This window comes from Gorilla gorilla, chromosome 5 (genome assembly GCF_029281585.2).
Source record: "Gorilla gorilla gorilla isolate KB3781 chromosome 5, NHGRI_mGorGor1-v2.1_pri, whole genome shotgun sequence".
Taxonomy (NCBI): domain Eukaryota; kingdom Metazoa; phylum Chordata; class Mammalia; order Primates; family Hominidae; genus Gorilla; species Gorilla gorilla.
The window spans coordinates 44,545,461-44,687,309 of record NC_073229.2 but is presented as its reverse complement, the minus strand read 5'-3'; the positions used below and the strand labels follow the sequence as shown (position 1 = coordinate 44,687,309).

General features: G+C 37.4%; 1 protein-coding gene, 1 long non-coding RNA gene and 1 other non-coding gene across 3 annotated transcripts; 1 reads left to right on the top strand and 2 right to left on the bottom strand.

Annotated features, from left to right (window-relative positions):
- Nucleotides 1-25,066: 25,066 nt before the first annotated feature.
- Nucleotides 25,067-129,506, bottom strand: LOC109027415 (uncharacterized). Its single transcript, XM_063707313.1, has 5 exons — nucleotides 129,426-129,506; nucleotides 127,502-127,663; nucleotides 126,895-127,388; nucleotides 115,569-115,633; nucleotides 25,067-25,356 (listed from the first exon to the last, which is right to left on the bottom strand). Exons 1-5 carry the CDS (start codon nucleotides 129,504-129,506, stop codon nucleotides 25,265-25,267), a joined length of 894 nt encoding a protein of 297 aa, XP_063563383.1. The 3' UTR covers nucleotides 25,067-25,264.
- On the top strand, nucleotides 44,671-98,345 carry LOC129534205 (uncharacterized). Its single transcript, XR_008680678.2, has 3 exons — nucleotides 44,671-44,746; nucleotides 91,635-91,893; nucleotides 98,166-98,345. It is a non-coding gene; the product is annotated as an uncharacterized lncRNA (long non-coding RNA).
- TRNAI-UAU (transfer RNA isoleucine (anticodon UAU)) lies at nucleotides 63,789-63,882 on the bottom strand. The gene is made up of 2 exons: nucleotides 63,845-63,882; nucleotides 63,789-63,824 (listed from the first exon to the last, which is right to left on the bottom strand). It is a non-coding gene; the product is annotated as a tRNA-Ile (tRNA).
- Nucleotides 129,507-141,849: the final 12,343 nt, after the last annotated feature.

Sequence of the window (141,849 nt, the reverse complement as noted above, 5' to 3'; positions counted from 1 at the left end):
GTTAAACATTCTTGAATATTTGATATTATGAAATTATTCTCTAAGGATAAAGTTAAATATAAAGAAATAATACAATCTGTCCAATAAAAGAAAACAAAACAGATCATCAGAAGGAGAACACTTTGAGCAGCTCTTATCTCAGGGGGAGTTTTGTACAGAAATTCGGAGTTCTGAATGTGAAGAACATGCTTGTGATTCTGGTGGAGAAGAAATACTATGTAGCTGCTGGCCCAGCCCATTAGACCCTGAAACAGGGCATCTTGCAAGACTATCGGTGTGAGAAAAATCCGTCTTATTACCGATCTCCCTGCTAGAAAAGAACAGTAGTTATCCTTTTCACTAATTTGTGATCTGTTCATGTTGCTATTTGTGATGGAATGAAGTAAGTTCATGGTTATCAAGGAACTGAATGTCCAAAAAAAAGAGAAACAAGGGAAGGACTTGTCATGCAGACCTCAGCTTGAGCCTCCCCCTCATGGAGGCTCTGGGACTGATGGTGATGGCCTGGACCACAGTGAGGAGACTGCTGGTGCAGATGGAAAGGCCTCGAGCCACCCTCTCCAGATAAGCAACAATTTTACAGCCTGTATCATCTAGGAAGTTTTTCAAACCAAAAGCTGCTATTGTCTTGGGCATTCCTTTGGAAAATAGAAGTATGATATTTGTAAAAGCTAAGTGGATAAGAATAAAGTGTAAAGACTTCTTCTCAGTCCCCCAAAAGAAAATGCACATATAGTTTACCAAAACCAAAACATTCCCCACAATGCCAAGTCCAGTTAGAAACAGGAATATTGTTCCCTTGATAATATTCAAAGCCATTTCTAACTTCATGGGCAGAAAATATTTAGATCAAGGAAACACTGTATGAAGAAAGTACCAGTTATGATGATATATATGTATCTGCAAAAAAATCATATCATAGCACATTTCTAGTGGATAAAGGAAATCATAATATATGTAACAGAGCAGATTTTTGTCCAAAGAACTGTAGTCCTTTCCCTGTGATACTCTTTGATGAACATACCATGTGACCTTAAATGTCATCTTGGAAGAGGATACAAAAATCTAAATTTGGGAAACAGATTTTGTTTTCCTGATCTCCATAGCTGCAAGACCAACTTGCTTGTTCAAATTCTGATATATCCCACATATTTTAAGTCTCAGCACATGCTGAATTGAACTAAAACAATTCCCCCAACCTGAATGTCTCCATTTTCTACTTAATTCTTAATATTCCCATCAGCCAATTTCAAAAACCTGGTGCTCACCCTTAACCCCTCTACCTCTTCCACATTCAACAGACAGACACTCATAAAATCATGTTGTTTCAACATCTTTTACATTTCTCAAGTTTAACAATGTTTTATCTTCTGTGATACTTCTTTTATTCATTATGCCTATATGTCTATCATTTTGATTAGTATAACAATTTCTGGTTTATCTCTTCTTATTTTCATATCTTTGATTTATATTCCTTAATATTTCAGAGTTGTCTTTCAAGACCCCGAACTGAATCTGTAATTTCAGTACTTACAAGTTTTCAGTGGGTTTTCCAAGTACTCTATATAAAGTCAAACTGCATAGCATTTCACTGTAGGACCTCAAATGTTAATGGTTAATCAGCCAAAGACCTTCAGGAACAAGCCTGTTGCTGAAAAACAATGAGATACATGGACTGGATGTAGCCAGAGAAGGTGCTCTAGAGGAACCATAGAATGTCACTCTACAAGGGCATTTAGGAGAGGTCTGAGTTCCCACTGATGGATCTGAGGGGCCCCTAAGGGGAGTTGTTGATGTGTTGATGTTTCTCAAGGGCCATTAGGAGAGGTAGATTAATTAGCTATTGCATACTGTCACGAGATGAAGGCAGTTTATAAATTAGAGATCTCTGATGTCTGGATATACAAGGCAGGTTGGGGCTACATTGGTAAGAAAAGAGTCATCACTCAAATGGTGCAATTATGGCAGTTTACAACTGCTGTGTAACCAGTGAGTCCAGTTGACCCTGTAACCAGATCTACCTGTGTCTGTTCTCCCAACATTGGTAACAGGAGAACTACTTTGATCTTTACCAGTCCAAGCTGATTTTTACTCTTTTTGTCTGAACAGGATTTTACTCTTTCACAATCAACCTCTCCAATCTCACTTCTTATCCAGAACTTATATCAAACTACAAATAAATCCCCCAAAACAAAAGAAACCAGGATGTTTGACCTAACCTTTCTATAAGCCTTGTTCCCTTTCATTTTCTACTAATCACTAAGAGATGCCTTAGATTTATCTTAATTTGTCTTAAAGGTCCCTGGCAGTGTGAACTGCCTGAATTTAGGCTTGTACTCAGGTCTTATACCAGGAAACTTTATAACTTTTGGAATATTAGTTATTGCTTTTCTGCCTCAGTTTCCTCCAGTGCCAAATGAAGAGACTAACATCTATATCAATGCATTAAACAAAGCATTACATGATCTGAACTGGATAGCCTATAGTGAAATGAACTACAGGCTTTAATAACAAGAAGAGCAGTATGGACTAATAGGTTTGGAGTAAGAACTGGTTACATATTTAGTCAGAAACCTGGAATTTGTCAAAAATGAATGTCCTGCATACACTTCACCACCCTGATGTCCTTACCAAATATTTTTATGTTTGTTTCTTCTTATCTTTTTCTAGGGTTTCACAGTTTTCTGGCCCTCTCTTCATCTTCCCAAGGTTCCAAAGCTCTGATTCAGATTAGAGATTAGCTTCTGTAATACTAATAAGACACTTCCATTTTTTTGACTGAATAATAAGAAAAATATCAGAGGAGGGAAGGGTGACTGGTCTTCCAAGTTGTTTTTGGAATCATGATTGAAAACTATTTGAAAAAACATGCTTCACATTCAGATAGATGTGTAGTGCTCCATCCAGTTCTAATACCTAATAGCTTAGGCAGGTAAGGCAGTGCACCCATTTCAGCTCCAGTTTTCTCAACTGAAAATGAGATTAGTGCTCCCTGCTACATAATGCCAGGGTAAATTTACAGGGTTACATCAGGTTATACTTACTTATAGCCTGGCCAAAAATAAAAGTGGAAAATTTCTGAAGAGCAAGTATGATTTTTAATCATAATAATTGTTAATAGATGCTTCCATTAAACTGGCATATGGTTAATGAAGTTGACTTCTGTATATGATACAATATTACATATTGGATTAGGAGACTTTAAGGATGGATGCAGAAAGAAAACCTTCAAGATATACACACACACTCTCTCTCTCTCTTTCTTAATGAATTAACAACTTAATAGGTAAAGACAAAATTGGCCCACTTGCAAATCACAGAAATGCACCAAAAACGATATGAAGAAATTTGATGAAAGCTAATAATGCTGATAGAGTTATAATGCAGGTGAAAATGTAAGCCTAAAAAAAGAGTTTTTTCTAGAAACCTGAAAAGCTTTTTTATCTTTGTGATTTTTGGATGAAACCAAAGAGGGAGCCTTATAGGAAGACCCACCCTGGACCTCTCTTACAGTACAAGATCCTGAACACAGGGACAAAGATGCTCAAGCATTTCTAGGGTCATCTTCTGGAAATGGTCCCCTTCATGTTTATGACCCCAGGTAAAGATTAGATGCAGAGTCAAGGTCCTCTGGCTCACATAAAGTCCCTTGCTTAGTCAAAGAACAAAGCAAGATGCATACTTCTGAGGGAAATTTTATATGGCATATGTGAATAAATAAAAGAATTGTCAGGTCTACTCACCTTGGTAGCTATGGTGTAGTAAAGCTCTGGGTTAGTCCTTCTGGCAAGGTAAGGCTCCCCAAGCCATGTTTGTGCCTTCTGGATTTGTAGAGTTCTTGGTTAACAAACTATTACCAGGACTCAAATTTTCAAAGTTGTTTTTCTGTCAGGAAGACGGAAACCCTCTGCAGGATCCTAGTCCCTGAAGTACATTTTCCCCTCTGTCTCCACAATTACGTTTGTTTGCCTCAGGAGTTATTTCAGTCTTAATTGGGGTTTAACTATTGCAATAGAAAGATGTACAGTGAAAAAGTAAACAGCTAGCCAAGTTTCTGTATCCAGGGTTTCCCATTTTTCTGGCCCTCTCTTCATCTTCCCAAGGTTCTAATGTTTTGAATAAAAATGAGAACCAGGTCAGAAGACACATAATAAGTCACTTCTTTTCTTTCTCAAGGCATTCTTTATACACAGGGTTATGATAGATGATGACCAGCCCTGGAGACTCTGCTTTCTGAGCTTATCCCAACCACAGGCCTGGACAGGACGAGCGTCACCTGGCTCTACCGATGAACGCTGGCAGTTTGCAGTCTTTGCCATCAGTGGTTGTTTTATTCTTTGTCTGTGAAACAACAAATGGGACTGGAAAAGCAAAAGAACCCTCCATTTTTATGAGCTAATCCTGCCTTATAAAGCTTCATAATACTTCTTTAATTCATTATACCCAAGAATGATCCTTCTATAGGTTATTCATTCTGCCCTCAAAAAATGACCTTTCCAGACACTAATGCAAAGGACTATACATAAATGGTGACACAGGGTTGAGATTAGAGGTGAGAATGGAATTATTTTTCTCACTGAGCTGGGCTGTGAGGCAGGCTTCTGGTCACTGGTCTTCACTTCATTCAATGTGACAGTATCCTCATCTAGAGGTGCACCTGGTACATATCAGATGCCAAATTACTTGTGCAATAAGAGAGCAAATAGCCCTTTGAGATAAGTACTCTTTTCATCCCTGATTTTGAATGAGGATATTCAGGCACAGAGAGATTGAGTAAATTGCCCAGTGATACACAGATAATGAATAGCAAAATCAGGATTTGAACCCAGATAATCTAATTCAGGTCATGTGTTCTATTGCCCATTGTTTTGCATGTGTCTTTCTGGGTCAGCCTCTCTTGCAATCTGTTTCACTGTCTAGGAGAGGCGGCTAACCCAGTCTCAGTATCAACCCCATCTTGCACAGACTCTGTCTCCATCTTTTTCTCTGCATCCCTGGTTGTGTGTCCTTCAGCCTCTCCTTCTATTTGGAGTAATTGCCACATGGTGGCAGTGTTGTAGGACTTTCTCCTTAGTTCAGCTAAAAACCGGGTTCTTGTCACATAACCAGGAAAGATTAGGCTTGAGGATGCATAGAAGGGTGAGAAAAATGGAATTTATTGCGCGAAAAAGGAAAAAGAAATACTTTCAGCAGAGTGAGAGGGAGGCCTGTTAACCTGCTCCTGCCCCACCACACAGGAACACAAGAGGCTGGGCTCCTCCCCTCTGCAAACCACGCTAACTTCGTGGCTCCACCCCCTTTTCCCAGTGCACAGGTGGGTCGGAGGTTCTCTGGGGAGCGCTTTTTACTCGGCTGTCTCAACAGTTTTGGGGTTTACATGTGAACTTTAATGATTTCTGGCTGGGTTACATTGGATGGGCAATATTTGATGAATTACTTGGCCTCTCCATTGCTATACTTTCTCTTATGTAAAATGACAATGAAAACAAGATGCAAGATGAGCCTAGAGAATCTTGTTGTGTCAAAAAGTAAGAAAGTGCTCAAAGAATGGTGAGAATCTGTCAAATAGGGAGCCAGCTTGAAGGGACTCCCTCCAGCCAAATTTGAGAAAATTTGAGAATCAAACTGAATAATGATTTTAAATGATTGTTACCTATTGGATACTATAAGAATCCATTAGTCCACAATTAAAATGAATAAATGAGGGAGAAGGAAAAGACCTAACTTTCAATGAAAAAGCAACTAGTAAATGTAAAAGAAATAATGAAATTAGAATATCACCACTCGATGACTATCATAATAATAATTTCTTCAGGAAGGAATCATCAATGGGTGCTAAAACTAATAGGTGGAAGTTTAGGTGAGCACGATATCAATATTGCCTCAAAGTGTCTTCCCCAAAGATTTACTAATGACAAAGAGTAAAACAGTAACATTACACTGAACACCAAATAGATACCAGTAGACACCAAGTGATGGCAGCTAACACTGCCTGGGATGAAACACACCAACAGCATGTGAGCCTTGACATCATGCGCTGAGAACTCATAACCAATTCTACCGTATTCCTGCCAAAGGGGTCACCCTGAATCTAATTACAAGGAAAAATCAGAAAAACTCAAATTGAAGCACATTGTAGAAATGTCTCAAGCTTTTATGACAACAACATCATAAAATACAAAGACTCAGGAACTTTTACTGGATGAAGGAAGCTACAGAGAGATGACAACTGCATATTAATGTACCATGTGACCTTGGAATATCTTTTACCATAAATTGTATCACTGGGACAATTGTTGAATCTAAACATGTTCTATCAAGTGAATAGTACCATTGTATTAATATTAATTTCCTGATTTTAATCATTGCTCTGTAGTCACGTAAAAGAATATTCTGCTTTTAAGAAATAAACCCTGGGATAATTATGATTAAAACATCAACAACCATGACAAATGTTATGTTAATAATTTCAAGAAAAAATATTTGGCTAAAAATGTGAATTGCTTAGTAAGATACCATTCATTGAATACATTAAATCCTGTAAAACAACACTATTTATTATTTTTAGTATTTCCATAAGTAGTAATACTAGAAAACTCTGAATGGGGGAGAAAAGTAGTAAAATTAGAAAACCGAATTGGGGAGAGAGTGAATATGACTGAGGAGAAAGAAAAGATAGTAGAGTTAGGGACTACTGAAACTTTTTAAATTATTTCAATTTTTTTTTGTTTTTTTTTTTGAGATGGAGTTTCACTCTCGTTGCCCAGGCTGGAGTGCAATTGTGCAATCTCGGCTCACCGCAACCTCCACTTCCAGGTTCAAGTGATTCTCCTGCCTCAGCCTCCCGAATAGCTGGAATTACAGGCATGAGCCAACATGCCCTGCTAATTTTGTATTTTTAGTAGAAATGGGGTTTCTCCATGTTGGTCGGGTTGGTCTTGAACTCCCGGCCTCAGGTGATCCACCCTCCTCAGCCTCCCAAAGTGCTGGGATTAGAGGCGTGAGCCACCATGCTCGGCCTATTTCAATTTTTTAAAACAAGAAACAGGTGTGGTAGACTATAGACATTCGTAAAGGCTGTTGGCTGTTCATGGGTTTCCAATATCATTTCAGGTGAATGGATAAACAAACTGTGGTATATCCATACAGTGGAATACTATTCATCAATAAAAGGAAATGAGGCATGAAGATGCAGAAAACACGGGGAAACTTAAATGCATATTGTTAAGTGAAAGAAGCTAGTCTGAAAAGGCTGCATACTATATGATTCCAGCTATATGACATTTTGGAAAATGCTAAACTATAAGGATAGTGGAAAGATCAGTGGTTGCCAGGATCTAGGATGGCAGGAAGAAGAGAAGGATGAACAGGTAGAACACAGAGGACTTCTAGGGTTATGAAACTATTCAGTATGATCCTGTAATGATCATTGTATATTTGTCAAGACCTTTATAATGTACAACACAAAAAGTGAACGCTAATGTAACTATGAACTTTAGTTAATAAAAATGCATCAATATTGTCTCATCAACTGTTGCAAATGTATCACACTATAAAGATGTATATGGGAACTCTCTGTACTTCCTGATCAATTTTTTTGTAAATGTAGAACTCTAAAAATAGTCCAGAAAATTAAAAAAAGAGATAAAATGGAAGGTATTATCTAGAAAGTAGCACAGATGTGAAAACAATGGAAAACATTTTTAAAACACTTAGAACTTGCAGGATAGGAAGAGGCAATATTTACAAAGATAATGGCTGATAATTTCTCCGAACAAAAGAAAGATATGACTTCACATACACAGAAAGCACAACATATTCCAAGCAGATCAAATAGAAAGTGATCTCACCGGACACACTGTAGTGCAATTAACAATACTAAAGACTAAAGGAAGATTTTTAAAGCAACAGGAAAGAGAAAAAAAAGATTGCTGAAGAAATAACATTCAGATTGCCATAGGTTTTTGAAACCACAAAGTGAAAGTCCAATCTGAGAAAAAGTGTATCTTCAAACTGTTGAGAGAAACATGTCAACTCAAAAGTTTATACAAAGTAAATGTCTTGGTTCATTTTCTGTTGCTATAACAGAATACCTTAGACTGGGTAATTTGTAAAGAAAAGAAGTTTATTCTGGAAGCTGGGAAGTCCAAGGTCATGGGACTGGCTTCTGGCAAGGGTTTTTGTTCTGCATCACGACATGGTGAAAAAGCAACACGACAAGAGAATGTGGATGAAAGAGGGAAAAAGAAGCAGGCTGACTGGTTTTATAACAACTCACTCTCATGAGAACTAACCCAGTTAGCCAGAACTGCATGAATCTCTTCATGAGGGCAGAGATAACCCAAATACCTTCCACCAGGCCCTATTTCCCAATCCTTCCACTTTAGGGAATTAAGGTTCCAACATGTGAACTTTTGGAGGATACACTCAAACCATCGTAGTAAATTTGTCTTTCAATAATGAGGATAAAATACAGTTTAAGGGTGAGGGAAAGCAGAGCAATATTGCCACTAAGAAACTTTACTATAGAATCTTTAAGTTTGTACTTGAACAACAAGAACATAACCCTAGAAGGGATAAGCTGTAAGAAAAAAATGAAAAAAAATAAATCGGGAAACAGATAAGCCTAAGCAAATATTGCCTGTATAAAATAATAATAATAATAATAATAATAATAATGATGATGATGATGATGTCGAGTTTTGGGGGTTGAAAAAAGCCAGAACTAAAATAACAGATAAGAATAGTTTAACAGATGAGAGTAATTAGATTTAAGCTATTTAAAAATATTGTAGCTGGGAATGATGGCTACAATAGCAGGACTTTGGGAAGCTGAGGCAGGAGGATCACTTAAGCCCAGGAGTTTGAGATCAGCCTGGGCAACATAGTGAGATCTTGTCTCTACCAGTTTTTTTTAATTAGCCAGGTGGTCTAAAACTAGCCTAAAAAAAATTAGGATCATTTAAGTCAAGGAGGTCAAGGTTGCAGTGAATCCTGATAGCACCACTGCACTCCAGCCTGAGTGACAGAGAAAGATCCTGTCTCAAAATATGTGTGTGTAAACATATGTTAATGCTTGGAATATGTTATAAAGTAGATTAACTTTACACTTTGTAAAGTTAACTATTAATAATAAAATTTTGATAGTAAGCACACAAAGAATAGATAAACATACAGATTAGTAGAAGAAAAATTATTCACATGAGTAGAGCAATAAGGGGAAAAATTAGCAAAATAAAAAATCCAATTAAAAAGACAGTAAAGAAAAAAGAAAATAAAAAGAAATAAACTCAAATGTGGGAAAAATACAAACCAAAGAGATGTTAGAAAAAAGTCCAAGTATATCAGTGCTGGTATAATAACAGGTTGCAGCCTAAGCAGCTTTAACCAGGAGCCACTAAACCACTAGAAACAAACCTGTAATCTGACAAAATCAGATTAATGAGTCAGGTAATGGACGGAAGATGTTTGAGAGGAATCTTGAAACGGTAGCTCTACAGAAGAGAAGAGAGAAGTACATTTTATAAGGTTTGAGTTACTGCTGAAAGATTCTGAAGAGAGACAAGGAGAAGCAGGTATTCTTCAACCTTGGTTCTGGTTTGGTTGATGTTTCTAGGACAGGACTAGAAAGTAGAATGATTAGCTAAAGATTTAGTGCAGTAATGAGTTGAGGGTGCTTTAGTAGTCGGGTATCCCCTGTAATAAATGGATATAGCAAGGCAGGCCTGGGGCATCATTGGAATGAAAGCAGAAACCTTTCAAAGAGGAGGCTATTAGGGAGTTTTACAGTTATTCCATGATCTTGGTAGAAAAACAATGTTTCCTGTAAACTTTCAGCCTTCTTTAATCTGTGTATGTTTTCCTAGTGAGAAAAATGACAATGCTGCTTTTTTTCTTTTACGATGTGAGCTGATTTTTATTCTTTCATTCCTGGACAGATTTTTACTCCTTTAAACATCAAAAATGTATATAATCCTTCCTAAATATTTAATTTTATTAAATTAAATTATTTTACTGATGAGAAATTTATTAATTTACTATTATTAATTATTAATTTACTGATGAGAAAACACCAAGAAACTAAATAACTTTTCCAAGATTTCAAAGCTAGCAATTGATGGGTATAGACACCAAATTCAGGAAAAGTAACTCCAGAAGCCATAGATCAAATTATTATTCTTGGTCATCTATGAATATTGTATTAGATGAAACTAAATAGTAACTACTGCTATTTTTCCTTTTCAAGAGACCTATCCAATACATAATGACCACTTCGAAAGGAAAATTATGAAATAAGTTACCTTAGCTAATATTAAGCAAAAAGTATTTTGGAGAACCCATATTAATATAAGACTAATTGTTGTTAAGACAAAAAGCATTATTACGACTAAAGAGGGTTTCTACGTGTATTAGTCCAGGGTTCTCCAGAGAAACAGAACAAATAAGAGATAAATAGGTAGATAGATAGGTGATAGATAGATAGATAGATAGATAGATAGATGATAGGTAGATAGAAGGGGATTTAGTAAGGAAATTGGCTTGCATGATTATGGGGGTGGAGAAGTCCCACGAGAGGCTGTCTGCAGGCCGGAGACCATAGAATGCTGGTAGTGTGGCTCAGTCCATGTCTGAAAGTGTCAGAACCCAGAAAAACCAACGGTATAGCTTTCAATCTGTGACCAAAGCTTTGAAAATCTGGGGGCCTCTAGTCCTGGAGTCCCAGGCTGAGAGAGTCTGGGCAGGAGAAGAAGAGTGTTCCAGCTCCAGGAGAAAGATAAAACAACTTGCCTTTTCTCTGCCCTTTTGTTCTACCCAAGCAACAGCCAATTCAATGGTGCGCATCCACATTGAGGGCAGAACTTCCCTACTAGGTCCACCCACTCGCACACCAGTCTCCTCTGGAAACACCTTCACAGACCAGAAATAATGCTTTACCAGTTCTCTAGATATTACTTAATCTGGTCAACATCTAAAATTAGCCATCATGCTACATAATGATAAAAGTTCCAACTTGTATAGTAAAACAATTCTCAATTTTATGCACATTTGAAAAGCCTCAGATATGTAAAGCAAATGATAGAACTATAATGGGAAATATAGATATCCAGCATCATAAAATTTTAATATATCTTTTCATTTAGTGATAGATGACACTGATCTTTTCATTTTCTGATACCAGAAATAAAGATGACTAGAACAATATAATAATTGAACATATATAGAGTTTTATGTTCCTCAAATTTAAAATATGTATATTATGAAGAAAGTTTACAAAACATCATAGACCATAAACTAAGTCTCAAAATGTGTTTTAAAAGCATAATTAAAACTACATTATAGGACTGGGTGCGGTGGCTCACACCTGTAATCTCAGCACTTTGGGAGGCCAAGCGGAGTTGGCTCACCTGAGGTCAGGAGTTTGAGACAAGGCTGACCAACGTGGCAAAACCCTGTCTCAACAAGAAACACAAAAATTAGCCGGGAGTAGTGGTGCATGCCTGTAGTCCCAGCTACTTGGGAGGCTGAGACAGGAGAATCTCTTGAACCCAGGAGGCAGAGGTTGCAGTGAGCCAAGACTGCGCCACTGCACTTCAGCCTGGGTGACAGAGCAAGACTCCATCTCAAAAACAAAAAAACAAAAAAAAAATTTACATTAAAATACCATTAAATAAGAAATAAATATTAAAATAATTAAAAAATTAGCATTTCTCTGCTTTATTTTCATTTTATCACATATGCATGCATTTCAAAACAATGTTTATTTTAGTTTTGCTTGAAACTCTATTAAAATAGTATCATAACTTATATAACTCTGCCATTTGATCCACCTATGTTGTGGTTGCAAATGCAATTAATTGTTTTAAGTGCCATAAATACTATGTCTTTATTCATTCTCTTATCAACTTAAATTTCAGTTAATTATAGTTTTGTATTCTTGTTGTTCTCTTTGCTCTAAAAGCAATTCTATTAATTCCTTGTCTCCTGCACAAATATGCAAGAGGAATATTTTCAACTTCTGTGTGCATCAGAATTACCTGGAGGGTCTGTTCAACACAGATTGCTGGGTGCCACCTGCAGAGTCTTGAAATTCAGTAGGTCTGGGGTGGGCCATAGAATTTTCATTTCTAACATGTTCCCAGGTGATGCTAGTGACTCCGGACTCAGGACCACATTTTGAAAGCTAATAAATATTCTAAGGTATACAGTGTAGTCATGGGTCGTATAACAACATTTTGGTCAATGATGGACTGACTGCATACATGAGGGTGGTCCCATAAAATTATAATATCATATTTTTACTGTATCTTTTCTATATTTAGATACGTTTAGATACACAAATACTTACCATTGTGTTTCAGTTGCCTACTGCATTCAGTGCACTAAGGTATTTGTAGCCTAGGAGCAACAGGCTATACCAGACAGCCTAGGTATGTTGTAGGGTATACCATCTAGGTTTGTGTGAGTATCTGGGACACTATGGTGGTGTCCCACTATGATGTTCCCACCAAACGATGAAATTGCCTAATGACACGTTTCTCAGAACATATATCCTTCATTGAGTGACACATAAGTGTAATAGCAAAGTATATATGTAGTAATTTGTTGCGTAGTCATAAGATATGAGTTGTTCAAACATAATAGTTAATAATTAGTCAAATTATTTCCCCTGATGTTCCAGTTAACACTATCAGCCATAAGTCCCCACTGTTCTATATGCTCACCAACACCTGGTATTCTGTCTGTTTAAATTTGATAAAAAGTATTTATTTTGGTTTTAATTCACATTGCCATAAAATTATTGAGATTGAGTGTATCTGTGTCTTTTTATATTCCATTCATTTTTTTATCCTTCTATGAAATGGCCATGTTTTTTGTGCTTTTTTAGTTTTATCCTTTTCTGGTCTATTTTAAGCCAGTTTTAATATATATTCTGAATACTAATTCAGAATACTTTGTTGTAAATATATTTTGTCAGTTTGTGGCTTGTTGTTTTACTAATTTAGGGAGACTTTGATGAACATAAGTCATGAGATCTAGGTCGGCATCTTATTTATGCATCCTTGAGGAAGCAATTTAGCCCACCTGGCCTCAGCATCTTATTTCCGTGGTTATCATGAAGTTCAAATAATTTACATGAAATTCTCTAGATGTATAATACATTATTAAATATTTGTGTTCATCTTCTCGCATGCACTTAGCAAAAAATTTGAAAAATCTGTTGTGCATCTAATGGAATTACTTATGCCTAGATTTTTTTATATCCTGATACAAGAGCTCTGCAAATAATAGATAATGTGTGGTTGTGATACACACACACACACACACACACACACACTTGAGTTTGGAGGGAGCTCAAGTATCACATCAAAAGGTTGTAAGAATTGAATAAAAATGTAAGTGAGGGAAATTATGTCTCTTCAGGTTGCAATAGCAGAGGAGTCTGCAATGATCATGCTGCATCATTCAGGATTGTGAAAGAAACTGTCCCCGGCCCCGACCCCGACCCCAGCCTCTGCTACCAGGTCAATTCCATTCCTTTGGAGTCCTCCTCTCTTCCCTGTTTTTTTTTGTTTTGTTTTGTTTTGTTTGTTATTGTTGTTTTTTTTAAACTACCACTTACCTAACTCAGCTGACATAAGCACAGGTGCTCTTGTGTCTAGAAAAATATTTACCTGAACTTTAGGTCTCAGCTGGAATTCACTTTAGTGCATTCCTTCGCATCAAGAACTATACTGGCCACTCAAAAGGGAAGGGTATGAGTGAAGAACAGAGAAAGATTATTTAAGCTAAGCCATATTGCTAGATGGTGGATATCAAAATCAGCTGTCTTCCTCTCCTTGAGTCCCTTTATTGTCTAATGGAACCATTTCTGGAAAAGCTATTAGGGACCCAGCATGAAGGTTTAACTCTGATAGCCAGGGCTACACACATCCTACTCAGCTAGTCTGGGCTGTGACTCCATGGCATGAGCTTCCAGAGCCAGTGGCAGTATATTTTATTTGGCAGTAAACTTTTAAATGAAATATACATACAAAGAAATGCAGAAATCATTAATGAATATCTTAATGAATTGTATAAACTAATTTATATGCATAAAACTAGCACCTGGATCAAGAAACAGACAATACCAGCAACCAGAGGCCCCACTTCGGCCATGTTCTAGACACTACACCCCAAGAGAAGCCCCTGATTCTGGCAATCAATGATCTTTCATTATCAATGTAGAACACACTTGTAAAATGTTCGGAGAGTGACCACCCTAGATTCTCAGTTTTTTTTTGTTTTCCAAATTGGTTCCTGAGCTTTGGTGGTGAATGGAGGAGATGGGAGGAGAATATAGTAAAAATGAAGAAACCCAGGCTCTTTAGTAAACTGTTTGTCATTACAGTGCCTTCTACTCGTTACTGCACATTTACTATAATTAGGATCAAGATGTTTCTGGGCCCAGCAAATTATGGAGCCGCAGGGAGAGGGCAGAGTTGTACCCAGGGATTGACATTGTGCAGAAGGACCCCTTTTCCTTTGGCAAAGTCAGAAATTATGACATTGACATTGTGACACCAGTGGGAGTTGCCCATGAGCACTGGGACTTGGGGAAATATAAACAGGCCCTGGTTGGTGCTGCTCTGCCAGAACAGCCACCCAGAGGCATGCTGCACGGACTCTCCAGGTGAGTGTACCTGACAACTGTGGATTGGGGCTGCCTTTGGCTTTGGAAGGGGACTGTCCAGGGCAGAGCTGGTCAGGGGTAGGCAGTGAAAGAGAAGAGTCTGAGGTCTCCTGTCACTTGTGGAAGAGGAAGGTGCCAGGGCCCAGGGAGAAGGTGGCTGATCATTTCCCAACTCCCATCCAGAAACATCTGCTTCTTTCTGGTCCACACGGGAGCCAGAGCCATTGTACAGCAGTGTTTGATGCACTGTGCCTGGAGCTGCCCCTTCTTATACAAGGAAGAGAGGTATAGGTGACATCAGACATCAGTGACATGTCAGCCTGGATGCGTGGGAGCACTTTTTCTCTGCATTCTTCCCTCAGCATTTGTGCACTTTCTTTCCTAGCAGTTGGAATTTTTAGTTAAGCTATGCATATTATTTCCAGTGTCCTTCAGTCTTGTCTTTACGTGCCACTTTTGTCTTCTTTAATAAGGTTCAGTATTCTGAGGATGTTTAAATTTATTCTGCATTTTTCTTTAAATTAACACCCTAGCTTCAAAACATAATATGGTGTACTTTTTTAGAAAATTGTTGAGATGTGGGGAATAGGACAGATGTAAAAAGCACACCATAATAATACTAATAGTTACCTTATGGAAAATTGTTCTTCTGTACTTAGTTGCCAAGCACATATATAAGCACTTCGTACATCAGCTCCTTCAGTCCTCATTCCTCACTAGAGACCAGTACAGTACAAAGCACTGCCCTTATTTTACAGATGAGAATATTGGGTCTTACAGAGGTCAAGTAATATGCAGATACAAATTAGGAAAGCCAAGACTTGAACTTTAGAGTGACTGAAGGCAAAGCTAATTCTTGTGAATCTGTGCAGTTGTATCTCCTAGACCCAAGGACACTAGATAAACATCTAGGAGATTCAGAGACAGTGAGCATGTCAGTCAGGGTGGGAAGTAGGAATTAGATAAGTTGACCTGGGAGGGAGTGATCAGAGGAGTAGCGAAGAGGATGATCACAAACATTGAGGGGATGAGATGCTGATCATGGTTGCTCATGCCTGTAATTCTAGCACCTTGGGAGGCTGAGGTAGGAGGATCACTTGAGCTCAGGAGTTTGACACCAGCCTGGGCAACATAGAGAGACCTCATTTCTACAAAAAATTAAAAAGTAAAAACTAACCGGGCGTGATGGCATGTGCCTGTATTCTCTGCTGTGGTGGGAGAGTGGCTGAGGGCTGAGGTGGGAGGACTGCTTAAACCCAGCAGGTCTAAGCTGCAATGAGCTGTGATCACACCACTGCACTCTAGCCCGGGCAACAGAGCAGAACACTGTCTCAAAATAAACAAAACAAACAAAACAAACAAACAAAAAGATCGAGGGGATGGAACAAAGTATTTGGATGGAAAATAAGTCAATAAAGTGAATTGAGATATTCCTTACGAACATATTCCAGGTCTTGACCAAACTGTTTAACAATTCTGTGAGTTTTTATTTATTAATCAGTGTTGTTTTTGTTGTTGTAGTGAGTTGCCAATTATTATTTATTTATTTACATTTATTTATTTATTCATTTATATTTGAGATGGAGTCTCGCTCTGTCACCTAGGCTGGAGTGCAGTGGTGCAATCTCGGCTCACTGCAACCTCCACCTACTGAGTTCAAGCGATTCTCCTGCCTCAGCTTCCCCAGTAGCTGGGATTACAGGTGCCCGCCACCATGCCTGGCTAATTTTTGTATTTTTCGTAGAGACAGGGTTTCACCATGTTGGCCAGGCTGGTCTTGATCTCCTGACCTCGTGATCAGCCCGCCTCAGCCTCCCAAAGTGTTGAGATTACAGGCATAAGCCATCTTTATTAAATTGTTTGTCAAGCACTATATAAGAGGAAGACATTCTGGAAAATGCAATGCACAAATGTAGTCCGCAATATGGATCATATTATAACCATTTTAAACACGAAGAAATAGAGTCCCAGGGAAGAAAACACATGCTCCCCAAATCGTGGAACTAGTAACTTCCCAAACCAGAGATGTACACCTATGCTTGTCTAATGGCCATGTTCATGATGCTTCTTTTATCATCCACTGTCTCTGAGCCCAAAAGACATGTAGTTTTTGGGCTTATAATGGAAAACAGGCCTTGAAAATGTGGATACATTGGAAATAGCAAATCCCATGGTTGTAATTATAAGGGAAACTTTGTTTTTGTTTCCCGTCCTTTATACCTGATGTCAACTCAAGCAGATCCTTAATTTTTCTTTTCAGAATTAGGCAATAAAATTACCTAAAGACAGTTTAAATCACAAAAGCACTTCCAATCAGGAGTACAATCTTCTTCCCTCTGTGAGCAGAGTGTGAAACTTTGAGCTGAGTTAGGGGTGTGGGCTGCTTTTTCTCTTTGCATCTCCTGCCTCACAGTAGATAGGAAAACAAAGGGACTATTTATTTGACTCATATTTATCTATTTAATTATTTATGTGTTCTCACAGGAGAACAAAGGGACTATTTAACTGACTTAAAGCCAATTCTTTCCGAGACACTTTTGTAAATTCTTTGGAGGCATTTCTGCTGGGCACTTCTAGCTGCAACTCACCCTGGGCAAGCAATGCCTCTCCTTCAGGAAGCCTACTCCTGAAAACCCCAATGATTCTGCTGCTTGTGATATACACACAGGCTTTTCCCTGTGCATACACTCAGCACGTTGGACCACTTTCATGGCTGATATCCCTACTGCACTGTCAAACCTAGTCCTTGAAAGGTCTGCAGCATTGATCACCCATCACCTTGAGCACCTGTACTTCCCAGTTACATCCTTCTCCTCTGCTGTGAGGGACCTTTGTCATTTTAATTAGCCCAAGTCAGACACCGGCCCCCCTATCCCCCCACCGTGTGTAACAGCTACAAGGCAGACACTTCGTGCTTCCTAATAGGTTGAGGAAACATCCTTTCCTAGATGTGACATCACCCTTCACTCCTCTCACTTGACAGGGTTCACAATATAGCTCTCTTCTGATTTCTTCCCATAATCTTCTCTAAATTGCACTTTCTTACTCACTGAAAAACCTCAAACTAGGTTGTAGGCTCCCAGGATCCAAAAACTGTAAAACTAGATCTACCCAAGAGGCACTCAGAGATGATTAACAAATGCCTGTGTGCCCTAATGACTCAGCCAAAACTTCAATTTTGAGATTTTTTTTTTAAATTTGTATTTCTTTTTTCTTCTTTTTTAAAATAGATGAAATTATATGTAATGATATTTTGAAATATATGCATTATGAAATGACTAAATCCAGCTAATTAACATATATATTACCTCACATAGTTATTTCAATTTTGAGATTTTATTACATGAAGCAGTCACGTAAGGCTGTGAGATACCTAAGCCAACAATTGTACTAGGGTTGACTAAGTGTTAAGCAGAGACTGGTCCAAAATGCCAGTGAATAGAGCAGATAAAAAATAAATCTAGCTAATGTTAGGGGTGGCATTACAAGAAAGATGATATGAATGACATTTAAAAGATGATATTTTTAAAATTATCTTGATTTTTAAAAAAATATATTTATATATTCATATATATATATATATATATATATAATACATATATGAAAGCTGGATTCCAAGCAGAGGCATTGACATGCACAGGAATATGAACAAGAAAAATGCATTTTAAAACTATAAACCATTCATTGTGTCTGGAGCATGGAGTGCTAATACATTCATTAGACTCATTTAAAGTATATATGTTAGTTCTGTGGTGTGAACAACAAATTACAAGAAATTAGAGATTTGTTCAAGAGAGCCCAACGTGTGGGCTGCCACCCACAATTCATGTACTATCCAATGGGGCCAAAGTGACCTACTTTCTGTTTCCCTTCCCTGTACCTCACCTTGGTAACCTTATGCCTTTGCTCATGAAATTTCATTTGTTCCTTCTGCTCACCCATTTCTACCTTTCACAGCCCATAACTGTGGATATTCATAAGCCCTTTCCTTTTGGGTCTACCATAATGCCACATTATCTAAAAGCCCTTTCTCAATAGTCTCCTCTAAATGACCACACTCGCCTGATATCATGTGTTCCCATGGCACTCACTGCAGACATCTGTCTTGGCTCTTCCACATGATATCTTTCCCTATCAGTGAGTAGCCCTTGATGGTGAAACCACATGGTACTTTTCTATTTAATTTCCAATATCTTATTCAGGGCCTATTATATGGTGAAATATCCAGGTACATTTGTTGGATAAATGTTTTCTTTAATCTATCATATTTTTCTTGTAGGTTCATAAGTCTTTCATTCAGAACAGTGTCTGAGTTTAACCCATTTTGAAGGCCTCAACTCTGATAGAAAAGTGCTTACTAGAGATTCATATATACTTGGTTATAAATAAAGGCTTTAAAAGTTAAGGTGGGCTTAATGTATACCATGATAAAGTGTTTAAATCTTCCGACAATTCTTCTTAATATTGAAGCCACACCCCTTAATTATAGACTTGGGCTGGGCATGGTGGCTCACGCCTGGAATTCCAGCATTTTGGGAGGTTGAGGTGGGAGGATCACTTGAACCCAGGAGTTTGAGGCCAGCATGGGCAACATGGAGAGACCCTATCTCTATAAAAAATACAAAAATCAGCCGGACATGGTGGTGTGCAGCTGTAGTCCCAGCTACTTGGGAGGCTGGGACTTGAGTCTGGGAGGTAGAGGTTTCAGTGAACCAAGATCACACCTCTGCACTCCAGCCTGGGAGACAGAGTGAGGTTCTGTCTCAAAAACAAAAACAAAAACAACACACACACACACACATATATAGAAAGAGAGACTTGAAAAACAGTGTAATTAATGAAGCCCATATCTGCAGAGATTTAAACACCACTAGCCCTCCTGGCCAGCTATCTCACTTGACTTTGGGGTTATGCTGTCTCTCATGTACAAAGCCTCTGCCAAACAACTCCAAGAGGTACACCCTATGTTCTCCAGGTTGCCTTTGGTTGATCCTTAAATATTGGCTGTAAAAGCCTTGCAAAAGATTTCTTAGAAATACATGTGACCTGCCGGGCACACTGGTTCACGCCTGTAATCCCAGCACTTTGGGAGGCCGAGGCAGGCAGATCATGAGGTCAGGAGATCGAGACCATCCTGGCCAACATGGTGAAACTCCATCTCTACTAAAAATACAAACATTAGCTGAGTGTGGTGGCACGTGTCTGCAGTCCCAGCTACTCAGGAGGCTGAGGCACGAGAATCTCTTGAACCCAGGAGGCGGAGGTTGCAGTGAGCTGAGATTGTGCCACTGCACTCCAGTCTGGTGACAGAGAGAGACTCCATCTCAAAAAAAAAAAAAAAAAGAAAGAAAGAAAAGAAAAGAAAAAATAAATATGTGTGACCTTTCACCCCCTCCCAGCGACCAGAGCAGGCATAAAAGTATCACTTGCCCGGTCCATTTGTCATCCTATTCTAGATAGCAAAGACAAAATTCTCATTCCAAAAACTGCTATGGGTATCTCAGAATGGTATGTTTGGAAAATAACTAATTAATCAGAAGCATTTCAATGCAGGGAGAGTAAGTGTAAATATGTCAGAGTTTATTGTGGCTCTTGAAAGATGGCACATGTGACTTACTGGAGCTGGTAACAAGAATGGCAGCCTCAAAGTTTAAACCTACATATACATCTGAGAAGACACTGAAGTCCCTAATGAATGTGTCATCGGACATGGATTGACCTGAGTTCTCCATGTCATCTAGTCTTTAGATTCGTAGAGAAGATTCTGCTCAAACAGCTGCTCCCCAGTTGGCTCCTAACCTCATCTCTGTGATTAATATGCACGTTAACAACCATAACTACATGCTTATTTGATTTTTGTTTATGAACTGTTTATTGAATATTATTTTGCAGGCATATAGCCAGATGACTTAGATGAAAAGTGAGTCTCTTTCCACAGTTAGGTGGCAGAAGAAAAGTGAGAAATACAGAGTGACAATTTGGCCCTGTGAGATCAGTGAATGTTTAACAGGCAAAAGAAGTCTAAATTGATTTCTGATGGATGGATGGGAGGTAGCTATGAAATGGGTGGTGGCAGAGGTAAAATATTGGCATAGGGAGCTTGTGCATATATCTATGGATAAGTGTAAAGATTAAACTTTTTGCAGTAATTCAATGTACCTCCAAAATTCAGTATGAGTTTGATAAGAAAGGAGGCTAAAAGTGTAAGCTTTATACAAATCAAAAGAAGACAAATGTTCTTGCATAGATATAAAGCTATCAAGGGATTATGAGACATAAATTCAAATAGGCAGATTTCTAATTTGAAATCTCAGTCTGGCAGAAAATGGATGGAAAAACCTGGAGGAAGAGTGATGAGTTAGAAAACTATTATGTCAATCAAAATATGAGCTATTAGGGTAGCATTTTTGATTAAGAAAATGGTAGAATTAGACAAATGTTAAAAGATAGAATCAACAGGATGTTGATCTTGGCAGGGTTCCCTGGATCCAGATTCTGAAAATGGAATTTGTGTTCACATAATTTATGGGGGGAGTCAGAGGAAGAGGAGGGGATAAAGCAAGTTTGGGCAGATGAGCAAAGTTAGCCCCACAATGCATTCTCAGCTAATAAAATATGTCAGCTGCCTCCAGTCTATGAGATTATGGAACAAAATAACAGAGGGACCCACAGGTTGAAGTTATGGGGAAGCTTGACCTTCCATGTCAGCCAGTAATTGGCCTAGGTGTTCTGAGTAAGGAGAGAGAGAGTGCTTGTTCTCTTGGTAGAGATTGCTCTCTTTTGGCCAAGGGAAATTCTCTAGAGAAAGTGCCAGCTGTGAACTGTTTCCAAGCAACATTCACAGCAGTTGGGAGATGGATGCACATGCTATATCCAGGAGATCTGGAAGGGGAATTCGCAATGTTCAGGATAACATAGAGGTGGTCGAATATTGGAAGTGAGGGAAGATAATATTCAGGATTACAGAGTAGGAATTTACTATTTTTTAGGAAATACATGAAGTATAGTAGGATTGTGGGGAAGAATATTGCCACATATATGTGGACATATACAGAAGGCGATTGCTATGGTTTCAATATTTGTCGCTTCCAAAACTCATTTTAAAATGTTATCCTGGCCGGGTGCAGTGGCTCATGCCTGTAATCCCAGCACTTTGGAAGTCCGAGGCAGGTGGATCACGAGGTCAGGAGTTCAACACCAGCCTGGCCAACATGAAGAAAGACTGTCTCTACTAATAATACAAAAATTAGCTGGGCGTGGTGCGTGCCTGTAATCCCAGCTACTCGGGAGGCTGAAGCAGGAGAATTGCTTGAACCCAGGAGGTGGAGATTGCAGTGAGCCAAGATTGCACCTCTGCACTCCAGCCTGGGCAACAGAGCAAGACTCCATCTCGAAAAAAAATTAAAAAAAAAAAAAAGTGTTATCTTCAATGTAGAAGTATTAATAGGTGGGGCCCTTAAGAGATGATTGGATCATGAGGGCTCTGTGTTCGTGAATGGATTAATCCATTCATAGACTAATGAGTGAATGGATTATGTGTTATCATGGGATTAGGCCTGCTGGCTTTATAAGAAGAGGAAGAGAAACCCAAGCTAACATGCTTAACCCCCTGGTCATGTAATGCCCTGCACCACCTTAGGACTCTGCAGAAAGTTTCCACCAGCAAAAAGTGTTCATCAGATGTGGCCATTTGACCTTGGATTTCTCAGTGTCCATAATTATGAGAAATAAATTGCTTTTCTTATAAATTACCCAGTTTCTGGTATTCTGTTATGAGCAAGAGAAAACAGACTAAAACAGTGATGTTGGTAGAATCAGGTAGATGGCGTATAATGCAGGAGAATGTGTTGTTATAAAGCCAGGATACCCCTTGGGTTTTGATTCTTCAGATGTGCCTACTTCCCCCAACCATGTTATGAAATAGCATGAAAGCCTTTACCAGAAGCCAAGGCCATGCCCTTGAACTTCCCAGCCTGAAGTACTACAAGCTAAATAAACTTCTTTTCTTGATAAACTATCCAGTCTCAGGCATTCTGTTATAGCAATTCAGAGCAAACTAGTTATCCTCACTTTGTTTGTTTTTCTCAAAAGGTTCCTCTTGGTTTTGTCCATGAAGTCAGAGAATGATCTGGAATAACTCCATCCAGGGAATAATCTTTATTTCTTTTACTGGATCTGGCATTGGAGGGAATTTCTTTTTGTTTGCGAAGCATGTGTACATGTTTGTCATGAGTTCCAAGAAAAAACCCATAGACTTTATTCTTATCCACCTGGCTTTTACTAATGCAATGACACTTTGTGTCAGAGGAATCTCAGATGTAGTGTCAGCTTTTCATTTCAGTAACTTCCTAGATAATGCTGGTTGTAAAACTACAATTTATTTAGGGAAGGTAGCTTGGGGCCTTTCTGTCTGCACCACCTGTCTCCTCAGTGTGGTCCAGGCCATCACCATCAGTCCCAAGACCACCTTGTGGTCAAACTACGGACTGCCTGGCAAGTTCTTCCTTATCTCTTCCTCTTTTGGATCTTTAATGTTCTGATAAGCTCCAACTTGCTCTGCTACCTTAGAGCAGTTAATAGCATGAATAGGTCTGAAATTAGACCACATATTAGTTATTGCTATATGCCACTATCTAAGCAATAGTTTGGTGGGTTTTTCTCACTCTCATGGCTCTTTGTGATATCATCTTTCAGAGTCTCATGGGCTGGAGAAGTGGGTCCATGGCTTATCATCTGTATAAACATCACAAGCGTGTCTCCTGCCTTCAGAGCTCCAGGTTTGCAAATAATTCCAGCCCAGAGATCAGAGCTACTCAAAGTACTCTCATTCTCATAACCTGTTTCCTTTTCTTTTATTGGGCAGATTTTATTTTCTCCTTCTACATAGGTTCCAGCTTGACAAATGATTTTATGATATTAAGTATGAAAATATTTCTAACAGTTGGTTATGCCTGTGCCAGTCCCTTCATGCTGATCAGCAGGGCTTCCATTTGTTTAACTGCTGGCACACTCACTAAGAAGTTGGGAAAATTACTTTCTACATTAACTCCTCCAGTAACTATGTATATGTAAGAAACATGGCTGTGCTTTGGTCAAGGAATAGGCCGAGGCAGACATCTGGGCCAGAATGACTCAGCGAGTTTGGAACACAGGCGCACAATTCCATGGATAATGTAAACACAACTATGTAGCCATAACATGGGAAGGCCATCACTTGGCTCTGAGCCACTGTTGTCTATAAAATGTATAACTGCCCTGTTGACACTGTGCAGGTGCACTCGTGCCCAGAGAAAGAGAGAATCAAAGCTGTCCCTCTTTGCAGATAGACAGTGGGGAGCCAGGGCACAGCACAACTCGGCTCGTGACCAGAGAGAGAAAGAGTTAAGCTGATGACCCTGAAGGCAGGGGAGAGCCGGCCATACAGCTGTGTGTGGAAGGGGGCTGCTGAGAGGAGCTGCAGAGCTGTAGCAGACAGCTAGACAAGGCAGACAGTGTGAGAGAGCTAGTGTGAGTAAGCTGTTGTTGAGAGTTACTACTGAATAAAGCATCTTTCACCTGCCTGTGGCCCCCCCGAGTCTTCTTTCTGCTCATCCACCCACTCCCTTCAGACCTCAACATGACAATTGGCATAGTTGTGAACATGACAGTATATTATTTGGTGATTTTTTTGTCTTTGCCCAGCAAAAAGTTTGTCCTGCATAAATTAGCAGTGTCTTATAAAAATAGTGTGCTAAGCTGGGTCCTCCCAGAACCAGACATCAAGACAAAATTAAGTGTTGTTAGGGGAAATACCTGTCAGAGAAAATGTCAGCTGAGAGAATCATCAGACCACAGTGCGAGGATAGAGGGAAGAAGGTTGGATGGAAGCAACCTAGGCCACCTTGCAGCGTAAGTTGAGTTAAGCAAGGAAGGCCTGACACTAAATTCAGCTGTCGGAGGAGTCCTTAGTCTCCCAGAAACTTTGTCTGTCTTAGTATCCCTTATGCACTCAGTTATTAGCTGGAAACAGTTCATGGGATACTGAGCCACAGCAAAAACACAACAAAGCATTTGGGAATAGAACAGCTAGGGGCCCTGGTCAAATAATTTTACAGTATTTATGGTCCACAAGGTATATTCTTATGGCTGTTAAAAATGAGATTACTTTTTTTGTGTGTTTAAAAAGAAGTCTATTTCGAGGCAGTCAATCTGATTCAGGGGTTCCAAAAAAGTTGGGAAGACAAATTTCTTCTAGGCTTTCTTTTCACCATTGCTGTGATATGGCATTTGTCTTCATGCTTGTACAATTATTGATCCATCTCCTTTCTGAATAGGAAGGAAAAAGAGAAAGCAACAAGCATGAAGATGAAACATTTATGTGAGGAAAGCAAGATTTTGTGAGAAATTTCCACCAAATATTGTGCATATTTTTATTTGCAAAATTATATTACTTGGTCATTCCTATTTGCTAGGGTGTCTGAGAAATGTGCTTCCAGACCCACCAGCATTAAATTTTACAGGAACTGACAAGAGCTTGTCTCTTTGAGCTGAGGAAGAGACGTTTTCTTTTCCATTTGTGGCTAAAATTCTTCTATTTACTCTTCTTACTGGATACTAAAAGCCATTTTCACTTTTCCAAAGATTCAATATGAGCTCCACATCTCCACCTCCACCCTCTTTCTTCTTCAGTCGCTCCTCTTCCTCTGCTGTTGAAAAGAACAAGACTCAAACAGAAACCCGTTTTCCTCCTCAACACCTCTGACACTCACAGTCCTCACCCATGACATTGTTTACAACCTAATTTTCATTATTTACTGGAAAATGTTACTTCAAAAGAATGCCTACAAGGTATCTCAAAACATAAAATGGATAAAAGTAATTTTAATTAGCATTTAGCAATTGATACATTCAGATTTATGTTCATCAAATTGTTTGGAGGAGGTATATTTCACCTATCTGTTCATAGGAATCTGGAGATTGTTTCAAGCTATACGTTATATCTCTTTATCTAGTCATGCCATATATATGTCATATATAGTTCTAAATGTTTTTCCATGGCTATTTTAATCAAAACAAAGAAATTTTGGAATTCAAATAAAACAATATGAACATTTTAAAATAAAAATTTAGAATTTTAGAATTCAAATTTGAGGAGTTTTAGAATTCAAATAAAACAATAAATTTTTATAACTAAAACCAAACTTTTTTAATTTCATGACTTTATACTACTAATTAATGTAAATAAAAATTTACTGTTCAGATAGTCTCTAATTTACTGTTTTTAAAATCATGTACACATGCTGTTTCTTTTAGAATTCAAAACAATAAAGTTATTTTATAATTCAAAACCAAGTTTTTTATTTTCATGACTTTATGCTATTATTAGTGCAAATGATATAAAGTTACAGCTTTAATAATCTACAAGTCATTCAACTTTTAAAAGTAAGTATCATGTTGCTTCTTTATGAGATTTATTTATTTATTTATTTATCTATTTTTGAGACAGAGTCTCCCTCTGTTACACAGGCTGGAGTGCAATGGCGCAATCTCGGCTCACTGCAACCTCCGCCTCCCAGGTTCAAGTGATTCTCCTGCCTCAGCATCCCGAGTAGTTGGGATTACAGGCGCCCACCACCACATCAGGCTAATTTTTTGTAATTTTAGTAGAGACGGGGTTTCACTATGTTGGCCAGGCTGGTCTCGAACTCCTGACCTTAGGTGATCCACCTGCCTTGGCCTCTCAAAGTGCTGGGATTACAGGCGTGAGCCACTGTGTCCAGCCCTAGATTTATTAATTTAAAAAACATTTTAATTACAGTGAATCAACTAATGGAAACTTAAACACAGTTTGAAAGCACTGGCCTAACCTATCATTAGTTCTTTTCATCTTAGAAAAGATAGACCACTGTAGACACTATTGATTATCTGAATGCTGGTAATTCAAGTGTAGGACCCACATGATGAAGCCAGTGAAGACTTCTCTAGGTGGCCCCAACCTTTCTGCAAATAAACTGAAAATCAGGGAGGGCTGGACAGTGCAAAAAGAAAAGAAAAAGAAAATCTCATGAGATAAACAGATAAACAGGCTTAACAGATAAACAGGTTGAGCAAGAATGCTACAAGTCTATTCGCCGTACTTAATATTTATTTATTTATTTATTTTAAATATATAATATAGAAAACACTTAATAGCATGAATTATGTATGCTTTTAGTGAGTAATCGCATTGACATTTGAGAGGGAAACATTTCTTTACTGGTCCAAACTAGACAAAGCTACTGATTCAAGGTACCATTTATTACCTAGGTAAAGAAGACTGCCTCTTATGGAAATTGCCAGCAACAAACAAATTGTCCCTGTTCTGATTTGCCTCTTATTTTGGTATTTCCCCCATTCTTCTTAGCTCCACAGCTGTTTTTAACAGCAGTTGTTCTAAGCGCTGTTACTCAAGATAACCGAGCTTTTTCCAATCTACCCAGCTCAATTTGGTTAAAGTTCATATGCCAGGTTGCTGGGCATTGTGTTAATGGAATATGATGGTTATTGCCCTGCAAAGGATGGGGACTGAGAAAGGAAGTCACATGACAACATTCTAACAAAATAGAAAAAAACATAAAACACGACTAAATCAAGAGATACAGCAGTTCTGAGAAAGCCATATCACATCACAGTGAAGCAATGAAGAATAACCCATGAAGTCCAAGTTAGGGAGGTACCAGAGGGTGGAGGGGGAAGGTATGGACATGAGAATTCCTCTATGAGGAAAAGCAAAGAGCCTATTTGTGTGATTTAGGGTAGAACTAACTTAAACAACAAGCCTGGAAAATTGGAGATGATGATGTGAAACGGTTTGAAATCCAGATTAAGGAGACTGGAGATCCTTCAAAGAACTTTGAGCAGAGCAGTTTATATTGCCAAACTGAAAGTTAGGAATTGTCCTCACAGTGGACTTTTAGGAAGTGTGGAAGGTGGTGAGACTGCAGAAGGAGAGACCAGTTAGGAAGATATTGAAATAAAGAAACCCTGGACCATATTTTTCTGTTTGGTTTCTGATGACAGTGAGGACAAATACGCAGCTGTGACCCAGGTCTTATCACAGGGTCTGATCCAGAAATTCCTTCACTATGTGTACAAGGAATGGGCAAGTGAGTGAATAAAAGGAAAGAGACAGATTCGAGGGATTGCACAGCAAGAACTTCACACAGTATGGATATTTCCATGGAGAAGCAGAAGTCAGAAAAATTTTGAAGTTTTGAACTCAGGTGCTAGGCACTTAGAAGTTTCTGACTTGACGTCTATTGAAAGGATAAAGGAATTCATAAATATGGAAATATTTGTTGAATGAATGAGTGAGCAGCTGTGCAGAAGAACTGATGGAGGAACCTTGAGCTAAGATGGAGGAAAGCACATGTTTTACAGTTAGAAAAGTATCTGCTTTCCACATCTGGCTTGGCCCCTTAGCATGAGTGTAGTTTTAGGAAAGTTATTTTACTCCTAGGAGGTCTAGCTTCTTTTGTAAATGGCAGGTAATCACACATAGATTTATGTAAAAATGAAATTGGATAAGTAAAGTGATTCCTTTTTTAGTGTGCCCCACAGATTAAAAATATGGTGGTGATTATTCCTATGAGGTCCTTTTGCTAGCATTTTGAATGGGAATATCTCATCCTATATGGTTTCAAGTGCAGATTTAAATTAAAGGGAGAAAATTTTAGCCAGGAGATAATTTTGGAAGCCATTTCCTTCAATAGATGGACATTTCTGAGGGAATAAAGATCCAGATGAGAATAGAAAAGGAAGTCTCATCAAAAGTAAGACACAAGTGGCCTCATTGGGAAGTCCAAAAGGTCTTCTCCCTGGGTGAGCAGAGAATAGTGTGAACACTGCAGCCCTTGGACACTGTATCCTTCTGATCACTGAGGTAAAAAGGGGGCCGGGTGTGGTGGCTCATGCCTGTAATCCTAGTGCTTTGGGAAGCTGAGGTGGGAGGATCATTTGAGGCCATGAGTTTGAGATAAGCCTGGGCAATATAGTAATCCTAGTGCTTTGGGAAGCTGAGGTGGGAGGATCATTTGAGGCCGTGAGTTTGAGATAAGCCTGGGCAATATAGTGAGACTCCTTTCTCTATAAAAAGTAAAATAAAATTAAATTTAAAAATTAAATAAAAGAGACCCCTCTCACATTGGCTTATTTGGCTAGGACTCTAAAACCAGTGTTTCTGTACCAGGACAAATGAAAATACAAACAGCAGTGCTTTGGGGACTGAAAGCATTAAGCATGATTCTGCCCCACAATCTGGAGGAACATTTTATTGCAGTCAGCTCCTAGTGCATTCCATGATCAAAAGTGTCCTGTTTCAGCCAAAGAAAGAGCAAATTTATCTTCATGAGGCAAAATAAATCAATTGTCCTCTTTGCTACATAAAGAGAACATGAAATACTCTGTGCTAGTAGTAATCAGTGGGACATATTTAGGAAAAAGAAAAGGAGGTCTGAATGTCTATCTGATTTTAACAAAACTGAAAATATTTGGGGGGAAAGAGGAAATGTAGAGAATGGACTAGAAATTTGGCCAGTTACAGAACAATGTGCTTGAGGCTGACAGATTGTCTTTGATCTTCTGAATCATCCATGGAAGGAAGTAAAGGACATCCTTTAAGGAGCTCCCAGTTTGGGGGCGGATGAAGATTAATTCAATTTTTTCACTTAAGAAAATAACCCTGAGTTTCTAACTATGCCAGGCATTGCTCTAGAAGCAAGGAAATAGAGCAGTGATCAAATGGAAACAGCTCCCCTACACTCCTTACCCCTACCAAATAATCCTGGTCTCAATGAATATATTGGGGAAGGAGCAAGGTCAATAAACAAAACATGCAATGTCAGATCTTCATAAGCTTTTCTTTAAAAAAAATAGAGGAGTGGCTGAGTGCGGTGGCTCATGCCTGTAATCCCAGCACTTTAGAAGGCCAAGGCGGGTGGATCATGAAGTCAAGAGTTCAAGACCAGCCTGGCCAAAAAGGTGAAACCCCGTCTCTACTAAAAATACAAAAATTAACTGGTGTGGTGGTGGGCACCTGTCATACCAGCTACAAGGGAGGCTGAGGCAGGAGAATGGCTTGAACCCGGGAGGCGGAGGTTGCAGTGGGCCGAGATTGCCCCACTGCACTCCAGCCTGGGTGACAGACCAAGACTCTGTCTCAAAAAAAAAAAAAAAAAAGAGGAGTAAAAGTGAAAAAAAAAATAAAGCAGTAAGTAGGGACAGAAAATGCAAGTGGGGTGGCTCAATTACAAGACAGTTGAAGTAGGTCTCACTGACAATAAGAGTTCCCAGTGTTAGGGCCTTTGTGTTTCTCATTAGAAAGGGTGAAGGCTCCATTCCAGGAAAGGAACAGGAATTCTGCCTACCCACAGCTGCTCTGGCCCAGCTCAGCCCCTGGGCAACTGTGCTGAGAGACTCACGCATGACATTTCAAAGTGACAGACCAACTCACCTTCATGGAAGATGCAGCCATGGTGGAATTCCCAGTGTAGCAGGGAATTCCCAGGGAAGCAGGTTTGACCTCAGCTTTCTCAGTTAACAGTGCACAGAAGCACCTGCTGAGTAGTTTCAGCCACTCCACTTCCCTATAGGTAAGGGTGCCCAAATGGTGAGAACCATGGAAGGAACATGCAACTATTGGCCATGTGAGATAAAAGGATGCAAAAAGAATTCATGTTTATATATTTATGTACACAGATGAGTACACAGACACTAATAGGAGTGATTGCTTATAGTTGGTAGGGTAACTGGGTGGTTTGGGACTGAGGTGGAAGCAGGATTGTTTATTGTATTTTTTAATATATGTGGTTATTAAACCCTAGAAGTGCAGTACCTATTGAAAACCACGAAACAAACAATTCCAGGTATTTTTTTTTTGGAGCTTGAGGGCCATCCCTTGTTTGCTCCTTGGGCTCGTGGCTTTCTTTCGTTTCTTTTTCTTTCTCTTAGTTTTGTCACTTGAATCTTTACTACTGTTACCAGATTCCTTGCATTTACTCTTAACTGATCAGAAAAGGAAGAATGTGACTTTTAATGGACATTTTTTCCCTAAAGTTATTTCTTTTGTTATCCTGGAGATCTGCATACACACACAGAGCTATAAAGAACAGTCAGATGCCCGTCTAGTACACATCAGGCATGCTTCAATAACTACCTACATTTTCAAACTTGTTTCTTTTACTATTATTTTGATATAATTATAGATTCAAGGAAGTTGCAAAGTTAGTACAGAGACCCCATGTTTACCTGCATGGTCACATTTTACATAACTAAAGTACAATAACAAAACCAGGAAATTGCCATTACTAGTGTGTATATGTATAGTTCTAAGCCGTTTAATAACGTTTAGATTTGTACAAACTCCATTATGATCAATATAAATAATTATTCCATCACCACAAAAATCTCCCTTCTGATATCCCTTTATATTTACATCCACCTCCTAACCTCGTATTCTCCCTATACCCATCATTTATAATCCCCGGCAATTGCTGATCTGTTTTACATCACTACAATTTTGTCTGTATATGTATACAAATGTTGTCATGTATTTGTACGTGTATATGAAATATATAAACACATACATATATAAAATCATACAGTATGTGAACTTCAGAGATTTTTTTCCACTCAGCATGAGGGAAGAGAAAGACCCTCTCATATTGTTTTATATTATTTTATACCCAGTACCTGTTTTAAGAAAAAACAACAAGGAAGTAAAACCAAAGACAGGCAGCCCGGTGCCAGGCCCAAAACCAGGCCTGGGCCTGCCTGGCCTAAACCCAGTAGTTAAAAATCAACTCATAACTTAGAAACCAATGTTATTCATAGATTCCAGACATATAATAGAAGAACATTGTGAAACTCCCTGCCCTGTTCTGTTTCTCTCTGACCACCGGTGCATGCAGCCCCTGTCACGTACTGCCTGCTTGCTCAAATCAGTCACAACCCTTTCATGTGAAAGCTTTAGTGTTGTGAGCCCTTAAAAGGGACAGAAATTGTGCATTCAGGGAGCTCGGATTTTAAGGCAGTAGCTTGCCGATGCTCCCAGCTGAATAAAACCCTTCCTTCTACTACTCGGTGTCTGAGAGGTTTTATCTGAGGCTCGTCCTGCTACAAGCATAATGCCCTCAAGATCTATCTAAATTGTTGAATGTATCAATGTTTAATTTTTTATGGCTGAATAGTACTCCATTGTACAAATTGCCACATTATGTTTAACCACTCACCTATTAAGAGACATTATGATTGTTTTCAGTTTTGGCTATTCCAAATAAAACTGCTGTGAACATTCCTGCACAAGTTTTGAATAACGCTGCAATAAACATGAGAATGCAGATATCTCTTCAGTGTACTGATTTCATTTCCTTTGACTGTATACCCAATAGTGGGATTGCTAGATCATATGATAGTTCTATTTTTAATTTTTTATGTAATCTCCATACTGTTTTCTGAAATGGCTGTACTAATTTTCATTCCACAGAGAGTGTACAAGATTTCTCTTTTCTCCATATTCTCTCCAACATTTGTTATCTTCTGTCTTTTTTATAACAGCTGTTCTAACAAGTGTGAGGTAGTTTTTCATTATGGTTTTAATTTGCCTTTCCCTCATGATTAGTGATGTTGAGCATTTTTTCATGTACCTGTTGTCCATTTGTATGTCTTCTTTTGAGAAATGTCTATTCAGGTTCTTTGCCTACTTTTTAATTAGGTTCTTTGTTTTCTTAATATTGAGTTGTTCGAGTTCCTTATATATTTTGTACATTAACCCCTTATCAGATGTATGGTTTGCAAATATATTCTCCCATTCCATAGATTGTTTCTTTATTATTCCCTTGGCTGTGCAGAAGCTTTTTGATTTAACATAATCATACGTTTTAATTTTTGCTTTTGTTTGCCTGTGATTTTGAAGTCATGTCCAAAAAATCATTGCTCAGATCCATGTCATGGAGCTTTCCCCCTGTTTTCTTCTAGTAGTTTTACAGCTTCAGGTCTTACATTTAAGCCTTTTCACTCATTTTGAGTTGATTTTTGTATACAGTGTGAGATGAGGGTCTAATTTCATTCTTCTGCATGTAGGTTTAGAGCAAACTGTGCCATCTTGGCTCACTGCAACCTCCGCCTCTCGGGTTCAAGCAATTATCCTGCCTCATCCCCTCCCCCCCCACCCCCGAGTAGGTGAGATTACATGCGCACACCACCACGCCAGGCTAATTTTTTGTGTTTTTAGTAGAGATAGGGTTTCACCATGTTGGCTGGGATGGTCTCAAACTCCTGACCTCAAGTGATTCGCTTGCCTCGGCTTCTCAAAGTGCTGGGATTACAGGTAAGAGCCACTGCACCCAGCTGCAAACATCTTTAATTCTAATGTTTGTCTTTCACAACAACTCTTCCAGTGCAGAGTAAAAGAAAACTATTTGGTAAATGTTACCAAAATTACTAGTGTATTTATTCTTTTGATCCAGAGTTTCTCTTCTAGGCCTTGATTCTACAGATACACTTGCTCTTGTGAGAATTACAACAGGAAAATTACTACACATTGAAGCATTTGTTATTTTATAAACACAATTAGATATCTAGCAAAATGAGCTAGTTTTCTGGCTATTTGAAAAATAGTCATTAAGTATCCATTTATACAAAGGAATTTTATAGAATATATGAAAAAATAAGGAAGTTCAAAATGTACTGATACGGAATTGAAACGGGAAAAGTTCCCTTGGTCTCTTTGCAGGGCGTTCAACAGGGAGAGTGGCTCGCTTCTTCAGTGCCCTGCTGCTCAGACCTCTAGGGGAGCATACAGATGGACAGGCTTGGGCCTCCAACCCCACGGCAGCATCTAGAGGTAGATGTTTACAGCTCCTGAAGCCCCAGTGGGCGTGCGCCCTGTGCTCTTTTAGTTTTGCTGCCTATAAGCGGCTTATGTTAACCAGCTCAATTAGATCCTCTTCTTTGTCGTAAGGACAGAGGGCTTTCTGTATCCCGGGTTCTTGCCTTGGTGTATTGGAAGAATCAGATTACACCTGGGCTTAGAGAATGAGTGCAATGTTTTATTGAGTGGAGGTAGTTTTCAGCAGATGAGGGATGGAGTGGGAAGGTTTTCCCCTGGATTCCTGCCGCTCAGCAGCCCCGGCTCTCCTCCAACCGCCCTGAGCAAACTCCAAGTCGTTCGGCCGGTTGGTCGATGGCCTGCAGGCTTGCCGGTACCTGTCAGCGTGCTCTCGACACCCTCTCCACATCCAGGTGCTTGTGTGTTCCTCTGCCAATGTGTTTGTCTTGACGTCCAGCCGCGTGTGTGTCTGCCTGCTAGAGTCTTGAGGCTTTTATAGGCACAGGATACGGGCATGGCGGGCCAGGGTTGTCCTGGGAGAGGCAACATTTGGGTGCAAAAGCAGGAGTGCCGAGTGCCTGTCCTCACCTAGGTCTGTGGGCACAGGCCCGGGGGTGGAGCCCTTGAGAGGGACCCACCCGTCTCCTCCCAGCACTTCCTTGCCCCTCTTCAGTATCAGAATGATATCTAAGGTGTAAATTTAATTAACAAAAGAGAAGCAATGCAAGAGTAATAGTATTCTAAAAATGTGGAATATATATTTAAGTTGTTATTATATCCATGAACAATCTCTGGAGGAATGCAAAAGAAACTCTTAAGTGTTGGCAGAAACTAAGAAAATAGAGTCATAGTACATAGAATTTCATAAATCTCATTTTGTATATTTCTGTAGTGTCTTATTTATTAAACATATGATTGCATCGTTTTTTCAAAATGAATAAATTAAGTTTGAAAACAATTTGTGGCTTCGTTCTAGACATCATTCATTAATGTCTTTGCACTTCTCACAATGCTATCAGTGTCTTTATCATCAAAGAGCTACAAAATAATCTGGTTCTACATTAATTTAAATGAATAATTCAGTTATTAATTTCTTAAAATGGAATCATTAAATACACATATTTGGTGAGAATACATAGTTCTGGCAATCAGATATCTGATGAGGCCATTTTGAAAAATACTTGCTACTATTTTACTTTTTACACGTTTATAGCACAAAATGTTAAAATTGATAGACAGGCTTTCCCGCCATGTTTTAGAGTCCCTTTACCATGTCTCTGCTGTAGCCCTTGTAAACATTTGGGTTTTTCACCCCTCTACTTAAAAATGGTGAACGCTTACTTCTTTTCTGGTTTGGCTTTTTGGCTGTCTACATGGCTTTTACATAATTTATGTTATTATATTACACTGTAATTTAGGAACTTCTTTTCCTCATATCACTGTGGCTTACATGAAGGCAAGGAGCATGCTATCTATCTCAGTCTCATAACTTTTCTGTGGCAGCCTTTTCCTAGTATCTAACATAGAAAGTAAGACAAAGTAAGTGTTGGTATTTGACTCAAAAGGAAAAAAATGTAAGGATCTGGAAATAATAGTAAGAATGACATATTAAAACTGAATCATACACCTGTAATCCCAGCACTTTGGGAGGCCGAGGCGGGTGGATCACCTGAGGTCAGGAATTTGAGACCAGCCTGGCCAAGATGGTGAAACCCTGTCTCTACTAAAAATGAAAAAATTAGCGAGGCGCCTGTAATCCCAGCTACTTGGGAGGCTGAGGCAGAGAATTGCTTGAACCTGGGAGGCAGAGGTTGCAGTGAGCCGAGATGGCACCACTACGCTCCAGCCTGGGCGACAGAGTGAGACTGCATCTCAAAACAACAACAACAACAACAACAACAACAAAAACTGAATCATGGGCCAGATGGTGGCTCACACCTGTAATCCCAGCTTTTGAGAGGCCAAGGTGGGAGAAATGCTTGAGCCCAGGAGTTCAAGACCAGCCTGGGCAATTTTGTGAGACCCTCATCTCTACCAAAAAAAGAAAAAAAAAAAATTAAATTAACTAGACATGATGGTATGCGCCTATAATCCCAGTTACTTGGGAGGCTCACGTGGAAGGATCCCTTGAGCCCAGGAGTTCAAAGCTGCAGTAAGCAATGATCATGCCACTGCACTCCAGCCTGGGTGACAGAGACCTTGTCTCTAAAAAATAAAACACTGAAGAAAATATTATTGAGTATTAAGAATAGACATGAGGGCTGGGCACCGTGGCTCATGCCTATAATCCCAACCCTTTGGGAGGCCGAGGCGGGCGGATCATGAGGTCAGGAGATCGAGACCATCCTGGCTAACACGGTGAAACCCTGTCTCTACTAAAAAAATACAAAAAGTTAGCTGGGCTTGGTGGCGGGCGCCTGTAGTCCCAGCTACTCAGGAGGCTGAGGCAGGAGAATGGCGTGAATCCTGGAGGCGGAGCTTGCAGTGAGCCGAGATAGCGCCACTGCACTCCAGCCTGGGCGGCAGAGCGAGACTCTTATCTCAAAAAAAAAAAAAAAAAAAAAAAAAAAAAGAGATGTGTAACTAGTGATGTAATGCCCAACCTTGTTTTTACTAACCTTTTTAGACTCTCCCTTTTCCTTTAATCACCTAGCCTTGTTTCCACCTGAATTGACTCTCCCTTAGCTAAGAGAGCCAGACTCACTCCATCTTGGCTCTTTCACTGGCAGCCCCTTCCTCAAGGACTTAACTTGTGCAAGCTGACTCCCAGCACACCCACGAATGCAATTAACTGATAAGATACTGTGGCAAGCTATATCCGGAATTCCTAGGAATTCATCTGATTGATAACGCCCAAAGCCCCGAGTCTGTCACCTTGTAATAGTCTTAAAGCCCCTGCACCTGGAACTGTTTACTTTCCTGTAACCATTTATCCTTTTAACTTTTTGCCTACTTTATTTCTGTAAAATTGTTTTAACTAGATCCCCCTCCCCTTTCTAAACCAAAGTATAAAAGAAAATCTAGCCCCTTCTTCAGGACCTAGAGAATTTTGAGCATTAGCTGTCTCTTGGCCGCCGGCTAAATAATCGGACTCTTAATTCGTCTCAAAGTGTGGCGTTTTCTCTAACTCGCTCAGGTACAACAGTGGCACATAACTAAGGATACCCTGGAATTTGAGTTGTCCAAATAAGTGCTATTCTGTACTTCTCTCCGAAAAGTGAAAATTGAGTTGAGAAAACTTAAATCTACAATCTTAATCAGAAAATAATTAAAAATAAACATAATTAAAATTGTTGCACATCTAAAGGAGTGGGAAGTAGGGAATAGAAACTGGAAATACTGAATTTTAGAACACATTGATGTGGCTAATAACCACATGCACTGCCTTTGACTTCCATGTATTTTGTTACCAGTAAAATAGAACTAGAAAGATGAACTCTACATCTATTGCCTGTAAAATCTTTATTATTATTATTTTCCAAGATGGAGTCTCGCTCTGTTGCCAAGGCTGGAATACATTGGCATGATCTTGGCTCACTGCAAGCTCCGCCTCCTGGGTTCACACCGTTCTCCTGCCATAGCGTCCAGAGCAGCTGCGACTACAGGTGCCCGCCACCTCGCCCGGCTATTTTTTTGTGTTTTTAGTAGAGACGGAGTTTCACCGTGTTAGGATGGTCCCGATCGCCTGACCTCGTGATCCGCCCGCCTCGGCCTCCCGAAGTGCTGGGATTATAGAAATGAGCCACCGCGCCCGGCGCCTAAGATTTGACGAGAAAAAGGAGCTGAAAGCTTTTATAAATTTGGTGACATAAACCTCCCAATTCAGTAAGTTCAGAGAACGCTAAGCAGGATAAACCCAGAAATACCCATACCCAGACACATCATAAATTTCTGAAAATTAAACCAAAGGAAAAAAACCTCTAAAGTGGCCTGGGACTACTTGTAAGAAAACAAAGTTTCTCAAATAACATTGGATTTTTCATAAGAAATCATGAAGCTGAGAGAAAACTGCATTCATCGCCTGACCTTATTAAATCCCTACTCTAGTGTTTCAGTGACATTTCAGGTTTCCATTGGTTTATGTCAGTTCAGAGCCACTGTTCACTAACCTCTGAAAAGTTCAATTGAGTTTCCTTCCGCACTACATGGCATCCTAGTGTGTTCATAAGTGGTGGGTTCTTGGTCTCACTGACTTCAAGAATGAAGCCACAGACCCTCGCAGTGAGCAGTTCTTAAAGGTGACAGGTCTGGAGTTTGTTCCTTCATGATGTCCGGATGTGTTCTTAGTCTCCCTAGCTCAGGATCGAAGCTGCAAACCTTCGCGTGAGTGTTACAGCTTTTAAGGCGGTGCGTCTGGAGTTGTTCCTTTCTCCAGGTAGGTTCGTGGTTTCGCTGGCTTCAAGAGTGAAGCTGCAGACTTTCACGGTGAGCGTTACAGCTCACAAAGGCAGTGTGGCCCCAAAGAATGAGCAGCAGCAAAATTCAGCACAAAGAGTAACACAGAACAAAGCTTCCACAGCATAAACACGGACCCGAACAGGTTGCCGCGGCTGGCTCGGGCAGCCTGCTTTTATTCTCCTATCTGGGCCCCACCCACATCCTGCTGATTGGTCCATTTTACAGAGAGCTGATTGGTCCGTTTTGACAGGGTGTTGATTGGTGCGTTTACAATCCCTGAGCTAGACACAAAAGTTCTCCACGTCCCCACTAGATTAGCTAGGTACGGAGTGTGGACACAAAGGTTCTCCAAGTCCCCACCAGAGTAGCTAGATACAGAGTATCGATGGGTGCATTCACAAACCTGGAGCTAGACACAGGGTGCTGATTGGTGTGTGTACAAACCTTGAGCTAGATACAGAGTGCCAATTGGTGTATTTACAATCCCTTAGCTAGACATAAAGTTCTCCAAGTCCCCACCAGACTCAGGAGCCCAGCTGGCTTTTTACCCAGTGGATCCCGCACTGGGGCCGCAGGTAGAGCTGCCTGCCAGTCCTGCGCCGTGCACCCGCACTCCTCAGCGCTTGGGTGGTCGATGGGACTGGGCGCCCGTGGAGTAGGGGGCGGCGCTCGTCGGAGAGGCTTGGGCCGCACAGGAGCCAACGGAGTGCGGGGGAGGGTCAGGCATGGCGGGCTGCAGGTCCCAAGCCCTGCCCCACGGGAAGGCAGCTAAGGCCTGGTGAGAAATTGAGCACAGCAGCTGCTGGCCCAGGTGTTAAGCCCCTCACTACCTGGGGCCGGCGGGCTGGCGGGTCGCTCTGAGTGAGGGGCCCGCCGAGCCCACGCCCACCCGGAACTCGTGCTGGCCCGCAAGCACCGTGCGCAGCCCCCGTTCCTACCCGCGCCTCTCCCTCCACACCTCCCTGCAAGCTCAGGGAGCCGGCTCCGGCCTTGGCCAGCCCAGAAAGGGGCTCCCACAGTGCAGCGGCGGGCTGAAGGGCTCCTCAAGCTCGGCCAGGGTGGGCGCCAAGGCCAACGAGGCGCCGAGAGTGAGCGAGGGCTGTGAGGGCTGCCAGCAGGCTGTCACCTCTCACTAGTAAATGACTGCAGGTCCCTTTGTGGAAGGGTGGAAGGTAGATTAACAGTACACATTTTTGGCAGTGTAGCTGGGTTGGGGACCTGGCTTCCTCTTCATTCAAGAGGTTACACATCTGTGAACTGATTTAAATCACAGGAATTGTGATAAATCTGGGAATTGTTTGATTATCTGTTCTAGTGTTTCAAATCAGATTTCTGTTTACTAGATTAGGGATGTTCCCTTTCTACAGATCCAACAAAACTAGTAGATTTGGTCCACAGACACCATGATCAACTGGTGAGTGCCAAAGATCTCTCTGGGTCAGACTATTCTGTTTACTGATCATTATGGTAACCATATTCACCTTGTCTTTGGTGGTTAAGTGCCTCCTCTTGGCCCCTGTCACCTTAGGATCAAATCATCCCATTGTGTTTAGGGATTCCATCTAAGAGGGAAGATCCACCACAGAGCTCTGGTGCTGGGGCTATCCTCGTGAATTCGTCACAGCTGTAGTCTCCTGGTTTGGATGAGCAGATTTTACACCATAAATTATCTTTAGCATTTCAATCACTCACAGACTTTGGAGAAGTCCCTCTACAGTATCCTAAGGAGGTTCTGACGTTTCGGCTTCATTTATTGCAGGCCAATTTGGGTCCCTTTTTCAGACAACTAGCCTAGCAAAATTTAGAGCCATTCCTAACCCCTCAAGCTAAATTGAATTCATAATCTCTGCTTAATGTTCCCGTATCAATAAATCTGACCTGGTCCAACTTTATATTTTAGCTTGATCCTACACCTTTAAAATCCACTTCCATCTAGCTGGAATCACAAACAATCTGCAATCAGCTGGAATCACCATCTGTAGGTATAAAAGCATGCGGCCTTATTGCATTACAATAAAAATGCCACCCATATATTATTTTTACTAAAAGTGATACCATAACAATGATACCTTCATCTGAGAGGAAAATATTGGCTTTCCACGGATCACTCATTATTTCTGTGACACCAAGTGTTTCATCAAAGAGTAATATGTTCAGATTTCCTTTTCCTCAATGCAGTTTGTTTTTTCTTCATCATAAAATAATCAGACTGTATATATTTGCTAGCAGGACTATGAGATTTACAGGTGGTAACTGCTCTAGAGGATGTGCAGAAGGTCCTGCTGTGTTTCAGTTTCTTAATGATAGAATATTTTCCCAAAGAAAGGAATTGGAAAAAGTAGGTAGGGAGGAGAACTATGGGTGAGGTCAGATAATATAAGGTACTATTGAAGCTGAGAAGAGTTTGCAGATTTTTATTTTCATTTTTTACAATTCTCTCTAATTTTCAGTGTGTTTTAATAATGCCATAATAAAATTTTGTTTTTTAATTTTTCTCCAGCTTTATTGAGATATAATTGACAAGTAAAAGTTGTATATATTTAAGGTGTGCAACGTGAGGTTTTGATATAAGTATACATTGTGAAGTGATTACCACTATCAAGCTAATTAACATACCCATCAAACCACACAGTTACCTTTTTGTGTGTGTCGTGAGAACACTTAAGTTCTACTTTCTTGGCAAACTTCAAGTATACAACACATTATGACCTACAATCATCCTGCTGTACATTAGATCTCCAGAACTTATTCATCTAATAACTGAAAGTTTGTACTTCTTGACTGAAATCCCCCATTGTCCCCTCTCCTCAGCCCCCGGCAACCACTGTCCTACTCTCTGTTTCTATGAATTTAGCTTCTTTAAATTCCACATGTAAATGAGATCATGCAGTATTTATCTTTCTGTGTCAGGCTTATTTCACCTAGCAGAAGGTTCTCTAGGTTCATCTATGTTGTCGCATGTGGCAGGATTTCTTTCTTTTTAAGGTTAAATAATATTCCATTATATATATGTAAATTGATACTTAGGTTGTTTTCCTATCTTGACTGTTGTGAATAATGCTGCAATGAATTTGGGAGTGCAGATATCTCTTTGATATACAGATTTCTTTTTGTTTGGATATCTGCCCAGTGGTGGAATTGCTGGATCATATGGTAGTTTTACTTTTAATTTTTTGAGGAATCTCTATACTGTTTCCATAGTGGCTGTACCAATTTACATTCCCACCAACACTGTATAGAGGTTCTCTTGACATCCTCACCAACACTTGTTGTCATTCCACTTTTTGACAGCCATGCAAACAAATGTGAGGTAATATCTCATTGTGGTTTTGATTTGCATTTTTCTGACTGGGAAAATATAATATCTTCAAATATATGTTGTTAGGAAAACTGGATAGCCATAGGCAAAAGAATGAACTTTGTCTCTTATCTTACACCATACACAAAAATCAATTCAAAATGGATTGAAGATGTAAATATAAGACTTGAAACTGTAAAACTGCTAGAAGAAAACAGGGGAAGAGCTCCTTGACATTGATCTTGGCAATTTTATGGAAATGACACCAAAACTCCAGGCAATAAAAGCAAAAATAAACAACTCAACTACAAACCGTAGTTTGAGACTACATCAAACTGAAAGGTTTCTTCACATCAAAGGAAACAATCAATAATATGAAAAGGCAGCCTACAGAATGGGAGAAAATATTTGCAAACCATACAGGGGGCTAATATTCAAATATATAAGGAACTGATACAACTCAATAGAAAAAACAAACAACCTAATTTAAAAATGGGCAAAGGCTTGACTAAACATTTTTCCAAAGACAACATACAAATAGTAAACAGGTATATGAAAATATTTGTTTTTTTAAAAGAAGAGTTTGGAAAAATTTAAATAATTTTAAAGATAATAGGTTGAAAACAGAAGACAATGTAATTGGAAAACTATTTGAAATTTTGGGGAAGAATCTTCAAATATTCTCCTAAATAGAGATCTCAGATATTTATACATATGTAACCTATACTCTATTGTTATGCAAATGTAAAACACTAAAATAATTGTGGAACCAGATTGTACATGGATACCAGAGAATCTAGATTACTCAAGCTTTAGCAGTAATATTGTGAAAAGAAACAACAAATTTGAAAACAAACAACAAATTTGAAAACAAAATTGTCAGTCACTTTTAATCATTTCACAAGGCTTGCATATACCAAAACATCATATTGTAATTCCATAAATATATACAATTTTCGCCAACTATATCTTAATTTTTAAAATTATCAGTTGCTAAAATTAATCTATAAGGGGTGCCAAGCCTTAGCCAATTAATTATCCTAAAATCAAAACTTTAAAAATAGAACAATGACTAAAAGGGAAATTATATGACCACTCTATTGACTGCTAGGAAGCCATCAACATGATCATGAAAAACAAACTGGTTTTAACTGAAAAAGCAGCTGTTTAAAATAATTGTGAAACCAGATTATTATGTAGATATATAAAGAATGCATGAATATAGTCAAGGGAAAAAAAGCATCTGACAATAAACCAGTAAAATTTGAGGGGTTATGATTATGATTTAAAACTGTCTTACCCTAGCATTTAAAACTAGTATTTAAACTCCTGCATCCATTCCTTAGGACCAAAATTTGTTGACTCCCAGTAGATTCCTGTTTCACTACCTAATTCTTTGAATTTGTGCCTTGATGTATGTGTCTAGATTTCTGAACTTAAGTCTTTCATAAGATTTCATTTTACCTTTCATAGTAGGAGAACAGAACAACCATCAGACTCTCTTTTCGATTCCCTTTTTATTAACTTCTGTGGACAACTTTGATTCTCTCTCTCCACCAACCCTTCCCCTCTCCCTTTCTCTCTCCCTTTCCCTCTCTTCTCTCTTCTCACTCTGTTGTATCTTTCCACCTTGCTCTTATTTCTAGAAGCTTATTAAATTGATCTTATAACTCCACTTAGATGATTTGAATGAGTTGAAAGAAAAAGCCCCTTCAAGGAGTCTGCTAAAAATCCAGAGAACCATATGTTAAATGAGGGTAAAATTGAGGAATATCTTGCAAAATCATCTCGACATTTGAAATATTAATGCCATAAATGCTTACCTCCCAGTGGCCCCGCCCTCAAATACCATCACATTGAAGGTAGGGATTTCAACATATGAAATTTGTGGAAAGATAATTCCCCATATGGACAATTCAGTCCGTAACAGATGTGATGAGAAGGATACTTTACCTCTGTGGTATTCTCCCCGCAAACTCATAACCTTAGTTTAACCGTAAAGAAACTATCAGGATGAGCCCAATGTAATCACATAAATTCTTAAAAACAGAACTTTCTCTGTTTAGAAGCAAGAGATGAGACAAAAAGGGAAGTCAGAAAGATTCTTCGTGCATCGTTCATTCTTTGAAGAAGTGGCCAACATGATGAGGAATACAGGCAGCCTAAAGGATATAACAGACGTTCCTGGCTAATAGCAAGAAAAAAGTGAACTTCAGTTCTACCAACACAGGGAACTGAATTCTGTCAATAGCCTAATTAAGCTTAGAAACAGATTCCCCCCGGAGCCTCCAGATAAATCTCAAATTAGCCAACACCTTGACTTCAGCCTTCTAACAACTGAAGCAGAAAAACCAGCCAAGACCACTGAATATCTGACCTACAGAATGTGAGGCTGGAGGCATGGAGCCTCAACATGGACTCCCAGGTCAGTTCTTCTGGACAGGATTAGAAGTTCTCCCCTCTTCCCTCATTTTTTTTTACTACCACTTACGTAACTCAGCTGACACAAGAACAATGCTCTTGCGGCTAGAAAAATATTTACTTGAACTTTAGGTTTCAGCCGCTTCCATTCACTTCAGCACATTCCTTCACAGGAGGAACTATACTGCCCCCTCAGAAGGGAAGGGTATGCATGGAGACCAGAGAATGATTATTTAAGCTAGGCCACATTGCTGGTTGGTGGATATCAAAATCAGCTGCCTTCCTCTCCTTGAATACATTTATTTTCTAATGGAACCATATCTGGAAATAGTATTAGGGACCCAGCACGAATGTTTAACTCTGATAGCCAGGGCTACACACAACCTACTCAGCTAGATCTAGGCTGTGGCTCCAGAACATGAGCTTCTGGAGGCAGTGGCAGTGGATTTTATTTGGCAGTAAACTTTTAAAAGAAATATACTTACAAAGAAATGAATAAATCACAAGTGAATATCTCAATAAATTGTATAAACTAATTCATTTGCATACAACCGGCACTCAGATCAAGAAACAGACAATACTAGCACCCCAGAAGCCCCCCTTCTGCCATGTTCTAGACACTATACCCCAACGGTAGCCCTTGATTCTAGCACTTGATGATCTTTCATTATTAATGTAGAGTATACTTTTAAAATGTTCAGAAAGTGATAAGATTCTCAGATGTTTCTTCCAAATTGGTTCCTGAGCTTTGGTGGTGAATGGAGGAGATGGGAGGAGAATATAGTAAAAATGAAGAAACCCAGACTCCTTAGTAAACTGTTCCTCATTACAGTGCCTTCTACTCATTACTGCACATTTACTAGAATTAGGATCAAGATGTTTCTGGGTTCAGCAAATTATGGAGCCACAGGGAGAGGGCAGAGTTGTACCCAGGGATTGACATTGTGCAGAAGGACCCCTTTTCCTTTGGCAAAGTCAGAAATTATGACATTGACATTGTGACACCAGTGGGAGTTGCCCATGAGCACTGGGACTTGGGGAAATATAAACAGGCCCTGGTTGGTGCTGCTCTGCCAGAACAGCCACCCAGAGGCATGCTGCACGGACTCTCCAGGTGAGTGTACCTGACAACTGTGGATTGGGGCTGCCTTTGGCTTTGGAAGGGGACTGTCCAGGGCAGAGCTGGTCAGGGGTAGGCAGTGAAAGAGAAGAGTCTGAGGTCTTCTGTCACTTGTGGAAGAGGAAGGTGCCAGGGCCCAGGGAGAAGGTGGCTGATCATTTCCCAACTCCCATCCAGAAACATCTGCTTCTTTCTGGTCCACACGGGAGCCAGAGCCATTGTACAGCAGTGTTTGATGCACTGTGCCTGGAGCTGCCCCTTCTTATACAAGGAAGAGAGGTATAGGTGACATCAGACATCAGTGACATGTCAGCCTGGATGTGTGGGAGCATTTATCTTCTGCAGTCTTCCCTCAGCATTTGTGCACTTTCTCTCCTAGCAGGGGGAATTTTTGCTTAAGCTGTGTATCTAATTTCTCCTGTCCTTCAGTCTTTTCAGGATGGAGTACTCTTGCCTTCTTTATTAAGATTTCGTTTTTTTCTGAATTTTTCCTTTTTCAGCTCCAAAATATAACATAATATGTAATTATAGAGAATTGGAAAAAAAAAAGCTGGCATGGGGACACATAATAACATTAACAGTTGCTTTTAGAAAATGGTTCTTTGAATACTTGCTAGGCACTGACATAGCATTACCTATATCAGCTCATTTAATCCTCACAATAGGCCTGTATAGCACAAAGCACCATTTCTATTTTAGAGAGCATTGGGCCTCAGAGAGGTCAAGGTCATACAGATAGGAATTGAGAATTGGGAAAGCCAGGATTTGAAACACAGAGTGGCTTATTCCAAAGCTTATTCCTATGAACCCTGAACTGTTTTACTTTTCAGATTTAATGATACTGCTCAAGCATCTGGAATATCTGCCCCTCCCCACCATTTTCTAGAGAAAACAATGATGTGATTAGAGTCACACAGATGACATTTTGTTAATCCTTAAATGCTGAAAATAAGCTTGTGAAAGCTTTCTAAAATGTATATAAATATATTTTAATATATATAATATGTATTATATATAATACGTATTATATATAATATGTTATATATAATATGTATTATATATGTTATATATAATAATATATAATGTTATATATAATACGTATTATATATAATATGTTATATATAATAATATATAATATATGAATATTATATTATAATTTAAAATATAAAATATATTTATATATTTTCGACAGCTTTCACAAATTTCTAAATTTTCAGCATTTAAGGATCAACAAAATGTCATCTGTGTGAAAAGATTTAAAATATATTTATATATACATTTTTAAAAGATTATATATAATATATATTATATATAAATATGTTTTAAATATTTTATATATAAAGGAATCTCTCTCTCTCTCTCTCTCTCTCTCTCTCTCACCAATAGCTCCCAGAGTAAATATAAGCGTGTAGCTTTTCCCATCTAGGTATGATGCTCTTCAGGAAAGCAAAGACAATTTTCATATTCCAAAATCTGTTATTGGTGTCTAAGATATCGGAAAAGTATATCCTAAAAAAAAAATTCAGTCAGAAGCAGGTCAATACGGAGATGTGACATGTGAAAATTGAACATAATTTATGTCTCTCAAATAATGGTCCATGTCATTCTCTGGATCAAGGGAAGTCTTGAATTTTGACTTATTTATACATCTGAGGAGACACTAAAGTCGCTACTGAATGTATCATCCAAAGTGGATTGACTCCTCCATGCATTCAGTTTTGACATTCATAAGGAAACATAAAGCCAACTCAAATCTCTCTCCAAATTGCCTTGTAAATTCATTTCTGTGATTAATGTGCAGTTTTACAACCATAAGCCTCATCTAATAATTTATTTGTAAACAATTTTTTAAGCATGTAATAGTAGGCACCATGATGCTGGGTGACTTAGATACTAGACAGAAAGGCAGTATCGCTGAAGTGTTCCCACTATCAAGTGGAGGAAGGAAACAAACAATCAACACAGACTGATGGGCTCCAGGAAAGTGTACTAGACAACACAATTCTAAGCTGCTTTGTGACAGATGGGTTGCAATTAGCTACGTGAAGGGCAGTGGTTGGGCAAGAGATCAGTTTAGGGAGCTTATGCATATTCTTCTCGCAAGGTAAGTTCCAATCTTACTCTTGTTTGAGGAGAGTTGAAAGTAATTCAAAAATAAGCTTGATAAGGAAATGATGTCAAATTGTGAAGGACAAATAGAGTTAAGGTTGACATGTGAAGCTATATGGAAGCAAAGCAGGCCAGGCACAGTGGCTCACACCTGTAATTCCAGCACTTTGGGAGGCTGAGGCAAGCAGATCACTTGAGGTCAGGAGTTCGAGACCAGCTTGGCCAACATGGTGAAACCTGTCTCTACTAAAAATACAAAAATTAGCCAGTGTGGTGGTGCGTGCCTGTAATCTCAGCTGCTTAAAAGGCTGAGGCAGGAGAATGGCTTGAACCTGGGAGCCGGAGATTGCAGTGAGCTGAGATCCTGCTACTGCACTCCAGCCTGGGCAACAGAGCAAGACTCCGTCACAATGTCTACCATTGTGGAAGACAGTGTGGCAATTCCTCAAGGATCTAGAACCAGAAATATCATTTGACCCAGTAATCCCATTACTGGGTATATACCCGAAGGATTATAAATCATTCTACTATAAAGACACATGCACACATATGTTTATTGCAGCACTATTCACAATAGCAAAGACTTGGAACCAACCCAAATGCCCATCAATGATAGATTGGATAAAGAAAATGTGGCACATATACACCATGGAATTCTATGCAGCCATAAAAAAGAATGGGTTCATATCCTTTGCAGGGACATGGGTGAAGCTGGAAATCATCATTCTTAGCAAACTAACACAGGAACAGAAATCCAAACACTGCATGTTCTCACTCATAAGTGGGAGCTGAAAAGTGAGAATATATGGGCACAAGGAGGGGAACATCACAACCGGGGCATGTTGGGGGATCAGGGGCAAGGGGAGGGGTAGCATTAGGAGAAATACCTAATGTAGATGACAGGCTGATTGGTGCAGCAAACCACCATGGCACATGTATACCTATGTAACAAACCTGCACGTTCTGCACATGTATCCCAGAACTTAAGAGTATTAGAAAAAACAAAACAAAACAAAACAAAAAAAACAAGAAGAAAGCAAAAGGAATATATTTCTATTTCAAAAGCTCATTCTGACTATAACATAGGAGAATAAACAGAAGAGGAGATACCATTTATAAAGTGGTTATACAAATCACAATGTGAATTATTAGAGTGGTTTGACCTACAGGATGGGGCATTTCTAATTGAGAAATTTGCTAGGTTTGACAACAGTCAGAAGATAGAATCAGTAAGACATGTGTCTTTGCCTGGAGTCCGTAGAACCAGACCCTGAGATGGAGACTCTTTCTGATGATTTATTGGAGGAGTGCTTTTTTGAATGAAACCCTTAGAGTTTCTCCATCAACTTAGCTGGTAGCCACTGTCCCCAGCAGCCACTAGAAGCCTGGACAAAAGAGCACCAGCAGGTGATCCACCTGCATGGGTCCCTTTCGGCAGCCTTCCTGTCAGGAGTCAGATTGCAGGCATGGCTTCAATGATACAACCACAATGTGAAAGTGTAAGAAGTTTTGGTTCTTATACTTCTGAGGGATACATGGTACACCTGGAGGCCACACACACAAAGATCAGGGAGCAAAGGAAGGGAGAGAGAGAAAGGCACCTGTGGACCAATGCCTTTATTGGGTCCAGAGTGTTATCTAAACAGATTTTTTTTTTTGGAGAGTTTTAATTGATGGGTTTAAAGCAGGTAGGAAAGAATTCCAGGAGATGAAGTCATAGTGACTGAAAGGTGGTCACTGGGCATATCTGTACAGTCTATGCGAGGTGTGAGGGTCAGTGGTGCCAGTGAAACAGGCTGCATTTAGCTGTCCCATCGGGAGGTGGTCACTGGGGAGCAGTTGAATAAAGCAGATATCTGGAGAAACCACACTGAGGAGCTGGGCATGGGGAGGGGATAGATAGAGCTGGAAACTGTGTCAAGGGTGACTGAACCCTGCTAGTATAAGAAGGTCTAACTTATATTTTAAATGGATGGTGAGGCAACATAAAATCATAAGGGTTCACTACAAGTGTTCTCAGGAGAAGTGGAGAGTAAAACAGGATAGGCAGGAGAAAAAATAATTAGCTTCCATCTGATCCCATCCACATGGAAGACTGGGAGGAAAAATGTTACCATGGAGTTAGTCCCACCTTCAGGCAAGGGGCTGGACTTTTCTACTCCCCTACTTCCGTGTTAGTTATTGGCCAAGGTCTACCCACGGGGTTTGGGGAGAGGAGTAAGCCACATGGCCTTTCCTGTGAAACTCCTCTCATTTGGCCAAGTACAATTCTTTGTAGAAGCTGTGATTCTTGGTTTGCTCCTCATTTGAGGGATGACTGTCTACAGGCTGGTAAAGAGGATCTAAGTGGGGCAGAAATGCAGTCCACTAGAGCAAGGTAATTTATCAAATGTACATAATGAAAGGGAGGAGACATGGAAGATGATACCCAGGATCATGGCTTAGAAATTGACAAAGTGATGTTGCCCTTTGCTTAGCTCTTCTCTGGGGATAAATTGTTGTGTAAATTTTAGACATGAGGAATACATAGAAGGATCTCTTGGAAAGGCAGGTGAACGTGTACGAGTATGGAGTTTATGTTTAAATTGTAGTTATCTCTGTATCAATAGCAGCAAGAAGAAAACAAGAAAGAGATCAAAAAATGAGATGAGGGGTTTGCTAGGACAGAATCATGTACACTTATATATTTCATAATTGAAACTGGTCTTTTCAGTGAAATTAACACAGATAAAAGCCACAGACCTGAAATATGTCATCTTTATTTGTGCTTCTCAAAAGTTTTTTTTCTGGCTCTGTCCATGATGTCAGAAGATGATTTAGAGTAACCTCATCCAGGGAATAGTCTTCCTTTTCCTTACTGGACCTGGATTTGTGGGAAACTTCCTTATATTTGTAAGACATGTATATTCTTTTGTCATGAGTTCTGAGAAAAAGCATATAGAACGTATCCTTCTTCATTTGGTTTTCTCAAATGTAACCATTATTTATAGTGTAAGTAGCAGAAATATAACTGCAGTGTTTAATTTCAGAAACTTCCTAGGTAATGTTGGTTGTAAAACTTCAGTTTATTTAGGGAGGGTCGCTTGGGGCCTTTCCATCTGCACCACCTGTCTCCTCAGCATGGTCCAGGCCATCACCATCAGTCCCAGGACCACCTTGTGGAGAAAGCTCAAACTACGGATTGCGTGGCAAGTTCTTCCTTATCTCTTCCTCTTTTGGATCTTCAATGTTCTGATAAGCTCCAACTTGCTCTACTACATTAGAGCAGTTAATAGCATGAATAGGTCTGAAATTAGGCCACATATTAGTTATTGCTATATGCTACCATCTAAGCAAATAGTTAGGTGGTTTTTCTCACTCTTATGGCTCTTTGGGATATCATCTTTCAGAGTCTCATGGGCTGGAGCAGTGGGTACGTGGCTTATCATCTGTATAAATATCACAATTGTGTCTCCTACCTTCAGAGCTCCAGGTTTGCAAATAATTCCAGCCCAGAGGTCAGAGCTACTTAAAGTACTTTCATTCTCATGACCTGTTTCCTTTTCTTTTATTGGGCTGATTTTATTTTCTCCTTCTATATAGGTTCCATCTTGACAAATGATTCTGCTGTATTAATTATTAAGCCATTTCTAATGTTTGGTTATGCCAGTCTCAGCCCCTTTGTGCTGATCAGCAGAGATGTCTGCATTGCTAAATGCTGGAGTGCTCACCTAGGAAACTGGGGGAAATTACTTTCCGCAATGATTCCTCCAGGAACTAAGGGTGTATACTTTAGGGATTCCTTTTGCCTGTGTATGTCAGAGTATTAACTTAATCAAGGCTTTAAAAATAGATTTACTTTTTATTTTAAGAAGAACCCTGGTACTAGGCAATCTAAGGCTTGTTCAGGGGTTCCAGGAAATTGTAAAGACAAGATTCTTTCTGGCCTCCCATTCCGTCATTCCTGTAATATGGCTTTTATCTTCTGGCTGGCACAATTATTGCTCAGTTATTTAACCAGCATTCTAAGTACAGAGAAAAAGGATGAAGTAACAAAGAAAAAGAGATTATAAAGAGAGACTATAAACATACATAATTTAGGAAAACAAAACTTTTGCAGACATCCCCATAAAATATTTGAATAGATTGGTAAAATTATATTACTTGGCCATCTCTAAATGCAAAGTTGACTAGGGAATATTACTTTTACTGGGACACATTCCTTTCCTCAAGATAATTTAATCAGGCAACTAGCTGTTTATGTGGAGAACTATGTGATGGATCACTCCCATTTGATCACTCACTTCAGAATGAATAAGACTTTGAGAGAAAATACAAGGGTAAAGACTGTTCTCCATCTGTGTTCCTGGAATACAAAAACCTGTCCTCAAAAGCTTTTCTTTATCTGAGCTCTGTCTGAAAAAAAAAAAAAATCTAAATTGTCTGGCAGAGTGACTGATCTATCATGATACTGAATTAATTATTTAGTCATTAATACAGACTCAGGTTAGACACAAAGGATAAGGAAATGAAGCTTAGCTGCAATAAATACTTAAATCAAAAGCCATGATGAAGGTGTGTGTAGACAGGAAGGTATGAGGTGAGTTGGGGAATGTTGCGTGAGTTAAGACAGGAGCAAGTGAAGTATTGACATGGACTTGAATCCTCAAGGCTGAGCAGGCTTTGTGATGTTACGGTTTTCTACTACTTCTACAGGGTACTACTTCTTTTGGCACAGTTGGGGTAGACCTGGGGTTTCTGGGCACTGTGCTGTCTGGACATTGAAGGAATGTCAGTATCAGATGGAAATTACTGACTTTAGGCCAGTATCTCAGTGCTTATAAAACATTCCCAGCCAACTTTCTTTAATCAGAGCACTATAGCAATAATAAATAACCCTGCATTTTATTAGTTTAATTTTCAATCTCTTAGGACAATAATTTCCTTGAGGAAAGGATAGTTGTTCCACAATGATATGACATTGCTTCTAATGACACTATGATCAATTCTTCATAAATTCAGGCAAAGATAGGTGTGACCCTTGGCATGAAGCATATCATGAATTTGTGGCAGAAAACAACCATAAGAAAAGACATAAATGCAGACTCTTTCATCTTTATGAATCAAGATAATGCTGACAGGAAAGAAAATACACAAAATGTCTCACTTTTGTTTCTGTATATGAAGAATAGTGTAATTCCGCACTATTCTTCTTTGTGTTAAACTCAAACTGCAACCTTAGGAAAATTTCAATATAATAATACGTGTGCCCTGATTATTTACAAAAAATACTTTAAAAATAATATTCTTTAAGTTTATTACTAAATTTTATCCACTATTACTTTTAGTCTATAAAATTAAAGGCCTGTCAGTTGAAGAAGGCTAAAAACATATTTATTCCTTTTTTTCCCCTCATAATCCACATTAAAATGGTAGTAATGGAACTAAAAAGCAATCAGCAGTAAAAGGTAAGGATAATGGAGTAGCAGTAGGGTAGGTAAAATATTTTAGTAATTTTTTTGAAAACAGAGAGCAGGTACATCTAATAGAGTGAGATGGAAAACATAACAGCAATCTGAAGTGTGAGAATAAGAGAGTACTGATAAGCGGAAAGCATGTAGTCACATCTCAATGCCTGTGGAGGCTCAGGAATTGCAATGTGAGCAATGATAGACAGTCAAATGAACAATTATGAGTCATTGAGGGAATTCCCTACTTATTCTCCAGATTGGTAGGGAAGCCTGCATTAGATGCTTATTTCAGGATTCTATGAAAACAATAAGAATTAGTATTTCTGTGCTTGCAGTGAGATGGATTATATCCTCTTTACCATCCTCTATATTGCGCTAACCAAAATTTTGGGTTAAATTAAATGAAATTCTTTTATAAGTTTAGATATTTCTTGATGTTTTGTGGAATAAATACTGTATACAATCCCCAAATTGAAACAGCCTAATTTTGGATAAAAATGTAAGTATTTTTGCATACATTTTTGGCTTTGTATATAAGGGATAATCCTTAAGACCCACAAAAGAGGTAAAATCAGAAAGTTCGGAAGAAAATGAGGGCAAAAGACAAGTGTTACCCTGAAGGTTTCTACCTAACACTGTAGTCCCCTGAAGTCTGTGCTTTGGGAACTACATAGTGTATAGTTGAATACAGATAAATTAGGGAACACTAAAGAAAGAGAATTTAAAGGGGAATCCCACAAAAATCTGCAACTTCAAAGGGATATTATTGTAGAATAAGAATGAATAAAGATAACCTATTGTACAGAAGGGGATATAAAGGAAACTTTCTTATCTTGACTCATTTGCTTGTTTGAGAAGAAAAATCTCCCCCCCTAAGTTTTTGTATGCATAAGGTAGCTATTACAGGCTGAATTATGTTCCCCAAAATCCACATGTTGAAGTCCTAATGCCCAGTACCTCAGAATGTGACTATACTTGGAGATAGGTAGGGTCTTTAAAGAGGTAATTAAGGGCTGGATGTAGTGCTTCATGCCTGTAATCCCAGCACTTTGGGAGGCCGAGGCGGGAGGATCATCTTAGGTCAGGAGTTCAAGACCAGCCTGGCCAACATGGTGAAACCCCATCTCTACTAAAACACACAAAACATTAGCTGGGCATGGTGTGGGGGCCTGCAATCCCAGCTACTTGGGAGGCTGAGGCAGGAGAATTGCTTGAACCCGGGAGGCGGAGGTTGCAGTGAGCAGAGATCATACCACTGCACTACAGCCTGGGTGACACAGCAAGACTCTGACTCAAAAAAAAAAAGTAATTAAGGCAAAATGAGGTTATTAAGATGGGTTCTAATCCAATATAAATGATGTCCCCTTATAAAAGAGATTAGGACACAGACACCCAAAGAGGGAAAACCACATGAAGATACAGGAAGGAGGGGACAACCATCTATAAATCAGACAGAAGCTTGAAAAGAAACCAATCGTGATCCCAGACTTCTAGCCTCCAGAATTGTGAGAAAATAATTTCTATTGTTTAAGCCACCCAGACTGTGGTACTTTGTTATGGCAACCCTAGTAAACTAATACACTGGCCTTAATATGATTTCATGATTTTTGTTTTTTATTTTAAATTTTGTTTTATTTTTATTTTTTATATGGTCTACAATACCTTAAGCAAAGAAAATCCTTTTTGAAGCATGAAACTTCAACCCAGGTATTAGAGAATTTCCACAGATACAGTGCAATGGTAGATGCTCACATTCAAAAATTCAAAATACACAAGGAAATAGAGAAGCCAGAGTAAAAGTGAAGAGAAAGAGTGGCAATAGGAAATCCATAAATATTCATATATTTATGCATTTAGAATACAAAATATTTATATTAAATATGGAAAAGCTGGCTGGGCACATTGGCTCATGCCTGTAATCCCAGCACTTTGGGAGGTCAAAGCGGGTGGATCACCTGAGGTCAGGAGTTAGAAATCAGCTTGGCCAACACGGTGAAAGCCCATCTCTACTAAAACACACAAAAACGATCTGGGTGTGGTGGCAGACACTTGTAATCCCAGCTACTCAGGAGGCTGAGGCAGAAGAATCACTTGAGCCCAGGAGGCGGAGCTTGCAGTGAGCCGAGATCGCGCCACTGCACTCCAGCCTGGGTGACAGAGTGAGACTCTGTCTCAAACAAACAAATATATATATATATACACACACACACATATATGTAAATATACACACCTATGTATTATATACACACATATATGTGTATATATGTATGTGTATGTATACACATATATATGCACACGTATACACATATATGTGTGTATATATACACATATACATGCACATATATGTACACATATATGTGTATATATACATATACACGCATATATGTACACATATATGTGTATATATACATATACACGCATATATGTACACATATATGTGTATATATACATATACACGCATATATGTACACATATATGTGTATATATACATATACACGCATATATGTACACATATATGTGTATATATACATATACACGCATATATGTACACATATATGTGTATATATACACATATGTGTATATATGTGTGTATATATGTGCATATATATATACACATATATATACGCACATATATATACACATACACACACACACACACACACACACACACATATATATGGAAAAGCCACAAAGACCTAATTAAAAAAAAAACCACAGGCTAATATTCTTCATGAAGATAAGTGCAGTAACCATCAACTGAACATTAACAAAATCCAGAAATATATAAAAAGTATTATACACCATGATTAAGTGGAACATGATTAGGTGGAATTTATTTCAGGAATGTAAAGTTGGTTTAATATCTGAAAATAAAGCACCATATTAATAGAAAGCTAAAAAAAATCACTGATCATCTCAACAGATACAAAGCACTTAGCAAAATCCAATCCCTATTCCTTGTAAAAAATCTCATTAAACTTGGAATATAAGGACATTCTATAACCTAATAAAGGGCTTTTATGAAAAACCTGAAGTTAATGTCATACTTAATAATAAGAGACTGAATGCTTTCTCCCTAAGACTGAGAACAAATCAAGTATGTCTCCTCTTGCCACTTTTGTTCACTATTGCACTGTATATTCTAGCTTGTACAATCAGGAGAGAAAAAGAAATGAAAGCATACTTACTTGAGAGAAAGAAATTAAATCATCTATATTCACAGATGACATGATCCTATATGCCAAAAATTTCAGGAAATACACACATACACACACACTCACACATGCACACACACACATACATTGAACAAATAAAATAGTTTTAGCAAGGTTGAAGGATACAAGATCGATATCTAAAAATCAACTGTATTTCTATATACTATCAATGAACAACCTAAAAATGAAATTAAGAAAACAATTCTATTCACAGTAGCATTAAAAAGAATATAATTCTTAAGAATGAATATAACAAAATATGTATAAAGCCCTTTGCTGGAAACTATAAAATATTGCTGAGAGAAATTATGAAAGATCTAAATAAATGAAGAAGTAGTCCATGTTCATGGAACATGAACACGGATTAAAAGACTCAGTATGACCCATATTGTTAAGGTGGCAATTCTCCTTAAATTACCATATAGATTCAATGCAATTCTTATAGAAATCCTGCAAAAACTGGCAAGTGTATCTTAAAATTTACTTAAAACTGTGGAGGATCCAGAAGAGTGGAAGCAGCTTGCAAAAAGAAGAACAAAAGCTAAGAACTTAAACTTCCAGGTTTTAAAATGGAAGATCATCTGCTGAGGGAATCAAGACAGTATAGCCCTAGCATAAAGGTAGATAAATGGAACAGAATTGAGAGTCTAGAAGTAAACTCTTACCTTTGTGTTCCATTCATTTTCAACAAAGTTGCCAAGGCAGTTGGGAAAAAAACAAAACAAAATAAAAACAGTTGTTTTGTTTTGTTTTGTTTTAACGAATACTGCTGGAATAACTGGATATTCACATGCAACAACAACAACAAAAAAGATAAATTTAGACCCTTAACTCACACCACATAAAACATTAACTCAAAATGGATAGAAGACCTAGCTATAAGAGTTTATGAAACATTTAGAAGAAAGAATAGGAGAAAATCATCATGATGTTAAATTAGGCAAAAAGGTCTTAGATATATACTAAAATCACAATTCATAAAAAACCAAAAATTGACAAATTGGACTTCATCAAAATTAAAACCATTTGCACTTTTAAAAGCACCATTAAGAAAATGAAAAGCCATGCCAAAGACTAAGGGAAAACATTTAAAAATCATATATCTGATAAAGAACTTGCATCCTGAATATATAGGGAACTCTTATAACTCAATAGGAAAAAAGCTTAATTTAAAACTGGGAAAAATATTCTAATAGCTCACCAAAGAAGACATATGAATGGGTATTAAGCACATGAAAAAAATCTCAACATCATTAGTCATTAGGACAATGCAGTTCACAACCACAATGAGTACCACTTCATACCCACCTGCATGGCTATTTTTTAAAAAACACAAGACAGACAATAACAAGGTTGGTGAGAATGTGGAAAAGCTGGAACCCTCATCTAGTGCTCGTGGAAATGTAAAATGGAGCAGCCTATTTGGAAAACAGTTCCTTTAAGATAATCATAAATTTATCATATGACTCTGCAATTCTATTCCCAGGTATCCAAGAGAAATCAAAACATGTCACACAAAAATTTGTATGCAAATGTTCATAGCAGTATTATTCATATAAGCCAAAATATGGATGGATGCAATCCAAATGTCCATCAACTGGTAAATGGATAGGTAAAAGGGGTATATCCATACAATGAAATACTGCTTAGCAATAAAAAGTAACAAATTACTGATACCTGCTACAACACTGATGAACTCCAAGAACATTATGTTAAGTGAAAGTGTCCAGATGCAAAAGACCACATATTACTTATTTCATTTACACAAAATGTCCAGAAAATGCAAATCTATAGAGACAGAAAGTAGATTAAAGCTTGCCTGGGGTTGGAGGTAAAATTGACTGTAAATGGGCATGAAGGAGAGGTTGGAAATCTCTCTTTTGGGGAGACGTAAGTGTTCTAAAACCGACTCATAATGATAATTGCACTACTCTGTAAGTTTACTAAAAATCATTAAATTGTACAGTTAAAATTAGTGAATTTTATGGTATGTAAATTATACCTCAATGAAGCTGTTAACAAAATAAGGAGTAGTCAGTAAAGGCCTCTCTAAAGAGGCGACAGTTGAGCTATGACTCAAATGATTAAAAAATTCTGACATGTTAGCACCACCTTTGTAATAGGATAAGGCTTGAAAGCACAGGGAATACCAACACTAAAGGGCCTGAGGCAGGAATGAGCTTGGGGTGTTAGAAAAACAGAAAGAAGGAATGTATGGTAGTGACAAACCTAGGGAGAAAAGAATGGCAGAAGATAAACTCAGACTGGGCATGATGTCTCATGCCTATAATTCCAGCACTTTGAGAGGCTGAGGCAGGAGGATCACTGGAGGCCATGAGTTCAAGACCAGCCTAGGTAACATAGCAAGACTCCGTATCTCTGTGGCACAGTTCTGTAGTCCTAGCCATTGGGGAGACTGAGGCAGGAGGATCATGGGAGCCCAGGAGTTGGGGGTTATAGTGAATTATGACTGTGCCCCTGAACTCCAGCCTGGGTGGCAGAGTGAGACCTTGCCTCTGGGGGAAAAAAAAAAAAAAAGGCAACCTCAGTGAAGAAAGTAGGAATGACAGAATTTAGTGAACAATTGAATATAAAGGAAGAGGGCTGTGGAAGGTCTAAGTTTCCATCTTCAGTGGTAGGACTGTGGTAATTTACTGAGGAAATGAATAGTGGAGAAGAGCAGGTTTCAGGGAGAACATTATAGGTAAAGTTTAGACATATTAATTTTGAAATACCTGTATGTGATGATGGTTCATTTTACACTTCAACTTGGCTGGGATATGGTACCCAGACATTTGGTTAAATGCTAGTCTAGATGTTGCTGTGAACACATGTTTTAGATGAGATTAACATTTGAATTAGTACACTTTAAGTAAAGCAGATTACCTTCTATAACATGGGCGGGCTTCATCTAATCCAATTGAAGGCCTTACGAGAAAGAGACTGGAGTTTCCCGAGGAAGAGGGAATTCTGCTTCCAGGATGCCTTCAGGCTCAAGCTGCAACATTAACACTTTCCTGAGTCTTCAGTCTGCTGGCCTACCCTGCAGATTTTGTACTTGACAGCTCCCACAAACATGTGAGCCACTATCTTGAAATAAATGCCAATCTATTTATCTACCTATCTCTCTATACGTATATATAAAATCTCTAGTTGGTTCTGTTTCTCTGGAAAACCCTTAGTAATGCAATGTGGAATGTGCAAGTGAAGATATCAAGAAGTGAGTCAGAAATAAGAATTTGGAGCACAGGAAGATGGCTCTCCTGAATATTGGTATAGAATGTAACTTAAACAATGAATATTATGTAATATAGATTCATGATTCTTAATCTTGTGCAGTGGTTTACATACATAAAAGAAATACACACAATTTTAGCAAGTTACATATCTCTGAAATTCATCAGTATAGATTTAATTTAGCTTAAGATTAAAAAGCAGACCAATGACTGAATCTTGGGGGGAAAACTCATATTTACAAAGGAAAGGGGAGAGCTGAAAGAACTGGAGAATTGGAGATACCAAGGAGTAAAATCTCACCTACAAAAGATTAGTCGAGTACAATTTAGAAAAAAAAGTCTAAAAATGTCTTGGTGAGGATGTCATCTCAGTAGCCTTAACAAAGCAGTTGGTAAAGGATGCCAGATTGCAGTGGGTTGAAGACTGTAAGGAAAGGAAAGGCATTCACTTAGGTTTTTCTTTCTGGAAGTACATGTTGAAGGGAAGGAGTAAAAAAGAGCACTCTCTCGAGAGTAGACGTGTAGATCTTTGGATCATGCAGAGTGTGAGTGTGTATGTCCATTCAAAGATGACAGACTGTGTGTTTATACATATTTTATTTTAAGGTTAAGTCATCATGGGGAGTTGGCATTTGGAGGTGCAGATGAAGAGTTTAGTCTTTAATGAGCAGAGAGACATCTCTAAAAAATCAGGCAAGCAATAAAGCTGGTAACTGATGCTGATCAATTATAAATGTATGTAAAGAAGAGGGGAATAATGTAAATCAGAGGAGGTTCTAGATTCTTTATGAAGTAAAAGGTAAGATTATCTGCTGAGAATGAAGCATTATCATGGAGTTTGGCTATTAAGGAGATAGGGGAAATTATGCAAAAACAGCCCTGGGTGGATGAGGGAGTTATTAGGCCTAAGGTTACCCATAGGCTTTGAGGTTACAGACCACAATTTTGCAAAGGACATGAAATTTGCTTGCTTCCCTTTTATTCTCCAGAAAGGGTAGGGTAAATATTGATGGGAAAATATGGATAAAGTGATGTTGGTGTGTTGGAAACTTGATCTCCAGTGGGGCAGTATTGGAAAGTGGGATCTTTAAAAAGTGTTTAAATTATGAGGGCTCCACTCTCATGAGTGGATTAATGCCATTATTTTAGGACTGAGTTTCTTATAAAATGAAGAGTTCTGCCCCCTCTTGTTCTCTCCCCTGCCCCCCACCACCCACTCTTTGACCTTCTGCCATAAGGTGAGGCAACAAGAAGTCTCTCGCCAGATGCTAGTCCCTTGATTTTGAACTTCCCTGCTTCCAAGACCATGAGCCAATAAATTTATGTTCATTATAAATTTCCCAGTCTTAGGTATTTTGTTATAGCAACACAAAATGAACTAAAACAGATGCTTTTCATATTCTCTGTTCTATTCCTAATGAGTTTGTGATCATGCCGGAATAACTGAATTGTGAACTCCTATTAAGACGTCTATAACAGTTCAACAAAGACAGGGTGAAAGAATCAACAATTATTGCATAACAAACTATCTTCAAAGCTCAAGGTCACATAACAATAAGCATTTATTTCATACAGGCTTATTAGAGAAGTCAGCTGGTCTAGGCTGGGCTCAGCTGGATGGATCTTCTTCAATCTGTAGGCAGCAGAGGCAGCCAGACAACTTTTTTCTTTGTCTCTCATCCTCCTCTTCAGACCGGTGGGTGACCTGGGGTTTGTTTTTCTTTTGACAATAGCAGAGGTACAAGAAGGCAAGTGGAAATAGGCAAAGCCTTTTAAGGCCCAGGCTGGGAATAAGCACACCATCACTTCTACCCCATTCCATTGGCCAAGCAAGTTGAGTGGCCAAGTCTAAATCAAGGGACTTTGTTTTTTAGTTATCTATTGCTGTATAACAAACCATCTCAAATGCAGTGGCTTAAAATACTATGCTCAAATGTAGTAACTTGAAGCAACCATGATTATTTATTTGCTTATGATTTTACAATTTTGACAGAGAATGACAGAGAGAGCTTATCTCTACACTATGTGGCATCTGCTAGAGTTGTAAGGTATGAGATGGCTTTTTCACTCACAGGTTTGATGTCTTAGAATAGTTGGAGTAGTTGAGGGTTGGCAAGGAATATCTCTCCATGTCTTTCCATGTGGTTAGCTTGAGCCTCTGCACACCATCACAGTCTCTAGGTATTTGAACTTCTTACATGGGAGCTGGCTTCTCCTTAAAGGTAAAAGTGGAAGCTGATATGTTTTCTTACTGCCTGGGCTGAGAAATCACAAAATGTTATTTTTACTGCATTCCATTGCTCACAGTAGTTACAAACCCAAACCAAATTCAAGGTGAAGGGAAACAGACTCTACTTCTATCTGAGGAGGTGCCAAGCTCACATTGCAGAAGGGAATGAGGGATACTGTTTCAGTCATTTTCAGGAATCCAGTCTACCACAAGTGAAGACAAACTCTCCACCCACAAAAAGCGTGTGGATATAGAGAAGGAGCAATAATTTAATCAACTGTGCTGTATAATACGAATGTGTATATTAAAATGATTTTAAATGATTCTAGAGTCAGTCCCTTGCCCTGATATCACAATCTGGAGGATTGTCATTTAACATAATAAAACCACACTGCTGAAGTGGCCACCAAAAGTACTTCAGTTTTCTTTATTTTTGATAAACACCAGAGGCTGTCATAATTAGTATAATGGAATATTGGATACTGGTTTTCTTTGATGAAATTTGTCCTTGTTAATTAGTTAATTAATATATTAGAAACAAAGATCCCATGGTGTGAAGGGAAAAAAATATTAGAAATATAGTCTCCCTGGGTAAATTAGTGGTTCCCAAAATGAATTAAATATTTAAGAGATACTGTTCAAAGGGAATAAAAATTAAATGAGCTCTAGCCTTTAACTTGAGGGATGGTGCCCTAGGCTGGAGATTTCAGTATTTCTGTGTCCTGCTGTGTCCAGAGGTTTTCTTCTTAGAGATGTTTGGCTGAATCCTCACTCTGAAATATTGTTGCATTTGCCTCAAGCAAAGCTTTCATGAAAGGTAGTTTTGGAGTTAGTAAAACAACAATGACAACAACAAAAACAAATGACAAAACCGTGGGAACTTCATTGAGCTTAGAGAATGGGTTTTATGACTGTTTTTTGCTTGCTTTCTAATAAATGACTATATATGTACAAAATTTTGTTGAAGATCTGCTATCACTATAACTCGTTGGTATGTTGTAGCTAACTATCCCTTACTTTATACTATAAAGTAAGGTATAGTATAAAGTACTATAAAGTAAGCTGCCTACAGACATCTACCAAAAGCACCCAAAGTTGTGTATCACAAAACTGGCTTAAGCCAGTTCACAAAAATTCTTTATGGCAAAGGTCACCATTTTTTAAACACTGTCTGAAGATACTCAATAATACCTTCAACTGATCAGGAACAGAGATAAAATAATTGAATTAAGGTGCTAAATCTATTCAGAAAAAATATCCAAAAGTTAATATAAGGCAAAAAAAGATATTAGCACTCTTTCAAAATAATACTAGAGCATTGTCTAACAAGCCCACTGAAGGAGCAACTAATCCTCTGAGTTAATGGAACTTTTGGATGTCACTATTTACTAATGATTAGAAAATAGATTACAAGGTTAAATGTCATTATGTAGAATATTAAGTTTTGAATGATTTTTACCCAGTAAAGATGCAACTAGTTTCTGTCTTTTAGATAAAAATAATCCCAAAGGCCATAGTTTTCACTGCCCCATAGGACATTAGCTAGTTTTTTACTTAAACTTGCAATCTTATGTCAGCATTATTTTTCCCCCACTGACTATACCTTTACCAGTCTTTTCTACTGCCATTGCAATCAGTTTACCATACTCCTCCTTTTCTCATTAGTGACTTAAATAAATATTTGGTGATTAGTTACTATATATATATTTGAAGATTATGCTTTGATAGCTTTTAAGGTACTCCAGTGGCTTAGCAAGAGCTACAAAGTGAGAAGGTGTTCACTTTATTATCATCTGGTGCATTCCTGAACGGGACCTCGCTAACCTTTCTCAGGAGAGACTCTGTGAGTGGACAATGTCCAGATACATGCAAGACCCATTTAGGAATACAGACGTCAAGAGAGAGTTATCTGTGCTCAGCTTAATTCCACTCACCTCCGTGTCCCAAGTGGGACACATGTGCTTTCAGATTTGTGGCAATCTTTATAGCTAGGAAAACAACTCCCAATTACTCAGTTCAATTCCCTCTCTTGGTGAAGAGTTGGGAAGCATATGATAAAAGCTATGTCCAGGCAAACTGCAGGTGTCATAGGGAGAGGAAGCCTATTTTAAAGTCAAAATCCCTATCTACTTCCTACCCACCTCAGCCACAACAATATGCTTATTCTTGTAATGCTGTTCTAAAGATTTCAGGTTTCTGGGTCTATTATCACTCATCCTTTTCCAAGTCCAGATAATTGAATGCCTGAGGACACCAGGTGCTGTTTCTCAGTTGATAGAAGCTGCTAGATCTTCCATGACTGTTGATTTTTATCAGGGTAAAATTAAGTGGGGGAAAAATACTGGAGGGGACACTGTCGTCAGAAATCAGTCCCCCCACACTCCTCCCAATCAGAGCTTTAATCAGACAGGAACCTTTTACTATTTCCCACTTTTGAGTTTCCTTAAATGGAGTTCAATGCTTATCACCTGATGGGAGTTTCTTAGCACTAAGTATGTGCCAGGGGCTCCCCGAGGAACGATGATCGATGATCCTAAGAGCAAAGTGGAAAGAAGGATGTAAAGAGATGATGTTCTTTACCTGAGATCGACATGCAGGACAAAGTGGAGATAGAAGGTAGCTAACTCACTGCGGCGCAACAGATTTTGTTGGTAATTGGCGTTGCTTGGTTCTAAAAAGGCTAAGGAAACCAATAACAATAAACTGTGTACACAATTCCAAACACGTTAAAGACAATGGAGTCGGATTACAGGGGGAAAGGCACTTCAAGTAATGCTATTTTGGGTTGGAAAACAATGCTCCAGGTGAGGCTCGAACTCACAACCTCGGCATCACTCGCACACATACTGCCATATAAGTACCGCGCGCTAACCGATTGCGCCACTGGAGCACCCAGCTTCTACTTCCGGTCACTCCTTACACGGCCTACACAGGAACATCCGGCGTATTTGCTCTGGTCGTCACAGCACCGGTTCCTCGGGCGCGCCCTTAGTACTGGGGCCGCTTCTCCCCCGGACGCGTGCGAAGGCGGACTGGGTTCCGCTGCGGTCTCCACGGGAGCCACCGGTTCTGAAAGCGCGGAGCATGCTTTGTTTGCAGAAACGGAAAGCGAATACTTCTTTCCAAGGAGACTTAGGAAAGGGCAGACGCTCCCACTGCCTCAGGTGTTCTCTGGAGGACCTTCAAGTGGCCGCCGTGTGGGCGGGCTAGCGTCCCGCTGCTGCGCTGGTTCCGGAGCCCTTCCCTTGCCTCTCCCAGGGTCCTTCTCCCAGCGTCGGAGGAAGGCCCGCCGTCTGCGAGTGGAGTGCGGGTGGTGGGAATCCCTGGGAGGATTACGAAATCCTTAAAGTGGGATTTACCAAACGCATTCCTTTCCGCTCACTTCCGTTCCCGCTTAACAAACGTGTTGGAAACGTGTTGCTACTGAAAGGAAGTGGCGCTGGGCTGCATTTTCTGTGGCTAGTCTGCGAGAAACAGCCCTGGAATAGGGCCTCTATTTCTTCCTTGGAGCATCCCTCCCCGGGACCTGGGAGTTGAAACTCTAGGCTAAAGCAACTGAAGCAGGCCCAGGACTGGGTCTCTGAAATTCTTGGTGTCTCTACGCTGAGTTAAACTAAGTTTTTCAGAAAATGTCTAACTAGGCTAAAGACCTTGTGCTTCAGAGTGTTTTGAGAGGAGAGTTTGGGGAAAAGGGCTCTCTCTAGAAGGTAAATTTGTATGGGAGATGGGGAGTGTGTGTTTACACGGAGTATCGGGCGTCTTTCTTATGGGTGGACATTGTGGATAAGAATGAGATATTAAGGCAGAATTAGCTGGGCTTTTAATCCCAAACAGTGTTTTAAAAATAAAAACTATATATTTAAGGTGTACAACATGATGTTTTGATACATGTACACAGTGAAATGATTTCTACAGTCAAGCTAATTAACATAATCTCTTCACAGTTACTATTTTGTGTAAGTGGTGAGAGCGCATGAAATGTACTCTCCACAAGTTTCCAATGCACAATGCAGTATTAACTATAGTTATGCTATGCATTACATCTCTAGACTTATTCATCCTATAGAACTGCAACTTTGTATCCTGTGACCAACATCTCAACCATTTCCATACGTCCCCACCCCTGGTAACCACTGTTCTACTCTGCTTCTATGTATTTGACTTTTTTAGAATCCACATAAGAGATCATGCAGTATTTTTCTTTTGTGTCTGGCTTGTTTCACTTAGCATAATGACATCGAGGTTCATCCATGTTGCAAACAGCAGGATCTTCTTTATTAAGGATGAATAATATTCTATTGTGTATATAAACTATATGTGCTTTATCCATTCATTGGTGGACAGACACTTAGGTCGATTCCATATCTTATTGTGAATAATGTTTCAATGAAGATGGGCATGCAGTTATTGCTTCGAGATCCTGATTTCATTTCCTTTGGGGATGTGAACCCTGAAAATTTGAGACACGTTTCAGTTAATTTAGAAAGTTTATTTTGCGAAGGTTGAGGACACACCCCTGTGACACAGCCTCAGGGAGTTCTGACTACCTGTGCCCAAGGTGATCGGGGCACAGCTTAGTTTTATACATTTTAGGGACACATGAGACATCAGTCAATATATGTAAGAAGTACATTGGTTCCATCCAGAAAGGCGGGGACAAAGCAGGGAGGGGGCTGCCAGGTCTTACTTTTGAGTTTCTGATAAACCTTTCCAAAGGAGGCAATCAGAGTATGCATCTATCTCAGTGAGCAGAGGTATGACTTTGAATAGAATGGGAGGCAAGTTTGCGCTGAGCAGTTTCCAGCTTGAATTTTCCTTTTAGCTAGTGATTTTGGGGGTGCAAGATATTTTACTTTCACAGTATATACCCAGAAAAGGTACTGCTGGATCATGTGGTAGTTCTATTTGTAATTTTCTGAGGAACAGCCATACTGCTGTTTTCCATAAAGGCGGTACTAATTTGCATTCCCACTCATAATGTAAAAGGGTTCCCTTTTCTCTACATTGCCAACACTTGTTATTTTTTATATTTTTAAATTGGTTATTCTAACAGGTCTGAGATGATGTCTCATTGTGGGTTTGATTTGCATTTCCATGATGATTAGAGATGTTGAGCATTTTTTCTATTGGCCATTTTTTATGTCATCCTTGGGAAAATATCTGTTCAGGTTCTTTACCTATTTTTTAATTAGATTTGGTTTTCTTGCTATTGAGTTGTATGTGTGTGTATATATATATATATATATATACCTTATATATTTTGGATATTAACTCCTTATCAGATACATGGTTTACAAATATTTTCTCCCAACCAATAGTTGCCTTTTCGTTTTGCCCATTGTTTTCTTCTCTGTGCAGATTTTTCGTTTGATGTAGTCTCACTTGTTTACTTTTGCTTTTGCTTCCTGAGCTTTTGGTGTCCTGCCCAAGAAATCATTACAAAGGCCAGTGTCAAGGAGGTTTTCCCTTACATTTTCTTCTAGGAGTTTTACAATTTCAGGTCTTCTGTTTAAGTCTTTAACCTATTTCGAGTTGAATTTTATGTAAGGTGTAAGATAAGGGTGTAATTTTTTTATTTTGTATGTGGGTTCCCAGTTTTCCCAACACCATTTATTGAAGAGGCTGTCTTTTCCCCAATGTGTATTTTTGTCACGCTTGTCAAAAATTAGTTGACTCTAAATGTGTAGATTTATTTCTGGGCTCTCTATTTTGTTCCATCGGTCTATGTGTCTGTTTTCATGTTAGTGCCGTGCTGTTTTGATTGTATGGCTTTGTATAGTATATTTTGAAGTCAGGTAGTGTGATGCCTCCAACTTTGTTCTTCTTTCTCAAGATTGCCTTGGCTATTTAAGGTCTTTTGTGGTTTTATGCAATCTTAGAATGTTTTTATTTCTGTGAAAAATATTGGAATTTTGATATTGTGTTGAATCTGTATACTGCTTTGAGTATTATGGACATTTTAACAATATTAATTATTTTGATCCATAAACCTTTTCATTTACTTTGTCTTCTTCAGTTTCGTTCATCAATGTTTTATAGTTTTCAGTGTACAAATCTTTTACCTCCTTGGTTACATTTATTCCTAAGTATTTAAATTTTTGTACCAATCGTAGTAGATATTTGTAAAACTTTCTTTTTAGATAGATTGTTGTTTGTGTAAAGAAACACACCTGACTTTTGTATGTTCATTTTATATCCTACAACTTTATTTAATTATTAATTTTAATAGCTTTTTGGGTGGAGTTTTTAGAAATTTCTACGTATAGACTCATGCCATCTGCAAACAGTTTTACTTCTTCTTTTACAATTTGGATGCCTTTTATTTCTTTTTCTTGTCCAATTCTTTTGCTAGTACTTCCAGTGCTATGTTAAATAGAAATGGAGATAGTGGTAATCTATACCTTGCACCAGATCTTAGAGGAAAAGCTTTTAGTTTTTCCCTATTGATTATGATGTTAGTTGTGGGATATTAATAAATGGCCCTCATTGTGTTGAGGTAGTTTTCTTCTATACCTATTTTGTTGAGAGTTTTTATCTTGAGTGGATGTTGAATTTTGTCAAATGCTTTTTCTGCATCTATGATGATGTGATTTTTATCTTTCACTCTGTTAATGTGATATATTGCATTGATTGATTTGGTTATTTTAAGCCACCCTTGTATCCCAGGGATAAACCCCACCTGGTCACAGTGTATAGTCTTTTTAATGTGTTTTAAATTCAGTTTGCTATGATTTTATTGAGGATTTTTGCATCTATGTTCACCCAGAGATATTGGCCTGTAGTTTAGTTTTCTTGTGGAATCTTTGTCTGGCCTTGATATCAGAGTGATGCTAGCTAGCCTCATAAAATGAGTTTGGAAATATTATCTCTACTTCTATTTTTGGAAGGGTTTAAGAAGGATTGGTATTAATTTTTCTTTAAATATATGTTAGATATATGTGCTCAGCTGTGAAGCCATCTGGTCTTGGACTTTTCTTTTTTGAGAGGTGCTATATGGTTTGTATGTAGTTTGTCCCCACAAAAACTCACACTCAAATTTAATTGCCAATGTAATGGTGCTAAAAGGTGGGACTTTTAAAAGGCAAATTTGGATCATGAAGCGATGAATGCAGTCATGAAGGGTTTAATGCAGTCTCAGTTATCATGAGAGCAGGTTATTATAAAGTGAGGCTGCTTCTTGTGTTTCATCTCTTTGTACACACCCATTCCCCATTTTTTCTGCTTTCCACCATTAGTTGAAGCAGCACAAGGCAGATAGGATGCTTGATTTTGGACTTCCCAGCCTGCCAAACTGAGCTATATAAACCTCTTTTTTTGTCTTAAAATAAATTACTCACCCTCAAGTATTCTGTTATAGCAACACAAAACAGACTATGACAGGAGGTTTTTAAATTATTATTACTTCAATCTCCATATTTGTTATTAAAATGTTTAGGCTTTGTATTCTTGATTCAGTCTTGGTAAGCTATTTATTCTAGGAATTCATCCATTCACTCTAGGTTATTTAATTGGTTGACATATAATTGTTCATAATAATCCCTTATGATCTTTTCTGTTTCTGAGGCATCTGTTGTAATGCCCTCTTTCTTTTTTTATTTTATTTATGAGTTTCTCTTTTTTTCCTTAGTTATCTAGCTAAGGGTTTGTCAATTTTGTTTATATTAAAAAAAACTCTTGGTTTTGTTTGTTATTTTTCTATTGTTTTCTAGTCTCTGATTTATTTCTGTACTAATCTTTATTATTTTCTTTCTTCTGCTAACTTTGTGTTTAGTTTGTTCTTCTTTCTAGTCCCTTGAAATCTAGTTTATTTATTTAAGAGCTTTCTTGTTTTGTTATGTGGTATTTGTCACTATAAACTTCCCTCTTAGTATTGCTTTTGCTATATCTGATAAGTTTTGATAAGTTGTATTTTCATTTTTATTTGTCTGGAGTTTTTTTTTTTTTTAATTTTGTTTTGATCTCCTACTGAGCCCAGTGGTTGTTCAAGATTATGTTATTTAGTTTCTACGTGTTTGTAAATTTTCCCATTTTCTTGCTGTTAATGATTTCTGGCTTCATTCCATTGTGGTTGGAAAAGGCACTTGGTATGATTTCTATCTTTTTGAATTTGTTAAGACTTGTTTTGTGACTTAACATATGATCTATCCTGGAGAATGTTCCATGTGTGCTTCTGCTATTGAGTGAAAAGTTCTAAATATGTCTGTTAGGTCTATTTGGTCTATAGTACTTTCCAAGTTAGCTGTTTATTGATTTTTCTGTCCACATGCCACATGTTCTATCCATTATTCAAAGTGGGGTATTGAAATCTATTACTATTGTATTGCTGTCAGTTGGTCAACTTGCTGGTGTCTCATAAGTCCCTTAAGCTATGTTGACTCTTTCAATTTTTCTTTTTTTCCCTCTGATTGTATGATTTCTAATGACCTGTCTTCAAGTTCACTGATCCTTTTCTTCTGCTAGATCTAGTCTGCCGTTGAACCCTGCTATTGAATTTTTTAGTTCCGTTATTGTATACTTTAGTGCTGTGATTTCTGTTTGTTACTATTTAAGTTTTAAATCTCTTTGTTGAAATTCTCATTCTGTTCATGAATTTATCTCTTGACCCCAGTGAACATCTTTTTTTTTTTTTTGGATTGTCCATCATTTTTTATTGTTTCATAAGAGTTTTCTCTCTCTCTTTTTATTATACTTTAAGTTCTAGGGTACATGTGCACTACGTGCAGGTTTGTTACATATGTATACATGTGCCATGTTGGTGTGCTGCATCTGTCAACTCATCATTTACATTAGGTATTTCTCCTAATGCTATCCCTCCCCCTCCCCCAGCCTCATGACAGGCCCCAGTGTGTGATGTTCCCCATTCTGTGTCCAAGTGTTCGCATTGTTCAATTCCCACCTATGAGTGAGAACACATGGTGTTTGGTTTTCTGTCCTTGCGATAGTTTGCTCAGAATGATGGTTTCCAGCTTCATCCATGTCCCTACAAAGGACATAAACTCATCCTTTTTTATGGCTGCATAGTATTCCATGGTGTATATGTGCCACATTTTCTTAATCCAGTCTATCACTGATGGACATTTGGGTTGGTTCCAAGTCTTTGCTATTATGAATAGTGCTGCAATAAACATACCTGTGCATGTGTCTTTATAGTAGCATTATTTTTAATCCTGGTTTATACCCAGTAATGGGATCGCCGGGTCAAATAGTGTTTCTAGTTATAGATCTTTGAGGAATCGCCACACTGCCTTCCACAATGGTTGAACTAGTTTACATTCCTACCAACAGTGTAAAAGTGTTCCTATTTCTCCACATCCTCTCCACACCTGTTGTTTCCTGACTTTTTAATGATCACCATTCTAACTGGTGTGAGATGGTATCTCATTGTGGTTTTGATTTGCATTTCTCTGATGGCCAGTGATGGTGAGCATTTTTTCGTGTGTCTGTTGGCTGCGTAAATGTCTTCTTTTGAGAAGTGTCTGTTCATATCCTTCACCCACTTTTTGATGGGGTTGTTTGATTTTTTTCTTGTAAATTTGTTTAAGTTCTTTGTAGATTCTGGATAATAGCCCTTCGTCAGATGGGTAGATTGCAAAAATTTTCTCTCATTCTGTAGATTGCCTGTTCACTCTGATGGTAGTATCTTTTGCTGTGCAGAAGCTCTTTAGTTTAATTAGATCCCATTTGTCAATTTTGGCTTTTGTTGCCATTGCTTTTGGTGTTTTAGACATGAAGTCCTTGCCCATGCCTATGTCCTGAATGGTAATGCCTAGGTTTTCTTCTAGGGTTTTTATGGTTTTAGGTCTAACATTTAAGTCTTTAGTCCATCTTGAATTAATTTTTGTATAAGGTGTAAGGAAAGGGTCAAGTTTCAGCTTTCTACATATGGCTAGCCAGTTTTCCCAGCACCATTTATTAAATAGGGAATCCTTTCCCCATTGCTTGTTTTTGTGAGGTTTGTCAAAGATCAGATGGTTGTAGATGTGTGGTATTATTTCTGAGTGCTGTATTCTGTTCCATTGGTCTATATCTCTGTTTTGGTACCAGAACCAAGCTGTTTTGATTACTGTAGCCTTGTAGTATAGTTTGAAGTCAGGTAGCGTGATGCCTCCAGCTTTGTCTTTTTTGCTTAGGATTGTCTTGGCAATGCAGGCTCTTTTTTGGTTCCATATGAGCTTTAAAGTAATTTTCTCCAATTCTGTGAAGAAAGTCATTGGTAGCTTGATGGGGATGGCATTGAATCTATAAATTACCTTGGGTAGTATGGCCATTTTCATGATATTGATTCTTCCTGTCCATGAGCATGGAGTGTTCTTCCATTTGTTTGTGTCCTCTTTTATTTCATTGAGCAGTGGTTTGTAGTTTTCCTTGAAGAGGTCCTCTACATCCCTTGTAAGTTGGATTCCTAGGTATTTTATTCTCTTTGAAGCAATTGTTAATGGGAGTTCAGTCATGATTTGGCTCTCTGTCTGTTATTGGTGTATAGGAATGCTTGTGATTTTTGCACATTGATTTTGTATCCTGAGACTTTGCTGAAGTTGCTTATCAGCTTAAGGAGATTGTGGGCTGAGATGATGGGGTTTTCTAAACACACAATCATGTCATCTGCAAACAGGGACAATTTGACTTCCTCTTTTCCTAATTGAATACCTTTTATTTCCTTCTCCTGCCTGATTACCCTGGCCAGACCTTCCAACACTATGTTGAATAGGAGTGGTGAGAGAGGGCATCCCTGTCTTGTGCCAGTTTTCAAAGGGAATGCTCCCAGTTTTTGCCCATTCAGTATGATATTGGCTGTGGGTGTGTCATAAATAGCTCTTATTATTTTGAGATACGTCCCATCAATACCTAGTTTATTTAGAGTTTTTAGCATGAAGGGCTGTTGAATTTTGTCGAAGGCCTTTTCTACATCTATTTATCATGTGGCTTTTGTCTTTGGTTCTGTTTATTTGATGGATTATGTTTATTGATTTGCGTATGTTGAACCAGTCTTGCATCCCAGGGATGAAGCCCACTTGATCATGGTGGATAAGCTTTTTGATGTGCTGCTGGATTCAGTTTGCCAGTATTTTATTGAGGATTTTTGCATTGATGTTCATCAGGGATATTGGTCTAAAATTCTCTCTTTTTGTTGTGTCGCTGCCAGGCTTTGGTATCAGGATGATGCTGGCCTCATAAAATGAGTTAGGGAGGATTCCCTCTTTTTCTATTGATTGGAATAGTTTCAGAAAGAATGGTACCAGCTCCTCTTTGTACCTCTGGTAGAATTTGGCTGTGAATCCATCTGGTCCTGACTTTTTTTGGTTGGTAGGCTATTAATTATTGCCTCAATTTCAGAGCCTGTTATTGGGCTATTCAGGGATTCAGTTTCTTCCTGGTTTAGTCTTGGGAGGGTGTATGTGTCCAGGAATTTATCCATTTCTTCTAGATTTTCTAGTTTATTTGTGTAGAGGTGTTTATAGTATTCTCTGATGGTAGTTTGTATTTCTGTGGGATCGGTGGTGATATCACCTTTATCATTTTTTATTTCATCTATTTGATTCTTCTCTCTTTTCTTCTTTATTAGTCTTGCTAGCGGTCTATCAATTTTGTTGATCTTTTCAAAAAACCAGCTCCCGGATTCATTGATTTTTTTGAAAGGTTTTTTGTGTCTCTATCTCCTTTGGTTCTGCTCTGATCTTAGTTATTTCTTGCCTTCTGCTAGCTTTTGAATGTGTTTGCTCTTGCTTCTCTAGTTCTTTTAATTGTGACGTTAGAGTGTCGATTTTAGATCTTTCCTGCTTTCTCTTGTGGGCATTTAGTGCTATAAATTTCCCTATACACACTGCTTTAAATGTGTCCCAGAGATTCTGGTTATGTTGTGTCTTTGTTTCCTTGGTTTCATATAACATCTTTATTTCTGCGTTCATTTCGTTATGTACCCAGTAGTCATTCAGGAGCAGGTTGTTCAGTTTCCATGTAGTTGAGCGGTTTTGAGTGAGTTTCTTAATCCTGAGTTCTAATTTGATTGCACTGTGGTCTGAGACACAGTTTGTTATAATTTCTGTTCTTTTACATTCGCTGAGGAGTGCTTTACTTCCAACTATGTGGTCAATATTGGAAAAGTGTGATGTGGTGCTGAGAAGAATGTATATTCTGTTGATTTGGGGTGGAGAGTTCTGTAGATGTCTAGTAGGTCCGCTTGGTGCAGAGCTGTGTTGAAGTCCTGGATATCCTTGTTAACTGTCTGTCTCGTTGATCTGTCTAATGTTGACAGTGGGGTGTTAAAGTCTCCCATTATTATTGTGTGAGAGTCTAAGTCTCTTTGTAGGTCTCTAAAGACTTGCTTTATGAATCTGGGTGCTCTTGTATTGGGTGCATATATATTTAGGATAGTTAGCTCTTCTTGTTGAATTGATCCCTTTACCATTATGTAATGGCATTCTTTGTCTCTTTTGATATTTGTTGGTTTAAAGTCTGTTTTATCAGAGACTAGGATTGCAACCCCTGCTTTTTTTTATTTTCCATTTGCTTGGTAGATCTTCCTCCATCCCTTTATTTTGAGCCTATGTGTGTCTCTGCACTTGAGATGGGTTTCCTGAATATAGCACACTGATGAGTCTTGACTTTTTATCCAATTTGCCAGTCTGTGTCTTTTAATTGGGGCATTTAGCCCATTTACATTTAAGGTTAATATTGTTATGTGTGAATTTGATCCTGTCATTATGATGTTAGCTGGTTATTTCGCACGTTAGTTGATGCAGTTCCTTCCTAGCATCGACGGTCTTTACAATTTGGCACGTTTTTGCAGTCGCTGGTACTGATTGTTCCTTTCCATGTTTAGTGCTTCCTTCAGGAGCTCTTGTAAGGCAGGCCTGGTGGTGACAAAATCTCTCAGCACTTGCTTGTCTGTAAAGGATTTTATTTCTCCTTCACTTATGAAGCTTAGTTTGGCTGGATATGAAATTCTGGGTTGAAAATTCTTTCCTTTAAGAATGTTGAATATTGGCCCCCACTCTCTTCTGGCTTGTAGAGTTTCTGCTGAGAGATCCGCTGTTAGTCTGATGGGCTTCCCTTTGTGGGTAACCTGACCTTTCTCTCTGGCTGCCATTAACATTTTTTCTTTCATTTCAACCTTGGTGAATCTGACAATTATGTATCTTGGGGTTGCTATTCTCGAGGAGTATCTTTGTGGTGTTCTCTGTATTTCCTGAATTTGAATGTTGGCCTGCCTTGCTAGGTTGGGGAAGTTCTCCTGGATAATATCCTGAAGAGTGTTTTCCAACTTGGTTCCATTCTCCCCATCACTTTCAGGTACAACAGTCGGACATAGATTTGGTCTTTTCACATAGTCCCATATTTCTTGGAGGTTTTGTTAGTTTCTTTTTATTCTTCTTTCTCTAAACTTCTCGCTTCATTTCATTCATTTGATCTTCAATCACTGATACCCTTTCTTCCACTTGATCGAGTCGGCTACTAAAGCTTGTGCATGTGTCACGTAGTTCTCATGCCATAGTTTTCAGCTCCATCAGGTCATTTAAGGTCTTCTCTATGCTGTTTGTTCTAGTTAGCCATTTGTCTAATCTTTTTTCAAGGTTTTCAGCTTCTTTGCAATGGGTTCGAACATCCTCCTTTAGCTCGGAGAAGTTTGTTATTACCAATCTTCTGAAGCCTACCTCTGCCAGCTCGTCAAAGTCATTCTCTGTCCAGCTTTGTTCTTTTGCTGGCGAGGAGCTGTGACCCTTTGGAGGAGAAGAGGCACTCTGATTTTTAGAATTTTCAGCTTTTCTGCTCTGATTTCTCCCCATCTTTGTGGTTTTATCTACATTTGGTCTTTGACAATGGTGACCTACAGATGGGGTTTTGGTGTGGATGTCCTTTTTGTTGATGTTGATGCTACTCCTTTCTGTTTGTTAGTTTTCCTTCTAACAGTCAGGACCCTCAGCTGCAGGTCTGTTGGAGTTTGCTGGAGGTCTACTCTAGACCCTGTTTGCCTGGGTATCACCAGCAGCGGAGGCTACAGAACAGCAAATATTGCAGAACAGCAAATGTTGCTGCCTGATCCTTCCTCTGGAAGCTTCATCTCAGAGGGGCACCTGGTTGTATGAGGTGTCAGTCACCCCCTACTGGGAGGTGTTTCCCAGTTAGGCTACTCGAGGGTCAGGGACCCACTTGAGGAGGCAGTCTGTCCATTCTCAGATCTCAAACTCTGTGCTGGGAGAACCACTGCTCTCTTCAAAGCTGTCAGACAGGGACATTTAAGTCTGCAGAAGTTTCTGCTGCCTTTTATTCAGCTATGCACTACCCCCAGAGGTGGAGTCTACAGAGGCAGTTAGGCCTCCTTGAGCTGTGGTGGGCTCCACCCAGGTCGAGCTTCCCAGCCGCATTGTTTACCTAGTCAAGCCTCAGCAATGGTGGATGCCCCTCCCCCAGCCTCGCTGCTGCCTCGCAGTTCGATCTTGGACTGCTGTGGTAGCAGTAAGCAAGGCTCCATGGGCATGGGACCCACCAAGCCAGGCACGGGATATAATCTCCTGGTGTGCCATTTGCTAAGACTGTTGGAAAAGTGCAGTATTAGGGTGGGAGTGTCCCAATTTTCCAGGTACTGTCCCGATTTTCCAGGTACTGTCCCGATTTTCCAGGTACTGTCATGGCTTCCCTTGGCTAGGAAAGGGAATTCCCCGACCCCTTGTGCTTCCTGGGTGAGGCGATGCCCCACCCTGCTTTGGCTCACACTCTGTGGGCTGCATCCATTGTCCAACAAGTCCCAATGAGACGAACCCGGTACCTCAGTTGGAAATGCAGAAATCACCCATCTTTTGCATCACTCACACTAGGAGCTGTAGACTGGAGCTGTTCCTATTTGGCCATCTTGGAACGAAGTTTTTTTTTGTTTGGTTTTTTTTTTTAGACAGAGTCTCGCTCTGTTGCCCAGGCTGGAGTGCAGCAGAACAATTTCAGCTCACTGCAAGCGATTCTCATGCCTCAGCCTCCCAAGTAGCTGGGATTACAGGTGTGTGCCACCATGCCTAGCTAATTCTTTTTGTATTTTTAGTAGAGACAGAGTTTTATCATGTTGGTCAGGCTGGTCTTGAGCTCCTGATCTCAGGTATCCACCTGCCTCAGCTTCCCAAAGTGCTTGGATTACAGGCGTCAGCCAATGTGCCCGGCCCAGTGAGCATCTTTATGACCATTATTTTGAATTCTCCCTGTGGTAAATAATTTATCTCCATTTCATTAGGGTCAATCTCTGGAGATTTGTCTTTTTCTTTTGTTTAGAACACATTTTTATGTTTCTTTACTTTTCTTGACTCTGTATTGGTTTCCGCACATTAAACAACCACCTCTCCCAGTCTTCACAGACTGGCCTAATATAGAAGAAACTCACCAGTCAGTCCAGCCATAGGTACTGAATGCCTCTCAAATCTTTTTTTTTTTTTTTTTTTTTTTAATTTGGAGATGCAGTCTTGCTGTGTTGCTCAGGCTGGAGTGCAGCGGCGCAATCTCGGCTCATTGCAACCTCCGCCTCCTGGGTTCAAGCAATTCTCCTGCCTCAGCCTCCCAAGTAGCTGGGACTACAGGTGCATGCCACCATACCTGGCTAACTTTTTTTGTATTTTAGTAGAGACGGGGTTTCACCATGTTACCCAGGCTGGTCTCGAACTCCTGAGCTCAGGCAATCCACCTGCCTCAGCCTCCCAAGCCTCTCAAATCTTTATGGTCATACAGACCATCATCTTTGTTCTTAGTGACCCCCAGAAGACTAGAGTATGCCAAGTCCCATTAGTGTCCTGAAACAGTCAAGACAGGAGCCAGTCCCTCCTGTAGCAGCTGGAAAAGTTGGGATGTTAGGTGTGTAGTCCAATCCTTTCTCTCCTCAAGTAGAAGCTGTGACCTGGAGTTTATCATCATTTGCTCAGCACTGAGCCAGGAAGGGTAGCTGGGGCAAATTCCTGCACTCTCAAAGTGGACACTTTTCAAACCATTGCTTTGCTGTCTGTCACCTCCAGGGGCCTAGCAAATGCTGGCAGATAACTCTGAGAGACAGGCAGTTTAACTGGAGGCTTGTTTCTGTCTCTGGAGTGAGCCCCCGGAAGGAACTGCAGGAGGTGCCCACACACCTATTCAGGCTCCCAGAAGACTACTGATTGCCTGCCCTGTCACCTCCTAGATGCAGGCTGGTTAGAAGTTAGACCCTCAGGCAGCAGCTGGAAAAGTCTGGATGTTAGATGTGTAGTCTAACTCTTTCCATGGAAAAACTGGGAGCTGGGCATTATTGCCTGCTCTGTCTGCACGGAGCCAGAGGAAATAGCCTGTGGAAATATTCCTGTACCCATTTAAAACCATCTTTTTGTTTTCTGTGGTCCCTGGGGACTTGAGAATGGTGAGCCTCATCATCTCTCAGAGCTAGGTGATTTAGGAGCTAGCCCCTCAGGTGCTAACTGTAAAAGTTAGGGGAGTAGATGTGTAATCCAAATTCTTTGCTCTTTATGGAGATGTTGGGAGTTGGGGGTTCCCTACCAATTATAAGGCACTGTGTCCAGGGTTAGATTTATGGCACTAGTGTGTCTCAGCTGCAATGTGGTTATTATCTCAGTTGCCCACTAGGTAGGAGTCTCTCAACTAGTTTCTGGATTTCTCTCAAAGGGAATTAATTCATGTCTCAGTGTTTATTCTGTGTGTTTGTGGGAGGAAGAAAAGTTAGGAGCCTCCTATTCCACTGTCTTGCTGGTGTCCTGTTTGTTTTGTTTTCTAATTACCATTTGCCATGTATATGTGGGTATGATGTGTCAAAAAAAATAACTGTTGGTTGGGCATGGTGGTTCATGCCTATAATCCCAGCACTTTGGGAGGCTGAGGCTGGCGGATCACTTGTGGACAGGAGTTCGAGACCAGCCTGGCCAATATGGCAAAACCACGTCTCTACTAAAAATACAAAAAAAAAAAAAATACAAAATTAGCTGGGTGTGGTGGAGCGCGTCTGTAATCCCAGCTACTTGGGAGGCTGAGGCAGGAGAATTGCTTGAACCTGGGAGGCCGAGGTTGCAGTGGGCTGGAGATCGCACCACTGCATTCCAGCCTGGGTGACAGAGCAAGACTCTAAAAAAAGAAAAAAAAAAAGAAAGTGAACTTGGATTGATTGTAAATATCTATTGCAAACACAAGAACAATCACCAAAAAGGTTTAAAAAGGGAAGTATAATTGATATGTTAAGAAAGGATAAAAATGGAATCTTACAAAATAAAACCAGAAAAGAGAGGAAAAAGTGGAAGATAAAAAAAAAGAAGAAGAAACAAAGGACAAGGACAATGAATAGAAAACAGTAACAAATATGGTAGATATCAGTCCAGCTATATAATCACTTTAAATGTCAATAGTTTGAATATATCAATTAAAATATAGATAATTAGCTGGGCACGGTGGCATGTTCCTAAAGGCCCAGCAACTCAGGCGAGGCAGGGAGGGACTGAGGCAGGAGGATCTCCTGAGCGAGCCCAAGAGGTCGAGGCTGCAGTGAGCCATGACACTCACCCTGGGCGACAGAGTGAGACCCTATCTCAAAAACAGAAACAAAAAGAGACTCAATCAGAAAACAAGATCCAACTATCTATATGTTGTCTACCAAAAATCCACTTTAAGACATGTATAGATTAAAAGTAAAGTGATGGAGAAACATATAACATGTTAACACTAATCAAAAGAAGCTTCAGTAGCTAAATTGATATTAGACAAAGTTGACTTCAGATCAAGGATAAAGAGGAGCATTACATTACATTGTAGCATTATAATGATGGAAGAGTCAATCATCCCAGAAGACATACAAACCTTAATGTGTATGCACCTAACAAGAGAGTGTCAAAATATGAGGCTAAAACCAATAGAACTGCAATGAAAAATAGTGTATTAGAGATGGAGACTTCAACACCCATCTAACAGTAATTGACAGATCCAGCAGGCAGAAAATTAGTAAGGATATAGCAGAACTGAACAGCACCATCATTGCACTGGATCTAATTGACATCTATAAACTATTTCATTCAAAACAAAATTCCGTTCTCAAGCTCACATAAAATACTCATCCAGATAGACTACATTCTGGATCATAAAACACACTTTAACAAATTATAAGACTAGAAATCATACAAAATATGCTATCAGACCACAATAGAATTAAATGAGAAATCAATAACAGAAAGCTAGAAAACTTCAGAATACTTGTAGAATAAACTATACACTTCTAAATAACACATAGATCAGAGAAGAAGTTTTAAGAGAAATTTGAAATTTAAAAATAGCTCAAACTAAATAAAGATTAAGATACAGCTTATAAATTTGTAGGATGCAGTGAAAGCAGTGCTTAGAGGGAAATTTATAGTACTGAATGCATATATTAGAAAAGAAAAATCTAAAATCAGTAATTTAAGTTTCCACTTAGAAGACTAGAAAAAGAAGAATACATTTCAACCCAAAGTAAGCAGAAGAAAATAAATAAAAATTAGAGCAAAAGCCAATGAAATTGAAAATAGAAAATAGAGAAAAATCAACAAAACCAAAAGCTAATTCTTTCAGAAGATCAAAAAATTTGAAAAAACTCTAGCCAGGTTAACTAAGAGAAAAAGAAGACACCAATTACTAATATCAGAAATGAAAGAGGGGTCATCACTATTTATTCCATGGATATTAAAGGGATAGTAGAGAAATATGAGCAACTGTGCTCACGAATTTGATAACCTAGATGAAATGATCTAATTCTATGAAAGACACAATCTACCAAAACTCACACAAGGAGAAATAGGCCTATGTCTATTTAAAAATGGAATTAATAATATCTCAGGCAATTAGAACAGGCCTGTAGCTATTTAAAAATGGAATTAATAATATCTTGCCCAAAGAGAAAAACCAGGCCCAGATGGATTCACTGGTGAATTCTACCAAACATTTAAGGAAGAAATTATACCAATTTTCTATATCCTCTTCCAGAAAATAGATGCACGGTAAATGTTTCCTAACTCATTCTAGGAGGACAATATTGCCCTAATACCAAAACCAGACACAGATGTTACAAGAAAGGAAAACAACAGACCAGTGTCTTTCATAACACAGATGCAAAAATTCTGAATAAAATATTAGCAAATTGAATCCAACAATGTATAAAAAAAATACACTATGACCAAGTGGAATTTATTCCAGGTATATAAGGTTGATTCCACATCCAGAATCAATATATCACACCAATAGGCTAAAGAAGAAAAATTATATAATCATATTAATAGATACAGAAAAGTATTTGACAAATTTGAGATAATTATAGTCTCTCAATTTTTTTATTTTTATTATTATTCTTTTTTGAGACAGAGTGTCACTCTGTCACCCAGATTGCGATCGTGGCTTACTACAGCCTTCCCCTCCCAGTTCAAGTGATTCACGTGCCTCAGCCTCCCGAATACCTGGGATTACAGGCATGCACCACCCACGCCCGGCTAATTTTTGTATTTTTAGTAGAGATGGGGTTTCACTGTGTTGGCCAGGCTGGCCTGAAACTCCTGGCCTCAAGTGATCCACTGGCCTTGGTCTTCCAAAGTGTTGGGATTACAGGTGTGAGCCACTGCGCCCGGCCTCATTTCATCTTAATCTTGATAAAAATTTATAATTTTTCTAGCAATGTAGAGGAAATAGAACTGTGATTTATTATACATGATTTACACAAGTGAATGATCCATGTGTTTGTTTTTTTCTTTTTCAAATTTTTATCCTTTCTTCACTCTGCATATACATCCCAGGATGCCTGTCCCCTCAGTGCTATGTTTATGTCATCAGTGTTTGACCGAAGAGAGTGTCTTGGGTAAGGGTGTCCAATCGTCATTCTTATCAGGCTAACTGTCCTGAAGAACTGTTGTTCTATTGTTTGGGTTTTCTTGCTATGAATTTATACTCATCATTTTATTTGCATTTGACTTGTTGGTAGATAACATAGAGAATGAACTCTTGATCTGCTTGACAGTTTTATATTTTGCTATAAATTAACAAAATGCCATTCTTATTACAGTTTGACTTTTAGTGCAGCTTCCCTGTGAGCAAAGAATGTATAGACCTGCAACTCTAGTGTTGCAAACACCTTGACAATTTTATTTCACAATGAAAATTTATGGATTTGTAATCTACTTGGTATCTGTGTGGTTGGTTAATGTACTTTTGAGAGACAGCCTCACTCAGTTTGTTGATAAAATCATATATCAGAGCTTATGAGAGAGAACCAGAAGTGACGTCACTAAGGAAACTGCCTATGCAGCCATTGCCGTTCTCCAAGAGGCATCACCTCTGTCTCATTGAGACAGAGGAAATTTCTATCTCAAGAGAGTGCTGTAAGGCATAAATAAGGTGATTTATATAAAATGCCTGGAATAATACTTATTAAGTAACATTTTATTATTATTATTCATATATTTCCTTCCTTGTACGCTAGCCATCTAAGCCTGTCAGAGATTGTGTATTGAGCACAGAATGATAGCAAGGGGAGTCCCATAACTCATGGTACTAGGTTTCACTAATGGAAAACATCAATCCCTAGAAAGAGATCTTCATGCAAGTAATACATATCTGGGTCTCCCGCGCAGACATCTGCTGGACAGCGACCCAGCGCCGCACAGGCGCTCACGGCCCGGCTCCACGGCTGAGGGTGGCGAGTCCCTGCCGCTGTCCGGCGCTCGCCTTCTCACTCAAATGAAAATTACTGGAACATGATGTTATTTGGTATTCAGTTACACAAAGCTGAGTGTAACTGATTGGTTAATAGTAAAAGTTTTGATATCAGTAAAATAGCTGAATTATTCTAAACCGTAACTTTGTAGCTACATGATTTGGGTGAGATGATTTTTTTTTTTTTTTTTTTTTTTGAGAAGGAGTCTCGCTCTGTCACCCAGACTAGAGGGCAGTGGTGTGATCTTGGCTCACTGCAACCTCCTCTTCATGGGTTCAAGTGATTCTCCTGCCTCAGCCCCCCGAGTAGCTGGGATTACAGGTGTGCACCACCATGCCGGACTGGTTTTGTACTTTAGTAGAGATGAGGTTTCACCATGTTGGCCAGGCTGGTCTCAAACTCCTGATCTCAGGCGATCCACCTGCTTTGGACCCCCAAAGTGCTGGGATTACATGAGTTAGCCAACACACCCTGCCTGAGATGATATTTTTGAGCCACAGTATTCCCATCAGTAAACCAGATATACTAATTGTAATTTCAGGTATTTTTGTGACACATATATTATTGAAATTATTATTATTAAATTACTGACTTTAATAATACATTCTTAAATTAGTTATTATAATAACAAATAATATTGAAAGCAGTTTATAAACTTGCGTGGTGCTAGGGGGCACTACAATGTAAAGGAATTTATGTAATAACAAAAGTAAAGATGCAACGTTTGATTTTATTTTTCATGTTTTGTAATGCAAAAATTAACTGTCCTTTTATTTAAATTACAGCACATGCAAATTAACTTTTAGGTATATAATTATTCTGAATTATTTCAGAAAATTATTATGGTCTCATCACTGAATTAAAAAATGTAATAATATTCTCAGTTTAAAGAAAATGCACAGGTTTTAAATCCTCTGTGATAAGAGCCCATGAACTTGGAGCTGCTGATTTTTTTTTTAATTTGCAGGGTTTTTACATAACAAATTATCAGAAACCAAAGCACCCAGATATCAGACTATGAACAGAAAACATCTTTCCTGAACAAGTACAGGCTTTATTACTTAATTGTATTTACACTGATGAGTGCACACAAAGAAAAATCAATTTGTGGGAGTTTATTTCATTGGTATTGAAATTGTATCTTCCTTGAAAAGCTTGGCACAAAGTGCCTAGTTTGTATCCCAGTTCATTATATTATTATTTTACTATATTCTGTGCTGTTATGTAGTTTTATATGGGCTCACTAGTTGAGTGTTCAAAATTGCTTTTCTAAACTACAGAATATTAACTTCCAGTATTTACCAAAAAAACTTATTTATTAAAAAAATCACAATAAAAGGGCATAAAATAAATATAAATACTCAACATTTTCAAGGTTCTTCTGGAATCATTCTGAAAGCATTAAAAGGAGAGGCTGGAAATCTGCGTTTATAATATTGGTCGTTTCCCTACCTACTTAATAGTAACATTAAAGCTTGCTCAGTATGCTTTCTGAAACAAGTAAAAATGTTCTTTTACCTTAACTTATACTGTGGAAAATCTCAAAGGAATGCTAGAAAACCATTCCAATGTACTCACCCAAACAACACAAAATACCCACACCTTCTCCAATTCAAACAATCATTTAATTAATCGAAAGAGCTGAGATGCACTCCCTCTCTACCTGATAAGGGCTTCCATCATGAACTTGACTGTGTCCTAAATTCAGTCCTCCAGGAGAAGCTCATCACCCTCCCCATGTCCTGAATGTCAGAATCCAAAGCTGGAAACTTCATCCTACTTAATCTTTATGTTTTTTGAAAAAGTTTATCTTTCTTCCCAGGAATAAAAACATCTATTCTCTGAGGCACATGTAAGCATTTATCCTTCAGTATAATGAACTTTTTTAGTCACACTGTTAATGACAAGCTTACATACATTTTTTTCTGCTCCTACCTTCAAAGCTCCAAGCCCTGTATTCTTACAGGATGATATTCATAAACTATTCGACCTTAGCTTCCCTCCACTTAAGCCTTTCTTGCTCAGAATCACTCCTTTTATTAGTTATCTGTTGATGCTTAACATATTACCTCCAAAACTTAGTGGATTAAAACAACAAACATTCATTATGCCAACTTCTCTGGGTCAAGAACTATATCAGAATTAGTAAGGCCCTCTAGCTCAAGGACTCTCATAAGGCTGCCATCATTTAAAAGCCTTACTTAGGGAAGATTCACTTCTAAGATTAATCATGTGGCTGGGGGGCAGTCCCCAGGTCCTTCCTTGCTGGCTGTGACTGGTGACACTGGCTCTGTGCTATGTGGACTTCTTAATAGGCAGCGCCCAACATAGAAGTCAGCTTCCCTTACAATGAAAGAGAGAGAGGATTCCCAAGACAGAAGCCACAGTCTTTGTGCAACCTAATGTTGGAACTGATATCCATCACTTCTGCCACAGTCTATTTGATAGTGAAGTGAGATAAATTCAACTAGGACGACAGAGTAGAAGATTCCTCAAGGAGTTACCTCTACCAGGGGTACAAGTGACATGGAGCAATTTTAGAGGCTGCTTACCACACCCATGAAATGTATAATGACAAAACATGATATTCCTCTTAAATGACTAAATAAGCACACCACTCTTTGATCAATCTCCTGTCTGTTCAGTGTGGCAACAATTCCCACTGCAGCTGTTCTCCTGCCTCACTAAGACTTTCAATCCACTGGTGCCTCAGCCTTCGCCTATTGCATTATGATCCTCCTGCGGTCAGTTACTCCCACAAGCAAACTAACAATGGCTCTTCTCAACACTGGCTTTATGTTAGAATTGCCTGAGGAGGTTCCAAAGATACATATGAGTGCCTTGGCCCCAATTGAGATTGGCTGACCCAGTGTCTCTGGGACCTGGCATTCTATTGTGATACTAATATGCAGCAATAGTTGGGAATCAATATTGTAGATTCCATTACTGAATATTTTAAAATGTAATTGCCAGTAACATAAAACCAGAATTGACACACTGCTTCCCTTGGGCTAAATACAATCCATCACCTATTTTTTAAATAAATTCTTATTGGAATGCAGCCACATTTTCTTATTGTCCATGGTTGCTTTTGCAGAACATGGGAGAACTGAGTACTTCCTACAGAGACAACATGGCTCACAAAATAAAAATATTTACTATCTGGCCCTTTGCTTAAAAAACATTACTGATTTTTGACCTATCCCCTTTCACATCTTCATTTTTCTCTCTTTCTCTCTCTCTCTCTCTCTCTCTCGTTTGCTTTTGATTTTGTCCTTTTTAGAAGCACATTGCAACCTCTTCTCTAGATGAACTCAACTATCTGATTTCTGCATATTTCTCAGTCCATGACTGCTGCTGAAGAATGTCATGCAAGAAAACAAACTGATAATATTTTAAGACAATGATCACCATTGGAAACCGGGTTTTCAATTGTGCCTGACATAACCTTTTCAATCTCTACAATCCTCTAATTTCTGACACTCTCTTCTCCCTTCTCACTTCTCTCTCTCTGCAGATGACTTTGCTACTGCAACACAGAGAAAATATAAGTCTTTATACTCATAGTCTTTCAACTACCTGGCACTAAATCAATATACCTGTTTCCATTTGCAACTATTATCTTTCTCCCTGATCCTGTCAAGATGATCTTACTCTTTGTTGTAGGCTACTTTCCTCGTCTGACTTCAGAATTAGTTCTCACCTGACTTTAAGAGGAAATTTACATTGTTACCAATTTCTCTACTGAAAATCCAACTTTTTATTTCCACGTAGATGCTTCCCATCGTGGTTTCCATGAACTTTATTGTCTCAATGATTGTCATTTTAGATCTATTACTCTTTTTCTGAGCTTTGGGTCTATATAAGCCAAATTTCTGCTCAACAGAGCAACCATATCCCCACCTTAATTGGACAAGTCTCTCCAGAAAATAAATCTCCTATTTCCTGTTGTGTTAAATGAAGAATAATTACTAAGGTATTCAGTAATGATAAAGAATCTGGGAATTTAACTGTTCTTGATATGAAATTTCAAATTACACACTTGTTTTTTTTTGGAAGCCAAACCCACCTCCAGCATTTTATTCCCACACATGATAAGCTTGTCCAAGGTGTGTGTGGTTTGGATGACTTTATATTTTGTTAGCTTTCCTCTTCCCTCTACATATGGACACTATGTTTTGTCAAAAGGAAATGTGTACACTGGATGCTTGTTAAAAATAGCAAGGAAGACTATTCAGGACTATAGCAATGGGGGAATAATATAGCTATAGTAGAGAGAGATTGAACTAAAATTTCTCCCAGCATGGAGCTGGAAATTTATAAGCAAAGAGCTGAGTGAGTGAGTCAGTGGATAGAAACTAATTAGATATTAAGGGTGGCGGGGGGTGGGGTGGCGGGGAGCGGGGTTCTTGCTAAACTGCATTATTGCTAAAGGCATGCCAAAGTGATAAGATATCAAGGGCAAAGTGATTCTCAGTGAACTGGCTTGGCAGGAGTCTTTGCTAAAACTGGGCCTGAGAAGAGGGACTAGAGAAGAATGATTAAACTTTGGTCAAGATGGGAATCTGTCAGTTTTGGCCTTCTCTAATCTATGTGGTTATGCTGCTCGAGAGCTTGCTAAGATGTATTCAAGAAGGCTAGTGTATTAGCTTGTTCTCACACTGCTGCTATAAAGAAACACTTGAGATGGGGTAATTTATAAAGCAAAGAAGTTTAATTGGCTCACAGTTCTGCAGGCTGAACAGGAAGCATAGCAGCATCTGCTTCTGGGGAGGCTAAAGGGAGATTTTACTCGTGACAGAAGGCAAAGTGGAAGCACGAATCTTGCAAGGCAGAAGCAGGACTGAGAGGAAGAGAAAGGGTGCCACACACTTTCACCAACCATATCTCATAAGGATGCTATCATGATACAGCATAAAAGGGGGAAATCTGCCCCCATGATCCAGTCACCTCCCACAAGACCCCACCTTCAACATTGGGGATTACAATTCAGCATGAGATTTGGTAAGGGACACAGATCCAAATCGTATCAGCTAGTAATAAAGTGTATTAAGATTTAGGAGTTGATATGGTTTGGCTGTGTCCCCACTCAAAATCTCATGGTGAATTGTAAACCCCATAATCCCCACAGGTCAAGGGAGAGACCAGGTGGAGGTAATTGAATCATGGAGGTGGTTTCTCCCAAGCTGTTCTCATGATAGTGAGTGAGTTCTCTCGAGATCTAATGGTTTTACAACTGTTTGGCAAATTCCTCCTGCCATCCTTCTTTTTCCTGCCATTTTGTGAAGAAAGTGCCTGCCTCCCTTTCACCTTCCACTATGATTGTAAGTTTCCTGAGGCCTCCCCAGTCATAGGGAACTGTGAGTCAATTAAACCTCTTTCTTTTATAAATTACTCAGTCTCAGGTATTTTCATATAGGAATGTGAGAAAGGACTAATACAGGAATCTTCAAGGACATCCCATCCAAATTAAAAGTTATGTATCACTTGCTTCTTTGACCTCATCTATTGTATTAATTACATTTATGTGTATATATATACACACACACACACACACACATATGCACACATATATATATCAACTTTACTAAATGGTCTCTACATTCTACATTCTCAGTTTTATTGTTTCATTAGGAAAAGAAATTGGGTGGGATATTGGTAACAGTATATTTCTGCTTATGCTATAATACCCAAGTTGAAACATTTGACAGAAATTGATTGATGCTTGTTACCTGATGTTTTAAAATAAGGGCTAAATAGTTATAGATCTCAATATTATCGTTATCCTGGGTGTGACAGGGTACAGATGTGACACTGCATGTTTTTATAGTGTGTTCTACTGGTGATTCAAATAACTAAGGTATTGCCATTAGCAACATAATTTTTGTAAATATTGAAAGACTCTTGGAAGTTTCTACAATAAAAAGACTTTTTCTCTTCAATTTCCATAGTGGTTGCATTCTGAAAAATTTAGTTTGTATTAAGCCATTCAAAGTATTTACATGTAAAATATTCATTTCTTGACTAAATAATTACAGATGATCACTTACGTGTCTATCCATTGGGGCATTTGATGGGAATATTTTTTACAATGTAGGATTGCAGGATATCTAGTATTGTTTGTCCTCACATTGGAAATACAATTACTGCCTTCTGATCGTTTTAACAGTGGAGACACTCAAGCATTTCTAAACAGAAAAAGCTGGTACAAGCACACTTGAAGCACAATACATCTGAAAGGCACATGAAGAGTTCAATAAAATGTTTAACAACTGAAAAGACTGTAGAAATAAATTTAATTATTCTGTCTATACTAAAATCCAAATATAAATTATATTAGAGTTGCAGCTATTTATTATGCTATTTCAGCATTCACATGCTATTTTCATTTTCTATTCAGATGTTTTTTCCACTGCCAGACACTTTCTAACAAGTCCTTCAAACCCTCTTTATAATAACTTATGAAAATATTTGTTACATTATGCTCAATGATTTCCTCAATTAAAATGATATATAAAATAAGAACAAGTGAGAGAAAAAAACATAGTTTGTGCATCTATTTTGTGATAAATATAGTAGTTAGATCTATTTTATATAAATTTTCTCATTAAACCCACATCAAACTTTTTCTCCTGTATTTTTTAAATGGAAAATGTGAGGTTGTAGGAGTTAATTAACTCTACGAATAGCTGACAGTAAAGAAACTATCATTACTGAGAACTATAGTTGGTTTTTACAATTATTTCATTTTTTGTTTGTTTGTTTTTGTTTTTGTTTTTTGAGATGGAGGTTCGCTCTTGTTGCCCAAGCTGGAGTGCAATGGCGTGATCTCAGCTCACTGCAACCTCTGCCTCTTGGATTCAAGTGATTCTCCTGCCTCAGCCTCCTGAGTAGCTGGGATTACAGGCACGTGCCACCACGCCCAGCTAATTTTGTATTTTTGGTAGAAATGGGGTTCCTCCATGTTTGTCAGGCTGGTCTCGAACTCCCAACCTCAGGTGATCCACCCACCTCCGCCTCCTAACATGCTGGGATTACGGGTGTGAACCAGCATGCCCGGCCAATCTATATCTTTTAAGTGTGAAATGCTTTCAGAAAAATATTTCAACCAAAAGGGAGAAATGTGGAAGTTGTGAGCACCAAAATGGAGTCACTTACATCAAACCATAAAAAAATGAAGCTGGGAGGCCATGAAAGAGGGGCCTTCATGTACATATGTCTATAATAAGAACTGCTGCAATGGTTCTCTCAAAAACCACAAAAATGTTAGATATGATAATTCTGTGAAGACATCTCTCCAGCAACAGCCAATATTATCAATGAGTATTTGCCAACTCTTGTAATAAGCTTCTCTGGCCCATGAGGTTTATTACAAAGCTTACATAAAATTTCTCTTTTAAGATTTTTGCCTTCCTGATATGGTTTAGATTTGTGTCCCCACCCAAATCTCATGTCGAACTGTAATCCCCAATGTTGGAGGAGGGGCTTGGTGAGAGGTGATTGGATCATGGGGGTGGATTTCCTCCTTGCTGTTCTTGTGATAGTGAGTTCTCATGAGACCTGGTTGTTGAAAAGTGTGTGGTATCTCCCCTTTGCCCTCTTCCCCCTGCTCCGGCCATGTAAGACATGCCTCCTTCCTTTTTGCCTTCTGCCATCATTGTAAGTTTCCTGGGGCCTCCTCCAATCATGTTTCCTGTACAGCCTACGAAATCATGAGTCAATTAAATCTCTTTTCTTTATAAATTACCAAGTCTCAGGTAGTTCTTTGTGCTAGAACAAACTAATACAGTCCCTCAGCTTCTTTGGTGCCTAAGGTCCACCATAGCATGTGTATTTCAAATTGCAATTTATTGCTATTTCCTGAATACATTCTTTATTTTAGAGGGTCAGTATCTCTGTTGTTTAAGTTGACATAATCTAATGTCAGAAGCAAGATGCAAAGGCTCCAAGCCTTCTTTGGACTGGCGATACTTGAAATTGTGTATGATACTCACCTGAGCCCATTGTGATCTTCACTTGTACAAGTTGTCTTTATGCTGCGAGATAAGTCCTCTCTTGGTTTGAGCTCCCACCTTTTCAGTGAACTCTTACATTTTGGGGGATCTGCTCTTGTAAAGGACATCCTTTCTGGTGAGTATTCTTTTGGTTTAATTTTTGGTTTGGTTATTTATGCATGAATTTAATCTCATTAGGAAACAAGTTAAGTTGAAAAGACCAACTAGTGAACTAAATCAGTCTCCAAAATATATGTTTTTGGCATTTACCTGTTTATTTTGAAACTCTTTGTAAGAAATGTAAACCTGTAATGATAATCTCTGCTTTGTAAGGATATCTCCCTCTCTGACACCTAAAACACTAGATGCTTTCACAAAGCAAAAGGAGAGACCTAAATCTATCTATCTGTGTAAACTCACCCTTGACCATTTCATTTTGAATGCTTCCTATATATGCTTTTTTTCATCTCAACAAATAGTGGTGTTTAAGTTCTGTACCTTTGAGATTTAAATTTTCTACATTCCTTCACCTAAAAATCATCTCTTTGGAAGTACAAATTTTGGGTGGCCTAACTGACACTTGTTTATGGGCCAATTGAACAGATCATTAAAAGACAGATAGTCTGAAAGAGGGAGTAAAACTATTTGCAAGCCAGGCAAATAACAATTCTTAATGCAAGTTGTAAGTTCTTCCTCTGTCTGTATTTTTCTACGTGTGTGTGTGTGTGTGTGTGTGTGTATAATTTTTTTCTACCAAAATTCATAAACCGCTCTACTTAATTGGCTTACAGAGAAAACATAAGTGTTTAAAGTAAGAATTCTCTCAGAAAAACAGAAACTCAATTGCCTTTTGGCTTATGTGATGAAATAATCTTTGGCAGATAAAGCTAGTTTTAAAATTTGTTGGCAAAATAAAAACAAATATTTTCAGAATTGTCAGCATTAATTACAATGTACAGATACAGTTTTTAAACCTAAAGTTACTAGTGAAACAAGCTTGCTATTACTGAGATGTATAATGAATGTCTTAAAGCTATAAATCCACTCATAGTTGTGTTTAAGGAGGAACTGAAGCACAATTGTTAAGAACAAGTGAATTAGGTGAATATAAATTGACAAAAGGTTTATAATAAAGTCAGAATTTCAAAAATAATTTAGTGTGACTTGAAATCTTAAAATCATGTTATATTAAATTAAGTAACACTTTACTGATTTAATATTTGAGTCATTTCTAAGGAAAATACTGAAATATCAATTGCTTAACAGAAGTTTAAAATATATGTAATTTGGCATCTTGGTTTCACATGTTATGGAAAAGCTAAACATATTTGGGTCTGTTAATTAAAGGCATAAAAATTATTTTATGAGATGGTGTTCATCTGCAAAATACTAACATGATGCACTTCAAAATGCTTACTAATTTTCACTAGAAATTAAGGTTACTAAGAGTTGATTAATATTAGAGTAATTTAAACTAGAAATAATGAAGGGAAACAAATCTGTATGTGAGGGAAGGAAAACACATAAAGAAAGTTATGAGTAAGAGGTTGTGTTTTTGTTAAGGGAAAAAGAGAGTATTTTTTGTCTAAAAGTAGAATGTCTTATTGTTCCAAAAGGAAAAAGAGAAAAAATATAGACAAAAACTGAATAAGATAACTGGATGACAAATTTATAGAAAGTTTGTGGAAGATTAATCTTGTGAAAAGAATTTTATGTGTGACCAAGTTGGCTAAAGTTAAAAGGAAATTATTTATAAATATTTCTGAAAACTTGAGCATTATTATCAAAAGTACAGGAATGGAAAACTTGAAATTTGTCCCCTGTGCTAAAACAACAAGGTTTTCTTTGAGTATTGACCTGCTCTTAATAGAAAATAGTGAAATGTTTTCTCTACCTTTTAGATAACTGGCCTAATAAACCAAGATTTTTTGTTTATCAAGGTAATTTCTTATGCTTTATGCTCTCTTTTATTAGGTCTTTGATTACTTGAGAAAAGTGAGTGAGGTGGGGCCAAGATGGTTGACTAGAAGCAGCTAGTGTGTGCCACTCTCACAAATAGCAGAAAGAGTGGTGAGGTGAGTAGACACTAGCTCTTCAACCGGAACATCCAGGTGGACACATAAGGATTCATCAGTGACATAGTGTGACCTTCAGATCACGGAGAAGAGTGAGACAGATCAACCATTCACCCAGGAGTGGCACAGACCCAGGGGAATCTCCCTACAAGAAAATGGTGAGTGAGTGAGAGTCCCGTGGGATGCATATTTCTGCCACGAAACTTTGAATCCCTGGGCTCAGGAGATACCCCAACTGGGGTCTCCAGACCAAAACAGAGAGCCATGTGGAGTCTGGGTAGAGCTGCTTCTTAGGTAGGTGTGGAGTCCCAGTAGCATTTGTTCCCTGGGTACCACAAAACCAGGGGCTGCAGCTCCAGCAATTGGGAAGGCCAAGTTTTCTTGCATGCTCCCCAGAAAAGGGGCCAAGTCCATGGGGCTGAGCAGTGATAGACTGCAGACCTCACCACCACTGAACCTTGTAGGATAAGGCCCACTAGCCTGGGATGCTAGTGAGGCCACCCTAGTCCTCCTGAGTTCTCCAGCTGGGAGCAGCTCTACACTTCTCCGGCATGAAGCTCCCAGAGAGAGAGGCAGTCCACCTTTTTGCTGTCTCGCAACCCTCCCTCCTGCTGCTCTCAGGCTTGGGAGGGTGCACAGCAATTAGGGACTATCACAGAACCCCAGCACAGTGCATCTGGTGAACTTAAAAAAATCAACAAGTGAAAAACAAACAATCCCATTTAAACGTACACAAAGTACATGAATGGACACTTTCAAAGGAGGGCGTACATGTGGCCAGAAAGCATATGACAAAATGCTCAACATCACTAATCATTAGAGAAATGCAAATCAAAACCATAATGAGACACCATCTTACACCAATGAGGATGGCTATTATTAAAAACTCAAAAAATAAGAGATGCTAGTGAGGTTGTGGAGAAAAGGGAATGATTATACAGTGATGGTGGGAATGTAAAGTAGTTCAGCCATTGTGGAAAGCAGTGTGGCAATTTCTCAAAGAACTCAAAGCAGAAGTGCCATTCAACTCATCAATCCTACTATTGAGTTTATACCAAAAGAAATACAAATCATTCTACCATAAAGACACATGCACGTGTATGTTCATTGCAGCACTTTTCACAATAGCAAAGACATGGAATCAACCTAAATGCCCATCAGTGGTAGACTGGATGAAGAAAATGTGGTAGATATACAACATGGAATACTATGCAGCCGTAAAAAGAATGAGATCATCTCTTTTCCAGCAACATGGGTGGAGCTGGAGGCCATTATCCTAGAAAACCCAATACCATATGTTCTCACTTATAAGGGGAGCTAAACATTGAGTACATATGGACACAAATGGAACAACAGACACTAGGGCCTACTTTAGAGTGGAGGGAGGAAGGAGGATGAAAATTAAAAAATTACCTACTGGGTACTATGCTTATTATCTGGGTTATGAAATAATCTATACACCAAACCCCGTGACACACAATTTACCTATATAAATGCGTAAGTAACTCACATGTGTACCCCTGAACCAGAAATAAAAGTTAAAAAAAAGAGAAAAGTAAGTGTTCTCAGTATTAAAAACCTATGTTTTTGTTGACAATTATGTAAATTTCTACATTTATTTTTTGAAATCTTTTAATTTTCATTTTGGTTAGCTGTTATTGTACTCTGACAAAGTGTTTTAAACTGTTTGATGTTTTTGACAAACTTCCCAAAATAATATTTTAAATTAACTCTTTTTACCCTCAAGTTAATTTTGATATTTCTCATTTGGACCCCTGGAAAGATCAAAGAATGTGTATCTCACATTGTAAAGAGATATATTAAACTAATAAGACTTACTTGATATATTAAATTATATAGGGAGTATTGTCAAATACTAAGTGGTGCTAAACCTTCTTTAAGTTGTATTTCAGAATGTTATTGATATGTGTTACAAAATTATATTAAATTCTTCAAAATCTGATATGTTATCGGTCATAATCTTGGTTATTATCTTCAAGTTTTGTATGCCACAGAAATAAACAAATTTCTTTGTCAATTACATTATTATTATAATAAACTCCATGAGATTTTTAACCATGGCCACTCTAAGTCTGTCATCCACAGGGACTGATTGCTTTCATTCTTTTCTAAAAGCATTTGCAATCAGCTACAATAAAAAAATTGCTTCTTCTCTGAAACTGATGATCCATTAAGGTTTAACCCATATACTCCTCTATATACCTCTACAGCCTCCCCAAATCAAGTTGATATATTCCCCTAGCAGTCTGTGCAATGGAGACCAACATTAAATTCTTTTAGATTGTTTTAAATTACATTTTTGAACTTCCAGTTTATTACATACCAAGAGTTCATTACAACCTCCTTGTTTCATAAGTGGAAGCTATGTTAGGGTTGGATGTGGGTGCCATAATTTCTTCAAGGATCCTGGACAGAGACCCACATCAGGATCAGAAACCCTATGATAGCATTGCAGATCTCATGGCTCAATAATCCTTGAAGATTATAATTTTCATCCTATCAGTTGGACTTTCTGTCACTTTTCCTGCATTAAGTCTCCTGGTATCAAACAGAGCTCTGTGGTGTCACTGACTGAGGAATGGAATAGAGATGTCGACGAGGGGTCTTGATATCATTACTGCACAGAGATGTGAAAGGAGAGACCACTTCCTCACCACCCAGCTACTTCACTTCTCTCCCGGTATCAGCCCTATAGTTGGACCTAGGCTTTCAGAAGTGTAAGTGTGCAAACAAGTTTGGGTTGGACTTTAAGAGGACACTTTGTCATAGAAGAAAATCCAGTATCTCTAAGCTGGTTTTCTTTTCAGGAAAACATCCTGAGGGACCAGTAAGCAGGGAGATCCTTTTTCTAGTTTGCCTGTAGAGTTAGGAAGACAGTTGATTTTTCAGCCTTTTACAGGATGCTTAAACAAAGCTGTGTAATTACATAAGGTGAATCTTTATCTTGCCTAAGAAGATAAAGTGGGAATCTTCACTCCGCCAGGGCAAATTTCCAAGGAGCTCATTTATTCCATGTCTTTCAAACTTTCATGTGATACATTTCTCTTTCACATTGTTGCTGATTTCCAAATAGCTGTCAGCTAGTTTTTTTCTCCCCCTTGCCTATTCTTCACTATTTTGATAGCAAAGTTCATAGAATTAGGGGACTTAGAAGATGCTTTGTAAACATCGCCACAAAGGAACTGCTGAAATGATTCACAGGAAGACTGGTCAGTTGGGAGAAAGATCCTAAAGATGTTACACTGGTTTTCAACAACATGCTTAGAGAATTCTTGAAGCAGATAGGTGTCAACCCAGTGAAAACAACATTTTGATTTTTTTTTTAAAGTTTATGGTGATTGTGTAGGTTTCTAAAATAAGCAAATATTCAAGTCAAGAGATGTTTTGTTTTTTCTTCTGCCAAGAATGGGGTTAGGGGAGCAAAGACACAATTTGGGAAAGGACATATGTGCTATTATAGGGATCACCTTTAAGTTTCTGGGAAGGAATGGGCACGGGTGAGTAGGTTGGCTCAACATTGTCCTGCACTGCTCATTAGGACCTGAGACATGCAAGGGAAATGTGGGTGACATCAGGGCACCCAGGGCACAGCCCCACTAACTGCTGTGCTGAGTTTCTATAGCCTGCCATGTTTCCCTTGGTGAAGTAAATGAAGATCAAGGAGTCATTTTATGATGTCCTGGTGCTGAGAATAATAAATGTCTTGTTACAAACAGATGTAACAATAGTTTTTTTCTGGATTATTATCAGGGTGGTCAGCTCTGGATTAAGCCACCCACATCCAATTTGTACAATAATATTGATACATAGGGCTACACTTATTACTGCTGAAGCATTCTATTTTAATAATTGTGTTTTACTTCTAAAGGTTAAATAAAAGCAAAAAATGGTGCTAAACTATCAAACTGTTCCCCTATTTGTTTTCTCCAGTGTATAACATATATATGTATATATTTTATTTTATTGAAGATGCAGTAGGATACCTGCCATTTAAGAAAATAAATAGAAAATTTAAAATCCAAACAAATGAGAAGAAGAAATTCAGTACCCAAGAATAGGGCTGGTCCAGCACCACCCCGAAGTAGGCTGTGGTTTATGGAGTGAAGAGCCTTGCTCCCTTTACATTCGCTCATGCTCCCACACAAGGCTAGCAGTAGAAATGCTTGAATTCTGCTTGGCTTGCCAAGGGGACTCAGGAGTCAACCAAGGGAACTATTTGGCTCCACGAGGAATGGACACCTCAGGAGGCTTCCTGAACAGGGCCTAGTCAGGAAGTAGCCTGGATGTGTATAGTCATGGTCACCTCATGAAAATGTGTGGCAGGTGGCTCTCAGGAAAAACACCAAGTCTGGATCATCTGTGTGGCAGCTTTGCCTGGGGAGGTAACAGCTCCAAATTGAAACTGAACTGCATCCTACATGCTTTACCAAAGCAGTGATGAGAGTGATCAGTGCATGTGGTGTGAGTGGTAGGTGTAAAAAAAAGGGAATGTTTTACGCTCAGTGTTTCCTTTGTCTTTGGGCTACTCAATCTAGACAATAGGTAACCATTCTTTTCAAGGAATCAACCCAACTTTGCTGGCTTGGTTTGTGGTTTGTTTCATCCCTAGCTATGAGCATGTTTTGGTCTATAAACTTGGCTTGTCTCATAACACATTCCCTTTCTGTAATTTTTTAAATTTTTTACTTCCATAGGTTTTTGGAGAACATGAGGTATTTGGTTACATGAGTAAGTTCTTTAGTGGTGATTTGTGAGATTTTGGTGCACACATCACCTGAGCAGTATACACTGAACTCAATTTGTAGTCTTTTACCCCTCATGCCTTTCCCACTCTTTCCCTTGAGTCCCCAAAGTCCACTGTATCATACTTATGCCTTTGCATCTTCATAGCTTAGCTCCCACTTAAGAGTGAGAACATACAATGTTTGGTTTTCCATTCCTGAGATACTTCACTTAGAATAATAGTCTCCAATCCCATCCAGGTTATTATGAATGCCATTAATTCATTCCTTTCTATGGCTGAGTAGTATTCCATCACATATATGTATTTATGCATATATATATACATATGCATCGCATACACACACACACACACACACACACACACACACACACAAATATATACCACAATTTATTCACTCATCGATTCACGGGCATTTAGGCTGGTTCCACATTTTTGCAATTGCTAATTGTGCTGTTATAAACGTGCATGTGCAAGTATCTTTTTTGTGTAATGACTTCTTATCCTCTGGGTAGATAACCAGTAAGATTGCTGGATCAAATGGTAGTTCTACTTTTAAGAATTGTCCTTGTTTTTCTTTAAAAGTTAATACTTTTGATCACTATAGTTTGTTAGTGTTGGATTGTTTGCACTTTGGAATTTCTAAACTTTTTCCCTTCATAATGTTAAAACAAGTTATGTTAGATGCCCTTTCAACATGAAAGGTTTGTAGTTAAGATATTACATATATTTTATTGTTTATAATAAAAATCTAGACAAAAGAAGTGCCCAGTGTTAATTATAATATTTTGCACAGTATCTTTTTTCCCATGATGTGTTACTATCTACAATTTCATTAAATGCTGATGTTATTTTCTATTGAGATTCAGAAGCCTAGGGAGCTATGTGTTCATTTTGGTTATTTTTGTTGTTATTTCCCTGAAGCAAAAGACTACATGGCCTTCAGTGCAACAACCTCAGTCCAATTCTGAAGTTTATTATACTTGCTTGCCTCTTGGCTATTTAACTTCTGAGTGCAAATCATTGAACTCCCTAATGAAGTATTGTAGAGAATAAATTAAAATGAATAAAGAAAAATACTTCCTCTTCAAGGAGGTTCATGAAAAGGACTCTAACAAGTATGCTGGAATTTAGATTTCTTATGAGTTTAAGATTATACCACTGGACTGGGAAAGAATTTCCAGAACTCTAATGAAGAAACGATGGCTTCTTAAAACATCTAACCCAGATCAAGTAGAATAAGTTTAATGAATGGGACTAAACAAACTGATGGCAATATTTTCGAGTGACTTTTTGTTTAACACTTTGCTGTTTTTTAAAATTTTTTGTTTTCCAGATTTGAGAAAACTTTTAAAAAGCTATCTATAGCATACAGCAATTTGGTAAAGTATACTTTTATAAATAAAAATGGAAATATTTATTTTTTCTTCCTACCTGAGCCTGCAGTCTTCAGAGAGCTCTTATTGATATTTTTATTTTATGGCAACATAGTTATTTGCATAAATTCAATAAAAATCTATTCTCTTTGTAACAGGATAGAATTAGAAACATTGGTTATATTATAAATGGCTTGACTTGAATGTGATATTTGAGACTATGCATAGGATGCCTAGCTTCAAGGATTCCCAAGCTCACAGTGAGTGAATAAACATTTTTACCTCTTGACAGGCCAGGAACGTCAAGATATATTGGAGACCTCAAGAAGAGAGAAATTCATGCAAATTTTTAGATACTGCAGCCAAAGTCTGATGTTCGCCCTCCTTTGACTTCTGACCCTTGGAAGGCTTTTAAAAGTCTAATCTGAGATTTCTTATCAAAAGTTCCATCAAAATAAACTTAAAAACAGCCCATGTTTCATCCCTTTTCTTGCTACACTGTTGTCAATAATCATGCCAAGTTTCATGAGACTAAACTTATTCAGCAGACAAATTAGTCTTACTCTGATTATCTTTAGTAGAAATAGGGATGATTGTACAGAGAAAAATTATGTTTCTGAAGAAAAACTGCAGTACACCTGTTATTAGATTGTAGTTTTCTAGTTTTTGTCATCTATCTCTAAATTAGACAGGGCACTTAATTATTCTAATTTCCTCCAACATCTGGCTACGATTCTCCAACTAAGAACATAAACTGCCTTGTTCCTAAAGTCCTATAAATTGGAGCCAGAAAACTCCATGTAAATTTCAAGAGAGAAATCTCATGGCTATTGTGTGGGCTACAAAGAGAATTGACTAAAATGCCCCATGCTATACCCAGGAACATTCAAACTACAAACCAGAGTAAGAAGTTGATGACATCACAGCGTGGAAAGCTTTTCCCAAGACATTGTAACAAAACTGGACTCTTATCCTTCTTATTTTTTTTTTCTTGCTTATGCCTACATTTTTCACTTGGCAGAATAACGCTGTGGTTAGAATTTCACATTCAGTAGCTTCCGTAACTGAATGAAGTTTTGGATCTGTCGTGTCAAACCCACATCTTTACATGACCTAAGGGATCCTTTAGTCCACCCAGTGGGTAACTATGGCAACATCCCTAATGACTTATTTGACACGTTGGGTTTCATTGCAGGCTTCACTGCAAAGGCTATTGCTGCCCAGCAGTGCTCATTAAAGTATCTTGCTGAGTAGCCATAGATAACACAACAGAACAGGATGAGATAACTCTCAATTATCTACTGGTTGAACAAGAATGTCTGTGCCATTGCTAATAACTACATGCTGTACCTGAATATATTTCTCTGGGGAAGTCAAGACCTAATTGCATAAAATAGCAAGACAGGCTTTATGGCTACAACAGATCTCACTCAGTCTCACATAGACTTTTGATTCATTAGTTGGCTGCCTTTGGGTCCATGTTCATAGACAATATTATCATGTTACTATTAATTTTGTACTGCATCATTCTTTTTAAACTTTTTATCTGTTTCCTGTCCAACCTCTGCAGAAATGATGCATCTAACAGAATAACACTGGTCCAGAACTTCCAAATGGTAGTCAATGCCTATGGAACTGACAAAATTGAACTTAGCAATGAACTCCAGGCAGATTTATCCTGAGAGCCACTCCTTCTGAACCTCTTTGTTTCTTAAATGTGACTAAAAGGGTTTTGACATCTGCTCTTAGTTGCTGGCCATTCATCTCTGATGCAGGATCAGACTAACTAGGAAAGGTCTACTCCAGCACCAAGAAACATCAAAACCTAACTATAGGCTGATTAATCAGCAATGCTTTCAGAAAAAAGTCTTGGTCAAAAGGGGGAAATGTTAAAGTTACCAGCAAAGAAGTTGACTCACTTAAGTCAAACCACAACAAAATGGAGCTGGGAGAGTATAAAAGAAGGCCCTTCATGCATGGATGTCTCTAAAAGAATTATTGCAAGGACTCTCTGAAAACTACAAAAATTTTAGATACGACGCTTCTATGAAGACATCTTCCCAGCAATAGCCAGTATCACCAGTGAGTATTTGTCCATACCAGCAATAAGCTTCTGGGGCCAAAGAGGTTTATTTTAAAATAACTTACATGAACTTCACCTTTTTTTTTTTCTTTATTTCTTCTTCTTCTTCAAAAAACAAACAAAAGGGATATATGTGCAGAACGTGCAGGTTTGTATGTGCAGTTTATTTTAAAATAACTTACATGAACTTCACCTTTTTTTTTCTTTATTTCTTCTTCTTCTTCAAAAAACAAACAAAAGGGATATATGTGCAGAACTGCAGGTATACGTATGCCATGGTGGTTTGCTACACTTTTCAACCTATCATCTAAGTTCCCTCCCCTCACCCCCCCGACCTCCAACAGGCCCCAGTGTGTGTTGTTTCCTTCTCTGTGTCCATTTGTTCTCAATATTCGAATCCCACTTACGAGTAAGAACATGCGGTATTTGGTTTTCTGTTCCTGTGTTAGTTTGCTGAGGATGATGGCTTCCAGTTTCATCCATGTTTCTGTAAAGGACATGCTCTCATTCCTTTTTATACCTGCATAGTATTCCATGGTGTATATGTACCACATTTTCTTTATCCAGTCTATCAGTGATGGGCATTTGGGTTGGGTCCATGTCTTTGCTATTGTAAATAGTGCTGCAATAAATTTATATATGTATGTTCCCTTATAGTAGAATGATTTATATTCTTTGGGTATATACCTAGTAATGGGATTGCTGGGTCAAATGGTATTTCTAGTTCTAGATCCTTAAGGAATGCCCATACTGTCTTCCACAATGGTTGAATTAATTAACTTTCCCACCAACAGTGTAAGAGCATTCCCATTTCTCCACATCCTCTCCAGTATTTATTGTTTCCTGACTTTTTAATAATCTCCATTCTAATTGGCGTGAAATGGCATCTCATTGTGGTTTTGATTTGCATTTCTCTGGTGATCAGTGATGTTGAGCTTCTTTCGTATGTTTTCTGGCCACGTAAATGTCTTTTTTTGAGACGTGTCTGTTCATATCCTTTGCCCACTTTTTGATGGCGTTGTTTGTCTTTCTCTTGTAAACATGTTTAAGTCCCTTGTAAATTCTGGATATTAGATCATTGTCAGATGGGTAGATTGCAAAAATTTTCTCCCAGTCTGTAGGTTGCTTGTTCACTTTGATGACAGTTTTTTTTTTTTTTTTGCTGTGCAGAAGCTCTTTAGTTTAATTAGATCCCATTGTCAATTTTGGCTTTTGTTGCAATTGCTTTTGGCATTTTTGTCATGAAGTCTTTGCCCACCATGCCTATGTCCTGAATGTTGTTGCCTAGGTTTTCTTCTAGGGTTTTTATGGTTTGGGGTTTTACATTTAAGTCTTTAATCCATCTTGAGTTAATTTTTGTATAAGGTGTAAGGAAGGGGTCAAGTTTCAGTTTCCTGTATATGGCTAGCCAGATTTCCCACATTATTACTGAATATGAGATCCTTTCCCATTGCTTGTTTTTGTCAAAGATCAGGTGGTTGTAGACGTGTGGTGTATTTCTGAGGTCTATGTTCACCTTCATTGGTCTATATGTCTGTTTTGGTACCAGTTCCATGCTGTTTTGGTTACTGAGGCCCTGTAGTAATGAAGTCAGGTAGTGTGATGCCTCCAGTTTTGTTCTTTATGCTTAGGATTGTCTTGGCTATATGGGGTCTTCTTTGATTCCATATGAAATTTAAAATTGGTTTTTCTAATTCTGTGAAGAATGCCAATGGTAGTTTGATGGGGAACTTCACCTTTTACCCTTAAAAAAGCTTTGGCTCCCCCAGCTTTTTCAAATGTGCCTATGGTTCACTACGGTACGCATATCCCAAATTGCAGTTCATTGCTCTTCCCAGATAAACTATTTTGAAAAGTCAGTCTCTCTGCTGTTTATTTTAATAATTTTTAATAGAAGTACATCTTTCTTAAAAGCATAGCAAAAATTTTAAGTACATTCACAATAATAATAATTAGGAAACAAATGATCATTGCTTTGATTTTAAGAATTATGAATTTCTTTAATTTTTCAAGTTGAAATATAGAATATGTTTTATTTAGTTACCAATTTATTTCTGTGTTTTTCATGAAACAATTTACTTTGGTAAGAAATTTCAAGGAATCTGTGGCATAAATACATATTTGGTCAATGTTCCTTGACCCAAAGTATTAAGGCTGGGTTGTATTTAATTCAGTGACTAAGTAATTTAGTCAGGTTATTCAATAAATTAATGAGGTAATCATCTATAAATTGTTATAATCTGTAAATCTATAAATCATATGTAAAATTTTATTATAAAAAGCAAATGAGTCTTTCTAACAATAGCTAGTTCCAACAATAAAATAACTTCACTTTTAGTTAGGAAGCCCGTATTACATTTCTAAATATTGAAGTCTGTGCAGTAGTTAATGAACTTTTAGTCAATTATTGAGAAAAAAACTTTTAGTACAGTAGAAGATATAAAAAACATGATTGAGCTCAATTTCTCTTTTTTAAAAAATCACTGATTTCTTGGTCAAACTTTTGCTTCTTTTGGAACTTTTGAACTTTGTGGCCATGTGAAATGGCACTCTGAAACTTCTAGTAGACTCAAATTGAGGTAACTTTCTTGCTCACAACAATTTTATGTCCAGTTTCTAATATAAGCCATTATTTCTAACACATGCCATGGTTCCATGTTTGAACTAATGTTAATACCACCTGCCCCTACATGACTCAGTCTGAGCACATCCCTGGGCCACATCAAGCACCATGGCAGATTAATCATTCCTTATGGTTTTAACAGGCAAGCTGGGGAAAAAAAATAACTGTCTCCTCCAACTTTGGTTATGAGTGAGTTTCTTACCTTTTAATGGTGAAAAATAAACTTATCTGTCATAGGAGAAAATAACATTACACTCATATGGAAGCAGAGGTAAGAAGTGAAGCCTTAGTCACTATGGAGTCCTGTCCCTGGTTCCACTTGCCAGGACCCTTGAGATGTTCTGCTTCCTAGAGAGCATCCTTTGAATCTTGATATCTCCAGTATCTTCCAGTTACTACTCATTTAGCCTAAAGGTCTTTTAGTTAGAAGTGTTGGCAATTGAAAGAGCTCTGACTAAAAATGCTACTCTATCAAACCAGTTAATTTCATTTAAATTTTAATTTAGTTGGCATAATTAGGTAGCAGACCTAGTGACTTCAAAAATGTAGAGAATCAGCACCAGATTATAACATGACCAAAAAAGCATCATCCTACAGTTACTTATAAGTTACAAAAGAAAATTAGAAGTGCAAAAACTTGAATCACAAATGTAATTTAGTTTCAGAAATAATAGGACAACTTGGCATGTACCTTCTGATGTGTGATAAATAACACACCACTTGAAAAGTATTCCATAAAAATGTTTAACCTAAGGGGGTTATACCTCTAAACCTAATATCCAGTATGCAAGAAATGCAGGAACACATGGCAAGTTACTCCACACCAGCAGGAAATTATCAAACAAATACAGGATGTAGAACATTCTACGCAATAATAACTGACCTGAACTTCAAAAAGTCCATCTTAGTTTAAAAAGTGGTGAGATTGTTATAGATAAAAAGACAAAATGATATGATGACTTACCAAACAAATGTAAAATATGAAATTGATGAGGTACTATTTTTTAGAAGTATATAAGGGAGAATTGTGAAGAACTAGGAAAAGGTGGATGTAGAGAACACATTAGATATTATGGAATTAGTATAAAATTTTCATAGTTGTTAAAATGATTATTGTCAGTGTTTTCACAGTTTGGGATACTGAAAAGACTCATAAGACTCTGTAGAGCATATGCACATGAGGCTTTTAATACAGCAGCAGAGGATGATGGAGTAAAAGAAAGCAAGGGCAGGCAAGCACCATAGACTCTGGCAAACATTTCAGGTGCTTCTATCCACGGCTGTAAGGGTGTGTGTGTGGGGTGTGTGTGTGTGTGTGTGTGTGTGTGTGTTGTATTGTGTGTGTTGTGTGTTGTGTATGTGTGTTTGCATAGGACATACTTCATCTCTGAAATACAATCCATCAAGATTTTGTGAGGAATTTTGACTTAGAAGCAAGGTCTCCCAAATTTCCAGGTGAACCTTTTGTCAGGCTGCATGCCTGGTTATACCAGGTGTAAGCCATCAATACATAACTAGCCACAGGAGTTTCAAACTTTAAACAGACTGTATTTAATCTTGCCCTAATTTTGGCCAGGAATCAGTACCAGACTTTCAGATGTTCTGGGAGATAATTATAGAGCTGTCTCAGTCCAGCAGTAAAAAATAAATCTTACCCATTGGCACTGTGGGAGAATGCCCTAATTTATTGGAATTTCATGCTGAAATGTTTTGGGCCAAAATATTCAGATATCCCTGATTCTACCTATCTAAAGAGATATTTAGTGAGATGAGTAATATATGGTAATATATTAGCAATTACTAAATATAGGTGGATATTATATTAATCTTGTGTGAAATATTCTTTTAAATTTTCATTATGTCTGAAAAATCTTCACAATAAAAATAAGGAAAATCAATAAAGACTCCTGCTAAGTTGTTCTGTGATCTTAGTACAGGACATTATTTTAAAATTCTTCAAAAGAAAATATTTTGGTATTTAATAGATTACATATTTATATGAGATCTTAGCAACCTCACATATTTCAAATTCTCTTTTCTAGATACAATAATGCTGCAATGTACATACACATATATTATATATATATAATATACAATGTCTAAATTTTTGTACAATGTGAATATATATGAATGTAATATTCATATGTAATATTAATATGTATATTATATAGTCATATTCTAAAGTTCAGGTATTAAATTGAGTCAAATCTGTTTACCATTCCTCCCTCTCTCCCTCCTTCCCTCCCTCCCTTTTTTCCTTCCTTCGTTCTTTCCTTTCTTCCTTCCTTCCTTCCTTCTCCCCTTCCTTCTTTCCTCCTTGCTTCCTTCCTTCCCTCTTTGCTTCCTTCTTTCCTTCCTTCTTTTTGTTAATTTAGTCATACTGCAGACAGTTACTTTGTGCCAAATACTGGACAATGTTCATAGAGACAATGAAGAATAAAAAATTGTCCCTGGCCTCTGCCAAGCTTACCACTTGATGGAAGTTATTTCCAATTTAATTGATGGAATGTAAAGAAACCTGGCTTTTTAAGATGAGGTATCATACTTTTAGTAACAAAATCAGATGATATGTATTTTTTAAACAAATTTAAAAATAAAGAGCATAACGTTTTCACATATATGTGCTGTTCAAGCCCAACATTTGTTACCTGAAACTCCTGAGATTGGAATTTATAACAGATCGTATGCTCAGAAACACTCATAGAGTTTGGGATAGAACTCATGATAAAATACATATTCCCGTTATATATCCTCAGTGTATTTGGAGAATAAAACTCTCAGTAGTTCAAAGGTGATCAAATAAGTTTTCACTAACAAATGATTTTAGGTCAGATTAGAATTTAATATCAAAAAGCTTAAAATAAAGAAAACCTTTGAGTTGTTGGTTGAAGGCAATGGTTGGAGAAGGATGTCGATATATTTGATTTATAATCTATCAAGATTATCCATTTTAAAAACTTGTTACAAGGATTACAACGAGAAAAGGCAGAGCTAATAACTGGGTCACTAAATTCAGTAAAGGGATTCAGGCTAGGCTTCTCAGGGAAAGCTTTATTTGAGCTATTATCAGAAGGATGAATAGAAGTTAATTGTCTTGTATAAATTTTAAACAATTTCGTAGATATGCAGATTTCACGTTTACCTAACTTTTTTTTCATCAATTTTATCATGCATATGGAGTGTGATCACTAATTATTACTACTAAAATCTATTTCTAATAAAGTTAACATTTAGATATCTGAATGTCTGTCTCTTGAGCACATTTAATCGTACAGTTGACTTGGCATTTTCACTTTCTATCCTGCATAAGTAGAACAATTACTAAGACCAAGGTAATGCTTAGCAAAAGAAATTGGCAATATCCTCAGAAGCATATTCATAGCTGTGGTCCAACAATATGATATTGTCCACACAAAGGGCCATCTCCCTGAAATGTAGTTAAAATGTACGTTTGTGTACAGATGAGTTTGAACAAAATAATAGAAAAAGAAAACTTTACAGAATAGATAGGATATTGGACATCTGGAGAAAGTGTTATTTGCAGAAAACATTAAAATCCAAAAGAGATAAAAAATCTTTTTTTTCAAAACAGAGCTAGTTAATTATTGTTCCTTGTGTTGAAGCTCATTAAAAAGCTTCTTAAATTATCATAAAAAATTCACATTGTAAGTTAAAATTTATTTCTTTTTATGTGTAAGATAGATTTTTCTGCATAATTTTCTAAGACAAAACTGGAAGTCATCTTTATACAATTATATGTTCAGTAATTTATGAAGATAATTGAATAGAAAAATAATAAAAGCAGAAGTACTTCAAACTGTATTTAAAATAATAGTTTCAGAAGGATACAATCTGGAGTAGATTGTAACTGAGGTATGCTGTCAAAAATATAGCCACTAATTCATCGAAAAATTTTATCCATTCATTAGAAAATATTTATCGAATTTCTTCTCCCTACTAGTCACTGTGTTGGCATCAGACATACAATTACGAGGAGGGAGAAATGGCCCCACTGTATTGAACATACATGAGAAAATAAACACACACATCAATAAAATTATTTCCAATTGTGAAAAGTGTTTCACAGGAAAGCAACAACAAAAAGGGCCTCAGAAAATAAGTAGTGAAGATCCACGTAGAATAGGGAAGACTTCTGTGAGGGAGTGCCATTTAAACAGAACCTTGAATTATAAGAAGAGGTTACTAAAGAGAAGATGGAGAAAAGACTTTGAAAGCATATGCACCATTCCTGAAACAGTGTAAGCCAGGAACATTTTGAGGAATTAAGAGCAGTTTTGCTTGCCATAATGAGCTAGTGATTTGAGAAAATTAAGAGATAAAAATAGACAAATTATACATGGCCTTATAGGTTGAGATAAAGACTTTGATTGTATTCTGTGTGACATGGAGATCCATTGAATAATATTAAAAGGAGAAGAAATATGGCCTAATTTCCACTACAGTAGAATCTGCTGGGAAAAAATAAAAGTGAATAAGGGATGCGGGAAGTGGAAGCAGGGAGAATATTTTTGGAGACTGATTTTCCTCAGATATCAGTTACTATCCCCAAGTTTTCTCATTCCAGTAGTGATGTCATCATTGCCAATTACTGAAGCCAGGAAGTTAGGAATCATCAGTCTTTTTATTTTGAATTAATGTGACAGTAGTAGAGAGAGAGAAAAAAGTAGGCATGCTGTATGTTATTTAGAGGATAAGATCTATAGATTTGAAATTGATTTGGCATAAACCCACAGGAAAGTGAAGAATCAAGCATGTATTCTAAGCTTCTGGCTTGGGCAAGTGAGCAATGAGCAACGTCAGCCCTGTGACTTACTAGATTTTTACTGAGGTATACTTTGTAATGTAATAGCTGCGAGAAACTGAATATCACTGAAATTTAGAAAAGGTTATGACAATGTCATTGGGTTAATAGATAGCCTTTTCTTACAAAGATTTGTAAAAAATGAGAGGCCCTAGAAATTTGCTGTGTATATTATGCATAAAAATATCACCTCAAGTAAATTCGTTTGGAAAAGAAACTCAAAGCAAGGCCAGACAAAGAAAACAAAAAGAAAAGAAAAGAAAGGGAAAGGACAAGGAAGAAAAGGCAAGAAAAAACAAGACAGACAAAAAATCGGAAAAATATGACAGAGAGAGCAAGAATTGTATATATCATAATTTTAAAATATTTTAAATTTATAAAATTATTTTTTGACTTTTTTTTAATTCAAGAAGACCCTGGATATAAGTCCATCAGTATATAAATAATTGCTAAGAACTGGGACTAAATTTTAAATAAACTACACTGTTGAAGAAGCCAGTATTTTCAAGAAAATTGACCAAAAGGTATCCTTGTCTTCATTTCCACTGACATCTTATGACTGCCATATTTTTTCAGCTATGGCTCTTTTTCTACCAATGGCATGTCACAAAAATGTGTGAACCTCTGGTCACTATAATTATTCATACCAATATTGCATAATTTTACCTCAGAATGTTTTTTCCAACTACATTCTTTTTCCAGGGGCATTTATATTCAATGTTTTTTCCAGGGGCATTTACATTCTGAATACTGTGCCTCAAAGTCAAACTGGTTAGCATTACAATCTTGTCTGGTATTATATATGCATTTATTAATGTACAAATTGACCCTGTAAATAGAATATATTTGTCAGGAGTTTTAGGTCTTGTGTTCCTAACACCTAACAATAGATACTTGTTGAATAAATTATGAAAGGGAAAAATATTTTTTAAGAAATTTTGAAAACTTAAAAAGGAAACAAAGGTGTCACAATGGAAACAAAATTTCACTTTTTTTTTCTCTGAGTTTAGAGTAAATCTCAGATTCAAACACATCTAAGGATGTACAATTATCAATTATGTAATTCCAAGGGAAAGTAATTTGTACTTACAGGTTAGATATGATAATTAATTCACTTAATTCTACTCATTTGCTTTAAAAAAAAAAGAGGCTGTCAGAAATAATACATCACAGTAAAACCTCCTATCCAACAAGAAAAGATTGTATTTGGGAAAACATTTTCATAGACCTAAATTTAGTAATGTTTCCAACTTACATTTCACCAGTTAAGCTTCCCATTAGAAAATGTGTTTGTATGACACCAGTTCCACTTGCATTTTTTTCCCATAGGTTTCCCAGCAGATGTTTACAATCCTTTAGTGATGTTATAGCCAGAATTGTATTAGGTAATAATATAAAATCCCTAAATTTTATGTACAAACCTTCACTGATATTTTTTAGTTATCATGAAAGAATCCTTGTATTTATTTCTATTCTAATTCTCCTCATGTCATTGGTATTTTATATGTATTCATTGTAAACATGTGTTGAATGTTCTAAATTTATACAAGCAAAACAATGTACATATTCTAGCGCTTAATATTTTCCCTCTCCGTTTTTTTTCCATGGCTTTCTCTTTCTTTCACTATTGCAAACTCTGACCCTGAGAGGCAAGAGTCATGACCATTTAGTAAGATGTATCGTTGAGTATCATAAAATAGTTGGATAGTCTGCTATTTTTTTATAGTAGCAAAAATAGAATGTTCATATGCTTGCCCATGATTTTTATACATTTTTAAATTTGTCTACCACCATGCCTAAATTTACCAAATTAAGTCCATGTATATAAAACATTTGCACAAATGTTACTCAAGTTGTCTGAAATAAAAATACATGTATTTTGAAATTTAGAGCACATGACACTAAAAAATGTATAGCTCCGTTAACTCACCTTTTGAACAAATTTCAGCAAGAAATTTCAGAATGAATATAAAAAAATTAAGAAATATTCTAATATATAGTAGCTGAAAAGTTTACAGAAGTAAAGAAGAAAGACACAAATTAGTAGATTCTGAAGAATTATCTATATGAACCCATAACTATTCTTTTTATTTTGGATATTCCATTGTTTCCTTATAATTTGTTTATAAGTTTCCTTATAAACAAATTATAAGGAAACAATGGAATATCCAAAACAGAATATGCAAGCCAATTAACAATCACCATTTTTACCAACAAACATATTGAAAGTCAGAAAATTGTGGAATATCTTTGAAAGGCTAATAAATGATAATGGCAAATCTAGAATTTTATGTCAATTAGATTTAGAATTCAAGAGCAGATCAAAATAGGGACATCTTCAGACAATCCAAAACCTGAGGGTTTACTAGCAAGACTAGTAACTTTTACAGTATATACTATAGAATAAAGGATAATTAACTGGATGTAAATTCCAAAATATTACAAGAAGAAAGGATGTGAAAAAATATATATAAGCAATCACAATTTTATTTAACAAGCACACCAACAATATGTGATTTGTGGGAATAAGAAAAACAATGTAAATATAAAATAATGAACAATTTGTAGCAAATATTTTTAAATAATTGCAATTAAAGAGCCCTAAGACTTTGTATTGTTTGGGCTTGGTGTTAATAAACTTTATATTTTATGTTAATAATGTTTGTTAGAATATCAAAATTGCCTAGCAAAAGAAAACTGATAATGTGAATAATTTCCAAAATAAAAGAGATAAGTTACAAAAAATGTTAAAGTAAACAAATGCAAAACAAGGCAAAAAAAAAATCAAAGTGAGAAAGACCAGCAAAGTGAATAAAAGGAAAAAAATATGACTTTAAATATAAAAAAATAAATAAATGAAAACCTAAAAAATAACATGCAAGTTGCCAAAAGAAAACAATTTACTTGACAGAATAAAGGTCGTTAAAGGATTTCTTCAGCTGGTGAGCACCAGGCAAACCTGAAGACTAGGTGGTTCCAGACTGAAGTAGGATCAGGCTTCTAACAGAAGAAGAGGAAGTTGAGTATGCCTGGTTTAGGCTGGACAGATATTTTCTGCTTTAACTGAAGTTGAGTTTAGGTTTTTGGGTTCTTTTCTGTTTGTTTTTGTTTTATCTGTTTATGTTCCACTTTCAGAGTCTCATTATCCATCAGAACAATATTATATGAGAACAATCTTTGCAGTTGATGGGCTAACCACGTTTCCTGGGTGGGGCAGGGGAAGTAGACAAGAATAAAAATGAAGTGGATGTAAAGGAAGAAGGCAAGGGGCAGGGGATTATTACCCTCTAGTATGTTTGTTTTAATCACTTGACACAGTTACTAGTTTTCAAATTTACTAAATATTTTATATGATTCAAATCATTAACTGAGAAATTTATTTCAAATTCAGTGCTCTTTGCAAAGTACTGGCTAGATGTTGGAATCCAAAAATGAACTGTGAAAAAAGGCCCGTGTCCTCAGGAACTTATGTTCAGAAGAAATGGAAAAACAAAATTAAATAAGTGGATAAATACATGTGTGTTGTTTTACTAAGACCTTATTTATTAAATATTTTGCTAAGCCTATAATATTAAACCAGCTATTTATATATCTCTATATAACAATGGTTCTAGAGTCAGGAGGTTAACCTTGTGGATTCCTCAGTGACCTTGAGTAATCACTCAACCAAAATACATTTGTATTTAAATACGAACATACGTTCGAACATTATGTTGTTACCCTAGCCACTTCATAAAATACGTTCGAACAATAGGTTGTTACCCTAGCCACTTCACAAAATATTTGAAAAACACATTGATAGATAATTTGATGATTCTATAAATCTGGTAAATGAATTAGAAATATTATAAAAGGTTTTTCTGAGAGGATACCATCGAGCAAAAAGAAAATGACTAGCATTTGACACTATGTAACTTTAAATCTATATTTCAGGGATCTCTGTCACTTTCTTGGGGAACTGAATCACCTATTCCTACCTAGCAGCATGAAAATGAGTTGAATCTCCAGGTTATAGCATTTGAAGGCATGCCTGAGAGGAGCAGATTCAAAAATCAATAGGTGGTTGATGTTTTCTGTGGGGAGCATTCCTACCTCAATCCTGCTGCTGTGACTCATTCCTAAACAGCTTTGGGGTCTACAGTCCCCCTTGGTACCTGCTGGGGATTTGTTCCAGGACCACTACCAATCCTACCACCATCATCCCTTCATAGCAAAAGCCAGAGATGCTCAAGTTTCTTATATAAAATGGGCTAGTATTTGCATATAACTTACACACACCCTCTTGTATACTTTATATCATTTCCAGATTACTTACATTAATAGTACTGAATGCAATATAAATGCTATGCACATAATTGTTACAAGGATTGTTTTTTATTTGCATTGTTTTATTGTCGTATTTCTTTTTAAAAATTATTTTTGGTATTTCTTTTAACAAATATGTTTGATTCATGGTTAGTTAAATCCACCCACAATGGAGGTATGGAGGGTCAACTGTATTCAGGAATTTGCATTAACAGACTTAAGAGCCTAGTAGATTCTTTGCTTAAATGAACTCTGTGCAGACACAGCATTCAACATTTCTATTTTGATACTTTAAGCAGACTGCAGTGTTTGACTAGCTATTTCAGTAATATGCAATAATCTTTACAAAATAGACATAGGTGTTCTGTGACCCCAACTTCTCTGAAACTCTAAACTCAATTATTGGATCTATTGTGGTGTTTCTGATCAGATTACAAGATGAAGGAAGCAATGCAACTTGGCCTAATGTAATGAAAAATATTGCTATCTCTCCACTGATTATTTTGGATGATGGGAGAGCTGTATAGCCATTTAACTAAAGAGGAATCCTTTCAGGAACTACTCTGAAGTACTTTAAGAGATGGAGATGCTGAAGAAAAAAGATTGAAAACAATTGGCTTAGCTGTTCGGAGCATGGCAAGAATGTAACTATAATCTGTCATTGTGTGGGCAGACAAATTGCCTGAAAATTGAATAAATTGGAAATCACTGGAAGGCAGCTATTTTGTCCTTGGGTGCATTAGATATCTTGGAAAAATGTTATTAAATGGTGAACAATTGCTATCGAAAAGTTTCTAGTTGTTTGGAATATAGAGTTACATAAAGTCAAGATTCTATTATTATTCTAATAATAGATAAAATCCGAATGTAAAGAAAATGTTTCCTATGAAATATGTAATTTAATTCTTATCAGAGCAATACTTTAAACAATTATTTGATTAGCCTGTGTTTTTGAATGTATATAAAGTAAGCAATAACCTTATTTTCTCCTCTTTGTAATTTAATTCATTAGAAATTGAGAATCTCAGACTTCTCTCCAGCCCTATTAAATCTGCATCTTCATTTCCAGGTCACTCATATACTGTTTAACTTTGAGAAGCACTGCTGTATATTGTCTTGAGAGTCCACACTATGAAATAAATTGGCCCTTATTTACTACTCAATTGAAATTCTTCAAAGACTTTCTTAAAGTTTCTAAATAAGTCCCAGTTAGTGGAAATGAACTGAATTTAGTTTAATTTTTTTTATCATGTATTGCTGTCCAAAAGAAGAAAGCTTATTTCTGCCAACTTCTTCTTATCCTCAACTTCCAACAACTGTCACGTCTGTCTTCTTTCTTTTTAATATTTTCAGGTGAATTAGAGGTTTGTCAACCGTAAGAATGAAATATATGGTTTATGGCCTATTTTTATGTAACTGGTCATTCTGAGATCTGGAAAATACTACCTGTGTTTATCTGCAACTAAAATCTAGACACCTGAGCCTACACTGCATAGCGAAACAGGTCACTAGAAAAACACAAGCAATTTAGAAAGGCTTTTAATATAGAACAGTTGCATTTTGTTTCTATTCATGTCTATCGCTTTCTCTTTTTTATTCTAAATTGCTTTATTATATTCTATATTTAATATTGTATCATTAATATGTCAATAACAGTCAATAATAATTGAGGACTCAGGTTTTGTCAATACACTGATTTATAATTAGTACAATATGTTATGAGTTTCCTTCGCACATTAATATTATCAGCTCTTCATTTTTTGTTGTTCACAATATATCTTCAACTACCTTTTTATTTTTAGGCAATGTACATATTACAATTTAAGAATAACATCTTCTTTGTTAAATATTTATTTCCACCCCTTTTCAGAAAATTAGATGGTTTACACTTATTGTTAGAAATAATATAAAGCTTTTCTGGTTTTGTGCTTCTAAATAATATTAATATATTCTTTTGTAATTACAAAAACTCCTTGTTTTTGTTTTGTAATTACTTTCTCAATAAAATAGAGCTGCAAATATTTTGTTCCTTTAAATATTTCAAATAAATAATTTTCATTTATAATAAAAAATATAAAATATGCCAAAGAATTTATTATTTCAAAAAATATGTCATTCACCAATTTGCTTTTAAATTTGTGAATACAGTCTCATTTTATTTTAATACTTTAATCATAGATCTTAACTTTTTTATAATTAATTTTAATTTGTATTTAACATGGTAATAATATTTTTACTTAATTTTATATTGTTGGGTTAGTAGTCACTGTTAGTACACATAACTATTTTACTTTTTCAACATATAATTTTCATTAATCTTATTCAGATATAGTTCATTTTCACTATTTTTCTTCAATTGGAAATATTTCATATTTTAAAGACTTCCATTCCTAACAAATGTGGAATACAACATTTTTAGCTTAAAATATTTTTCAAAACAAAACAGAATTTTTCCAGTCTTCACATATAAAACTAAAGCAACAAGCTCAAGTCTATCCAGACATTTTATACTTCAGAAACGAAAATATTAATCTTATGTGTTTATGGCGGATGTTTTTCTTATAATTTTAGTTAAAAAATATTTGTAGATTTTTGTAGTAATATAGTCAGAAAATTAGTCTGCATTTTTATCTACAAATTAAACAGTATTTTAAAAATTAGTTCAGGAAATTTTATTTTATATTGTATTTTAGTCTGTATTTGAATGACATTTAAATTCTTAGATTTTCACTTTAGATATGGGAACTCAGGTGCTTAATTCTATCCTCTTTAATTTTATATCTGCGATTTCTTCTGCTTTGTTTTCAGTTCTATTTTTTTCCTGCACTGCAAAAGAGTTTCTAAAGATTGTATTTAATATTACAAGCTTCATTTAGTGCTCTATCATTTGGCATTTACATTTTTACATAGTTTTAAAATTATATCTATTTCTTTGTATTTTTTATCTAATTTTATACAATTTTAAAAATCATGCACCTCTAATATCTATTGACTAGGTTTAGCTTTCATTTCAGAGATAACATTAATAGTGAAAAATATTATCTTAAATGCAAAGATATTCATTATTTAAAAACTGATCAATGACATTCACCAAATTATCACAGGGACAAAAACATAAAATAATCATCTGTAGAGATGCAGAAAAATAATTTGACAAAATTCAGCACTGATTTATAAGAATTATCAGCAAAATAAGAATAGAAATGAAAATTGACCAACAACCAGAAATGACAGCAACAACAAAATACCAAGTCAGTAAAGATGGAGAGAAATAGGGAAGCAGTGAAGGTAGATGTCATTTCTGTTTTTAGTGGTGGAATACAAGGTGTTCTTGTGCTTAAAGGTCATGTTCTTGTGATAAAACGCACTGCAGAGACAACATAGTTTAATTGGCTGAGGCAGGTGACTCCCTTTAAGCATCAGGGTGGAACAAACTACATGACAAAATGTAATTTTAAAAACCACTCTCATTCAAATGTAATAATATCAAAGCACCCTTAACTCATTAATGAGTGAAACAATGAGTGTCATGGTCTGAATTGCGTTCCCCTCCCCAAACCCGTATGTTCAAGCCTTAAACCCTAGTTATACACATAAGGTAAATGAAACCTTACTTGGACACAAAGTTTTTGCAGATGTAATCAAGCTAAAATTACGTCTTTAGGTGGGACTTAAAATAACATGGGTTATCTTTATAAGAAGAGGGAACAAAAACAGATAGGATGTGGAGAGGACCATGTGAAGACAGAAGCTGAGACTGAAAAGGATTTATGTATTAATATTAACAGAAGCCAAGGAACACCATCTGAAGTTCTGATGGCAACATCAGAAGCTAAGAGAAAGGCATGGAAAAGATTCTCACCTAGAGCATCCAGAGGAGAGGTTGGTCCTGCAGACACCTTGTTTTCTGACTTCTGGCCTCCGCAACTGTGAGAGAAGAAATTTCTGTTGCTTAAAGACACACAGCTTGTGCTACTTTATTATAGTAGCCCAAGGTAACTAATATAGATGACAAAATTGGTTCCAAGGGTGTTTGAGGAACTGGATCTTTATAGGCATTATTTTCATAATACTGCATTAAGCTATGATAACTGGATTAGATTCAAAATTGGATAATGCCCTAAAATGCAATAAAGCTATAATTTTGAGATAAAATTTTAATAGCTTTATGAGATATAATTAACATCTGGTATACTGCACATTTTTGAGGTGTGAAATTTTTAAACATTAACATACGTATATACTTGTAAAACTATCACACTATAAAGAGATCTCAAGCCTCTTCTTTTGACTTTCAACACATCGTCAATCCAGTACTAATCTGGTTTTATTACCATATATTAGCTTTTATTTTCTACAATTATATATCAGTAGAATTATAGAGTATGAACTCTTTTTGTCTTTTTTCCTTAAGCATAATATTTTTGAGATTCAACAATTTCTTGTATGTTTAAGTAGCACATTTTTTTATTGTTACATATTATTTCATTTCATAGACATACCACTATAATTTATTTACTAAACTCTTGACCAGACGTTCTCAAATGAGGGACATTTTACCTGCCAGGGGACATTTCCAATGTTTGGGGACACTTTTGGTTATCAGAGGTTTGTGGAGGAGGGGATAGAGTGTGCACAGGCCAGGGTTCCACAAAGGATAGCTCCCCACAACAAAGAATTAAGCCACTTCAACAGCTAATAGTGCTGAACTTGAGAACGCCGCTCTTGGTGGACAGTTGCGTGGTGTCTGTTTTTGACAATAATGAATAAAGGTATTTGTGCAAGCCTTTTTATAGACTTATGCTTTTCTCCCCCCTAGGATAAATGCCTAGGGGTAGAATTGGTACATGTAAGGTAGATTTAGTTATCCAAAGTAGCTGTACTGTGTTACACTCCCACCGTCAATGTATGCAAACTCTAGATTCTGGTTTCTTGACATCTATGCCAAATATTGGTAACACAATTTTTAAAATAGTAGCTTTTCTAGTAGATGTGTATAATTATCTCATTTTATTTTTTATTACTAACGATATTAAGAAATTTTTCATTTGCTTATTTGCTATTATATCATTTTTGTGTAGCATCTGTTGGTTTTTATTGTTCTCTTGTTTCTATGTTGTACATTGTATTTATATATTCTTGCTTATTCATAATAAATAGTATATATAATTGTGTAATTAAAAATAAACATTAAAGTATAAATATATTTATACATTTCTATAGTTTATCATTATATAATTATTGCTTTCTGAATAAAAAGAAATTTCTCCACAGTTTGGATAAAAAGAAATGCTTTCATGTAGTTTACTAAGACATTTTCTGTGCTTTATATTTGAAGCCTATGCTTTCACTTTTACATATTGTTCCATAATATATTTTGGACTCATTTAATTTTGAACTCATTCATGCTTTTGTTGTGAGGAAGGACTTGGGTTTGTTTTCTTCACATTTATCTTGTAGTTCTGCACACTTTGTTAAATAAAATTATCTTTCCCCTTTGAATAACTGCAGTATCTTTGATATTATATTATTCATATAAGCATGGATCTATTTATGAACTCTATTCCATTCCATTACTCTAATTGTTTATCCATATACTAATAACACATTCTCTTGATGACTATAGCTTTAAGTTATTGCATGGTGTTAGGAAGTGTGAGTATTCCAACTTTTTTTTCAGCTTTTTATCATTTGTTTTTGCTCTCTTGATGTAATGTACATTTTTAAATCAGTGTGTCTATTTATATAAAAATATCTTTTGTGATTATGGTGAGGATTTCTAGAATGATTAATTTGGAAAAACCAAAACCTTTTACACACTAAAATTCACTGAACTTTCAAGCCATGATTATTGTATTAGTTTGTTCTAGCATTGCTATAGAGAAATACAGAAGACTCAACAATTTATGAAGAAAAGAGGTTTAATTGCCCCACTGTTCTGCAGGCTATACAGGAAGGATGATGCTGGCATCTACTTAGCTTCTGGGAAGACTCAGGAAACATACAATCATGGCAGAAAGCAAAGGGGGACAGGCACATCACATGGCCAGAACAGCAAGAGAGTGAAAGGGGAAGGTGCTACACACTTTTAAATGACCAGATCTCATGAGAACTCACTCACTCACTATTATCAGAACAATATCAAGAGGGATGATGCTGAACCACTCATGAGAAATCCACCCCATGATCCAATCACCTCCCACCAGGCCTCACCTCTAACATTGGAGATTACATCATATCAGATTTGGGCAGGGACACACATCAAAACCATCAATTATTGTATGTGACTCCATTTATTTAGAACTTTCCTACATCTCCCAACACTTTTGCTAGTTTCCTATTTAGAGAGATCTTGCATGTAATTTGTTAAAATCATATATACATATTTTATTTTTATTAGTATTTTACATGGATTTGATTTTTATCATTAATTGCTCATTGGAAATATATAGAAATAAGTTAATGGGTTGACTTATTTTTTCTATGATGTCGCTAAAATTACTAGTTTATTCTAGCAGCTGATTTTTACAGTCACTAGAGGTTTATGTATAGGTAATGGAGTTGTTTAAAAATTTAGAATTGTATTTTTTATTTCTTAACTGTGTATGTTTTACTTATTTATTTGATTTGTCTCACTGGTTAATTCCTCCCATACAGTAGAGAGAACAATAGTGAAAGAGGACACTTTGTCTTCTTCTGGATCTTAAATGAATAATTTATTAGTTCAAACTTCAGTGTGATATTTCCGTAGATGCCTTCTATTTGCTTAAGGATGCTTCTTTGTATTCTATTGGGGCGAGATATTTTTATTATAATTCTATCTTGAAAATGCCAAATGTTTTTTCTGCCTCAGAGGCAGTTTATATATTTTTTTCATTTTACTCAGTTAATGTGGGGAGTTTGAAAATTCAAAATACTTGAAAAATCACGTTCCCATCAAACACTGCTTCTTACTGTGCCTTTCTAAGAGGACTACCCTCAACTTGGGCATTTAGAGGATACTTCCCTTCCTATAGCTCAGGGTTTTTTTGTATTTTTTTTTATGTTTAAATTTTAGTGATATTTCTTTTTTGTGTTTTTAAAATGTTTTATGGGATATTGCATTGACCCATTTGTTTCAACTTTACAGCTCTAGTTAAATATAAAAATTAATAAAATGTCAACACTCAAGTATTACATATATCCCTTGCTCTGGTGATTTAGGACTATAAGAAAAATGCTCAATTTCCCTCGATAGAAGGAAGTATCAACTTTATTTATTATTTATTTATTTATTACTGTAGTCTCACAGCCTAAAAATCATTAGGTCTCCATTGATCAGCAAGCAAATGATCATGATTGTTTTTCTGAATTTTTGACAATTTCAGAATAGGCAAGAAAGCTAAATTTTAAAAATAAAATGCCAACACCAAGAATTTAAAATCAAATTCTTCACAATGAATCCCAACAGGAAATAGTTCTTCATTTTATGATTACTCAGAGATTTTGCTTGTTGTAGTGGTCTTCCTTCTGGCTCATAATTTTTTGCTACTCTGCAGCAGAAATAATAAGAAATATTTTCCCAGTCCACAGCGGTGAAGGAGAAGAAAACTATAAATCAAAAGTAGCATATTCTGTGGATCATTTATTGAAATAAACACAGTGAGTACAAGATGGGTAATCTATTTGCATAATCAAAGACACCCTTCATCTGTGTCTAATTTTTTCTTTTCTTTTTTTTTTTTTTTTTTTTTTGAGACAGAGTCTCACTCTGTTACCCAGGTTGGAGTGCAGTGGCATGATCTTGTCTCACTGCAGACTCTGCCTCCTGGGTTCCAGCAGTCTTCCCGCCACAGCTTCCTGAGTAGCTGGGATTACAAGGTATGTGCCACCATGCCCGGCTAATTTTTGTATTTTTATTAGAGATGGGGTTTCGCTATGTTGGCCAGACTGGTCTTGAACTCCTGGCCTCAAGTGATCTGCCTGCCTCAGCCTACCAAAGTGCTGGGTTACAGGCATGAGCGACTTGCCTGGCTATGTCTATTTTTAACATAGTTATAGTGAACTATAATTATTTTTACATAAAAACTATTCTTACAAATGTTATATATATTTTAAGAGCATACAAACTTATGGGTTTTTTTATTTAATAAAAACCAGTGACAGATTGATAATGCAGAATATATTATTTATAAAAAATCATCTGTTGTCATACAAACATATATTTTATTTGAAAATTATACTTTTAAATAGCTTTTTGGAAAGTTAAAGTATTCTCATTTACTGCATACATTTGTCACCAAAATTATACGAAAGAGTGTTTGATTCAAAATGTGTGTGTGTGTGTGTTCCTATATAGGACCTGGATAACACATACGTATAAAATAAATAAATGCATGTATATATAATGCACACACATTTAAATATAATGTAAGTGTGTGTGTGTGTATGTGTGTGTGTGTGTGTATGTGTATGTGTATGCAGATGTCCCTCTGGAAACAAATTTAAAAAGAATCCCCTCTTTTGAGTGTATAAAGAAGTTCCTTTCTTAAGGAATGGATAACAGGGGTTGGTACTTTGGCTGAATTCCTCTTCCTCTTACTTTCATTAGACTTGGCACTGTTGCATAGAACACAATTTTCCAAAATGTAATGTCTGTGTTATGCCTGCAAATGTACCATACATAACAATTTGTCATTTTCTGTAATTACACACTGACCTATTTAACATTTATCTAACCACTTATATATCTTAATTAAAATAAATCAACCCATGTAAATTGTTTATTTCTATTGTCTTTCTCAGTATAATGCACAAGATACCTTTCTATCTCTATATGTATTTGTCATTTTCATGTCTGTCCCTACATGAATTGACTCTATTTTTCTATTACATAGATATGTGATGTTAGTACAATATATGTTAACTAAAAATGGATGATGCAACCTTTTAAAATTATGACCATCACAGTGAAAATTATGTCTCTAAAATCCAATGACCACAGGGATATTCCAGTTTTTAGAAAAATATCAGGGGCTTAGGTATTTTCAGATTAAATTTTGAAAAATAGAGTATCTTTCCATTTATTTATGTGGGCAAATTTCCCATTTGTTCACATTAAATCTTAATGGCATATTGCCTAAATCTTTCTCAGAAAAGCTTAGCCAAATTGCCTAGGACGTTTCCTTTCTCCCATATTACCATCACTGTATACCATCATATTTCTAATAATTTTAATTTTGGAACATGAAAATGGTATTTCAATTTAAATGCGTATGTTTTTCTATTTGCAAAGAGATTACACATCTCTTCAAGTTTTTAAACTATATGCAGCCCTTCTTTTCTGCTATACCTGTTCATTTCCTCAAGCTATTTTTCCATCAGACAGTTTTATGTTTTCTTATTGATTTGAAGCTTCTATTAAAGTATTGTATACACATGGGTAAATGCACATAAATTTAAAGCTTAGTGAGTTTTAAAATACTATGATCATCCAGAATAAGAAAATGTAATAGTCACACACCTGATTTCCACCCATCCCTCCTAACATAACACTATTTTAACTTTTATCATTAAGGAATCAAATAGTGTGTGTAGTGTTTTGAACCACATTTTTTTGCTTAATATTACATTTGTGAGACTAATTGATTATATGACCTGCAAATGAAACTATTTACTTCTCTAATATTTTATTAGGTGATCATATTACAACTTATTTGTTTACTGTACTCTTTATAAGTATTTTAGTCCACTTTTGGCCCACAGTTTGGGGTTATTTTGGTGTTATTCTGAAAAGTGTTTTCATGAGTACACATTTTTTTTTAGCTATATATATGCATGCATTTCTGGAAAAACCATCTTTACAAGTAGAATTTTGGGGCCTACTACATATCTTTATCCAAATTATTTGAACTAAGTTATGCCAATAACATCAATTTGAGTGTTCTAATTAGTCAACATTCTCATCAATACTTTGCATTTTCTCTTCAACTTAGAATTCTAAAATATTCCTTTCAAATTCAGGATTCTGAATGACAAGTACTTACATCTCATTGTGGTTTGAATTATTTTTTCAGATAACCAATATAAATAAAAACCTTTTAATAAGTTCATCGGTTATTTGAATATTTTATTTTTGAAGTGTCTAAAATATTTTCTTTTTAATCCAGTCCAGTTATTTTTCTGTGGTTTGCTTCTTGTTGTCTTATTGAGTTCATTGCCTTTTTAATATTCTTTTCCAGTTAACATTTCCCCCTCATTGATCTGAAATGTTTTCATTATATACCACCTTTCCATATCTGTCAATGTCTTGATTTTCTATATGATCTTCATCTATCTGTATTTATAACTCATTTTAATCATAGAAGCTTTAAGAATTGCTTAATATTTTGTATTGACTCCAAATTCCATGATTTTATAGGATATTTCTAGCTATTCTTGCTTCTTTATTCCTCCAAGTAATTTGTCTATTTTTCTAAATCTGGAAAAAGAAATTCTAGAAAATATCGTTTTGTTATGACATAGAAGATATAAGTTTATTTAAAGAACTGGCACATTTATGATTTTAAGGCTTTTTCAAGAGCATGGAATTTCTTTCCCCGTGCTCAAGTCCAAATTTGTGCCATTCAGAAGTATTTTCTAGTTTTTTTAATATATAGGTTTTAAACATTTCTGGTTAAGTTTATGCCCTCACATTTTATTTTAGTTTGGTTAATGACGTTTTACATGTGTGAGTTCCTCAATTATTTCTTTTAAATGTTCTGATTCAATAGGAACACTCTCCTTAGTATCCTTAACAGAAATGATTCTTGTTTATAGAATTGCTAAATAAGTAAAGAAATTTTTAAGTTAAATCATGGCAAGGAGTTATAATTATACTAAGCTTTTTTGTTCCTAGAGATTTTGGCTCACTCATATGGTAATCTCTATGAAAATTTTTCTGTGATATCTAATAGTAGAAAGATCCTCAATGATAGAATAGTGTTTCTTCCTAGCTGATTCATACATCTTTCTCTGCCAACATTTTGTTTGTTGAAGTGTTCCCCAACATATGACTCATTGCTTACTAAATCCCTATTGAGCAGCCAAAGCCCTGGTGACTAATTATGTCATTAATTTGGGAAAGTCAGAGACAATAAGACTGTCAGTTGAAACTTTGTAGGAGGTAAAAAAGTCACTGCTGTCAGCTGCAAAGATCCTTAAAATGGTCTTTAATAAAGTCAAATTTTGTGACAATAATTATTGCATCAAAGTCGGGGAAATACCTCTTAGATCAAATAAGATACATTGAAAAGCCAAAAATTATTTTTATCTCACTTTGTATTCTCATAAGGTCTATCCACTGTTACTTGGATATGAGACTTAACAAATGGAAAAGAAGACAGGGGTACTATCACACTGTATTTTCCTATGGCCTAATGACCACAATGGTTGATGAACTGCAGTAAAGTTTCTATAATATCTTCCATCTATTCATTTGCTCAATCACCTTGTAATGGTTATGTTGGTTAATTCCAGTCTTTCATGTGTAAGCAACAAAATGAGACTTAATTTGAAATACCCAGTATTTTTCTATTCTTACAAATAATTTTCAGGATCAATGCATTGAGGATTAGGAATGGCAATGTGTATTACTACTTTGATACCAACTATATCCAATCTAATGTTGGAATTTGTTTGACAAAGTGTTGTGTATTTGAAAACAGGCAGCACTGAATAAAAAGAATATGGGCAAAAGAAAAATGGAAGTGTTTTGAATGGAAGTCTAAAATATTTATTGATCAATGCTGAACTGAGTAAGCAGGAGATGCCTGTACATAAATGACATTATCCTGATCTAGTAACAGGGAGAAGCAGAATATCTGAAAGCTGTTTATTAATTTGATAATAATAAGATTAGAAACATGCAAATCAAGATTAATAGTATTCACTTCTAATTGGGTTTAGGTAGACTTTGACTATTTTGCTTCTGATGTTCTTATATTTTTAATTTTCTATAATGATCATATAATATATAATATTTTCATAATATTAAACATTTTAGAATTAAACTCCATTAGAGTGTATCTTTCCTAAAATAATATAAACATCCAATCTTGTCCTTAACGATTCTGTTCTCAAACATTAGCCTATTCCCTCAAGCCAATGTTGCTTTCGACCCATATTGTCCATCATTTCAATTTATCTCAAAGTTTTTTATTGCAACAATTAAATGCTTTGAATGATACCCAAGGCATAGTTCTATTTCAATAAAATTTCAAAGTTAATAGTTACATCAAATTTTGTTGGTGCTCATTGAATTTCGTTATTAAAACCATAAGCAGTATGTTTTATGCTGACTGAGGGAGATAAAAGTAGTAATGTTTAATATTCAAACTGTGATGACTGAAAAAAAAATGAGGCCTGTAAAATCTTATTTAATGTCAAATTTTAATTAAACAGGCTTAGCAGACCAAAATTAAAATCTCAATTATTTTTAAATTATTAATGACAGACAACTAGATTGAGTGAACACTGGCATCTCTTTTCAAATAACTTAGTTTAGTGGATGAGTTAAACATAAACTAGTTATTATAATGCAGCGAAGTATGTGAAAAATTTAATTTGAACCCTACTTAGCTTAAAATCCTGACATTCTAGGATGCAAGTCCTGCAAACTTTCCATATGTAATCAACAATTTTCTAAACATGCATGCTGTATCTCTCCTGTGTGACTTTGCATACATCATTCCCACATTCTAGATTATCCCAACCCACCTTAAGTGACTGCTTTTGCATAATCTCCCTTAAAATTCTAACTCAAGCACTGCATCTTTTGAGTCCTTCCCTAACATCTTAACAGCTTCCTTCTTTCATTCATCATTAACTATAGTTAGTTATTATAGCACCTGTTAGCAGTGTAAAATTATGTGTGTTACACAAGTACAACATGCAGACTAAGGTCGTGTATTACCTAGCCTCACATCAGCATCACCTAGAACAGCAAAAATGTATGCAGATTAATCACAATATATTTGGATGTACAAAATATATTGAGAGCAAAATATGATGGAAATTTAGGTGATGCTCTTTGAGCATTGCTTCCATTTTCCAATAATGTAACCAGGAATCACTGTTCATGTAATTAAAGAACAATAAGTCTATGTGAATCAAAATATACATATACATGCAAATGTTAAACCTCAGTGGGAAGAGGCCCATTCTCTTGCTCGCTGCTATGTATATATATATATATATATATATATATATATATACACGCATATATATATGTTGTGTGTATATGTATATACACACAAGAATCTATAGGCTTGCTTTTTAAAATAGTATAAGCAACAAATTTTAAGAGAAACAATAATGAGTGTGTAAAACATTAGATATGTGTATGTACCTTTGCTATTATTTGTGGAAATGGGGCTATAAAATAAGCTCCTTTATTTTCTTTTGTAAAACATTTCTTTAATATGAAGTAATGCAATATGTATTTATGTTCTAAGTGTTTTAATTTCCTTGGATATAAAATAATATCTTGTTCCTTTGATTCTCTTACATATAAGTGTATTTACTCAGATATTACTCCAAATACACCAGGTATATTTAAAGTTGAAAAAATATATACTTTGGAATGTATTATCACCTTATTTCACATTAAGAAATCAAAATCTCTGGCATCCAAGGGCATTCCAGCCTGAAAAAAATTATGCAATTGTGAATTTAACAGAAAGCAAATTGCTCACATGTGGAGTCAACGTGAAGCTATATCAATATTTATTAAAAGTTTATATATTACTTTTGATCCCCTGGAGAGAAATACAAAATTCAAATAATTATTCTATTTTTATATCCCAATTTGTAATTATGAAACTCTAGCATTTTAATTTTTCTCTTTCAAGTTTACCTGAAGCTTCACAAAATTCTGTGAGGAATCTATTATAACAGGTATTTTGCTTATTTCCACACAAACAGAAGGAAATGTGTATTTTCTATGCCCTGAAGAATTTACTCTTTTCTGTAAATGACATATGGTAGTTAATTCTTTTTGGTAATAAAATATTCCTGTTTTTATGCCGAACAGCCTTTTCATTTAAATTCAGGTCAACACATCAAAGCTTTGCCGTAATAATACAGAGTAATCAACTAAAGTAATATAGAATTTAAATAACAAAGAGTTTAAACAATTTAATATGTCTTCTATTAATTTCAAATGGAAATTTTACAGAAATTATTTGGAATATGCTGCCAGAGTACACACACACACACACATCACACGCTCACATCACACACTCACACCCAGCTAAAGGAAATTACCACAGCTATAATGATTTCATTAAATATCTGAAATTAAAGTTTCTTTTGGACTTTCAGCTGAAGCTCATAGTAAATAAAAGTAATATGATCACTGTTGCATACTGTGAATCAACAGCACACAGAAACCTTAGACTTTCTATATTTACACAGCTTAATTATCCGAACTGAAACCTGAGGCCATCTGTGTCAACATGATTTCACAATTCATTCCAGAAAATTATTTTTCAGGAAAGTAAGGCTGCAAACCAATAAATAACTTATTGTTTGCTTCAGGAAATTTCTGCAGATCAATTTATGTCAGTAAGCAACTCTCCTCTGGGCCAACAGATTGCTCACCTGGGCAGGTAGCAGCTTGTGTCAATAACAGTTTACTTATGAAGACTTCTGTCATGGCCCTTAACTCACAGTGTCCCCCAATCCTAAACTCTATGTCCTGAACATTACCTATTCTTATCAGTCATTGGTCTTGAAAGGCCCTGAGCAACCATTTGAGCCCAGACTTCAATACCCTATCAACACCACCTTATCATCTACTCTTCTAACATAACCCCTCAAGGTGGTGACCCCACTTACAGTCGTATTTTATTGAATTTAGCTTTCCCTAATCAACATGCTAGTCTATTGGATGCAGTGTCAGAGGCAACAATCACAGAGGTTCTGAAAGCATCAGCCCACGGTTTTCTAAACATTATGGTTCAAGACCCTTAACACGAAACAGAAAGTTTCCCTGAGGCGCCGTAAACAACCAGTTTGGGCGCTTCCCTGATAATTATAGTGAAATCTGGCATCTAATTTTTTTTGGTGGACTCTCAAATTTTATATTTACGTTTTGATTCCTAGAAATAAAAAATGTTTTTATAAGGAATTCTTTGATCGTTTATGCTTTATTCTTGATAGAAACCTACTTTATAACTTCGAACATTATTGATGTTCTTCCTGTATTTCTGAGAGGTGACAGCTTGCTGGCATCCCTCGCTGGCTCTCGGCGCCTCCTCGGCCTCAGCCCACTCTGGCCGCGCTTGAGGAGCCAGCCCTTCAGCCCGCAGCTGCACCGGGGGAACCCCTCTCTGTGCTGGCTGAGGCCTGAGCGGGCTCCCTCTGCTGGCGGGGAGGTGTGGAGGGAGAGGCGCGGGCCGGAACCTGGGCTGCCTGCGGTGCTCGCAGGTCCAGCGCGACTTCCGGGTGGGCGTGGGCTCGGCGCGCCCCGCACTCTGAGCTGTCGGCTGGCGCCGCCGGCCCTGGGCAGTGAGAGGCTTAGCACCCGGGCCAGCAGCTGCGGAGGGTGCACTGGGTCCCCCAACAGTGATGGCCCGCCGGCGCCGCGCTCGAATTTTCGCTGGGCCTCAGCCACCTCCCCGCGGGGCAAGGGGGCAGGGCTCGGGACTTGCAGCCTGCCATGCTGGAGCCCTCACCCTGCTCCCCGCCCCTGTCCCCTGCCCCCCGCCCCTGTCCCCTGCCCCCCGCCCCCCAACCGCTAGCTCCCGCGCGCCACCCCGAGGGGACGGGCGCCACCTCCTGCTGCGCGGCACCCGGTCCCGTCAACCGCCCAACGGCTGAGGAGTGCGGGAGCGCGCCAGAGACTGGCGGGCAGCTCCGCCCGCGGCCGGGATGCACTAGGCAAAGCCAGCGGGGCTCCTGAGTCCGGTGGGTACTTGGAGAACTTACTACGTCTAGCTGGAGGATTGTAAATGCACCAATCAGCATGCTGTGTCTAGCTCAAGGTATGTGAACGCATCAATCAGTGCTCTGTGTCTAGCTAATCTAGTGGGGACTTGGAGAACTTCTGTGTCTAGCTAAAGGATTGTAAACAGACCAATCAGCTCTCTGTAAAATGAACCCATCAGCTCTCTATGAAATGGAGCAATCATCAGGATATGGGTGGGGAGAGATAAGGGAATAAAAGCAGCTGCCAGAGCCAGCAACAGCAACGTGCTGGGGTCCCTTTCCACAGTGTGGAGGCTTTGTTCTTTTGCTCTTTGCAATCTTGCTGCTCACTGTTTGGCTCTGCGCACAGCTGTAACACTCACCAAGAAGGTCTGCAGCTTCACCCAAAGATATTCCAAAGATTCAGAAAACTATATAGAGACATTTTGTATAGTTCTAATAGCATATAATCCACAGGTCCCTGATCTATAATATGGGTTTTTTATAAAATTGGTTTTTTGTATGCTATGAGGAATTTTACTTGTTAAAAAGAAGAGGTGGAAAGGCAGAATATGAAAACTATGAGAATGACATAAGAGACTATGAATTAGGTGAGAAACCAGAGAGATTTAGAAACCTGTAGACATTGTGCATCCCCCAATGCCTTTCCCCTTAAAAAAAAATTATATTCTAATCCAGTCTATCAAATAAAGTCTACATTCATTAGAAACATATTCTCTTGGTTTTTATAATTTCAATTTTTTTCAGACACAGATAGTGCATATGCAGATTTGTTACTTTTGTACAGTGCACCCTGGTAGTGAGCATAGTACCCAGTAGGTAGTTATTCAGCCCATGCTCCCCTCTCTCCCCAACCCCCATAGCCTGCAGCATGTCTTGTTCCCATGTTAATGTTCCTGTGTGCTCAATGTTTAGGTTCCACTTATAAGTGAGAATGTGTGGTATCTGGTTTTCTTTTCCAGCACTAATTTGCTTAGAATTATGTCCTTAGCTCCATCCATGTTGCTGCAAAGGACATAATTTCATTCTTTTTTATGGAGGCATAGTATTCCATAGTGTATATGTACCACATTTTCTTTATCCAATCCACCGTTGATGGGCACCTAGGTTCATTCCATGTCTGTGCTATTGCGAATAACATGCTGATGAACATACGAGTGCATGTATATTTTTCTGGTAGAATAATTTATTTTCCTTTGAATATATACCCAGTAATGGGAATGCTGGGTCGAAGGGTATCTCTGTTTTAAGTTCTTAGAGAAATCTCCAAAATACTTTCCACAGTGCCTGAACCAGTTTACATTTCCACCAACAGTAGTTGTATAAGCATTCCCTTTACTCTGCAGCCTGGCCAACATCTAATTTTTTGACTTTTTAATTATAGCTATTGTGACTGATGTGAGTTGGCATCTTACTGTGGTTTTTGCTTGCATTTATTTATTTGGTGATTAGTGAGGATGAGTGTTTTTTTCATATACTTGAGTGTCTTCTTTTGAGAAAATATCTGTTCATGTCCTTTGCCTTTTCTCGATTTAAATTTTAAGTTCTGGGGTACATGTGCAGGAAGCGCAGTTTTGTTACATAGATAAACGTGTGTGGTGGTGGTTTGCTGCACCTATCAACCCATCACCTAGGTATTAAGCCCAGCATGCATTAGCTATTTTTCCTGATGCTCTCCCTCTCCTCAACCCCCTACAGAAAATTATAGTGTGTGTTGTGTGTTGTTCCCCTCCCTGTGTCCATGTGTTCCCATTGTTCAGCTCCCACTTACAAGTGAGAAGATGCGGGGTTTGATTTTCTGCTCCTGTATTAGCTTTGCCCTTTTTAACTGGGGTTGTTTTATGCTTGTCATTTTTTCTTCCTTATGGATTTGTTATATTAGATCTTTATCAGATGCACAGTTTGCAAATATTTTCTCCCATTCTGTAAGTTGTCTGTTTACTCTGTGGATAGTTTCTGTTGCTGTGCAGAAGCTTTTTAGTTTGATTGACTTTCGCTTGTCAGTTTCGTTTTTGTTGCAATTGTTTTTAGAAACTTAGCCAAAAATTATTTGCCAAGGCCAATGTCGAGAAAAATATTTCCTAGGTTTTGTTTTAGAGTTTTCATAATTTGAAGTCTTACATTTTAACCGTTAATCCATCTTGAATTAATTTGTGTGTATGGTGGAAGGTAAGCATCCAGTTTCACTCTTCTGCTTATGGCTAGCGAATTATCCCAGCACCATTTATTGAATAGGGTGCCTTTTCCCCATTGTTTGTTTTTGTTGGCCTTGTCCAAGATCAGATGGTGGTAAGTGTGCAGCTTTATTTTTGAGTGTTCTATTCTGTTCCATTGGCTTAAGTGTCTGCTTTTATAACAGTATCGTGGTTAGTGTACACTTATAGTATAGCTGGAAATGGGTAGTATGATGCCTCTCTGGCTTTATTATTTTTGCTCAGAATTGCTTTGGCCATTCTGGCTTTTGGGGTGTTCCATATAAATTTAGAATAGTTTTTTCTAATTCTGTGAAGAATGATGTTGGTAGTTTCATGGAGATAGCCTTGAATCTACAAATTGCTTTGGGCAGTATGGCCATTTTAACAATATTGATTCTTTTAATCTGTAAACATGGAATGTTATTCCATTTATTTGTGTTATCAAAATTTCCTTCCTTCCTTCCTTCCTTCTTTCCTTCCTTCCTTCTTTCCTTCCTTCCTTCTTTCCTTCCTTCCTTCTTTCCTTCCTTCCCTCCCTCCCTTCCTCCCTCCCTTCCTTCCATCCTTCCTTCCTTTTCTTATTTCCTTCCTTATTTGAGACAGGGTCTCACCCTTTCACCCAGGCTGGAATGCAGTGGAGTTATTATAGCTCACTGCAGGCTTGAACTCCTGGCCTCAAGCCGTCAGGGTAGTTAGGACTACAGGCATGTGCCACCATGCCTCGCTATTTAAAAAAAAAAAAAAAATTTTGTATAGATGAGGTTCCACTATGTTGCCCAGGTTGGTCTCAAACTCCTGGGTCCAAGCGATATACCTGCCTCGGCCTCCCAAAGGCATGAACCACTGCATCCAGCTTCAGATTTCAGCTGTGTTTTGTAATTCTCCTTGTGGAGATCTTTCACATCTTAGGTTAGTTGTATTTGCAGGGATTTTATTTTCATCCTAGGTGTTGTAAATATGATTGTGTTCTTAATTTAACTCTCAACCTGGATGTTGTTGTTGTATAGAAATGCTACTAATTGTTGTACATTGATTTTGTATCCTGAAACCTTGCTAAAATCCTTTATCATTTCTAGTAGACTTTTGTTGAAGTCTTTAAGGTTTTTTAGGTATAGAATGATATTGTTGGGTGAAGACAGATAGTTTGCCTTAATCTTTACTTCCTATTTGGGTGCTTTTCTCTTTTTCTGTTGCGAGATTGCTCTGACTAGGATTTCTGGTACTATGTTGAATAGGAGTGGTAAGAGTGGATGTCCTTGGCTTGTTTCATTTCTAAAGGAGAATGCTTTCAGCTTTTGCCCATTCAGTATTATATTGGCTGTGGGTTTGTTGTAGATAGCTCTTTTTTATTTTGAAGTATGCTTATTTGAAGCCTCAACTGTTGAGGGTTTTTTTTTGTTTTGTTTTTTCATGAAGGGACACTGGATTTAATTGAAAGCTTTTCCGGCATCCATTGAGATGATCATATGGTTTTTGATTTAATTCTGTTTATCTGGTGAATCACATTTCTTGATTTGCATATGTTGAACCAGCCATGCATCCCAGGAATAAAGCCTGTATTGTCATAGTAGATTAATTTTTTGATATGCTGCTGATGGATTCAGTTTGCTAGTACTTTGTTGAGAATTTTTGAGTCTATGTTCATCAACAGTGGTCACCTGAATGTTCTTTTTTTTTTGCGTCTCTGCCAGGTTTTGGTATTAAGCTGATTCTGGCTTCACAGAATGAGTTAGGAAGGAGTATGTTCTCTTCAACTTTTCTGGAATAGTTTCAGTAGAATTGTACTAGTTCTTCTTTATACTTCCGGTAGAATTTTGCTGTGAATCCATATAGTCCAGGGCTTTTTGGCTTGGTAGAGTTTTTATTACTTATTCAATTTCAGAGCTTCATATTGGTCTCTTCAGTATTTAAGTATCTTCCTGATTCAATCTTGGAAGATTGCCTGTTTTCAGAAATTTATCCATTTCCTCTAGATTTTCTAATTTTTGTGTCTAGAGTTATTCCTAGTATTCTCTGAGGATTATTTTGTATGTCTGTGGGACCATTTTTAATGTCGTTTTTGTCATTCTGATTTATATATTTAGATCTCTTTTTTTTTCTTTGTTTATCTAGCTAAAGGTCTATCAATCTCTTTTTTTAAATCAACTCTTGGTTTCATTAATCTTTTGTATGGATTTTTGCATCTCAATTTCATTCAGATCTTCTCTATTTTAGTTGTTTCTTTTCATTCCTAGCATTGATGTAGGGCTGTTCTTTTTTTTTCCCTAGTTGCTTTAGGTGTAGTGTTAGATTGTTAATTTGAAATATTTCTAACTTTATGATAAAGGCATTTAAACGTTCCTCTTAACACTGATTTAGCTGCATCCCAGAGATTTTGGTAGTTTGTGTTCCCATTTTCATTAATTTCACTTTCTTAAAATTTCTCCCTTAATTTTGATTTTCACACAGAAGTTATTCAGGAGAAAGTTGTTTAATTTTCATCTATTTGTGTAGTGTTGAGAGATGTTGATATTTATTTATATTTTGATTACATTGAGATCTAAGAGTGTGCTTGATATGAGTTCATTTTTTAAAATTTATCCAGACTTGCTTTATGACCAAGCATGTGGTCAATGTTAGAATATGTTCCCTGTGCAGATGAGAAGAATGTATATTTTGTGGTTATTGAGTGGAGTGTTCTGTAGATGTCTTATTAGGTCCAAATGGTCAAGTGTGAAGTTTAAGTACACAGTTTCTTTCTTAGTTATCTGCTTTGATGATCCAATGCTGCCAGCGGGGGTGTTGAAGTCTCCTACAATTATTGGGTGGTCGTCTGTGTTTTTGTAGTCCAAAAAGAACTTGTTTTATGAATCTGGGTGCTCCATGTTGGGTGCATTTATATTTAGGGTACTTAAGTATTCTTGTTTGATCATATACTTTCTCATGACATAATGCTCTTCATTCTTCAATTGTTCTTTTTGATTTTGATTCAAGTCTGTTTTATCTGATATAAGAATAATTACTCCTGCTTTTTTGTTATCATTTGCATGGCAGATTTTCTCCATCCCCTTATTTTGGGCCAGTGGCTGTCATTACATATGAGGTGAGTCTCTTGAAGACTACAGATGGTGAGCCTTGCATTTTTATCCAGTTGGCCATTGTACGTCATTTAAGTGGGGTGTTTAGCCTATTTACATTTATGGTTAATGTTGATACATGAGATTTTGATCCTATCATCATGTTTGTAGCTGGTTTTTAGGTAGACGTGATTGTGTAGATACTTTATAGTGCCTGTGAGCTATGTACTTCAGTGGGTTTTTGTGGTAGCAGGTGTCATTCTTTTTACTCAATGTATAGCACTCCCTTAAGGACCTTTCATAAGGCTGGTCAAGTTGAAATTGATTCCCTCAGTATTTGCTTATCTGAGAAGAAATTTGTTTCTTCTTCACTTAGGAAGTTTAGTTTAGTGAAATATAAAATTATTGCCTGGAATTTATTTTCATTAATGATGTTGGACATAGGCCCTTAATCTCTTCTGGCTTGTAAGGTTTTTGCTGAGCTATTTACTACTAGCCTAGTGGAGTTCTTGCTGTATGAAAACATGACCTTTCTCTCTAGCTGCCTTTAAGATTTTTTTTTCTTTTGTATTTACTTTGGTGAATATGATGACTATGTGCCTTAGGGATAGTCACCTTTTATAGTACCTAGCTGGGTTTGCTGTATTTTTTGGATTTACATGTCACTCTCTCTAGCGAGGTTAGGAAAATTTTCATAGGCTTTATTCTCAAATCTATTTTCCAAGTTGCCTTTTCTCTTTCTTTCTCTTCTAGGAATGACAATGAGTCGTAGATTTGGTCTCTTTATATAATTCCATATTTCTTAAAGCTTTGGTTCATTTTCTTTTTTTAATTCTTTTTTAAAATTTTCTTTTGACTCAGTTGATTCAACGAACCAGTCTTTGAGCTCTGAGATTCTTTCCTTAGCTTGGCCTACCTTCTGTTAATATTTCTTATTGTATTATAAAATTCTTATACTGAATTTTTTCTGCTCTAGAAATTCAGTGTGGCTGTTTTTTAAAATGGCAATTTCATCTTTCAGCACTTACTTAGATTGCTTTACTGGCTTACTTGGATTGGGTTTCAACTTTCTCCTTAATGTTCATGAGCTTCCCTGCCATCGAGGTTCTGTATTCTATGTCTGTTGCAATTATTTTAGACTGATTAAGAACCATTGCTTGGTAGCTAGTGGGCTAATTTTGAGGTAAGAGGACACTCTAGCTTTTTTGAATTGCCAGAGTTCTTGCACTGATTTTTTCTCTTCTGGTAGGGTTAGTGTTCCTTTAACTGTAGTGTATGTTGAGTATAGGCAATTGGTTTTGTTTCTGGATGCTTTGAAAGGGCCAGGGCTTTCTCTGTCCAGGATTTTTATGTATGAGTAATTCTTGTGTTTGGTTTCACAGGTGTATATGTAGCAGGATAAATTTTGATGTTGTAGTTTGGGATGTGATCCAATGCATGGTGCTTAAGAGCGATGGCCAGTGGCTAGCCTAATACCCAGTGGCATGGCTGTTTTATACTTCCTTTTGTTTGCAGGTGTGCTCTATAGTGGGGGTGGGAGAGATGCCTCCATCACCAGATCTGCTCCTGGGCCCTGGGGGAGTCTCCTGCAATCACTGTGTTTCTTGTGTTAGGTGTTCTAGGCCACAGGTCTCTCTCAGGCAGAGGCCCTTTCCTAGGAGCCATTCTGGGGAACTAGCTGTAGTGTTTGGGTTCCCTGCACAGGCTTCCTCCCTCTTCAACTCAGCTTCATTGCTGCCTCTCCATCCACTCAGCATTTTCTCTCTCAAGATCTGCCTAAATTACGGTGGTTTACTCCATAATTTGGTATCTCTCAGTGGGGGTGGTGCTTCCTGACCATGTCAAATTGACCATCTATTGTCGCAGAATGAAAACGTCTTTGATAGACTTTGTAACATTTTTGAATATTACATTCAGGAGTAAAATCTTACGCAGTGTGATCCCAGCTATCTCTTCACTTTTGAGAATAACCTTAAGTAATTAAAGGATAATTAAATATGTAATTAAAAATTGAAAAATATAACAGCTACACTTCCAGATCTCAACTTCTTTCAGAAAATTTTAAAATCTCTTTAAAGAAAGGTAAATAGAGACCAAAATAGACTAATAGCTTTATAAAAATAAGTGCTCAAGGAGGGTGTTACATGTGAAAATTAAACTTGGAATTTGTCATTTTACCCGTAAAATTACTGAGAGTAATTTCCTTGAAATGTAAATAACTTCACAAATTTTTAATTAACAAAAATGCTAAAATATTACTCCGCTTACCTTTATGTAACCTCTTCCTTGAAAACAACAATTTACTCATCTGGTGTGTGACTCTAATAACCTTCAATCATTCTCTATATCTGACACCATGACTAGTAACTTAGATCTTTAACTAAGCAACCTTTCTTTCCTCCTTTGTGATATTATATCTAGTAATTTAATAACAATCTATGTTGCAAATTAAACTTCCAAACTGAGTACTAATTTTCAAATCCCAAGGACCCATTTCTTCTGCCTCAATCTTAATTAGGTCTTAGTTAATAGAAAAATTAACTGGCTGGGTGCGGTGGCTCATGCCTGTAATCCCAGCACTTTGGGAGGCCAAGGTGGGCGGATCACCTGAAGTCTGAAGTTCGAGACCACCCTGGCCAACATGGTGAAACCCCATGTGTACTAAAAACACAAAAAATTGGCCCGGTATGGTGGTGGGTGCCTGTAATCCCAGCTACTCAGGAGGCTAAGACAGGAGAATCACTTGAACCTGGCGGGGTGCAGGATGCAGTGAACCGAGATCCCACCACTGCACTACAGCCTGGGCAGCAACAGTGAAACTCCTCAAAAAAAAAAAAGAAAAAGAAAAAAGAAAAAAGAAAATTAACTAAATCAAACCTAAATAAAACATATTCACAAAGTGGCAGACTTTTTTAATCCAAAAATTTAACTGTATTAATGTCTCATTTATAGAACATTATTTTACAATGAGGTTTTACACATCAATCAGTTGAGTCACTTCTTTTTCCTCATCTTTTTTTTTTTTTTTTTTTTTTTGAGATGGAGTCTCGCTCTGTTGCCCAGGCTGGAGTGCAGTGGTGTGACCTCAGCTCACTGCAACCTCCACCTCCTGGGTTCAAGCGATTCTCCTGCCTCAGCATCCCGAGTACAGGCACTACAGGCACGTGAGCAAGAGAAGCTGACAGATTCAAATGTTCACAAACATTTATGTTCTATTTTGATAGATACATAAACTATATTTCTTATTCTTATATACTTTATATTAGGGCATGGGATTAAAGTCAAAATAGTGGAAAATTAGTAGAAATAACATATTTTATATCCAATTTAGTCTCCAAAATCCCAACATGCACTCTTCTGTATACGTTTTTCAGTATGCTTGACTGGAATGGCCAATTCTACAGTAGTCTTGGAAGCAACATACTGCAGATTAAATACCTTAGTAGCCTATGTTCTTGAATGCGGACATAAAGGAGCAGTGCTTTTCCTATCTTAAAAAAACAGTTTATATGAATGAAACTTCTGTTCTGTTTAAGATATTATATGTTGTTGAGTGTAGTTGTCAAAGCAACTAGCACTATTCCAAGTAATATAGAAATCACCAGCTTGAGTTGGGTCTGCTATAACAGCACCTAAAACATATCCACTAAATTAGTATTAAATGGACAAGTAAACCAAACTCAGAGGGTTGAAATGAAGACTTGTAATACCCAGTGAAAAAAAATTATTGAAACTACCATCTAAAATTAATTGGAAGCTTAATATTACCTCTAGGAAAGAGTGTGGGAAATGAGGAAAGGCAAAAGGTAATGTGTTCATGTTTGTTCTGTTCCATAATCCAAGAAATAGATAAACACAGGCAAAAAAAAAAAAAAAAAAAAAAAAGGAAATATCCTGTCTTTAGAGTGGAAAGAAAGTGGATAGAGTTGAGTTGCTAAACCTTAGCATTATTGACATTTTATGCCTGATATTCCTGCATTCTGTGGGAGGTTATTCTTTGCATTGTAGGATATTAATAGTATCTCTAGGCTATACCACCACATAGCAGTAGCATCACCACCTATTCATTATAATTCAAAATGTCTCCAGACACTGACAAGTGTTCTATGGAAACAAAATCATTCCTTGTTGGAAACCACTTGTAAACAAAAAGTCTAGTAATGGTGGAATTATACCGTGACAGAAAAGCTCAGGTTTTTCTGATTAGGTTGAAAAAGCTGCTCAGAAATTAAATCCTACTGTGTTCATAAAAAACAAGGAACCCAGCCCTGAAGCAAAGAACTAATCAGGGAAGTTGTTTTCTCTTTCAAGTCTGTGATTTCAAATGACCTTAAAGTGGTCATCTTTACAGTCAGAGAAGCATATGTGTGTTGGGGAGGAGAAAAAAACAAGGAAATGAGGCAGACTTTAGAATTATACCTAGGAAAGAACTGTATGTTTGGTTATCAACTAGATCCAATAAATAAATAAATGTTTTCCACATAACTACTTGGTAAAGGTATAATAAGCCTATTGTGAGAAAAAAAATTAAGGCTTAAAATATCCTCAAGCATCCCAAATTGCACTAATCAGTGCAATTGATTAGTCATGCTGAGAAAACACTCATTGTTCTAATTTAAGATGGAGGCATGGAGAATAAGAGAAAATGTAAATTACCTCAGAAAGTAAATCTGTGAGCCACAGGGACAATGGACCTTAAAGTTATTTCCACAGGACATGTTTATGGTTTCATCAAATAAATATTTGTACTGCTCAGAAATATTTTTGTCAGTGCTATGCAGACTTCTTTGTCTTCTGATAGGAGCTTCAGCATGGTAACTTAGATTTTACAGATAATTTGTCTTTTGACTTGATAGGACACTAGTCCTCGTTAAGTCATATAGTGGCCTAAGGGAGAGAACTGCATGTCATGAAATATCCTGAACTGTAAGTTGTAGGCAGTAACTGGGCAGAACTTTAAGTTGTTTACAGAGTGAAGAGAAGTGAATTTTTCATATATAAAGAAGTGTGCAAATTGTATTTCATGAGTAGTCTTTTGTCTTCTGGAATGGTGATATATACAAAGTAATCTGGGAAGATACAATTTGATAATAGTAGATCCTTCATTAACTTGAATTATTTTTTGCAGGAAAGATGCGTCTTTAGCCAAAATTACTTATGGTAAACTGATATGTAAGCAAGAAATCATTTTCTACTTGGTTTAAGCCATTCAGTGTACTCTCTAGATAGATATGACACAAAGCTAGCATTATAATACAGGAAACCAAGTGTTAATGTAATTTTATGTTGATTTTGACTACATTCTGAAAATAATAAAAGTCATCTGATATTTTAGGCTTACGATATGAACTTGATACTATGATAGGTGTTTGAAATGTTTATCTCATTTGATTCTTAGAACAAACTTATATTGTGGGTACTAATACAATACTGATTTTTTAAATAAGAAAAAGGATTGCAAAAAATGTAAAAAGTCTTATTAAAAAGTACAAAATTCTATCTCCAAATGTGTAATGAATTTTATATAGTCAGTTAATATTTGTTTAGCTCAATAAAGTAATGTTTGGTGTAATAGTTGATTTCTTTAATGTTCATTCAGAATCACCACATTATCAATTTGAAATTAATTCACCTATTCGAAGAAGTTGCTTCCTCCAATTAAGACAGTATAGTAAGCAAAATAATGGTTTACAAAACAAACCAACAACAACAACAAAAAAACACATGTCCTGATTTCTGGAACCTGTGAATATGTTAACTTTATCTGGTAAAAGGGGCTTTGCAAGTATTATAATGTTAAGGATGGTAAGATGAAAAACTGTCCTTTTGAGTTCAGTGTAATCAAATGGGTTTAAAATAGGGAAACATTCTTGGCTAGAAACATAAGGTGATATGATTTCAAAAGAATGGTCAGAGAGATACAGCATTTCTGGTTTGAACAAATGAAAGACCACAAGCTAACAAATCAGGACAGCCTCTAGAGGCTGGAAAAGTCAAGGAAACTGATTTTCCCCTAAAACCTTCAGAAAGGAACACAACAGTTCTCACTCTTTGATTTTAGCCTCATAAGATGCATGTCAGACATCTGACAAACACAATTGTTTGACACTATATTTGTGCTATTTTAAACCACTAACTTTGTAGTAATTTGCTACAGCAGCAGTAAGAAAATAATGCAGAGTGTTTCTATAATGGAGATAAAAGTATAAACAAGAGGCAAGGATTTCCTTCCTTCACAGTGTTTATAATATACTAAGAAAACAAACATTAAATACACAGGGCCCCAATAGATTATTCCACTTTAATTTTAGCTGGCACTGTGGAAGGAAAATAGAAATTCTAGAATATAGTGAATAGGAATATAACTTATTCTTATGTGGGAAGAAATGCTTATTACTGAATACTATTTGGGCTGAAAATAAATGCACTGTAGTTACAGTAAGTACAGTAAAAAAGGTAGTTTGCTATAAGGGAACAGAGCCATTGAAATGTAATGAAAGTCATCAGAGTTTTAGGCATTAACTATAAGTTGCAAGGAGTTAAACAATTATAAGCAGTCCGATTATTAAAAAAATATGTGCCTGATTCTCAAAATCACAAGTGTTCTTTAAGATTGCTAACCGTAGTAGTCAATTTTCACAATGATATAAAGAATGACTTGAGACTGAGTAATTTATGAAGAAAAGAGATTTAATTGATTCATAGTTCTTCAGGCTTTACAGGAAGCATGAATGGGAGGACTCAGGAAACTCAGAAAATCATGGTGGAAGGCAAAGGGGAAACAAGGTTCTTCTTGACATGGCACCAGGAGAGAGAGAGCACAAGGAGGGAAGTGCCACACACTTTTAAACCATCAGATCTCTTGGAACTCACTCACTATCATGAGAATAGCATGTGGAAATCTGCTCCCATGATCCAGTCACCTCCACCTAGGCCCCTCTCTTGACATGAGGGGATTACAATTTGAGATGAGATTTGGGTGGGGACAGAGGGCCAAGCCATATTATTTCTCCTCTGGCCCCTCCCAAGTATCATGTCCTTCTCACATTTCAAAACCAATCATGCCTTCCCAACAGACTGAAAGTCTTAACTTATTCCAGCATTAACTCAAAAGTCCATGTCCAAAGTTTCATCTGAGACAAGGCAAATCCCTTCTGCCTATAAGCCTGTAAAATGAAAAACAAGTTAATTTCAAGATACAGTGGGGGCACAGGGATCAGGTAAACACTCCAATTCCATAAGGGAGAAATTAGCCAAAACAAAGGGTCTGCAGGCCCCATGCAAGTCCAAAACCCGACAAGGCAGTCATTAAATCTGAAGGCTCTGAAACAATCTTCTTTGACCTCATCTCTCACGTCCAGAGCATACTGATGCAATATCTGGGCTCCCATGAGCTTTGACAGCTCTGCCTCTGTGGCTCTGCAAGGCACAGCCCCCACAGCTGCTTTCACAGGCTAGGATTGAGTGCCTGTGACTTTTCCAGGCACACTGTGCAAGCTGTCAGTGGATCTACCATTCTGGGGTCCGAAGCACTATGACCCTCTTCTCAAAGCTCCAGTAGGGAGTGCCCCAGTGGGGAATCTGTGTGGGGGCTCCAGCCCCACATTTTCTCTCTGCACTGCCCTAGTAGAGGTTCTCCATAAGGGCTCCAGTTCTGCAGCAGACTTTTGCCTAGACATCCAGGCATTTCCGTACATCCTCTGAAATCTAGATGGAGGTTCCCAAACCTCAACTCTTCCCCTCTGCACAACCACAGGCCCAGCCTCATGTGGAAGCCACCAAAGCTTGAGGCTTGTATTCTCTGAAGCAATGGCCTGAGTAGTGCCTTGGACCCTTTTAGCCACAGTTGGAGCTGAGCAGCTGGAACACTGGGCACCATGTCCCGAGGCTGCCCAGAGCAGCAGGGCCCTGGGCCCAGCCCACTAAACAATTTCTCCCTCCTAGGCCTCCAGGCTTATAATGGGAGGGGCTGCCTCAAAGGTCTCTGAAATGTACTGGAGACATATTCCACATTGTCTTTGCTATTAACATTTGGCTCCTCTTTACTTATGCAAATTTTTGCTTGAATTTCTCCCAAGAGCGTGGGTTTTTCTTTTTTACTATATGGGTAGGCTGCAAATTTTCCAAACTTTTATGCTCTGCTTTCCTTTTGAATATACGTTTTAGTTTCAAGCCATCTCTTTCTTCATGGACATGAGCATAAACTTTTAGAAGCAGCCAGGTCACATGTTGGAAGGTCTGTTGCTTAGAAATTTATTTCACCAGATACCCTAAATCATCTCTCTCAAGTTCAACATTACACAGATCTCTAGGGCTGGGTCAAAATGCTATCAGTCTCTTTGCTAAAGCATAGCAAGAGTAACTTTTTCTTCAGTTCTCAATGAGTTCCTCATCTCCATCTGAGACCCCCTCAGCCTGGACTTCATTATCCAAATCATTATCAGCATTTTGTTCACAACCATTCAACAGGTCTCTAGGAAGATTTAAACTTTCCCACATCTCCCTGTCTTCTTCTGAGTCCTCCAAACTGTTTCCTACCTCTGCCTGTTACCCAGTTGCAAAGTTACTTCCATATTTTCAGGTATTTTTATAGCAATGCCCCACTTCTCTGGTACCAATTTTCTGTATTTATCTCTTCTCAAACTGCTATAAAGAACTACTGGGTAATTTATGAGGAAAAGAGGTTTAATTGACTCACAGTTCTGCAAGCTTAACAGGAAGCATGACTGGGAGGCCTCAGGAAACTAACAATCATGGCAGAAGGTAAAGGGGGAGCAGGCGCCTTCTTCACGTGGTGTCAGTAGAGAGAAGAGCCGGGGGGAAGTTCCACACACTTTTAAACCATCAGATCTTGTGAGAACTCACTGACTGTCACGAGAACAGTATGGGAAATGCACCCCCATGATCAAATCACCTCCTACCAGACCCCTCCCCTGACACGTGG

What these genes read in the sequence shown, in the direction of transcription:
- LOC109027415 (XM_063707313.1), bottom strand. Translation starts at nt 129,506, where the DNA reads ATGACAAGCATAAAACAACCCCAGTTAAAAAGGGCAAAGCTAATACAG. An exon ending in AACCCCGCATCTTCTCACTT is followed by an intron (nt 127,664 to 129,425) that starts GTAAGTGGGAGC and finishes ACAATCCTCCAG; the next exon opens with CTAGACGTAGTAAGTTCTCC. An exon ending in ATAATGTTCGAAGTTATAAA is followed by an intron (nt 115,634 to 126,894) that starts GTAGGTTTCTAT and finishes CTTCTCTCACAG; the next exon opens with TTGCGGAGGCCAGAAGTCAG.